Source organism: Protomyctophum parallelum, assembly GCF_964188405.1.
Source record: "Protomyctophum parallelum genome assembly, chromosome: 15".
Lineage (NCBI taxonomy): Eukaryota > Metazoa > Chordata > Actinopteri > Myctophiformes > Myctophidae > Protomyctophum > Protomyctophum parallelum.
In genome coordinates this window covers 50,799,577-50,938,293 of record NC_139710.1, presented here as the reverse complement: position 1 = coordinate 50,938,293, position 138,717 = coordinate 50,799,577, and the positions used below count along the sequence as shown (strand labels likewise).

General features: G+C 43.7%; 4 protein-coding genes across 7 annotated transcripts; 3 read left to right on the top strand and 1 right to left on the bottom strand.

Annotated features, from left to right (window-relative positions):
* The first annotated feature begins 22,490 nt into the window (after positions 1-22,490).
* LOC310872596 (early estrogen-induced gene 1 protein-like) lies at positions 22,491-64,039 on the top strand. 3 transcript variants are annotated; one of them, XR_014570409.1, is made up of 13 exons: positions 22,491-22,599; positions 22,711-23,021; positions 40,956-41,076; positions 46,539-46,568; positions 49,615-49,731; positions 50,387-50,433; positions 50,971-51,122; positions 51,530-51,634; positions 52,811-53,048; positions 53,717-53,838; positions 55,774-55,846; positions 56,418-56,605; positions 63,905-64,039. XR_014570409.1 is itself a non-coding variant. In XM_083784602.1 (12 exons), the coding sequence occupies exons 2-12, from the start codon at positions 22,879-22,881 to the stop codon at positions 56,461-56,463; spliced, it is 1,194 nt and encodes a 397-aa protein (XP_083640728.1). In that variant the 5' UTR covers positions 22,491-22,599; positions 22,711-22,878; the 3' UTR covers positions 56,464-56,911. The 3 variants fall into 3 exon arrangements, 2 of the variants coding, with proteins under 2 accessions (XP_083640728.1, XP_083640729.1); XM_083784602.1 differs by lacking the exon at positions 63,905-64,039 and having other exon boundaries at positions 56,418-56,911; XM_083784603.1 differs by lacking the exons at positions 22,491-22,599; positions 22,711-23,021; positions 40,956-41,076; positions 63,905-64,039 and adding an exon at positions 41,089-41,125 and having other exon boundaries at positions 56,418-56,911.
* On the bottom strand, positions 61,280-70,632 carry LOC310871923 (uncharacterized protein; the record flags this gene model as incomplete). Its single annotated transcript, XM_083783561.1, has 14 exons — positions 70,622-70,632; positions 70,118-70,303; positions 69,552-69,602; positions 69,187-69,338; positions 68,724-68,848; positions 68,598-68,632; positions 68,445-68,500; positions 68,215-68,324; positions 67,781-67,943; positions 66,622-66,772; positions 63,323-63,564; positions 62,803-62,915; positions 61,743-61,973; positions 61,280-61,434 (listed from the first exon to the last, which is right to left on the bottom strand). The coding sequence occupies exons 2-14, from the start codon at positions 70,301-70,303 to the stop codon at positions 61,280-61,282; spliced, it is 1,770 nt and encodes a 589-aa protein (XP_083639687.1). The 5' UTR covers positions 70,622-70,632.
* Positions 70,633-75,923: 5,291 nt separating this feature from the next.
* Positions 75,924-88,111, top strand: LOC310871922 (phosphatidylinositol 4-phosphate 5-kinase-like protein 1; the record flags this gene model as incomplete). The annotated part of the gene is made up of 10 exons (XM_083783560.1): positions 75,924-76,235; positions 77,912-77,962; positions 78,336-78,487; positions 82,460-82,584; positions 82,676-82,710; positions 82,808-82,863; positions 82,984-83,093; positions 86,668-86,830; positions 87,688-87,835; positions 88,076-88,111. The coding sequence occupies exons 1-10, from the start codon at positions 76,071-76,073 to the stop codon at positions 88,109-88,111; spliced, it is 1,041 nt and encodes a 346-aa protein (XP_083639686.1). The 5' UTR covers positions 75,924-76,070.
* An 822-nt stretch (positions 88,112-88,933) lies between these two features.
* LOC310872558 (endophilin-B2-like) lies at positions 88,934-127,271 on the top strand. 2 transcript variants are annotated; one of them, XM_083784528.1, is made up of 11 exons: positions 88,934-89,047; positions 91,305-91,446; positions 94,542-94,670; positions 105,297-105,430; positions 107,663-107,755; positions 115,861-115,923; positions 119,586-119,609; positions 120,452-120,541; positions 122,670-122,770; positions 123,241-123,454; positions 126,717-127,271. In XM_083784528.1, the coding sequence occupies exons 1-11, from the start codon at positions 88,985-88,987 to the stop codon at positions 126,822-126,824; spliced, it is 1,161 nt and encodes a 386-aa protein (XP_083640654.1). In that variant the 5' UTR covers positions 88,934-88,984; the 3' UTR covers positions 126,825-127,271. The 2 variants fall into 2 exon arrangements, with proteins under 2 accessions (XP_083640654.1, XP_083640655.1); XM_083784529.1 differs by lacking the exon at positions 119,586-119,609.
* Positions 127,272-138,717: the final 11,446 nt, after the last annotated feature.

Genomic DNA, 138,717 nt, shown 5'->3' with positions numbered 1-138,717 from the left:
GACAGCTCTGTCAAGCTCAATGTATAGTACTCACTCGGTCACATGACAGGACTGATCTACAAGCTATCAACATGTTGCTAACATGTACTGTCGGTCTGTTCTTGTTGGTAAGCAACACCGTCCTGTGATGGAGTATGAATTAGTTGTTACTCTGTACACAGTTTGTTACTGAGGTCAGTTTCTCTTCCACACATGTAACTGTGGAAGCGAAACAGTTTTTTTTTTAGCTGGTTTAATTGGTCTTGTTGTTGACAGGACCATGGTTTTACTCTGTAAAGTGGGACGCATACTCCAGTTCTGAGACGATAACCTGAAAACAGAGAGATGTGTTGGGTGAGCGGTGAGTGGCTTATCACCGCAGCGTGACGTCTTGTCGTTTTCCCAACCACCGCGGTGGTCCTAAAAGTGGAGTATGCGCCCGACCTTAACTCTTATCAGAACATCTATATGCATGGGCCCCCGTTTAACCCATTCTGACCTGAGATCAGATTCATACGAGGACACACACTGGTCCTGATGAACCCATTCTGACCTGAGATCAGATTCTAGAAATGTCAGTCGTTCTTCGATTTTTTTTCAAAAATAGCAGACCTACAAGCTCGTATCGCGCCACTCGGTGGCGCGATATGAGCTTGTAGATCTGCTATTTTTCAATAGCTAAAGCATAACATGATGCTGACACCAAAATGGGTGCCCGTTCAGAATGGGTTAATGACAACTGGATGATTCTGTTTGAATCTAGACTGAGCAACATGCAGCCAGCGTTGTGTCTGCAAAGGTCTGAATATTAACCTTGAAAACCCAGCAAAAGGTTGACCACCAAAAACAGTCGTTTACATATCTTTTCTTTCCCGGATAACGATGTTAATTACACTAATTCATGATTGCATCATAGTGTGTTGTAATAACAGCCTGTCTGGGTGGCTGTGAACAAGATAGATTTTTTTTCCTTTACCTTTTGAGGTTTTAAATATGAATAATAAAGTATAAACTGTTTAGTGTAAACAGTTATTGGTCTGACATCATTAGACATCATCAGATTAGCATCTGATGATACAAACGTGGGTTTTTGCAGTGGAATGAGCGTTTATCCAAAATGTTTAATATTCATTGTGGAGAACCTTTTGTTATGACATATCTGCGTGTTGAGTGTCGTCATGCGTTATTTTACCAAACATTTAGTTGAATTCCAGCAGTATTGTAACATCGTGTTAACGTTATCTTCACGTCTGTGACCTCTTCCCTGAAAGATACCGATGTCAGAAATGGGATAACAGAGCTCTATTTTTGTAATCTATCCTCCCCGACCCTGTAGTTGTGAATGTTCATTAGTTCCAATCTGTGTTGTGTTCGGTCGAACACAGGTTGAGCTGTCCTATCCCACACAATGCATCATGATACGCCACTAACTGCTTGTGTGTGTGTGTGTGTGTGTGTGTGTGTGTGTGTGTGTGTGTGTGTGTGTGTGTGTGTGTTATCAAGGTCAGAGGTTGTGAATGGGTTCAGGTTGCATCACAATAATGCCATAAATATGACTTGATGAACTATACTTCTGTACAACAGGAGTTTCACTGGTCAGACGGATGGATTTTGTTTTTGTCTCTGTTTGACAGACTGTATTGTTTGTCTATAGGACAGTGGTTGTCTCTTTTGGACAGATAAGTCTGTGAATGTCCTCCATGTTGCTGCCAATTCAAAAAGAAAAAGGAGAAAAAAAAGTGTTGTCTGTAAATATTAAATAATGTCCCCAATAACATAACATAACACAATAACATTATGGACAACACTGCACAGAAACTACTGCGGCCACCAGGGCTGCCAGTTTGTGGGTGGTGGTGGTGTGTCTGTTCTTTGACTCTGAACTAGCTCTGGTCCATAGCTCTAATGCGTTGCATTAAATGCAACGCATTAGAGCTATGGACCAGCGCCAACTCTGAACCTGCTCTTGTACTTCACAACTGGTTTAGAAGAATCACAGCATTTATTTTTAAACTTCTTTTGAAATGCAGCACATGTTGCTAAGGGGTTATTATCGCTACCACAGAATTCACGTATATGCAGTTAAATGATGCTGATTTCCAAATGGACTGGACCGGGGTCCGCCTGGCGCGCCCTATGCAGTGTACATGATGCAGAAACATTTGCTGATTGCTGCACTTTATTCATTTCAATGAAACGTGTGCCTCCAAATGATTCATGTTTAAAAAAAGAAAAGAAAAAACTTTTTTTTTTAACTGATGGTGAATGATGTTTCCATGGGTGGTGCATTTGTAATTGCTTTTTCTTTTGTTTATTAAAATTGTAATTTTGAATAATCTTAACAATGATATTAATAAAGAGAAATGTACGTAAATGTTATGCTTGAATGTATTTTCTTATTTTTTTTTTTACATTGACTAATATTTTATAATTAGTGTGGTTGCCCGAATGGGCAACCAGACTCTTGTAACTGTGACACTTTATTATTTCACTGGAGTAGTCTTTATTTTGACGCTTTATACCTCCCACACTGTACGCTGTACGCACTTGAGCCATATGTCAAATTGACCGGAAAAATCGGGAATCGTGTGCTTGTATTTTGTTAAGAGAAATGTTGTATAGTTTAATTGATATGAATTTATTAGTGAATTAAATTTCCCCATTGACATGAATGGGAAAAGGCAAAAATTCACATTCAAGTATTTGTTCCTCGGAGACTAATCACTATAGTTACAAAACTTTTAGGGATAATTCAACAATAATCAATAAAATTATTTAACCCTACAATTTTATCGGTCGGCCTCATGGTGGCGCTATAACAGCCCACTTTACCTTTTGGCTTATAACTCTTGAACCGTAGGTCGTAAAATCAAAATTATTCTTTCCCTGGATTCCTTTGGTCATGACGCATCTCCCCATATAGGCCACGCCCATTTCCGCCATGATAGATTTTCCGCCATTTTGAATTTTGTCCAAAACACACTTTTTGCTTTTCCTCCTACAGATTTTGTCCAAATCTCACAGAAATCGGCACACGTGATCTCTGGACCCAGAATTTTTAAAGTGCGTATCGTTCGGCCGTAATCGTCTTCCGAAGTTAGTAGGAGGGGCCTATATCACAAAAAATGCCATAAATCACGAACGGAATGTCCAATCCATCCCACATTTCAATCACATGTCCGGGGTGGTTCAATCAACCAAGTTCTAAAATGCGAGAAATGTAACCGTTTGTCGCAAAAACATGAATTTCGGGGGTTAAATCCCCTCCGAATTACTTACGCATGATCTAAGGCGTGACTTGAAATTGTAATTGGCTGGCAATACTAGTGGGAGGGGCATATGTAAGCCACTGCGGCAACCACACTCTGCAAAATTTTTAAATTGCGAATTTTCTAGTTTGTGACGCCTTTGACAGATGTTTGTAGAAGTCGTTCAGTTATTGTTACATCATTTTGTAATTAACCTCTTAAGTCCTACATAATATATACACTTAGTCGCACAACAATGTTCAATTGTAAAAATGGCTGATCTACAATCTCACAACACAGCATTGTGAGGCTGTTTTTGAACATTTGTAATTTCACATGTTTCAAGTGATTAAAGGATGGATGGCTTTGCCGGCATTTAATGTGAATCACCACCAGCCCAGGTGAAATGTATGCATAGTTCTTGTGAGGCTGGAATCTATTTTACAGTATGGCTCTAGATGCGGAACATAGAAATGTTATGTCAGATTTTCACATTCAGAACCGTGTTAATCAGACCAGTGTGTGTCCATGTGGAAACCTCGTATGAATCTGATCTCAGGTCAGAATGGGTTAATCAGACCAGTGTGTGTCCATGTGGAAACCTCGTATGAATCTGATCTCAGGTCAGAATGGGTTAAATACTACTGAAGTTTCACTTGTAAGTTTGGGTAAGAAACTGTTTTTTTTTTTTTTTTTTTTTATCAGCTTGCAGAGACTTTTTGTCTAATCACGTGGTCTGGTTATTTATTTTCTTTACTTTATACGATAAAGCGTCCAGTACAGGAGTTATGTACAATTTGTCAATTTGCAGGTATTTAGAACAAAATTATAGACTCAAAATCTTATTTGTATTATTATTACATTACAGTTATTGTAAAGACACACATTATGTTTCTGTGTAAAAATAAGTAATTAAATAACATCAAAAAGTTATCTAAATGGCCCAGGCCGTAGCGTAACGGTCTGGGCACCGGACTGGTAATCCAGTCGCAGTGTGCCGCGGGTTCGACTCCCGGACCCGACACGGCCTTTACTGCATGTCATCCCCCCATCTCTCCCCCGTTTCCTGTCAGCCTACTGTCTGTCCCTTCAAAAAATCAATAAAAGGCGTAAGCCGCAAAAAAATATCTTAAAAAAAAAAAAAAAAAAAAAAAAAGTTATCTAAATGGATAAATGCTATTGTATTCACTGGAGTGAATATTCTATTATATTCTAAAAACGACTTATAAATCCTAAAGCCTTGTTTATACTTCACTGTGCAACGGTCCTATGCTGGACAATAGCAGATATGCAAACTCACAGCACATCTCATTCAAGACACTGAACTTGCAGATCTGCCATTTTTGAACACACTATAAAGTTAACCATTTATCATGCTGCTCTACGTGGCACTGCATTCTGTGACATTAAACCAAATGGCATTTTCCACTCTATGACACTACTGTTCTACATTTTTGTCTAATAAAATAGGCTATTAATTTAATCAATCAAACTGCATTAACTAACAGAGATACTACTAACCAAGCTATCCATGTCAACATGCTCTATAGGAGTCTCAATAACAGGTATAAGTAACGTTTAATGTTTAGTAATGTTTAATGTAGCAGAAGAGGCCATTCATTGAACAGAGTTTTGCACAATTTTAACATCCCAGATCGATTGAAATATGAATCTACTGTGCTGTGCTACACCATGATATATTAAGAGTACAATAACATTCCATTGTGAATAAAAACCTATTAACCACATTGTAATGCTAAAGGTTTCATCACAGGGCTGTCTGCTTCATGTAATATCATTAAAAGTGTTGTTGGTGACAGTTATATGAGTTGGAAGCATTAAGACCCATTTTAACCCTCAATGGCTTCCTTTCTGACAAATAACGTTATTGTAAAAAAAAAAATTGCATTAGAAGCGGATGGGACCAAGGGACCCGGATGTAACGTAAGAGGACTACAATAGATTCGCGGTTAAATCTCGCGGGCGTGGCCTCACACCGGAAGGAAGTGCCGCCGCCCTCAAATACGGAAGAGACGCGTGGAGGTAGGTTTGGTCAGTGTTTGTTTGGAACGTGCCACGTCACCATCGCGGGTCCGTCTTCGGAGCAAGTAAGTGATTAAATGTTATTTAATACTTAACGCTGTTGTTGTTTGTGTGTTCAAACGTCTATCACTTGAAGTTACTTGTTATGATGTTTATATATGATGTTTGTACGAAACTGTAAAACAGTGTTTCAGTAAGAATGGTTAGTGTCGAAGGTTTATAAACAACTATGCCCGGCCTCAATGTTTACTAACCGTCGACAGTACCCACTCGACTACCGAAACACGGCTTTAAAGAGTAGTATTTACATATCTAAACACAACAAGTAACTTCAAAAGTGATAACATGTTTGAGCCACGGACCACCATTTCACATTAATAGACTCTCACAATGGTGGTCAGTGGCTCAAATGGGTCTGAGAGACTAGATGGCCTCAAATGGTGGTCCGTGGCTCAAACGCTGAATAAATAATCGACTAGAGGTGAAAATAGTATTGTTTGGTAGGTAAAAGGACAAACATTCTGTGAAAATTGGCACGAAGCAACAAACATTCTTTGAAATTGGTGGGAAACGATCCCGGGCACTCATGTTAACAAAGCTCAGTCACTAACCACTATGCTACAATCAGCATTATATAATCAAAGGATCAAAAGTAGCAATCTTCTACATTCTCTAATTGTGTAGTTTTTTTGGAAATTAAGCAGATGCTTAACAACAATTGAACTATTGAGAGTGTAAAGATCTACTATTGGGGTCAATTTGGTTACCTAAATTAAATTGCTCTGTATTGTGACAGTAATCATTGCTATAGTGTGTGTTCAGTAACAGTGTTAAATAGCTCTATAGTGTGACAGTAATCATTGCTATAGTGTGTGTTCAGTAACAGTGTTAAATAGCTCTATATTGTGACAGTAATCATTGCTATAGTGTGTGTGTTCAGTAACAGTGTTAAATAGCTCTATATTGTGACAGTAATCATTGCTATAGTGTGTGTGTTCAGTAACAGTGTTAAATAGCTCTATATTGTGACAGTAATCATTGCTATAGTGTGTGTTCAGTAACAGTGTTAAATAGCTCTATAGTGTGACAGTAATCATTGCTATAGTGTGTGTTCAGTAACTTGCAACACAGCAGCCAAGTATATGCAGAACACATATACACGCATTTGACATAACACAAACAACAAGACAATTTACATACATAAAGACATGAAGAAAAGAGCAATATCCACCGCTTAGATTATCCTGTGGCTACTACAACTCCTGATTAAACCCTTTTCTATTTATTAAAGAGCTGGAGAGACAGGAATATTCCTGTTACTGAACACACACTATAGCAATTATTACTGTCACAATAACTTTGTACTTTTGCTACTGATGTTTGTGTGCAACATTTGAGCTGGTGTCAAGTCACCTTAATTCAAGTGATAGATTATATACAGGGGCATGCCATATGGTCTACCTGCACAGCCTTTGTGATTACTGGTAGATCACGATGTACCTTTTGGGCACCCCTGCAATACAGGATTCCTGTCCAGAATTGTTTTTTATTAAATATAGAGGGTTTAAGTGTAGGGTTTGTCATGTTGGTGTATATATAACTTTTCGTCCTGGGCATGACGTTAAACTGTCCAGTGTAACTCCAAGTTACATGGGGTGGGTATGGTTTGAGAGTTTGTGATGCTCAGTTCTTTTTTTGCGTCTCGGTTCCTCAGGTGGAAGCTGCATAGTTGGGTTTTTGATGGGTTGGGTTTCAAGTGGCTGGTCGTTTGTTTAGATATTGAAAAGGAGGGGGGCGAGCGCGCTACCTTGTGGGAGGCCGTTCTTTTCGGCTTTCCATTTACTCCTCTGGTCATTTAACTGAACATAGAAGCGCCTGTTGTTGAGGAGGCTTTTCCTGACCATTGTGCGGTGTTGGACAGTGTCGTAGGCAGCAGAGAGATCTCTGAATGCTGCTCCAGTTATTTGTTTCCCCTCAAACCCATCCTCAATGTGTTGGGTGAGGTTGAGCTCTGTCCAGCACAGGAGCGGCTGGGACGGAAACCAGCTTGGTCTTTAGTCAGCTTGGTATCTATGAGTGGCAACAAGGCGTTGGAGTAGCAGCTTCTCATATAGCCTTGTAGGTGATGCAGAGGGAAATGGGTCGGTAGCTCTTTGTGGATAATGGGTCTATGCCAGGTTTAGGGATTGCAACCACGTTGGCCTTTTCCCAGACAGAAGGGATGGTTTTCTGTGCTATGCATGTGTTCAGCATCCCCACAAGCCAGGTCTTTGCGTTGGGTCCCAGGTGCTGTAACATTTCTGCCAGTAGGTCATCAATCCCTGCTGCTTTTCCGGGTTTCAACTTTCCCATTGCAGTTTCAAGTTCTTCTAGGTCGAAGGGTTTGGTTTGAGGGCTGGCTGATTGTGGTTGGTCTGATACCACTGTGCGATGGTATTCTCCTGTGGGTCGGTGGCGGTCTTGGTCACAACTGGTGGCCAACAGTTGTAACCAACACCGCCACCGACCCACATAGAATACCATCGCACAGTGGTATCAGACCAACCACAATCAGCCAGCCCTCAAACCAAACCCTTCGACTTAGAAGAACGTGAAACTGCAATGGGAAAGTTGAAACCCGGAAAAGCAGCAGGGATTGATGGCATACTGGCAGAAATGATACAGCACCTGGGACCTATCGCAAGGACCTGGCTTGTGGGGATGCTGAACACATGCATAGCACAGAAAACCATCCCTTCTGTTTGGAAAAAGGCTGGAGTAGTTGCAATCCCTAAACCTGGCAAAGACCCATTATCCCCGAAGAGCTACCGACCCATTTCCCTCCTCTGCATCACCTACAAGCTCTATGAGAGGCACTACAATTTCTGAACAGACTATATTTACATCAATATGTCTGGGTCCCCACCTACTCACTCAGGGTTGACGTGTCACACCTGCAGTGATGGGAGGGGCACCAAAATGTGGTATTTTGATTGTTTAATGGGGGCACTCCCTTAGTATAAAAGTGTATGTTTTGTGTACACATGACCTGATGAAGATCAAATGGATCGAAACGCTGTCAGTATTTCAACAAAGAACGTCTTTCTTATACCTGTGGTGTGCGGGCTCCATCCAATACCTACACCAGTTGTGATGCAACAGAGTTTGCTGTGACCGTTGTGAATTATGGGTGGTGTGGTTTTTGCCAAGACGGTGGATTGTGGCCCATGCCTTCCTGCTGTTATTTGACATGTTGGTGTTCTCTATATCTTTTCGTCCTGGGCATGACGTTAAACTGTTCCGTTCGAGAGGACCAGCGACCCTCGAATGTAAACGGCCACGAAAGGAAATTATGTGTGTGTGAGGTGTTCTCTATAGGTTGGGTTTCAGGTGGTTGTATTGTAGTAGCTTGACATTTCTTGGAGGGCACTTTCAAGGACAGACTCAATCTTCTGGAAGTCTGCTTGTTGGGTCGTAATGCAGAGGTTGTCGGCGTAGATGAAACGCTGGCATTAGGCATTGGGTAGTGGCTGGTCGTTTGTGTAGATATTGAAAAGGAGGGGGGCGAGCACGCTACCTTGTTGGAGGCCGTTCTTTTGGGCTTTCCATTTACTCCTCTGGTCATTTAACTGGACATAGAAGTGCCTGTTGTTGAGGAGGCTTTTCCTGACCATTGTGCGGTGTTGGACAGTGTCGTAGGCAGCAGAGAGATCTCTGAATGCTGCTCCAGTTATTTGTTTCCCCTCAAACCCATCCTCAATGTGTTGGGTGAGGTTGAGCTCTGTCCAGCACAGGAGCGGCTGGGACGGAAACCAGCTTGGTCTTTAGTCAGCTTGGTATCTATGAGTGGCAACAAGGCGTTGGAGTAGCAGCTTCTCATATAGCCTTGTAGGTGATGCAGAGGGAAATGGGTCGGTAGCTCTTTGTGGATAATGGGTCTTTGCCAGGTTTAGGGATTGCAACCACTTTGGCCTTTTCCCAGACAGAAGGGATGGTTTTCTGTGCTATGCATGTGTTCAGCATCCCCACAAGCCAGGTCTTTGCGTTGGGTCCCAGGTGCTGTAACATTTCTGCCAGTAGGTCATCAATCCCTGCTGCTTTTCCGGGTTTCAACTTTCCCATTGCAGTTTCAAGTTCTTCTAGGTCGAAGGGTTTGGTTTGAGGGCTGGCTGATTGTGGTTGGTCTGATACCACTGTGCGATGGTATTCTCCTGTGGGTCGGTGGCGGTCTTGGTCACAACTGGTGGCCAACAGTTGTAACCAACACCGCCACCGACCCACATAGAATACCATCGCACAGTGGTATCAGACCAACCACAATCAGCCAGCCCTCAAACCAAACCCTTCGACTTAGAAGAACGTGAAACTGCAATGGGAAAGTTGAAACCCGGAAAAGCAGCAGGGATTGATGGCATACTGGCAGAAATGATACAGCACCTGGGACCTATCGCAAGGACCTGGCTTGTGGGGATGCTGAACACATGCATAGCACAGAAAACCATCCCTTCTGTTTGGAAAAAGGCTGGAGTAGTTGCAATCCCTAAACCTGGCAAAGACCCATTATCCCCGAAGAGCTACCGACCCATTTCCCTCCTCTGCATCACCTACAAGCTCTATGAGAGGCACTACAATTTCTGAACAGACTATATTTACATCAATATGTCTGGGTCCCCACCTACTCACTCAGGGTTGACGTGTCACACCTGCAGTGATGGGAGGGGCACCAAAATGTGGTATTTTGATTGTTTAATGGGGGCACTCCCTTAGTATAAAAGTGTATGTTTTGTGTACACATGACCTGATGAAGATCAAATGGATCGAAACGCTGTCAGTATTTCAACAAAGAACGTCTTTCTTATACCTGTGGTGTGCGGGCTCCATCCAATACCTACACCAGTTGTGATGCAACAGAGTTTGCTGTGACCGTTGTGAATTATGGGTGGTGTGGTTTTTGCCAAGACGGTGGATTGTGGCCCATGCCTTCCTGCTGTTATTTGACATGTTGGTGTTCTCTATATCTTTTCGTCCTGGGCATGACGTTAAACTGTTCCGTTCGAGAGGACCAGCGACCCTCGAATGTAAACGGCCACGAAAGGAAATTATGTGTGTGTGAGGTGTTCTCTATAGGTTGGGTTTCAGGTGGTTGTATTGTAGTAGCTTGACATTTCTTGGAGGGCACTTTCAAGGACAGACTCAATCTTCTGGAAGTCTGCTTGTTGGGTCGTAATGCAGAGGTTGTCGGCGTAGATGAAACACTGGCATTAGGCATTGGGTAGTGGCTGGTCGTTTGTGTAGATATTGAAAAGGAGGGGGGCGAGCACGCTACCTTGTTGGAGGCCGTTCTTTTGGGCTTTCCATTTACTCCTCTGGTCATTTAACTGGACATAGAAGCGCCTGTTGTTGAGGAGGCTTTTCCTGACCATTGTGCGGTGTTGGACAGTGTCGTAGGCAGCAGAGAGATCTCTGAATGCTGCTCCAGTTATTTGTTTCCCCTCAAACCCATCCTCAATGTGTTGGGTGAGGTTGAGCTCTGTCCAGCACAGGAGCGGCTGGGACGGAAACCAGCTTGGTCTTTAGTCAGCTTGGTATCTATGAGTGGCAACAAGGCGTTGGAGTAGCAGCTTCTCATATAGCCTTGTAGGTGATGCAGAGGGAAATGGGTCGGTAGCTCTTTGTGGATAATGGGTCTTTGCCAGGTTTAGGGATTGCAACCACTTTGGCCTTTTCCCAGACAGAAGGGATGGTTTTCTGTGCTATGCATGTGTTCAGCATCCCCACAAGCCAGGTCTTTGCGTTGGGTCCCAGGTGCTGTAACATTTCTGCCAGTAGGTCATCAATCCCTGCTGCTTTTCCGGGTTTCAACTTTCCCATTGCAGTTTCAAGTTCTTCTAGGTCGAAGGGTTTGGTTTGAGGGCTGGCTGATTGTGGTTGGTCTGATACCACTGTGCGATGGTATTCTCCTGTGGGTCGGTGGCGGTCTTGGTCACAACTGGTGGCCAACAGTTGTAACCAACACCGCCACCGACCCACATAGAATACCATCGCACAGTGGTATCAGACCAACCACAATCAGCCAGCCCTCAAACCAAACCCTTCGACTTAGAAGAACGTGAAACTGCAATGGGAAAGTTGAAACCCGGAAAAGCAGCAGGGATTGATGGCATACTGGCAGAAATGATACAGCACCTGGGACCTATCGCAAGGACCTGGCTTGTGGGGATGCTGAACACATGCATAGCACAGAAAACCATCCCTTCTGTTTGGAAAAAGGCTGGAGTAGTTGCAATCCCTAAACCTGGCAAAGACCCATTATCCCCGAAGAGCTACCGACCCATTTCCCTCCTCTGCATCACCTACAAGCTCTATGAGAGGCACTACAATTTCTGAACAGACTATATTTACATCAATATGTCTGGGTCCCCACCTACTCACTCAGGGTTGACGTGTCACACCTGCAGTGATGGGAGGGGCACCAAAATGTGGTATTTTGATTGTTTAATGGGGGCACTCCCTTAGTATAAAAGTGTATGTTTTGTGTACACATGACCTGATGAAGATCAAATGGATCGAAACGCTGTCAGTATTTCAACAAAGAACGTCTTTCTTATACCTGTGGTGTGCGGGCTCCATCCAATACCTACACCAGTTGTGATGCAACAGAGTTTGCTGTGACCGTTGTGAATTATGGGTGGTGTGGTTTTTGCCAAGACGGTGGATTGTGGCCCATGCCTTCCTGCTGTTATTTGACATGTTGGTGTTCTCTATATCTTTTCGTCCTGGGCATGACGTTAAACTGTTCCGTTCGAGAGGACCAGCGACCCTCGAATGTAAACGGCCACGAAAGGAAATTATGTGTGTGTGAGGTGTTCTCTATAGGTTGGGTTTCAGGTGGTTGTATTGTAGTAGCTTGACATTTCTTGGAGGGCACTTTCAAGGACAGACTCAATCTTCTGGAAGTCTGCTTGTTGGGTCGTAATGCAGAGGTTGTCGGCGTAGATGAAACGCTGGCATTAGGCATTGGGTAGTGGCTGGTCGTTTGTGTAGATATTGAAAAGGAGGGGGGCGAGCACGCTACCTTGTTGGAGGCCGTTCTTTTGGGCTTTCCATTTACTCCTCTGGTCATTTAACTGGACATAGAAGCGCCTGTTGTTGAGGAGGCTTTTCCTGACCATTGTGCGGTGTTGGACAGTGTCGTAGGCAGCAGAGAGATCTCTGAATGCTGCTCCAGTTATTTGTTTCCCCTCAAACCCATCCTCAATGTGTTGGGTGAGGTTGAGCTCTGTCCAGCACAGGAGCGGCTGGGACGGAAACCAGCTTGGTCTTTAGTCAGCTTGGTATCTATGAGTGGCAACAAGGCGTTGGAGTAGCAGCTTCTCATATAGCCTTGTAGGTGATGCAGAGGGAAATGGGTCGGTAGCTCTTTGTGGATAATGGGTCTTTGCCAGGTTTAGGGATTGCAACCACTTTGGCCTTTTCCCAGACAGAAGGGATGGTTTTCTGTGCTATGCATGTGTTCAGCATCCCCACAAGCCAGGTCTTTGCGTTGGGTCCCAGGTGCTGTAACATTTCTGCCAGTAGGTCATCAATCCCTGCTGCTTTTCCGGGTTTCAACTTTCCCATTGCAGTTTCAAGTTCTTCTAGGTCGAAGGGTTTGGTTTGAGGGCTGGCTGATTGTGGTTGGTCTGATACCACTGTGCGATGGTATTCTCCTGTGGGTCGGTGGCGGTCTTGGTCACAACTGGTGGCCAACAGTTGTAACCAACACCGCCACCGACCCACATAGAATACCATCGCACAGTGGTATCAGACCAACCACAATCAGCCAGCCCTCAAACCAAACCCTTCGACTTAGAAGAACGTGAAACTGCAATGGGAAAGTTGAAACCCGGAAAAGCAGCAGGGATTGATGGCATACTTGCAGAAATGATACAGCACCTGGGACCTATCGCAAGGACCTGGCTTGTGGGGATGCTGAACACATGCATAGCACAGAAAACCATCCCTTCTGTTTGGAAAAAGGCTGGAGTAGTTGCAATCCCTAAACCTGGCAAAGACCCATTATCCCTGAAGAGCTACCGACCCATTTCCCTCCTCTGCATCACGTCTTTCTTATACCTGTGGTGTGCGGGCTCCATCCAATACCTACACCAGTTGTGATGCAACAGAGTTTGCTGTGACCGTTGTGAATTATGGGTGGTGTGGTCTTTGCCAAGACGGTGGATTGTGGCCCATGCCTTCCTGCTGTTATTTGTCATTATGGTGTTCTCTATATCTTTTCGTCCTGGGCATGACGTTAAACTGTTCCGTTCGAGAGGACCGGCGACCCTCGAATGTAAACGGCCACGAAAGGAAACTGTGTGTGTGAGGTGTTCTCTATCATTTCATTCCAGACTTCACTGTCTATCTCCTGTGTTTTCCATTCATCTTGAGCGTTACACAGTCGTCTGATGTGCGGGGGGAGGTGCCGGCTAGCGCATAAAGGCACGGACGGGACAGGTGTTGTCTTGACCCATCCCGTGATGATGCGACAGGTGTCATTTAGGGCTGTGTCGACCAATTTGGTGTGACGTGATCGGCTCCAGCTTGAGCAGGCATACTCTGCTGTAGAGAAAGACAGGGCCATGGCAGTTGCACGGATTGTTTGTGGGTCTGCGCCCCCACTTGGGAGTTCACTAGTTTTCACAGGATGTTATTGTGGGTGTTGACCGTGGCTTTTGTGTTCTCCAGGTGTTTTTTTGAAGAAGAGTGTCCTGTCCAGTGTAACTCCAAGATACATGGGGTGGGTATGGTTGGAGAGTTTGTGACCATCCCAAGTGACGCTCAGTTCTTTTCTCGCGTCTCGGTTCCTCAGGTGGAAGCTGCATAGTTGGGTTTGTGTGTCTTTCTTTTTCTGTCTTTCTTTCTTAGGACGGAGATCAAGGTAGACGCCATAGGAAGGCTCAACACTAGCCGATGCCCCTAGAGATCCATCCCAAAGCTTCCCTCAGGGAGCACAGCAAGCCAGCTAGCCAGCAAGCCTGCCCAGTCAGCCAACGCAGCCAGTCAGCTCCGCCAGTCAGCCAGTGTAGAAAGTCAGGCTGCCAAGCCAGAGCATATCAGCCCTTGCAGTCAGCCATTGCAGCCATACCAGCCTTTCTCAGTCAGCTCAGCCAGGCCTCTCTTGAGGCCTGGCTCTCTGTCTGCCTGGCCCGGTCTGCCCTGCCCTGCCTTGCAGCAACAGAACCAGCCTTTCTGGAAAGCCAGCCAGCTCAGAATGCGAGCTGAGCAAGCCAGTGCAGCAGCAAGCCCAGACTAGGTTACCGCAGCCTTACTGTGCAGCCACAGCCACTCAGTCTAGACCAGCAGGAGCTGGCCAGGCTCCAACCCTTGCAGCGCAGCCTTAGGCCGGACAGTCCCCCTGCCTGCACTTTGTTGCCTTCCTGGCCTGTCTGCCTGCCTAGGCGCCTCGGTCTTCCTGTCTGTCTGCCTTGGCCTGCCAGTCTGAAACTGGTTTAGACTAACTGCGTGCTTGCCAGCTGCGCTGGCTTGCTGAGCTCGTATTCTGAGCTGGCTGGCTTGCCAGCAAGGCTGGTTCTGTTGCTGCAAGGCAGGGCGGGGCAGACCGGGCCAGGCAGACAGAGAGCCAGGCCTCGAGAGAGGCCTGGCTGAGCTGACTGAGCAAGGCTGGTATGGCTACAATGGTTGACTGCAAGGGCTGATGTGCGCTGGCTTGGCAGCCTGACTTTCTACACTGGCTGACTGGCGGAGCTGGCTGGCTGCGTTGGCTGACTGGGCGGGCTTGCTGGCTAGCTGGCTTGCTGGACTCCCTGAGGGAAGCTTTGGGATGGATCTCTAGGGGCATCGGCTTGTGTTGAGCCTTCCAACGGCGTCTACCTTGATCTTCGTCCTAAGAAAGAAAGACAGAAAAAGAAACACACACACAAACTCAACTATGCAGCTTCCACATGAGGAAGGCAGGCAGGCACGCAGGCAGGCACAAGCTGCCTGCGTGCTTGCTTCGCCCTCCAGTTGCTGCTCCAGTTATTTGTTTTCCCTCAAACCCATCCTCAATGTGTTGGGTGAGGTTGAGCTCTGTCCAGCACAGGACGGGACGGAAACCAGCTTGGTCTTTAGTCAGCTTGGTGTCTGAGTGGTATGAGGCGTTGGAGTAGCAGCCTCTCTTGTAGGTGATGCAGAGGAGGGAAATGGGTCGGTAGCTCTTTGAGGATGATGGGTCTTTGCCAGGTTTGGGGATTGCAACCACTTTGGCTTTTCTCCAGACAGAAGGGATGGTTTTCTGTGCCATGCATGTGTTCAGCATCCCCACGAGCCAGGTCTTTGCGTTAGGTTCCAGGTGCTGTATAATTTCTGCCAGTATGTCATCAATCCCTGCTGCTTTTCCGGGTTTCAACTTTCCCATTGCAGTTTTGAGTTCTTCTAGGTCGAAGGGTTTGGTTTGAGGGCTGGCTGATTGTGGTTGGTCTGATACCACTGTGCGATGGTATTCTCCTGTGGGTCGGCGGCGGTGTTGGTTACAACTGTTGGCCACCAGTTGTGATGCAACAGAGTTTGCTGTGACCGTTGTGAATTATGGGTGGCTCCCTGAGGTCCTTGATCGCCATTGGGTCCAACAGTGGTCATTGAAGCGTGCACACACACATGCACACATGCACCTACACACACAGGGGCACATGCGTATGCACACCTGGACCTTTAAATGAACAACAACACAAAAACTAAGGCACTGGTGTCGGACTTCTGGTTTACCGGAACGGGGTTCAACTCCCTGCAGTGCCCTGCTCAATGTGTTGTATTTCATTCATTGGTCCATGGTCTCAGGTCATTGAGCGGCGCGCTATAGTGCGCGATTCTTCATCATTGTTGAGGATTTTTTAAAGGTGAAAATCAAGGAAAAGCAAAAGGCTATAGTCCATGGTCACGGACCGCATACTGGTCAAGGTCATTTATACTGGTGAAGATCATTTACTAGTCTTATAAAGGTCATTTATACTGGTCAAGGTCATTTACTAGTCTCATGAAGGTCATGTATACTGGTCACAGTCATATACTGGTCACGGTCATTTCTACTGGTGAAGGTCATTTATACTGGTCAAGGTAATTTGTACTTGTCAAGGTCATTTATACTGGTCAAGGTCATTTACTAGTCTTATTGAAGGTAATTTATACTGCTCAAGGTCATTGATATTGGTCAAGGTCATTAAGTGGCACGCTATAGTGCACGATTCTTCATCATTGTTGAGGATTTGAAAAAAGGTTAAATCGCAGAAAAGCGAAAGGCTAAAGTCCATGGTCACGGAGGGCATACTATAGTATGTTGTTTTTCTTTTTTTGGTGGTGTGCGGGCTCCATCCAATAACTACACCAGTTGTGATGCAATAGAGTTTGCTGTGACCGTTGTGAATTATGGGTGGTGTGGTCTTTGCCAAGACGGTGGATTGTGGCCCATGCCTTCCTGCTGTTATTTGTCATGTTGGTGTTCTCTATATCTTTTCGTCCTGGGCATGACGTTAAACTGTTCCGTTCGAGAGGACCGGCAACCCTCGAATGTAAACAGCCACGAAAGGAAACTATGTGTGTGTGAGGTGTTCTCTATCATTTAATTCCAGACTTTCCTTCGTTCATTCCCAACTTCACTGTCTATCTCCTGTGTTCTCCATTCATCTTGAGCGATACACAGTTGTCTGATGTGCGGGGGGAGGTGCCGGCTAGTGCATAAAGGCACGGGACAGGTGTTGTCTTGACGCATCCCGTGTTGATGCGACAGGTGTCATTTAGGGCTGTGTCGACCAATTTGGTGTGACGTGATCGGCTCCAGCTTGAGCAGGCATACTCTGCTGTAGAGAAAGACAGGGCCATGGCAGTTGCACGGATTGTTTGTGGGTCTGCGCCCCTCTTGGAGTTCACTAGTTTTCACAGGATGTTATTGTGGGTGTTGACCGTGGCTTTTGTGTTCTCCAGGTGTTTTTTGAAGAAGAGGGTCCTGTCCAGTGTAACTCCAAGATACATGGGGTGGGTATGGTTGGAGAGTTTGTGACCATCCCAAGTGACGCTCAGTTCTTTTTTCGCGTCTCGGTTCCTCAGGTGGAAGCTGCATAGTTGGGTTTGTGCGTGTCTTTCTTTTTCTGTCTTTCTTTCTTAGGACGGAGATCAAGGTAGACGCCGTTGGAAGGCTCAACACAAGCCGATGCCCCTAGAGATCCATCCCAAAGCTTCCCTCAGGGAGCTCAGCAAGCCAGCTAGCCAGCAAGCCTGCCCAGTCAGCTCCGCCAGTCAGCCAGTGTAGAAAGTCAGGCTGCCAAGCCAGAGCATATCAGCCCTTGCAGTCAGCCACTGCAGCCATACTAGCCTTGCTCAGTCAGCTCAGCCAGGCCTCTCTCGAGGCCTGGCTCTCTGTCTGCCTGGCCCAGTCTGCTCCGCCCTGCCTTGCAGCAACAGAACCAGCCTTTCTGGCAAGCCAGCCAGCTCAGAATGCGAGCTGAGCAAGCCAGAGGTTGGGTGAGGTTGAGCTCTGTCCAGCACAGGAGCGGCCGGGACGGAAACCAGCTTGGTCTTTAGTCAGCTTGGTGTCTATGAGTGGCATGAGGCGTTGGAGTAGCAGCCTCTCTTGTAGGTGATGCAGAGGAGGGAAATGGGTCGGTAGCTCTTTGGGGATGATGGGTCTTTGCCAGGTTTGGGGATTGCAACCACTTTGGCCTTTCTCCAGACAGAAGGGATGGTTTTCTGTGCCATGCATTTATTCAGTATCCCCACGAGCCAGGTCTTTGCGTTAGGTCCCAGGTGCTCAACTTTCCCATTTCAGTTTCGAGTTCTTCTAGGTCGAAGGGTTTGGTTTGAGGGCTGGCTGATTGTGGTTGGTCTGATACCACTGTGCGATGGTATTCTCCTGTGGGTCGGCGGCGGTGTTGGTTATGACTGTTGGCCACCAGTTGTGACGCAACAGAGTTCGCTGTGATCGTTGTGAATTATGGGTGGCTACCTGAGGTCCTTGATCCCCATGGGGTCCAACAGTGGTTATTGAAGCGTGCACACACGCACGCACACACACATGCACCTACACACGCACGGGCGCACATGTGCATGCACACGCTAACCAAATGTAACTCTGAGAGTGTAACACATGTAACCAAATGGACCCTTACAGCTCTAACTCTGAGAGTATATATGGTGGCCGACGGGCACGTACAGGTCTAGTGTAACCAAATGGACCATTTGGTCCATGTCTGTAAGTCTGAGAGTGTAACACATGTAACCAAATGGACCCTTACAGGTCTGTCATTCTGAGAGTGTAACACATGTAACCAAATAGACCCTTACAGGTCTTTAACTTTGAGAGTGTAACACATGTAACCAAATTGACCCTTACAGGTCCAACACTGGTTATCGAAGCATGTACACACGCACGCACGTGTAACCAAATGGATCCTTACAGATCCAACACTGTTTTTTGTTAATCATCGAATGAAATGTGGGAGGTCGGCAAAAGAGAAAGTTTAAAAAATCAAAGCAAAGGTAATTCGAAAATGTTATTTTTGTGCTTTTGTGTTTCTCTTCTTTATACATTACTTTACTGTTTGAAATGTAAAATTTACATTTCAACGAAAGGACCTGTAAAGGACAACACAAAACCTAAGGCACTGGTGTCGTACTTCTGGTTTACCGGAACGGGGTTCAACTCCCTGCAGTGCCCTGCTCAATGTGTTGTATTTACATGGTTCATTGAATGGGGTTCAACTCCCTGCAGTGCCCTGCTCAATGTGTTGTATTTACATGGTTCATTGAACGGGGTTCAACTCCCTGCAGTGCCCTGCTCAATGTGTTGTATTTACATGGTTCATTGAACGGGGTTCAACTCCCTGCAGTGCCCTGCTCAATGTGTTGTATTTACATGGTTCATTGGTCCATGGTCTCAGAGGTCATTGAGCGGCGCGCTATAGTGCGCGATTCTTCATCATTGTTGAGGATTTTAAAAAAGGTGAAAATCGCGGAAAAGTGAAGGGATATAGTCTATGGTGTCGGACTGCATACTGGTCAAGGTAATTTATACTGGTCAAGGTCATTTATACTGATCAAGGTCATTTATACTGGTGAAGGTCATTTATACATGTCAAGGTCATTAATCCATGGTCTCGGAGGTCATACAATAGTATGTCGTTTTTTTTCGATTTCGGAGGATTTGAAAAAAAAAGGTGAAAATCGTGGAAAAGAGAAAGGCTATAGTCCATGGTCACGGACCGCATACTGGTCAAGGTCATTTATACTGGTCAAGGTCATTTATACTGGTCAAGGTCATATATACTGGTGAAGGTCATATATACTGGTGAAGGTCATTTACTAATCTTATGAAGGTCATTTATACTGCTCAAGGTCAGTGATTGATTGATTGATTGTCGAATTACAGTACATTTCAAGCACAAACTCAATACTAAAAAGTTCCAGCATGTGTCTCCACAGTAAGCTGAATAACAAAGTGTGAATGTAGTTTCTAGGTGAAAGTGATTTTTAAATTTCCCCATTGACATGAATGGGAAAAGGCAAAAATTCACATTCAAGTATTTGTTCCTCGGAGACTGTAATCACTATAGTTACAAAACTTTTAGGGATAATTCAACATTATCCCTAAAATTATTTAACCCTAAAATTTTATCGGTCGGCCTCATGGTGGCGCTATAACAGCCCACTTTACCTTTTGGCTTATAACTCTTGAACCGTAGGTCGTAAAATAAAAGATATTTTTTCCCTGGATTCCTTGGGTCATGACGCATCTCCCCATATAGGCCACGCCCATTTCCGCCATGATAGATTTTCCGCCATTTTGAATTTTGTCCAAAACACACTTTTTGCTTTTCCTCCTACAGATTTTGTCCAAATCTCACAGAAATCGGCACACGTGATCTCTGGACCCATCCAATTAAAACTGAACTGCAGAATTTTGAAAGTGCGTATCGTCCGGCCGTAATCGTCTTCCGAAGTTAGTAGGAGGGGCCTATATCACAACAAATGCCATAAATCACGAACGGAATGTCCAATCCATCCCAAATTTGAATCACATGTCCGGGGTGGTTCAATCAACCAAGTTCTAAAAGCAATTCCATTTTCATCCATAGGGGTTAAATCCCCTCCGAATTACTTACGCATGATCTAAGGCGTGACTTGAAATTGTAATTGGCTGGCAATACTAGTGGGAGGGGCATATGTAAGCCACTGCGGCAACCACACTCTGCAATTTTTTTAAATTGCGAATTTTCTAGTTGTAGATGTAAAACAGAACTCCATAGAACAACACACAATGAAGACTAAGGTTTAGTCTATCGGTTTAGTCTATCGGTTTAAAAGATACATTGAACCCGTGTTATTTTGTAAGTGTATATTTCATTGCAGTCTGCATAATTTAGGGGAGCCCAGCTTGGGGAAAAGTTAAACAAAAAAGTGACTACTTTTCCACCATTCCTGAACAGGTGATTGAGACTGACCGACTTGAATAAGCTTTCAGGGGCTGCTCTGGGCCCCAAGCAGCCGACTGGCCTAATTTACTTATAAACGGCACCTCACATAATTATGTCTATGTGAGACTTTTTGGTTCATTATTCCCCCTGGGATGGGGATCCATGCAGCTCGATTTGCACAGAACATATTCTGATAGGTAAACACAGCTGATGGTAATAATGATATTATGTTTTGGGTTCACTTAATTTATTTGTGTTTTCAGTGTGCCAGCATGAAGTCAACTGTACTGTACTGTACAGGAGATTCCATGTGTGGCACAATATAGGGAGGGCCAACACCCACCCGGGCACAATTAATGTTAACAACTTGACATTAAACTTCACAACATGTGTGTTACTGTTACCCACCAAAACGTTTTGCTGTGAAAATATGTCTATTCAAGCAAGCCCCTGTAAAATCTGAATCCCCCCCTTTTGTTTTCCCTTTTTGCTTCCTGTTCTGTTCTTTAACTGTATAGATATGGGCAGCGGTGGCCGAACGGTTTGCGGAGCGGTCTTGATATCAGAAGGTCGCTAGTTCGTATCCCCGGACCGGCACGTTAAAATGACCACCGCTGAAGTGCCCTTGAGCAAGGCATTGAACCTCTACCATGAAATGTTCTATGAGCAGGGCCTGGCTGTGAACAAGTTCTTGAGCTTAGTCCAGTTACCCTGGGTAAACATGGTACCTTTCCTTTCCTTAGTCCAGTTACCCTGGGTAAACATGGTACCTTTCCTTTCCTTAGTCCAGTTACCCTGGGTAAACATAGTACCTTTCCTTTCCTTAGTCCAGTTACCCTGGGTAAACATAGTACCTTTCCTTTCCTTAGTCCAGTTACCCTGGGTAAACATAGTACCTTTCCTTTCCTTAGTCCAGTTACCCTGGGTAAACATAGTACCTTTCCTTTCCTTAGTCCAGTTACCCTGGGTAAACATAGTACCTTTCCTTTCCTTTAGTCCAGTTACCCTGGGTAAACATAGTACCTTTCCTTTCCTTAGTCCAGTTACCCTGGGTAAACATAGTACCTTTCCTTTCCTTAGTCCAGTTACCCTGGGTAAACATAGTACCTTTCCTTTCCTTAGTCCAGTTACCCTGGGTAAACATAGTACCTTTCCTTTCCTTAGTCCAGTTACCCTGGGTAAACATAGTACCTTTCCTTTCCTTTCAAGTGTCTATTTGTACGTCCTTTCCTTTAGTCCAGTTACCCTGGGTAAACATAGTACCTTTCCTTTCCTTAGTCCAGTTACCCTGGGTAAACATAGTACCTTTCCTTTCCTTAGTCCAGTTACCCTGGGTAAACATAGTACCTTTCCTTTCCTTAGTCCAGTTACCCTGGGTAAACATAGTACCTTTCCTTTCCTTAGTCCAGTTACCCTGGGTAAACATAGTACCTTTCCTTTCCTTTCAAGTGTCTATTTGTACGTCTCTAAATGTTTTGATGAATTGAACAAGGTGGGTGGACCCTGTTGTAAACAAGTGTGTAATGCTTAATTGGGTCGTCCACTCACAGTTAACAGTCTTTGTATTGAGTTTGTGCTTGAAATGTACTGTAATTCTGCAAACTGTTAATAAATATTTCAATCAAAAAAAAGAAAACCAGGGGACGTAAAAGAATAAAAGTCTCCCGCCCTCTAACGGCAGACCTTTGTACTGCACTTGTTGTGCAGCGCCAGCTATTCCACGCTGTGCGCCTTGTGTGGCCACACGGGGGCGCTGTTTAGCTCCAGAGCTCTAGAGCAGAGAAAGGGACGGCTCAGTCTTCTGTTCTTCAGCTCTGTCATTTGTAGAAGTGATTCCCTCTGCCATGGTTTGCTCTCCTGACATATGTACTTTCACCGAACTTTGGATGGGTACTACACGTCTTCAGGTAGGTCTCTACGACTTTCTTCTAATCGTGATAACTCTTCTTCATGCAGTTCTTTTGGAAATCTGGAACGTAGTTTCTTTTTATTCCTTTTCCGTTTGAATGTGTTTACAGATGTCGGTGCGGTGGAATCATCTATGAAGAGGAGTTGTTCGGGCTGACGATATGCAGTAACAACTGGGGCATTCCACTTTTCACCGTTTTTTTTGTTCGTACGCTTTCGTAGGTGTTTAAAACCTCGATTCGCTTGGTGTGTAACAAACAGTGCAACAACAGACAGTGATGGCTTTTTTCGTGAAAAAGAAGAAATTTAAGTTCCAGACACATTTGACTTTGGAAGAGCTAACCGCAGTGCCTTTCGTCAACGGAGTTTTGTTCTGCAAGATGCGGTTGTTGGACGGTGATTTTGTTGCAACTTCTTCGAGGTAAAAAAAAGGACGAAAACACACGCATCACACATAATAACAATACTGCGTTACAATACTGCATTCTGTTACAAATTACAATAACTTCACCAGATGTTTGTTTGTATTCTGTTGACAATCTGATGCACATCAATCGTTACAGCTGTAACGTTTGATATGATATAACAGACAATATCCTAAACTGTACATGTAGCCCTATATACAGGGACAGACATTATTGTTTGCGGGTTTAATTAGTTTTGTATTATGATTTAATATAGATAAGTAAAATTACTTCATCGAAATTAATGTGATTTAATTCATTGCATTGTGTGGTGAGAAGTGGCCTTATGAATAATGACGCTTTGTTGGCAGGACTTGGCACAGATCGGTTGTAGAATTTAGACAAATATGCCATGCCACCTGCCCACCTCCTTTGAAATCATATCACAACAATCAAAATCTAGTATTAATCTGCTCTTTACTCCACTTACTAGACTATAGGAATTGGTATAAGTACAATACAATGCAGCTATATAGGCAAGGCTACTGTTATCTTGCTGAGACACCTACTGTTACTGTACTGATTGTCATTTGGATTGGATAGATATTAGATAAGTGAACACTAGGTCACAAGGATGGCACAGATGGCCTGAAGTCTTCAGCTGCTTAGTGTTTACTGTGGCCCTATAGCTTCGCATACAACCATTTCTCTTCCTATAACTTGAACACAAGGCGCTTTTGTCCCCTTTCTGTTGATCCCGAGGGTAGATTGTGATGGATTGAGTGAATTGTGTGCAAAACAATGCTATTTTGGTCACACCAGAAGACACTCCAGGATCTGTCGTGGCTCGTTTGCACATTGTGTGCATTGGCTGGCCTGGGGCAAGTTCACGATGACGAGGCATGATCACTTGACTGGCATGGGAGCAACTGTGAGTGTCTCATGGTGATCCGTGACACTTCTGCACAGCATGCTGTGTGGTGGCATCGCCTCTCCCTCCTCCAGTGTGCGGTACCTCTACAGTTTATCTCTACATAGTTGTATGTGGCTGCCCCTTAGCTGAGTGGTTGGGGAGCCAGAGCCCCTGATGGTCCCAGGTACGATTCCATGCCAGGTGACTGCTCCTAGTTGTTATAGGATGGGTAAAACCCAGAGGTATGAATTTCATTTATGACCTATGTATTATGTACATAATGTGACACTTGTAAAACACCCACATTGGACCCAATAGGAGTGGGGACTAATCTACTGTATTCTACTATTCTATCTTTCTCTCATGACTATGACACAGCCAGACATGCACCCCGGCCTATATAGGTAAACCTCAACGTGTGAAGCAATCTGGGATAGTGCATTGTTGTAGGCCAGGTACTTGGCACTTAACTGCCAATGAATCATTGTCACCACCTTCGTCCAGAGGGAAGTGTCGGACTGGTTGCAAAGAGGAGGTCAGGTAGTGATCTTGTATTCTTCGCAAGAAAGTTCCGCAGGGTGTGTGTGACTTTTGTGTGCTGACCTCAAGAGGGAATGTAGTTTGAGAATGGCAAGGTGATATGTCTTCTGTTCTGTCAAAAAAAAAAAAAAAAGACTGCATAGGCTTGTTTTTCATTCCTGCAGCTCTTTGCCACACCTAATTTGCCCTACATGCTCAGACAAGCCTCTTTAACTGCCAAGATGCGAGCTAAAGAACCCCTATATACATGAGAGAACTGTTCCTCTGGGCCTTCACCAAAAGGGAGATCTTCTTTGTCTGGAGCAGAACAAATGACGCAAATCGACCTCCCTGAGCACACATGTGTCCCGAAGCGAGAGCGCTTATGGCCTTTGAAAAGGGAGAGTAAACAAAGTGGCATATCGTGATGCAAAACCTCAGTGTGATGCTTGTCAGCGGATGTTTCTATTTTCTTGTTGTTTTTTTGTCGTCGTCATCAGAGAGGAATACATGGACATTTAAAAGAATGCTGCCTCCCTCCTCTTCCTGTCCTCATTAAGAGGACCGTGATCAGATCAACAGAGGCTAGTTCCAACAAGCTGCTGCCAGTTCAAGTCCATCTCTGTGTTGTGGCTGTTATATAAGTGCTCAGATTCCTCTGGGCTGAGCGTACGTTTACAGTCTCTCCCTGGCTCTGACTGTCTGTGTGTAGATGTGCATAACAAGGGCTCCTCACACCAGGGCCACGGAGACAGGCACCAAGTGGACCCTCTATGCTGGACACAGATTAACATTATGTCATCGTCCAGAGTGAGGACGATGCACACAAACAACCTCTTTGTTTCTGTGCCTTGCCTTGTTGTGCGTTTGGAACATTTGAGACGTAACATTAGAGTTGAACCAGCGGACCGTGCTCTTCAGGCCTGAAAACCCAAGAGTCCCCATTGGCTCTAAAGGCTGTGCGTAATCAGAACGGATCACATGCTGTAAATGTGACTGTTCCAACACTTGCTCTCTCTCTCTCTCTCTCCACCCATAAAAGCTCTTTAACTAGGGCTGGGTGTTGGAAAAACAATACCCATCAGCACTAAAACCCATTTGGCATCTGCATAGATTTTGAAGCATTAGAAAGTAGACAATCAAATCTCTTTTAACTATTCAACCATGCCACCAATTCCATCCAGCAATGTCCCATATTTTTGCGAGATTTGTCAAAAGTTTGAAAATATCTGCAAGCTCAATCTACAATTTCCAAATAGTCCCAAGTGTTGAGGTAATACACATTTAAGAGAGCAGGGTTGGGTACAAAATATTGTATTGTAAATAAGAACAGGACAGAATAATTAAATCTTGTAGAGTAGACGTTTTGAAAACAATCCAGCAATTCCCAGGCCTGGCTTTCAATAAAGAAATGTCTTGTCGAAAATCACATTCATTCTGACTGACTCACACTTAATGTACTGTATACAGTACATACTGTACGCTACAGCCCCTATAGGGTTTTGGCAGGGAAACGTAGTTCAGGGGAAACGTAGTTCAGGGGAAACGTAGTTCAGGGGAAACGTAGTTCAGGGGAAACGTAGTTTAGGGGAAAGTTGGAAACGTAGTTCAGGGGAAACGTAGTTCTAGTAGTCCTATACTCCATGTTGTTTGCATTTGAGTCTGGCTTTAACTAGCTTGAAGAGACTGCAGTGAGTCTGACTTGGCCGTTTGATGTGGCAACGTGGCTTTGATTGTATCCATTTCCTGCTCTGGATCAGATTTGGCCGTGGTGATGTAGGCACAGACAGACTCTGGATCAGATTTGGCCGTGGTGATGTAGGCACAGACAGACTCTGGATCAGATTTGGCCATGGTGATGTAGGCACAGACAGACTCTGGATCAGATTTGGCCATGGTGATGTAGGCACAGACAGACTCTGGATCAGATTTGGCCGTGGTGATGTAGGCACAGACAGACTCTGGATCAGATTTGGCCATGGTGATGTAGGCACAGACAGACTCTGGATCAGATTTGGCCATGGTGATGTAGGCACAGACAGACTCTGGATCAGATTTGGCCATGGTGATGTAGGCACAGACAGACTCTGGATCAGATTTGGCCATGGTGATGTAGGCACAGACAGACTCTGGATCAGATTTGGCCATGGTGATGTAGGCACAGACAGACTCTGGATCAGATTTGGCCGTGGTGATGTAGGCACAGACAGACTCTGGATCAGATTTGGCCATGGTGATGTAGGCACAGACAGACTCTGGATCAGATTTGGCCATGGTGATGTAGGCACAGACAGACTCTGGATCAGATTTGGCCATGGTGATGTAGGCACAGACAGACTCTGGATCAGATTTGGCCATGGTGATGTAGGCACAGACAGACTCTGGATCAGATTTGGCCATGGTGATGTAGGCACAGACAGACTCTGGATCAGATTTGGCCGTGGTGATGTAGGCACAGACAGACTCTGGATCAGATTTGGCCATGGTGATGTAGGCACAGACAGACTCTGGATCAGATTTGGCCATGGTGATGTAGGCACAGACAGACTCTGGATCAGATTTGGCCATGGTGATGTAGGCACAGACAGACTCTGGATCAGATTTGGCCATGGTGATGTAGGCACAGACAGACTCTGGATCAGATTTGGCCATGGTGATGTAGGCACAGACAGACTCTGGATCAGATTTGGCCATGGTGATGTAGGCACAGACAGACTCTGGATCAGATTTGGCCATGGTGATGTAGGCACAGACAGACTCTGGATCAGATTTGGCCATGGTGATGTAGGCACAGACAGACTCTGGATCAGATTTGGCCGTGGTGATGTAGGCACAGACAGACTCTGGATCAGATTTGGCCATGGTGATGTAGGCACAGACAGACTCTGGATCAGATTTGGCCATGGTGATGTAGGCACAGACAGACTCTGGATCAGATTTGGCCATGGTGATGTAGGCACAGACAGACTCTGGATCAGATTTGGCCGTGGTGATGTAGGCACAGACAGACTCTGGATCAGATTTGGCCATGGTGATGTAGGCACAGACAGACTCTGGATCAGATTTGGCCATGGTGATGTAGGCACAGACAGACTCTGGATCAGATTTGGCCGTGGTGATGTAGGCACAGACAGACTCTGGATCAGATTTGGCCATGGTGATGTAGGCACAGACAGACTCTGGATCAGATTTGGCCGTGGTGATGTAGGCACAGACAGACTCTGGATCAGATTTGGCCGTGGTGATGTAGGCACAGACAGACTCTGGATCAGATTTGGCCGTGGTGATGTAGGCACAGACAGACTCTGGATCAGATTTGGCCATGGTGATGTAGGCACAGACAGACTCTGGATCAGATTTGGCCATGGTGATGTAGGCACAGACAGACTCTGGATCAGATTTGGCCATGGTGATGTAGGCACAGACAGACTCTGGATCAGATTTGGCCATGGTGATGTAGGCACAGACAGACTCTGGATCAGATTTGGCCATGGTGATGTAGGCACAGACAGACTCTGGATCAGATTTGGCCGTGGTGATGTAGGCACAGACAGACTCTGGATCAGATTTGGCCGTGGTGATGTAGGCACAGACAGACTCTGGATCAGATTTGGCCGTGGTGATGTAGGCACAGATAGACTCTGGATCAGATTTGGCCATGGTGATGTAGGCACAGACAGACTCTGGATCAGATTTGGCCATGGTGATGTAGGCACAGACAGACTCTGGATCAGATTTGGCCATGGTGATGTAGGCACAGACAGACTCTGGATCAGATTTGGCCGTGGTGATGTAGGCACAGACAGACTCTGGATCAGATTTGGCCGTGGTGATGTAGGCACAGACAGACTCTGGATCAGATTTGGCCGTGGTGATGTAGGCACAGACAGACTCTGGATCAGATTTGGCCATGGTGATGTAGGCACAGACAGACTCTGGATCAGATTTGGCCATGGTGATGTAGGCACAGACAGACTCTGGATCAGATTTGGCCATGGTGATGTAGGCACAGACAGACTCTGGATCAGATTTGGCCGTGGTGATGTAGGCACAGACAGACTCTGGATCAGATTTGGCCATGGTGATGTAGGCACAGACAGACTCTGGATCAGATTTGGCCATGGTGATGTAGGCACAGACAGACTCTGGATCAGATTTGGCCATGGTGATGTAGGCACAGACAGACTCTGGATCAGATTTGGCCATGGTGATGTAGGCACAGACAGACTCTGGATCCGATTTGGCCATGGTGATGTAGGCACAGACAGACTCTGGATCAGATTTGGCCATGGTGATGTAGGCACAGACAGACTCTGGATCAGATTTGGCCGTGGTGATGTAGGCACAGACAGACTCTGGATCAGATTTGGCCGTGGTGATGTAGGCACAGACAGACTCTGGATCAGATTTGGCCGTGGTGATGTAGGCACAGATAGACTCTGGATCAGATTTGGCCATGGTGATGTAGGCACAGACAGACTCTGGATCAGATTTGGCCATGGTGATGTAGGCACAGACAGACTCTGGATCAGATTTGGCCGTGGTGATGTAGGCACAGACAGACTCTGGATCAGATTTGGCCGTGGTGATGTAGGCACAGACAGACTCTGGATCAGATTTGGCCATGGTGATGTAGGCACAGACAGACTCTGGATCCGATTTGGCCATGGTGATGTAGGCACAGACAGACTCTGGATCAGATTTGGCCATGGTGATGTAGGCACAGACAGACTCTGGATCAGATTTGGCCATGGTGATGTAGGCACAGACAGACTCTGGATCCGATTTGGCCATGGTGATGTAGGCACAGACAGACTCTGGATCAGATTTGGCCATGGTGATGTAGGCACAGACAGACTCTGGATCAGATTTGGCCATGGTGATGTAGGCACAGACAGACTCTGGATCAGATTTGGCCGTGGTGATGTAGGCACAGACAGACTCTGGATCAGATTTGGCCATGGTGATGTAGGCACAGACAGACTCTGGATCAGATTTGGCCATGGTGATGTAGGCACAGACAGACTCTGGATCAGATTTGGCCATGGTGATGTAGGCACAGACAGACTCTGGATCAGATTTGGCCATGGTGATGTAGGCACAGACAGACTCTGGATCCGATTTGGCCATGGTGATGTAGGCACAGACAGACTCTGGATCAGATTTGGCCATGGTGATGTAGGCACAGACAGACTCTGGATCAGATTTGGCCATGGTGATGTAGGCACAGACAGACTCTGGATCCGATTTGGCCATGGTGATGTAGGCACAGACAGACTCTGGATCAGATTTGGCCATGGTGATGTAGGCACAGACAGACTCTGGATCAGATTTGGCCATGGTGATGTAGGCACAGACAGACTCTGGATCAGATTTGGCCGTGGTGATGTAGGCACAGACAGACTCTGGATCAGATTTGGCCATGGTGATGTAGGCACAGACAGACTCTGGATCAGATTTGGCCATGGTGATGTAGGCACAGACAGACTCTGGATCAGATTTGGCCGTGGTGATGTAGGCACAGACAGACTCTGGATCAGATTTGGCCGTGGTGATGTAGGCACAGACAGACTCTGGATCAGATTTGGCCGTGGTGATGTAGGCACAGACAGACTCTGGATCAGATTTGGCCATGGTGATGTAGGCACAGACAGACTCTGGATCAGATTTGGCCGTGGTGATGTAGGCACAGACAGACTCTGGATCAGATTTGGCCATGGTGATGTAGGCACAGACAGACTCTGGATCAGATTTGGCCATGGTGATGTAGGCACAGACAGACTCTGGATCAGATTTGGCCGTGGTGATGTAGGCACAGGCAGACTCTGGATCAGATTTGGCCATGGTGATGTAGGCACAGACAGACTCTGGATCAGATTTGGCCGTGGTGATGTAGGCACAGACAGACTCTGGATCAGATTTGGCCATGGTGATGTAGGCACAGACAGACTCTGGATCAGATTTGGCCGTGGTGATGTAGGCACAGACAGACTCTGGATCAGATTTGGCCATGGTGATGTAGGCACAGACAGACTCTGGATCAGATTTGGCCGTGGTGAAGTAGGCACAGACAGACTCTGGATCAGATTTGGCCATGGTGATGTAGGCACAGACAGACTCTGGATCAGATTTGGCCGTGGTGATGTAGGCACAGACAGACTCTGGATCAGATTTGGCCGTGGTGATGTAGGCACAGACAGACTCTGGATCAGATTTGGCCATGGTGATGTAGGCACAGACAGACTCTGGATCAGATTTGGCCATGGTGATGTAGGCACAGACAGACTCTGGATCAGATTTGGCCATGGTGATGTAGGCACAGACAGACTCTGGATCAGATTTGGCCGTGGTGATGTAGGCACAGACAGACTCTGGATCAGATTTGGCCATGGTGATGTAGGCACAGACAGACTCTGGATCAGATTTGGCCATGGTGATGTAGGCACAGACAGACTCTGGATCAGATTTGGCCATGGTGATGTAGGCACAGACAGACGGAGTGTTTCCACGTGAAGTGAACAAGGGTTTGGACACACAGCTGCTCAGGCCCTGAGTACGAATGGATAAAGTGATTAATTCTGTCCAGAAATGCTCAACCTTACTTCTCATTTAACAATATGTGTGTGTGTGTGTGTGTGTGTGTGTGAACTGAGTGGTGCAACTATACATTTATTGTTATAGTTAGTTACTGTGCTCTGTACTGTATTGTAGTGTACTCTGCTCTGTACTGTACTTTGATTATTTCTGGAAAATATCTTTGTGAAATGACTAGAGTTGTTATTTTCAGACCGAGTACGACTACTTCATTTTTAGTACTCGCCGATACCGAGTACTTTATTTTTGTTGAGTAACCACTTATTTTGCCCCCTTTTTCTCATAGATGCAAATAGATCTCCAATCTACACTTGTCAGTTGTCATTTATGCTTGTAGATCGGCTGTTTTTGGCCATTTGCTGCAGTGTTGGGTCAGACTTGCCAGTGGAGGATATCTTATTTTGGAAGGAAACTCTTTGAATGTCGGAGGGGTTGAGACTTGGGAGGGTGAATGGAAGAGATGAGCTGTAGGCCGAGTGCAAAGGAAGGACTCCAGAGACACAAATGAAAACGTGTGCAAGGTTGAAAGGGACCAGCGGCTTCTCCACAGCTGTTTCCTGTTTTCATCACACTTTGGCAGACTTTTGTAATTGGTGGAGGTGAGATGCTTTGCCCTGTATGCGTATAACTCTGGTCAATGTCCAGGTAATCCAAAGGACGGGTAACGCTTCCCTCTGAACAGAATTTCACATGATTTGGTACAGCAGAAGTAGGAAGGAATATCCCTACAATCCAATTATTTCTCCCTTGATTTATGAGGGTTCAACACCTAAGATTAAGGAAGATGTCTTTGAATCCTACAACATTCTCCTCAAATTTGTATCTTCCAAGATGGCCGAAAGGTAACAGTGGCACCTAGGTGAAGTACAAAGGTCCAGTAGTACAGCGTTTCATACAACCTCAAAGTTCATTTCAGGGGAATTAGTATCCAGGATGTTTCTACTTTTGGGTAATGTTACTAAAGTTAAGTTCTGCTTTCTGACTGCAGCATGCTTCATATATGAACTTGGATAGCTGCAAAGAGAGATGAGAGCAGCTGCATAAACAGAGCAATGTCGAAGCCTTAGATTTATATACTATAAATCTATAGACTTAGATAGATTTATAGACTTATTTGTCTAGTCCTACTCCTAATACATAGAGGAGGGCATTTTTCTTATTAAAAGCATTAGGCGAACATTCTGATATTAACCAGCTCAAAGCGAGGAAGAAGGTAGGAGCATTCGACAGGACAGAACAGGCACAAATTGATATTGTTGCATAATGGCAGGAATGAAAAACCTGTGGTCTTCAACCGTTCAACATGACATGATTGGAAAATGTAACTCGTTAGTGCTACGTCATCCCAGCTTGATGTTCTAGCCCCCCAGCCAGCAGGATCTGGCTGCTTCCTCAGCATTTCGCCTCCCAGGCTGTTTATTATCAGCCCTCTTACCCTTTGACACGGTGACATGGGCAGGCTGCTGTTTGTCTTTCTGTGTGTGTGTGTGTGTGTGTGTGTGTGTGTGTGGACCAGGCCCCGAGGAACCACCGAGGCAGGATGGGAGATAAGGATTTCATACTCGTGCATTGCTGACACAGTTAGTCATCACAAGCTGGGGTACCGTATGGGGCGGCAGCATTAGGCACGTCACATTTTAGGCACTTAGCTGAAGCTCTTCTTTCAGTTTCAAGAGGGACTTTCTGTGATTTATATAATACGTTTTTAATTCCTAGACCAGTGGTTCTCAAAGTGGGGTCCGTGGACCCCAAGGGGTACTTTTATTAACCCATTCTGACCTGAGATCAGATTCATACGAGGTTTCCGCCGGACACACACTGGTCTGATGGACCCATTCTGACCCGAGATCAGATTCTAAAAATGTCAGTCGTTCTTCGATTTTTCCAAAAATAGCAGACCTACAAGCTCGTATCGCGCCACTCGGTGGCGCGATATGAGCTTGTAGATCTGCTATTTTTCAACAGCTAAAGCATAACATGATGCCAACACCAAAATGGGTTCCCGTTAAGAATGGGTTAACCCCAAGGTGTACTATACTAACTAATTAACTATAATTAGTTAATATAGATGGGGATCACAATCATTTCTGATGAAATGGAGGACCCTGATGTAAACGAGTCTTAGTGCTTTTCCTGGTTTCATCCTCGTAGCAGTTTTTGTATTGACTTATGACTTGTGCTTCTGTTTGAAATGTACCCATTCTACATCCACTTTATCCATTCACATGCTGGAACATTTTGAAATGTTTTGAAAAATATTGAAAGTGTTTAAATTATAAGGCAAATGTTCTCTTCTGGGGGTCCCTGGCATTAAACATTTTCAGATGGGGGTTTGCGGCCGTATAAATATCAATTTGGGGGTCCTTTGAGAACCACTGTCCTAGACCTGCAGTTTTCAACCATTTTCACATCAAGTCCTTATTTATTCTGCACTTGAGCCACGGACCACCATTTGATGAGATTTAGCCTCAGACCCAAAACTTTCTGACCGGGCACCCATTTTGGTGTCAGCATCATGTTATGCTTTAGCTATTTAAAAATAGCAGATCTACAAGCTCATATCGCTCCACCGAGTGGCGCGATACGAGCTTGTAGGTCTGCTATTTTTTGAAAAATCGAAGAACGACTGACATTTTTTAGAATCTGATCTCAGGTCAGAATGGGTTGATCAGACCAATGTGTGTCCGGCGGAAACCTCGTATGAATCTGATCTCAGGTCAGAATGGGTTAAATAATCTGTGGTCGTCTAATTAGATTTTGTCCATGTGGAATGGATGTGGTACAATAGGAGAGATTGATAACAGGCAAATGTTAATCAACATAACAAGTCTTCTACATTGTCTAGACTTCTTGTAAATTACTGCAGATGTTTAACTGACAAAAGGTTTGTCTTTCAACTTCAGCATTGCGTGACAGACTTTTTTTGTTTTGTTTTTTGGCTGGTTAATGTTGATCATGTAGGCCTAGTTCTTTATTGAAGTGTTGCCTCTTTGCAGGGTCAGAATCCCTCAGGTCTGTCTGGTCTCTCACTGTGGCCTGGAGTTACTGAGAATCCCTTGGCCGTCCCTCAGAGTAGTCTTTTGATGGCTCTACAAAGAGGTTGTTGTTAAACGTTGCACCCCCTCACCTCCTCGTCTTGCTCAAATTCGGTGGTCTGTCTCTCTCTCTCTCTCTCTCTCGGCTGCGTTCCTGGCTGAGAGTTGCCGGGGATTTTGAGGCGTGTGAGGTTGCCATGGCTACTGAATAAAGCCATCTGGACTTTGGAATGTGAGCTAGCAACGCTCCTTGTTACTGACTGAAGGAGGGTGTTGAAAGGCATGGAATTTCTGATAAGGTGTGTGTGTGTGTGTGTGTGTGTGCGTGTGTGTGTGTGTGTGTGTGTGTGTGTGCGTGTGTGTGTGTGTGTGTGCGCTAAAGTGAGGCAAGTGCAGGGATTGTGCAGTTTAATTATTTTGTTAACACTTGATATTCAGGAATAAGTGACATTTACAAAAGGAGTGCTGGAATGTTCTTTAACCATTAATGTCCATTATAGACACATTTTGACTGCAGACATTGATTTGTATAATTTATTTAAATATTTTCAGAATATCAGGTGGGCATTCTTTGTCCACTGTCCATTTTATGAAATGGCTGTACAGTGGTGTACATAAAACACGTGCACGTGTTTTTGTAGCACATGGTGCAACTTATGAGAGCTTGAACAGAGAACATTTTGAATGTTCTCTTCTCATACGTTGCACTTATGAGATATATAAGAAAGAATGCCTTTGACTGCTTAATATTTCTTATTTAACATGCAAAGCTAATTGGTAATAAACAACTTGTTTCTGAGCAAAGTTACATACTGCACATCTATGCAGCGTCATTACAAGTACATCAGAATTGTAATGCTAATGCTAAACCAGGCTATATTACAAGCAATTATATTTCAATGAAAATGTACTTTCAAATGCTCCAAATACCCTTAAAGAGACGTAGGACCATGATGTGTAGTGGAACTATTCTGGAGTCACTGTGCTGATGGTCTTACCACTCCCTAGCATGGTATGGGGGGGGACAGGAATAAATGAAAGGGCTTAGCTCCAAAATGAGATGTCTGTCATGGCATGCAGAGGGAAAAGAGTGTCACCTACTCTTCCAAAATGATTGATTGCAGAAAATCACAAGTTTGCCGTTGCATTTTTGTAGGGAGCTAACTTTAGTACTTAGTTTGAAAGTGAGGCTAAACCACATGAACCCCAGCGTCCCCATTCCAGGCATGCCATGATGATGGAAGAACGTTTTGTAAACCATAGTCTCACTACGCACTACGCAGTCCCAGTGACGGTTAACGTCTCCCGTGGTATTCACTACACCACCAGTGTCCACTTTCAAATGACATTCCTTGTCAATTTGTGAAGCTGCCAGTCACAGAGAATCTTTGTTCAAATGGATGGAGAACCGTCCGAACGGAGCACGTTTCCGTTGTTCAACCTGTGGTTGTGCACACCGAAACCATTCCCCAGGTTATGGACAGTTACCTTAAACCATTCCCCAGGTTATGGACAGTTACCTTAAACCATTCCCCAGGTTATGGACAGTTACCTTAAACCATTCCCCAGGTTATGGACAGTTACCTTAAACCATTCCCCAGGTTATGGACAGTTACCTTAAACCATTCCCCAGGTTATGGACAGTTACCTTAAACCATTCCCCAGGTTATGGACAGTTACCTTAAACCATTCCACAGGTTATGGACAGTTACCTTAAACCATTCCCCAGGTTATGGACAGTTACCTTAAACCATTCCCCAGGTTATGGACAGTTACCTTAAACCATTCCCCAGGTTATGGACAGTTACCATAAACCATTCCCCAGGTTATGGACAGTTACCTTAAACCATTCCCCAGGTTATGGACAGTTACCTTAAACCATTCCCCAGGTTATGGACAGTTACCTTAAACCATTCCCCAGGTTATGGACAGTTACCTTAAACCATTCCCCAGGTTATGGACAGTTACCTTAAACCATTCCCCAGGTTATGGACAGTTACCTTGTGGCACATTTGCAATGCAAACACTTTCTTTTTTTTCTCTCTCATGCAGCCGCCGGCAAGGCATTGTGAACTAGCTCCTCGAAAAAAGTGTACTGCCTAGTGTCTATATACTAATATGTAGTTTTAAAGTGTACTGCCTAGTGTCTATATACTAATGTGTAGTTTTAAAGTGTACTGCCTAGTGTCTATATACTAATGTGTAGTTTTAAAGTGTACTGCCTAGTGTCTATATACTAATATGTAGTTTTAAAGTGTACTGCCTAGTGTCTATATACTAATATGTAGTTTTAAAGTGTACTGCCTAGTGTCTATATACTAATATGTAGTTTTAAAGTGTACTGCCTAGTGTCTATATACTAATATGTAGTTTTAAAGTGTACTGCCTAGTGTCTATATACTAATGTGTAGTTTTCCGAAGTCCCCCAGGGCTCTACTACGCCCCCTCCTCATTTCTCTCTACAACTAAATATCCTCGCTGAAAATAGGCAATTCTACAAGCTCACAACTTTGTGACGCATTGTCAGACTGGAGATTACCTAGCTTTGCCGAATGTCCTCTCTAGGGTGTTCAAGAGAAGGGATTTTTTTTTTTTTTTTTAAGATATTTGTGGCCTTTATTGACTGTATAGTAGAGCGAGACAGGTAACTGGGAGAGAGAGACGGGGGATGACATGCAGCATAGGCCGTCGGGATCAGGATTCGAACTCTGCATTAGAGCCTACAGTATTTAGGCTGTATGTGTAATACTACTGTATATCATGTGGTATGCGCCTGGACCACTAGGCCAGCCGGCTACATAATGGGTTAGTTAGCAGTTTATTTATTTAGAGCACTGTTTCTGGACCACTAGGCCAGCAGGCTACATAATGGGTTAGTTAGCAGTTTATTTATTTAGAGCACTGTTTCTGGACCACTAGGCCAGCAGGCTACATAATGGGTTAGTTAGCAGGTTAGTTATTTAGAGCACTGTTTCTGGACCACTAGGCCAGCGGGCTACATAATGGGTTAGTTAGCAGGTTAGTTATTTAGAGCACTGTTTCTGGACCGCTAGGCCAGAGGGCTACATAATGGGTTAGTTAGCAGGTTAGTTATTTAGAGCACTGTTTCTGGACCACTAGGCCAGCGGGCTACATAATGGGTTAGTTAGCAGGTTAGTTATTTAGAGCACTGTTTCTGGACCACTAGGCCAACAGGCTACATAATGGGTTAGTTAGCAGGTTAGTTATTTAGAGCACTGTTTCTGGATCTCTAGGCCAGCAGGCTACATAATGGGTTAGTTAGCAGGTTAGTTATTTAGAGCACTGTTTCTGGACCACTAGGCCAGCGGGCTACATAATGGGTTAGTTAGCAGGTTAGTTATTTAGAGCACTGTTTCTGGACCACTAGGCCAACAGGCTACATAATGGGTTAGTTAGCAGGTTAGTTATTTAGAGCACTGTTTCTGGATCTCTAGGCCAGCAGGCTACATAATGGGTTAGTTAGCAGGTTAGTTATTTAGAGCACTGTTTCTGGATCTCTAGGCCAGCAGGCTACATAATGGGTTAGTTAGCAGGTTAGTTATTTAGAGCACTGTTTCTGGACCACTAGGCCAGCGGGCTACATAATGGGTTAGTTAGCAGGTTAGTTATTTAGAGCACTGTTTCTGGATCTCTAGGCCAGCAGGCTACATAATGGGTTAGTTAGCAGGTTAGTTATTTAGAGCACTGTTTCTGGACCACTAGGCCAGCGGGCTACATAATGGGTTAGTTAGCAGGTTAGTTATTTAGAGCACTGTTTCTGGACCGCTAGGCCAGAGGGCTACATAATGGGTTAGTTAGCAGGTTAGTTATTTAGAGCACTGTTTCTGGACCACTAGGCCAGCGGGCTACATAATGGGTTAGTTAGCAGGTTAGTTATTTAGAGCACTGTTTCTGGACCACTAGGCCAACAGGCTACATAATGGGTTAGTTAGCAGGTTAGTTATTTAGAGCACTGTTTCTGGATCTCTAGGCCAGCAGGCTACATAATGGGTTAGTTAGCAGGTTAGTTATTTAGAGCACTGTTTCTGGACCACTAGGCCAGCGGGCTACATAATGGGTTAGTTAGCAGGTTAGTTATTTAGAGCACTGTTTCTGGATCTCTAGGCCAGCAGGCTACATAATGGGTTAGTTAGCAGGTTAGTTATTTAGAGCACTGTTTCTGGACCACTAGGCCAGCAGGCTACATAATGGGTTAGTTAGCAGGTTAGTTATTTAGAGCACTGTTTCTGGACCACTAGGCCAACAGGCTACATAATGGGTTAGTTAGCAGGTTAGTTATTTAGAGCACTGTTTCTGGACCACTAGGCCAACAGGCTACATAATGGGTTAGTTAGCAGGTTAGTTATTTAGAGCACTGTTTCTGGATCACTAGGCCAGCAGGCTACATAATGGGTTAGTTAGCAGGTTAGTTATTTAGAGCACTGTTTCTGGACCACTAGGCCAGCAGGCTACATAATGGGTTAGTTAGCAGGTTAGTTATTTAGAGCACTGTTTCTGGACCACTAGGCCAGCGGGCTACATAATGGGTTAGTTAGCAGGTTAGTTATTTAGAGCACTGTTTCTGGACCACTAGGCCAGCGGGCTACATAATGGGTTAGTTAGCAGGTTAGTTATTTAGAGCACTGTTTCTGGACCACTAGGCCAGCAGGCTACATAATGGGTTAGTTAGCAGGTTAGTTATTTAGAGCACTGGTTAGTTAGCAGTTTAGTTATTTAGACTAGAGCACTGTTTCTCTAACAGTGGGTCGTGACTCGTGACCCATCTTTGGGACGTGGACCAATTTTTATGGATCACTCACGAGGAATACATTTCAAAAGATTTTATAGTCTCATAGGAGGGCTGTGGGCAGTTCAGAAACCCGTCCACCAGTGACATCTGGCTTCTGAACTGCCATGAGACACAGACAGAGTAGAAAGAAAATGGTGGTGATTAGTGAGGACCAATTATATGAAGGTAGGTTGTAAAGTGGTGAAACTAAAAGGTTTAGATTTAGACAGAGAGACTGTCACAGGCAAAAGTCAAATTGAATCCCTACAAAAACCGAATCTCTCTTGTTGACTAGTCTATGCAGCAGATGCAATTTACAATTTACAATTTAGGCATTTAGCAGACGCTCTTAATCCAGAGCGACTTACATTAAGCAAGAACAAAAAAGCATGGGAATACATCACATAAAAACATTTATCAAGAAACATGCGTAAGCTAAGAAAGTAACAGTGGCATATCTATATAATGAAGCTATACATATAAACTATACATCTATACTACTATGCTATACATATGTACTATGACGTGCTATGACTACATACAATGCAATTATATAGTGCTGTCTACATAATATGCTATAAGTCTGTAGAATCTAATCGGCCGACGGCCATGTTGATGTTTTTCTGGATTAAATGCTTTTTATCATAGAAATGTTCCGCCTGAATTCCATTGATGAACTGAGTCAGTCAGCACTCAGCCTGGGACAAATTGATGATGGGACTATGACCCAGTAACGGCATCTCTGAAATAACATGTTATGACCCAGTAACGGCATCTCTGAAATAACATGTTATGACCCAGTAACGGCATCTCTGAAATAACATGTTGTCGAAAAAAGAAGTCTATTTTAAAGCACTCGAGTTAAGAATTGTACAAAGGTCAAGTTTAGGAAAAATTAAAAGCACACACATACCTCCATCATTTAACATGTTTTAACATGTTAAACTGTCATTTAACAAGTGGAATTCTGTGAGAAAATGAGTCTCAAGAAAGCATGGAGTATGAAATGGAAAGGGTGCATGCCATGAAGCATCAAATGTTATTCCAAATCATATCTTAACTTAGCCTGATTATCAGATCTTTGGGCTGGATCCAGGCTAATCTTATCTGGGGTTGATTTGTTTACTGTTAGCAGAAACAAATCATCCATCATAACTGATTATGAAATGATTTGTCTATTCTGTTTTGTGATGTTTGATAGAAGCTAGAGATGTACTTGGTCTGGAAAGAATCAGGACAAGTACTTCATTTTTAGTACTCGCCAGTACCGATACAAGTACTTCATTTTTAGTACTCGCCAGTACCGATACAAGTACTTCATTTTTAGTACTCGCCAGTACCGATACAAGTACTTTTAGTTTTTGTTGAGTAGCCACTTATTTTTCTCCCTTTTTGTCCAATTTAATGTTATTGTCATGTAGTTGTAATGATACTGTTACCACAATAAATAGCCTGAAACAATTTTGAGAAAATATCAAATTCCAAAATGTTCTCTATATTTTGCTTATATTAGCAATAAGAGGTTTTGTTCTATTCAGACACATTCTAGTATGGTCTATCATTATAGTGTCAATGAACTGTTTTGCGGGGCGCCCGGTGGCCTAGCGGTCCAGGCGCGTCATGCCACATATAGGCTCTGGCCTGACAGCGTGTCGCGTGTTCGAGTCCCGTTCATGACGCCCTTTGCTGCATGTCTCTCCCCTTCTCTCTCTCCCTCTCTCCTGTCATTCTTCACTTGTATCTATCAATAAAGGCAGAAAAGCCAAAAACAAATTGTTTTGGTACAGGTCAGAGTATCTGTTCCCGTACCGAGTACAAGTACTTGAGCGTGGTTTAATCGGGCCCAAGTAGGTACCAGTATCTGTATCGGTACATCTCTAATAGAAGCCATTTATAATGGCCGATTAGACCTTTTTCATGTTGATTTGTTGATGGGGGGGGGGGAAAAAAACAAGTTTCTAAATATCAGTAGGTTATAATTATTTAATATTTACCCGGCCCTAACTCGGGGCTTTACAGTTTGTGACTTTGCGTGTCCATTAACTTAACCAAGCGGGATTGTGATTGTGATCATTCTTTTTTTTCTCTTCTCTTTCCACAGAGAGGAGGTTCAGGAGAACTGCGTCCGCTGGAGGAAACGGTTCACCTTTGTGTGCAAGATGAGTGCCAACCCTCACACGGGGGTCCTGGACCCCTCTGTCTGCAGGGTATCTGTCAGGAAGGTGAGTGGGGGTCCTGGACCCCTCTGTCTGCAGGGTATCTGTCAGGAAGGTGAGGGAGACCTTCGTAATCGTTTCCCTTTTCCCTCCAATCCGTTCCACTCAGCATTTTGCTTTATCCAAACTGAGTGCGACAGAGCAGGGAACAGTGCTGCACGATTAACCGAAAATAGATTGCGATCTATCATCTAGATTCAGACACCTACGCAATCTCATTTCTTAAATTTGAGCAAGAATCGTGCAGCACTAGTTGGCTGTCAACAATGTCAACTTTGATATTGTCTTTTTAAAGCCACAGTAGTTGGCTCCAGGTGCCACATTTTTAATGTAGTAAATGTTTAGCAACTACAGACTAAAGACAATAAATATTTTCATGGAAGAAAATAGAATCGTGTGAGAATCGTGATCTCAATTCTTGTGGAGGAAAATCGAGATTCACATTTGAGCGAGAATCGTGTACAAAAAGTACAAAAAGGTAGTACTGTGTATTTCAAAGCCCGTATTTAGAACCAATATCCGACTTAATGTATAGGCAACCGTCGCCAGGCCCAGGAATCGAACCGGCAACTTTCTGTCAGGCTGCTTTAGAGTAGTGGTCCCCAAACCTTTTCATGTCAAGGACCCCCAAATTGACACTACTTAGCCAGATGACCCCCATTTGAAAAGCTATGCCACTATGCCAGGGTTAGAGAAGATTAAAGCTATGCCACTATGCCAGGGTTAGAGAAGATTAAAGCTATGCCACTATGCCAGGGTTAGAGAAGATTAAAGCTATGCCACTATGCCAGGGTTAGAGAAGATTAAAGCTATGCCACTATGCCAGGGTCAGAGAAGATTAAAGCTATGCCACTATGCCAGGGTTAGAGAAGATTAAAGCTATGCCACTATGCCAGGGTTAGAGAAGATTAAAGCTATGCCACTATGCCAGGGTTAGAGAAGATTAAAGCTATGCCACTATGCCAGGGTCAGAGAAGATTAAAGCTATGCCACTATGCCAGGGTTAGAGAAGATTAAAGCTATGCCACTATGCCAGGGTTAGAGAAGATTAAAGCTATGCCACTATGCCAGGGTCAGAGAAGATTAAAGCTATGCCACTATGCCAGGGTTAGAGAAGATTAAAGCTATGCCACTATGCCAGGGTTAGAGAAGATTAAAGCTATGCCACTATGCCAGGGTTAGAGAAGATTAAAGCTATGCCACTATGCCAGGGTTAGAGAAGATTAAAGCTATGCCACTATGCCAGGGTTAGAGAAGATTAAAGCTATGCCACTATGCCAGGGTTAGAGAAGATTAAAGCTATGCCACTATGCCAGGGTTAGAGAAGATTTAGTGATTAATAGCAGTGATTCTCAACCCGTTTATTTTCAAGGACCCCCAGTTTGATATGCATTAGGCTACGGGCCCCCATTTAATGGCATTTCTATCTCTTGACACCCCCATTTTTATTGTAAAATCAATGTCAGAGTTATAGACCCATAAGGGTCCATTTGGTTCCAAACTCATTTAGCTGGCCGGGGAGTCGGGGACCCCCTGGAACTGCCTCAAGGACCCCTGGGGGTCCCCGGACCCCACTTTGAGAACCACTGCTTTAGAGCCTATGGGCCCTATTTTCGTCAGTGCTAAACCCCTTATCCCTAATCGTTTTTGCCTTTTTTTTTACTATTAAAAAAAAACATTGTTGAATTGTTCAAATAGCCGGATCTACAATCTCACAGCGTGTTGATGGAGATCGGCTAGTTGAACAATTTGAATATGTTTTTCAAAATAGTAAAAAAAGAAAAAAGGTTTAAGGCATAAGGGGTTTAGCACTGACAAAAATAGGGCCCCAAATGCCTGGTATGTGGCGCCTTAACCGCTCGAACAGCGGTGCCCCATTGCTCATGTTGGTTAATCGAATATTCATGACGCAGTTTTTGTTTTATGTAAAGATGCCGGTATTATAATTTTAATTTAAGATCATACCAAGGAAACGACACACGAAACATTCTATGGTGATTTTGATTTGAACTCGAACAACCCCAGCCCTAGCTCTGATATAATTATGTCCAAGACCAGCATGGGCTCATGTGGGTTTTAAAGGGGTGGTGTTTAACGAGTCTAACAACTACACTATGGGTTCCATAAAATCCAAGTTAATGAAGTCAACTTTCCCCAAGCAAGGGTTAGTCTGTCTGTCTGCAGTCTCCTGAGCAGAGGGCTGGGTTTATGTGTCTGTTAACGCCACATTCCACTGTTTCCTGCATGTGCTATCTTGTTTGGGTCAAACTCACACAGCTGCCCAGGCCGTAGCGTAACGGTCTGGGCACCGGACTGGTAATCCAGTCGCAGTGTGCCGCGGGTTCGACTCCCGGACCCGACACGGCCTTTACTGCATGTCATCCCCCCATCTCTCTCCCGTTTCCTGTCAGCCTACTGTCTGTCCCTTCAAAAATCAATAAAAAGGCGTAAGCCGCAAAAAAAAAGAAAAAAAAAACTCACACAGCTATAGTATCATCATCACTAAAGCCCAAAGTTGGTCTGGATAATCTACAAAATATATGAGAAATAAATGAGGTACTTCCCAGAAGACTGGAACTGTCAAGCATGTAGTGGCTTTAATACACGCAGTGGTTCCCACACTTTGTTTGGGCGAGACCCAAAAGAGAGATTAGACGTTTGCCCGGGACCCAAACCTTTGATCTACAAGCACACGCAACGCGCCGCGTCGCGATATTGTCGATCAGCTATTTTCACTAGATGTTTGTTTTTAAATGTATGCAATGCTTTAAATTTACTTGAGTCGTGAGTGACCCATAAAAATTGGTCTGTGAACCACAAATGGATCCCGACCCACTGTTTGGGAAACGGAGACTTTAAGGTGGTTGATCCCGACCCACTGTTTGGGAAACGGAGACTTTAAGGTGGTTGATCCCGACCCACTGTTTGGGAAACGGAGACTTTAAGGTGGTTGCACACTGGGCGCGTTTTTCGGAAAAGCGCTGGAGAGACGCCGCTAGAAATGTGAAAAATGCGCTCTGGTGTGTGGAGACCTTTACAGGACTCTTTAGTATGGGTGGACCTTTACAGGACTCTTTAGTATGGGTGGACCTTTACAGGACTCTTTAGTATGGGTGGACCTTTACAGGACTCTTTAGTATGGGTGGACCTTTACAGGACTCTTTAGTATGGGTGGACCTTTACAGGACTCTTTAGTATGGGTGGACCTTTACAGGACTCTTTAGTATGGGTGGACCTTTACAGGACTCTTTAGTATGGGTGGACCTTTACAGGACTCTTTAGTATGGGTGGACCTTTACAGGACTCTTTAGTATGGGTGGACCTTTACAGGACTCTTTAGTATGGGTGGACCTTTACAGGACTCTTTAGTATGGGTGGACCTTTACAGGACTCTTTAGTATGGGTGGACCTTTACAGGACTCTTTAGTATGGGTGGACCTTTACAGGACTCTTTAGTATGGGTGGACCTTTACAGGACTCTTTATTATGGGTGGACCTTTACAGGACTCTTTAGTATGGGTGGACCTTTACAGGACTCTTTAGTATGGGTGGACCTTTACAGGACTCTTTAGTATGGGTGGACCTTTACAGGACTCTTTAGTATGGGTGGACCTTTACAGGACTCTTTAGTATGGGTGGACCTTTACAGGACTCTTTAGTATGGGTGGACCTTTACAGGACTCTTTAGTATGGGTGGACCTTTACAGGACTCTTTAGTATGGGTGGACCTTTACAGGACTCTTTAGTATGGGTGGACCTTTACAGGACTCTTTAGTATGGGTGGACCTTTACAGGACTCTTTAGTATGGGTGGACCTTTACAGGACTCTTTAGTATGGGTGGACCTTTACAGGACTCTTTATTATGGGTGGACCTTTACAGGACTCTTTATTATGGGTGGACCTTTACAGGACTCTTTAGTATGGGTGGACCTTTACAGGACTCTTTAGTATGGGTGGACCTTTACAGGACTCTTTAGTATGGGTGGACCTTTACAGGACTCTTTGGTATGGGTGGACCTTTACAGGACTCTTTAGTATGGGTGGACCTTTACAGGACTCTTTAGTATGGGTGGACCTTTACAGGACTCTTTAGTATGGGTGGACCTTTACAGGACTCTTTAGTATGGGTGGACCTTTACAGGACTCTTTAGTATGGGTGGACCTTTACAGGACTCTTTAGTATGGGTGGACCTTTACAGGACTCTTTAGTATGGGTGGACCTTTACAGGACTCTTTAGTATGGGTGGACCTTTACAGGACTCTTTAGTATGGGTGGACCTTTACAGGACTCTTTATTATGGGTGGACCTTTACAGGACTCTTTAGTATGGGTGGACCTTTACAGGACTCTTTAGTATGGGTGGACCTTTACAGGACTCTTTAGTATGGGTGGACCTTTACAGGACTCTTTAGTATGGGTGGACCTTTACAGGACTCTTTAGTATGGGTGGACCTTTACAGGACTCTTTAGTATGGGTGGACCTTTACAGGACTCTTTATTATGGGTGGACCTTTACAGGACTCTTTAGTATGGGTGGACCTTTACAGGACTCTTTAGTATGGGTGGACCTTTACAGGACTCTTTAGTATGGGTGGACCTTTACAGGACTCTTTATTATGGGTGGACCTTTACAGGACTCTTTAGTATGGGTGGACCTTTACAGGACCCTTTATTATGGGTGGACCTTTACAGGACCCTTTAGTATGGGTGGACCTTTACAGGACTCTTTAGTATGGGTGGACCTTTACAGGACTCTTTAGTATGGGTGGACCTTTACAGGACTCTTTAGTATGGGTGGACCTTTACAGGTCTCTTTAGTATGGGTGGACCTTTACAGGACTCTTTAGTATGGGTGGACCTTTACAGGACTCTTTAGTATGGGTGGACCTTTACAGGACTCTTTAGTATGGGTGGACCTTTACAGGACTCTTTAGTATGGGTGGACCTTTACAGGACTCTTTAGTATGGGTGGACCTTTACAGGACTCTTTAGTATGGGTGGACCTTTACAGGACTCTTTAGTATGGGTGGACCTTTACAGGACTCTTTAGTATGGGTGGACCTTTACAGGACTCTTTAGTATGGGTGGACCTTTACAGGACTCTTTAGTATGGGTGGACCTTTACAGGACTCTTTAGTATGGGTGGACCTTTACAGGACTCTTTAGTATGGGTGGCCAACTGGACCTTTACAGGACTCTTTAGTATGGGTGGCCAACTGGGACCTTTACAGGACTCTTTAGTATGGGTGGCCAACTGGCCCCAGTGTGAATGGAACCCCTAACGTACTGTGGTGGTGCTACACCTGACCCACCCAGCGATACAGGGACCGTGAGCGCTGAGCGCTGAGCGTGGTCATGGCCTGTAATTTGACCCCTGTAATTCGAAGCCTATATAATTGGAGGGTGGATCAGTCACAGCACTCCAGTTTCATCATCTCTTTTCCTGTTTGTTTTTTTTTCACTGCAGGAACTCAAAGGAGGGAAAACGTATACGAAGGTAAGAGCTTGTTTCTCCCCCTGGGAAGCCCAAGACTGCACGTTCATAAACGGATAGGAACCGTTAAAGGATGTACTTAAGTCCTGTTAACATAACATGTTAACATTTAACGTCATACCATCTAAATATTTGCATTTTTCCACCTCGGTTTAGGAAAATACATAATCATGTTGCCATCCATATAAATCCTGAACTTGGCCACCTCAAACATTGAATCTGCAAAACGTCCCGCAGATGAATTCCAAGAAAGTGTGAGTGTGTTTGTCGGATGTCATCGTGTGATGGATCGAGACACGATTAAGATCTCACGAAAATGATGTTTTGTTGATCCGACTTACTAGGTTGTTGCTCCAGCAGGAACCATTTCCTCCTTTCTCTCATTCTGGATTTAGATTTCCTTCAGCTAAATATATACCACTGCTTTCCTCCTTGGTAGTCGGCTTCCTAAAGTACACACACCTCTTTACACTGTTAGTTTGGAACGAGAAGGAAACCTGGAGAGAGGAGAGTTCACTCAGTTCACCTGCGTGAACTGAGTGGCGCAACTATACTTTTATTGTTATAGTTACTGTATTGTGCGCTGTACTGTAGAGTTGTTTGTGTGTGTGGGGGGGGGGGCGGGCCTGTCCTGGTTCCACTGGCACGCCCCGCGTCCGAATCGGTCGAGAAATGAGTTACGTTACCAGTAGTTGCCTCTACTGTACTGTACTGTCGCACCCGAAATTTTGTAATGGCTGCTAAAAACTCAGCTTTCCATCATGCACCTGTGTGTGTGCTGATGCTACACGGCAGTGCGGATGCTCGATTTATCCTAAAAGGTCCGAGGGCAACCGGAACAGACAGATTACTCTCTATCCTAAGTAAGCATCTATTAAACTTCAACCACGGCATGAGGACACACAGGTGGATCAAATTAGCTCTCTTAAAACTGGCATATTTATTGATTACACGGGGGAGTTCCCCTGAAAACAGCATATGAATATGAATAGACAATAAAACACCACCTGTTATATTCACGAAGTGATTGGCTCCATATCAGGTCTGCAGGCCGGGCGCCCCGGGTAGGAAAACAGGTCAGATCAGCGATCTGTCCTGGAGAATTCTGACGTGTCACTCTTTTTACCAGTCACTATATAGAAATTTGTCTTGTCACTGAGTGACCTTGCTTGGGCACAGCTCGGCCGCACACTCTTAAAAGTAAGGGTGCTTACTTAACGAGTGTGTAATATCCCACCAGTGCACAGTGTGAAGCTCAACAGCGCAACTTTGTCACCTGTTGGTACTCTAAACAGACAGACAGACATGGGGACACACATTGCTGCTCCTTGGAGTGGCTGTGCCACTCAAAAGAATGCATTTGCAGTAGTGAGAAGAAGTTCTGAGAACTGCACTCCTCAAGTGACAGGGGGCTAGCGTTTGTCAATGAGGAGGTTATTTGAATAGTTCAGCTGTGAATCACTGAACACACAGTAGTTTTGTTACATGGCAGCAAATTGTCCTTTTCTTTTTTTCATTGCTCAAGTTGAGAAAATCTTAATGGCGTTATTAGCATCCTGTTTCCTTCCTACACAGATATCAAGAATTTAAGTATTTATTTTGCTCCTTTGCACTTCCTTCCCACCACTTATGTGAATCTAGAAAGATAATAAACCCTTTATATATGTACATTCTTGATAAAGATAATAAATAGATATAAGATAAAGATAATAAACCCTTTATACATGTACATTCTTGTAATGATATCGAGCTGTCTTTTGAAATATGAACGAATGAAACAAAAATGCCAGCAACCTTTTGGAGCCCTCTACTAAAGCCATCTGTCTGCCTGCTACACTGTTACACTGCTACACTGTCTGTTACACTGTCTGCTACACTGCTACACTGCTACACTGTCTGTTACACTGTCTGCTACACTGCTACACTGCTACACTGCTACACTGTCTGTTACACTGTCTGCTACACTGCTACACTGCTACACTGTCTGTTACACTGTCTGCTACACTGCTACACTGTCTGTTACACTGTCTGCTACACTGTTACACTGCCTGTTACACTGTTACACTGCTACACTGTCTGTTACACTGTCTGCTACACTGTTACACTGTCTGCTACACTGTTACACTGTCTGCTACACTGTCTGTTACACTGTCTGCTACACTGTTACACTGCTACACTGTCTGTTACACTGTCTGCTACACTGCTACACTGCTACACTGTCTGTTACACTGTCTGCTACACTGTTACACTGTCTGCCTGTTACACTGCTCTTATTTCCATCCCTGCTGAGGAATGAAACCTTGTTTTGGGGCTCGTTTCATACAGTAAACATCAGAAGTCTAATCTAGGATGAGAAAATTTATGTCATTTTCTTGTGCTTTAAATGACAGGGCCTGACAGAAATGTCCCAAGGGCACCTGCCTAAAAAAGGCTTTAACCCCTGCATTAGCAGGTCTAGGCTTAGGTCTAGATTGACTCGGCTAATACTTCGTCGTACGACGGAAATAACAGATTTTCAAGTGAACGTCGTGATTCATTTCGGTTATTTTCAAATTGTACGTTTTACACAAGTGGTGTGCTGAGGCGCACCGGTGTTGCAGTGACACAAATTGGGATTTTGTGACGACTACACAACACATTTTTATTGCAATATACTTTATACAACCATAGTTAAGTCACATTTGTTTATATAGCACATTTCATACGACAAGAAAATATGTATTTATTTAATATATATCGTTACTTTGTTTTGTTTGTGCACACTCATTTCCCAAGACAGAGGCATACAGTATAACATAACCTCAAACGTATTTGAACCAGTTTCAACCTGCTGTCCCTATTTTGTAGGTGAATATTTTAAATAACAAATATGTTTGACAAAAAAAGGCAACGATAGCACATTGTAAGCTTAATGTAGATCCGCTACTTTCACTATGAATTCAGGTGTGCTTCGAGATGTTAACTTTCCCTTTTTTGTTTTGCCCGTTGCAGAACATTTTTGAGAACCACTGGTTTACAGTAATAAAAATCCTCTTTTCTTCTTCCACAGTTGGGCTTCACTGACCTCAACATGGCGGAGTTTGCTGGCTCCGGCTCCGCTGTGCGCTGCTGCCTGCTGGAAGGCTATGACACCAAGAACACACGGCAGGACAACTCCATACTGAAGGCAAGGCTCTGTTTCTGTGGCAGGTTACCAGTACAAGGCTCTGTTTCTGTGGCAGGTTACCAGTACAAGGCTCTGTTTCTGTGGCAGGTTACCAGTACAAGGCTCTGTTTCTGTGGCAGGTTACCAGTACAAGGCTCTGTTTCTGTGGCTGGTTACCAGTACAAGGCTCTGTTTCTGTGGCAGGTTACCAGTACAAGGCTCTGTTTCTGTGGCAGGTTACCAGTACAAGGCTCTGTTTCTGTGGCTGGTTACCAGTACAAGGCTCTGTTTCTGTGGCTGGTTACCAGTACAAGGCTCTGTTTCTGTGGCAGGTTACCAGCACAGCCTGGAGTTTTGCAACTCTGCCTCAAAAACAAAGATAAGAGCGATGCTCATGAAAACAATGGCTAGCACTGTTAAACGATGAATAAGATGTCTTTGTTGTTAATATACACTAGTATGAACATGTTTTGACAGCGACTATTTTATATAGCTCAAGTTCTCCATGTTCATTGCGAACGCATAAATTAACACTCCACCTTAGCCCGTAGGACTTGCTACGGGCACTTAAATTAAAATGTAATTTAAATAGCATGTTATGTAGACCAGAGAGATCATTTAGAACTGAATGTGTCTTCCTGAATATGGTCTAAATTGTGCTCTACGATTCTTGAAGGTGATCATCGGGATGACCCTCCTGTCTGGAGATCCGTGTTTTAAAACGTGAGTTGTTGGGTCGTGCATTCCCTTCCCTTCATTTAACGGGGTTCCCATGTTTTAAAACGTGAGTTGTTGGGTCGTGCATTACCCTTCCCTTAATTTAACGGGGTTCCCATGGTCATGAAATTCCTGGAAATATTTTGAAATTCAATTCAAATTGGTTTGGATTAATTAACTGAATGTTTTTGGAAAATGTTAGATTATAATTCGTTTTTGGCTATTGATTTTGTTCATGAAAACAACAGTCTCAAAATATGTCTAGCATTCCATGAAATACGTGTGGCCTAATGTGTATGTATAGGTGTCAAAAATAATAGATCTACAAGCACAACACAGTGCACTGCGATACGTTGTGACCCCTTAGCTCGAGTCTGCCCAGGGGCAATGATTGCGCACATAAAAGTTTAGAAAAATTCATTGGTAAAAAGTTGTGGGAACCCTGATTTAATGTTTAGATTTGATATGCTCTTTTTCCATACCACATCAGATCAGACTCATGTATTGTTTTCTTCTTTTATATCCTTTCTGTTTGTTTTGCAGACCCCCCAGCACAGCCAAGTTCATCTCCTTCCCCGGCAAAGACCACACCCTGCAGCTGGACTGTAAGGGGGAGGGGACCGCAGAGACGGGGCCTGCTGGAGGGGTCTCCCTGGGTAAGGGCGCCAAGCCCAGACCCTCCATCATCAGCTCGGGTATGGCTTTGCAAACCGTCCGTTTAGCACAGAACTCTATGGCTTTGCAAACCGTCCGTTTAGCACAGAACTCTATGGCTTTGCAAACCGTCCGTTTAGACCAGAACTCTATGGCTTTGCAAACCGTCCGTTTAGACCAGAACTCTATGGCTTTGCAAACCGTCCGTTTAGACCAGAACTCTATGGCTTTGCAAACCGTCCGTTTAGACCAGAACTCTATGGCTTTGCAAACCGTCCGTTTAGACCAGAACTCTATGGCTTTGCAAACCGTCCGTTTAGCACAGAACTCTGATGGAAGTTAGTCCTATAATAATTATGTTTATTATGTAATTATTAAGTTAGTCCTATAATAACTATGAAGAATATGGTGGTTGGGCGTAGTAAAGGTGTGTGTTTTTGGCCATCAGGTCTTCCAGAGGAATGTGAGGTGAACCAGTGCAGAGCGGGAGATGTCTTCCAATCAGGACACTCTCGTAACTCCAGCTACGCCAGCCAGCACAGCAGAATATCAGGTAGAAACCACACTGAGTTTATACTTGTATGTCTGCCTTTTTTCCCCTTCCTTTTTAAGTGGTGCAACCACTTCTACATCCAGCAATGTCCGCATGTATCATGTATCATGAGCACGAGTGGTGTGCGCATGCGTGAAATTGGAACGAGAGAAGTATGTGACATGGCTGCCACCTGGTGGACGCAAACGATACAGAGAGAAGAAATTGGAACGATACAGAGAAGAAATTGGAACGATACAAATTGGAACGATACAGAGAACCAATAGACGGGAGTTGCACCACTTGGTTCACACTGGTGTGATTTTTTTTTAATACAATTGACAAATGAAGACGTTTCTGAATTTTGTATCATAAATGATTGCTGGTATTGGCAATAATGACGTAATTACAATGCTAAAGGAAAGGGGAGTGCAAAGTAAAAAATGCATTGTCATGTTCTATGCCTCTATGGAAACATTAAATAGCTTAAAAACTGGAGTTACAGTAACAGTTGCTGCTCAACAACATGTCTTGGACTTTGACAATCATATAAACCTTATAGAATAGTGTTATATGTCACCTGAAACCCCTGTGCCCCTATTTAAACGTTTGTCCTGGTTTGTTAACCTACAAATATAGTTTTTTATTAGTTTATTCCCTATGGCCTCTGGTACAAAAGGGTGTGTGTGTGTGTGTGTGTGTGTGTGTGTGTGTGTGTGTGTGTGTGTGTGTGTGTGTGTGTGTGTGTGTGTGTGTGTGTGTGTGTGTGTGTGTGTGTGTGTGTGTGCGCGCTAGCTACTTTGTTGTTAAATATTACTTTGACCACTACAGGCACTTACTATCACTTTCTGTTTGTGCCCACAAATCTGTATATAATGCCCAGCCAAATACTGATTTTTCTTTAACTTGTGGCTGTTGCTAAGCTATTACTGAAAGCCCATTTGAAGCACAGTGCTGCTACTACAGTATGTTACGTAAAGATATGAATGGCTAACTTGTCATTCCTGCATACGTTACTGCTTTTCAGATTGTTCTGAAGCTAAAATCCCTTTCTTTAATAATTCTAGGCTACAGCACAGAGCACTCCTGTTCTTCAGATTGTTCTGAAGCTAAAATCCCTTTCTTTCTTTAGGCTACAGCACAGAGCACTCCTGTTCTTCAGATTGTTCTGAAGCTAAAATCCCTTTCTTTCTTTAGGCTACAGCACAGAGCACTCCTGTTCTTCCAGTCTCTCTGACCTCACACATCGCAGGAACACCTCCACAGGAAGCAGTGCTTCTGGGAGCCAGACTGTGACGTCCGAGGGCCCCCCGAGGGCCCCCGAGGGCCCCCCGGAGGCTGAGAAGGGCCCCCCGGAGGCTGAGAAGGACACCCCTCGTCCAGAAAGGCCTCCGCGACCCCCGCGGCCTGTCTTACCCCCCAACAGACTGTCCAGGTAAAGAAAGACCCCCCCCCCCGCGGCCTGTCTTACCCCCCAACAGACTGTCCAGGTAAAGAAAGACCCCCCCCGCGGCCTGTCTTACCCCCCAACAGACTGTCCAGGTAAAGAAAGACCCCCCCGCGGCCTGTCTCACCCCCCAACAGACTGTCCAGGTAAAGACAGACCCCCCCGCGGCCTGTCTCACCCCCCAACAGACTGTCCAGGTAAAGACAGACCCCCGCGGCCTGTCTCACCCCCCAACAGACTGTCCAGGTAAAGACAGACCCCAGGCGGAGCTTTCATTCGTGTTTCACAGTGTGCCAACTGCCAATATCAATGCTTTACAGTACAACACTGGTTGCTAAACACTGGGTCGTTTTTTATGGGTCACGAGTCACGACTTGAGTAAAAATGGGCAAAAGTAGTACCTTGTACAGTGTCAGGACTAAAGTAGTACCTTGTACAGTGTCAGGACTCTGTGCCAACCAACTGTCCCCCAAACTGAATCAATTCCACACACAGAGAAACAACTTGAGTGTTGGCTCAATCTCAGGTATTTGCTAGAAATAAAAGTGACATCACAATGATTAGAATGATGAATACAGTATACATACCCAATCATGACATTTAGACACGCAGCATTGCTGTCACTAATTCCTCTGTTTTGAATCATGGTGTTTTAGGAGGAAGCAGGATTCAGTGGAGAGTCAGCCCTCTTGGGTGGATGACACTCGCATGGATGCCGATGATATTGTGGAGAAGATTGTCCAGAGCCAAAACTTTGCAGACATCAACAACACTGAAGGTACAACTACAGAGTAATGAATGTTTATATGTAAGGGATAATGCATGGCTGAGTGGTCATTGTTTATAGATAAATCAACTACAGAGTAATGAATGTTAATGTAAGGGATAATGTATGGCTGAGTGGTCATTGTTTATAGATAAATCACCGACAGTGACACTGAAGGTCATTTATCCCGCTTATTACATGGCTACTTAATACATGAATTAATAAATTGGCCCAAAACAAGGTATTTCCTTGCTTGGTAATGAAAGTATTCCATAAGTGTTGCGCTGGCCCGGCGTCTGCCCAGCTGAAGCACTGTCTAGGAAAACAAGGAAGTGAGTTGATCAAATATAATCCATTTTCGGGTACTGCATCGTCCATTCCTCGCTCAAATGTTGTGCGAGCAATGTTTAGCTCTAAATGACATTGTGTGTCTGTTCACATGACTGCTGTCATGTTGGAAACGGCAGTAAATCGGCGGGGCACAGCAGGTGCTCTGAGGGTTTGATTAGGCATCGGGTCTGTTTATCAAGAAATAACACACCGCTGAATTCTGCGATTGACCAACCAGAATCAAGCATTCAACCAAGCTGGTACTTGTGTAAACTTTGACAATAATGTCTTGTCCTGTCATATTGTGCGGTATGCTGTGTACGTTGTCAGTTTGTCACGGCACCAACCTTAAAGTCAAATTCCAATAGATTTGTTAAATAATGTAATTTTGTCTACTCAACTCACTTAATTGCTTAGCTTTTCTCTCTCACAAAGGAGAGGGTTCAGGGAGGCCAGCAAGGGTGTGATCCAAGGCGGGGCTACTGTATGTCAACCACTCTTGAGGGCACTGACTGGGCTACTGCTTCACTACCATACCAACACTACCATACCACTACCATACGTACCACTGACTGGGCTACTGCTTCACTACCATAGCTCTACTCACTGACTGGGCTACTGCTTCACTACCATACCAACACTACCATACCACTACCATACGTACCACTGACTGGGCTACTGCTTCACTACCATAGCTCTACTCACTGACTGGGCTACTGCTTCACTACCATAGCTCTACTCACTGACTGGGCTACTGCTTCACTACCATAGCTCTACTCACTGACTGGGCTACTGCTTCACTACCATAGCTCTACTCACTGACTGGGCTACTGCTTCACTACCATAGCTCTACTCACTGACTGGGCTACTGCTTCACTACCATAGCTCTACTCACTGACTGGGCTACTGCTTCACTACCATAGCTCTACCATACCACTACCATACCACTACCATACCACTGACTGGGCTACTGCTTCACTACCATAGCTCTAGTTGACTGACTGGGCTACTGCTTCACTACCATACCACTACCATAGCACTACCATACCACACTACCATACCACTGACTGGGCTACTGCTTCACTACCATACCACTACCATACCACTACCATACCACTGACTGGGCTACTGCTTCACTACCATAGCTCTACCATACCACTACCATACCACACTACCATACCACTGACTGGGCTACTGCTTCACTACCATACCACTACCATACCACTACCATACCACTGACTGGGCTACTGCTTCACTACCATAGCTCTACCATACCACTACCATACCACACTACCATACCACTGACTGGGCTACTGCTTCACTACCATAGCTCTAGTTGACTGACTGGGCTACTGCTTCACTACCATAGCTCTGACTGGGCTACTGCTTCACTACCATAGCTCTAGTTGACTGACTGGGCTACTGCTTCACTACCATAGCTCTGACTGGGCTACTGCTTCACTACCATAGCTCTAGTTGACTGACTGGGCTACTGCTTCACTACCATAGCTCTAGTTGACTGACTGGGCTACTGCTTCACTACCATAGCTCTAGTTGTGTGTCCGTCTTCGTCACCAGTATGTTAATATGTTAAGTGTTTTCTAAACTCGTTCACAGACAGCAACCTTCGTCTGTTTGTTAGCCGGGACGGAACCACTGCACTCACCAGCGGCATCACACTTGGAAACAGGTGATCATAATAATTATGTAGTCATGTGTCTGTTGTTGTCTTTTCTGTGTCTCCTTGTCTCCATTAATCACACACACACACACACACACACACACACACACACACACACACACACACACACACACACACTGCTGCCCACATTACTGAATTGCCATCTATTTGTTTATCCCCGATAGTGGTGGCTCGAAGCATGGCCGGCGGTTCCGTCTGTCCGTCTGTCCAACATTTTACTCAAAAATCAACAGGCGACGGCCTATACTGGCATTAGGCCAGGATTTCCACTTGTACACAAGATATCTCAAAATCGAATGGGCAGAATGTGATAAAACTACAGCTGAGCACATTCATGTTCCTTAATCTAATAATCTAATTGGTAGATTGCGGGATGGAACCTACTGGTTTTGGTGACCCCCCCCCCCCCCCCCCCCCCCCCCCATCCATGGCCTTTCCTCTAGTCTAGCTCCTCCCTTTGGCTCAAACATCCAGTTGTGTAAGAAGCAGCCAGGCCTCCAGGGGTTGTTATCTGGGGCTTTTAGACTCCTAAAGTCTTGTTTTGTCCTCCTTCTTTCAGGGTGTCTGCTGGTGTGTATGAGCCTGTGGTGATAGAGAGCCATTAGGCCACACATCCCCGCAGTCTGCAGGCTGTCTTGTCTTCTGTCTCCGCGGTTTTCCCAGAGCCCCAGCTGGACTGTGGCCACGAGAGGAGACGCCGCTAGCTCACCCTGGCTCTGGTCAGAACTCTCTCCACCCTGACCGCTTGTAAGCTGTCTTTTCACAGTTGCACTTTATGTGAAATATGTTGTACTACATTACATGTACTCTGTTCACCTTTGTGTGTCATAGTGTCCAATGGTAATTCAGAGCATCTGCGTACATGCAGAAGATTCCTAATGACTGCATTCATTGCAATGTATTATGTGCGTGTGCTGAGGTGTAGTAACAAGACAGGTTCAGGATCTTTGTCTTTTATTCTGCTTTCGACTACAAACCTTTTCATTCAGCAGTCGGTGAGAGACACACAATTTAGAAGTAGGCTAGCGAAGTGCAACTGCAGTTAAGTACCACTGGTTTAACTGCAGTTAAGTACCACTGGTTTAACTGCAGTTAAGTACCACTGGTTTAACTGCAGTTAAGTACCACTGGTTTAACTGCAGTTAAGTACCACTGGTTTAACTGCAGTTAAGTACCACTGGTTTAACTGCAGTTAAGTACCACTGGTTTAACTGCAGTTAAGTACCACTGGTTTAACTGCAGTTAAGTACCACTGGTTTAACTGCAGTTAAGTACCACTGGTTTAACTGCAGTTAAGTACTACTGGTTTAACTGCAGTACCACTGGTTTAACTGCAGTTAAGTACCACTGGTTTAACTGCAGTTAAGTACCACTGGTTTAACTGCAGTTAAGTACCACTGGTTTAACTGCAGTTAAGTACCACTGGTTTAACTGCAGTTAAGTACCACTGGTTTAACTGCAGTTAAGTACCACTGGTTTAACTGCAGTTAAGTACCACTGGTTTAACTGCAGTTAAGTACCACTGGTTTAACTGCAGTACCACTGGTTTAACTGCAGTTAAGTACCACTGGTTTAACTGCAGTTAAGTACCACTGTTTTAACTGCAGTACCACTGGTTTAACTGCAGTTAAGTACCACTGGTTTAACTGCAGTTAAGTACCACTGTTTTAACTGCAGTACCACTGGTTTAACTGCAGTTAAGTACCACTGTTTTAACTGCAGTACCACTGGTTTAACTGCAGTTAAGTACCACTGGTTTAACTGCAGTACCACTGGTTTAACTGCAGTTAAGTACCACTGGTTTAACTGCAGTTAAGTACCACTGTTTTAACTGCAGTACCACTGGTTTAACTGCAGTTAAGTACCACTGTTTTAACTGCAGTACCACTGGTTTAACTGCAGTTAAGTACCACTGGTTTAACTGCAGTACCACTGGTTTAACTGCAGTTAAGTACCACTGGTTTAACTGCAGTTAAGTACCACTGGTTTAACTGCAGTTAAGTACCACTGGTTTAACTGTAGTACCACTGGTTTAACTGCAGTTAAGTACCACTGGTTTAACTGCAGTTAAGTACCACTGGTTTAACTGCAGTACCACTGGTTTAACTGCAGTTAAGTACCACTGGTTTAACTGCAGTTAAGTACCACTGGTTTAACTGCAGTACCACTGGTTTAACTGCAGTTAAGTACCACTGGTTTAACTGCAGTTAAGTACCACTGGTTTAACTGCAGTTAAGTACCACTGGTTTTTGTCGTACTCTGTTTTTAGTGGCTCTAAAATTGTCTGTGACAAGTTTGAGAAAGCTGCGCTGTGTCTGTGTGTGCCTGAATGGTCCTCTGGGCTGTGTGTGCCTGAATGGTCCTCTGGGCTCCTTCTGTTCACAACCGATGCCATTCCCTGTTGATTAGGGAACCAAGCATTATTCACTTAGTGCCTCTAACGTGTGTATGTGTGTGTGTGTGTGTGTGTGTGTGTGTGTGTGTGTGTGTGTGTTTCTCTTGAATGACCTTCATGTTCATGCACCAGATTAACTGTGGTCGAGTGCTGTTCATGGTGACGAGAGAACATGTTGTTTCTGGGGTTTTTTTGGTCACAATTTGAATTAATACTCCATGTCGCCATCTTGTGGAGCAATGGCCTGCTGTTTGGTATGCGTGGTTCTTGTAGCCTGGCTTTGGCCAGACACACCATGGGTTCACTGACGCCTCCTCCCGGGGAGGAAGGCCAGACACGCCATGGGTTCACTGACGCCTCCTCCCGGGGAGGAAGACACACCATGGGTTCACTGACGCCTCCTCCCGGGGAGGAAGACACGCCATGGATTCACTGACGCCTCCTCCCGGGGAGGAAGCCAGAGTGAATCTACGTTATCAGTCTGGCTACAGCCTGAGGCTGTCGTTTCTTGGCCCTTTGGTGTTTTACAGAACCCACCAGGATGTTTTTTTCTCCTTCATTTAGACGAACCACTTTTATTGTTTACACCTATCTTTTGATCAACAAACACCAAAGAGGCAGAAAAGGGATGATTTTAACTAAGTTTCTACACTGCTCAATGGTTTCCAAACCTAAAGCTCATGAAGGATTGTAATGCAAGGTCAACCAGCGGGCTGGTTTGTGTATTCTCTTTTTGTTTTGTTAGTGGAATATATTGAATTTTACTATCAAGATATTTGGACTCATTGCAAAAATTACAACACCTTTTTTAAGTGATGTTATCTAATGTTGTCTTGAAGCATTTAAGTTTTCTGTGCACAAGTGAAAAACATGTGTGGAGCTGTTATTTTGATACTTGCACTTGTTTCAAGAATGGTTTTGAAACGAGTTGGTGTTCTGTGGAACCGGAATGTACTGGGAACCATCCCAGAACCATACCAGAACCATCCCTAGAATGTACTGGGAACGGAAACCATCCCAGCCCTTTAGCAGCTTTTTCACTTGTAAGGGAAAATCTGTTCAACATTCAGTACCTTATTAACCACTTCCAACCTGGCATCCCTATTTTGGGCATGTCATTATAGGCGATGCAACATGTTTTGAGCTTGTAGATCGGCAATTTGTCTTTTATTTTTTATTTTCCCTAAAGACATTAAAAGTATAAAATATAGCTTAATTGGATAAAGGACTAGCTAAAATGTAGTGTGTGTGTGTGTGTGTGTGTGTGTGTGTGTGTGTGTGTGTGTGTGTGTGTGTGTGTGTGTGTGTGTGTGTGTGTGTGTGTGTGTGTGTGTGTGTGTGTGTGTGTGTGTGTGTGTGTGTGTGTGTGTGTGTGTGTGTGTGTGTGTGTGTGTGTGTGTGTGTGTGTGTGTGTGTGTGTGTGTGTGTGTGTGTGTGTGTGTGTGTGTGTGTGTGTGTGTGTGTGTGTGCGCGCGCCTGGGCACACCTTAGCGGACAGCCGCGGACAGAAGAAGCTGTCTTTTACGTCATTTCCGAGTTTTTAGACAGCTGGTGGACAGATTCCCGGAAACGCTCTCCTCCGTGGCAGTCAGCCGCGGAGGTGGAGCTTCTTTCCATCCACCAGCTGTCTAAAAACTCGGAAATGACGTAAAAGACAGCTTCTTCTGTCCGGGGCTGTCTGCTAAGGTGTGTCCAGGGGGTGTGTGTGTGTGGGGGGGGGGGGGGGGGGGGGGCTGAAAACACATTTTTTGGCAAATAATCTCTGTGTGCAGCACATTGTGGAACGATTATCACTTGTTGACTACACTACGTAGTACGTACGCTCTTGTATTTAGTGAAATGTTCCTTTTATTAATCACGTGGAGTTGGGTTAGTTCTGTTCAATCTATCACTTGGATAAACCACTGATATATATATTGGGGGCCTGGTGGTGCTCACCGCCCCTCAATAACTTTTAAAACGTTATTTATGTATTAGGTTTTTCTTTTTATTTCTTTTTGTTTTAAGAGGGTTTTAAGCTATGCACACAACCCTACATCCTGCACAGAAATTAACATTTTCTATATTAATGAGTCTAATAAATAATTCTATTCTAACAAAGTTTGCTTAATGACAAATTTGAGCTAAAATGACTTGTACGTGCTCTTTCTGTACAATGACCACTTAGTTGCTCTAAAATATTTTTTTGCCATTCTCCAAAAATGTCTTCTGAACAATAAAGGAGTAATAATGTCATTTTGGTGGATCATGTTTTTATTTTTATTTTTATTAGGGCGCAAAATGCTTTCTTCATTCAACCGTTTGGACTCCCAACTGGCCGGACTGTCTGTAAGCCGTTTCTGTCTCTCTTACAGTCGCTATTGAAATAGAATAATGAATAAAATAAAACTTACAGTGAGTTCTTAAATGTCCATGTAATATAATATGCACATTGACTGGAGAACACAGGCAACAGTGCAATATTCAACCAGAGTTACTATAGTTTTGAATCGGACGCAGCCATTCGTTTTAATAGTTAGTTTTCCTTAATAACCGCATTCAGGTCTCCTCCGTTGTCCTTTCATGAAGGCAAACGATACAACATAGATGCGTTTAAAAAATAATCTATCACGTGGTTGAGTGTTTTCAGAGTGAAAATAAAGATTGTGTTGACTCAGCTGATTACTCGTGTCATAGTCCATACTCGTGTCCTTATAAACAACACCGTCCTGACTCTTGACCCATACCTGCCCCATAGACAAAAGGTATCTTTCCTTTTGTTCTGTTTGTCAAAGGTGTAATTTAAGACAAAAGGTATCTTTCCTTGTTGTTCTGTTTGTCAAAGGTGTAATTTAAGACAAAAGGTATCTTTCCTTGTTGTTCTGTTTGTCAAAGGTGTCATTTGCAGACTTGAAAAGAAAAAAGGGAATCCAGGGCACTCTGTCTTTGGTGAAAAATTCAAATAATTTATTGATGAGCAAGGCAAACATACCTGCCCCAGTTTCTCTGAGAGCTCATTTATGATGCTATGCTTTCACTACCACATCTCAAAGTGTGTCATCTCTGCTTGAGCAGTGCCTCTTCCTCCTGGTCCGGCCTGCCTTCCTCTCGGTAAAGAGATAACAGAGCATGCACCACACGCTCTCCTCTGGAGCCATCTGCACCCCGCTGCTAGTCCGGAAGGGCCTCAGAGCGCAGGTGCCTGCCGAGCAGAAAGTGGAAGTTGTAGATGTCATCTTTCTCTAGTCATTCTTCCTTTTAATTTTATAGTGTTGAGGAAGTAAAGGCATCCGTCGGCCATCGGCCGAAAGTTAACCGCACGATGTTGCAATGAGGGGCTAACCCCATGAGGTACGTGCTCTTGATTGGCTGAGCCACCACATGCCATCTTCACCTCAATAACACAGTAGAAAAATATCAAACAATCCACAATTTTACTCATGAGAAATTATTCAATGATTTTCAAGTGTGCAGATCAAAAGTTGTTGTTAATATTATTATTTTTTTTACCAAGGATGAAGTAGGCAGCAGCACTGAGGGAAAGCAGGATGAGGAAGATGGTGCCGGGGCCGAGGTCCCCCATGGCACAGGCGTTTGCACAAGCACAAGGGCTCTCCACCCAGACCTCTAGGGGCTGGTCTGTCTTCAGGCTCAGGGCTTGAATGAAGGACACGGATGTGTTTGGACTGCAGTGATAGTGCACCACGGTCCGTGGCCGCTCACCGTGAGCGTGAGCTAGGGCTGAGAGAGATTAGTCATAACAAGTTGGTCAAAGTCGTACGATTTGTCACACACAATTAAAGGTATATTCAGTGATTTCACTTAATTCAAATATCACTTATTTTTTTGTTTTGTTGTGATAATCCTCTCTACTATAGAGTGTGCTGACCATATAAGGAGTTCCTCCCTGTCCCCAGTTAACCCCTGGGGGTCAAAAAACCTTAGGTTTCGTTTTTGGCTCTCTATCCTGATTGGATGAAAGGCTTAGGTCCCAGCCAAAAACGAAACCTAAGGTTTTTTGAGTGAAATCACTGAATATACCTTTAAATTTGTTCTCCGCAATCATTTGATTACCGGTAGTTGATTTGACCCCCCCCCAATCCAACCCATTGATGTCGAGTATTTAAATGTCCCATTTTTGCAGTCTTTTGTATGACCCAGCCGGGGATCGAACCCCCGACCTCCCAGTTTCAGGGCGGACACTCTAACCACAAGGCCACTGTCTGTTAGACTGTTGTGCTATGGTAGAGAATTAGAAATTCATGATGCCAGTATTAGTAGTGAGGTACATTTCTCCCTCTTCCCTCATAGGCCTACTGTGACACCCACTTGACATTGCTTTGTGTCCATTGCCATTGCTTTGTGTCCACTGCAAACCTTATGTGGAATCAAAAGTGAAAATGGCATCTCACCAACCAAGTCTGCAATTCAGTGAGTCAAGTGGCTGCTGCAGATTGGCAGAAGGGACTAAATGACATGGAGAGAACGTAATATGCACACAGGCAACAGTTGGAATCACTAATGACCTACCACTGTAAAGTGAAAGGGAGCAGTTGTATTGGTAGCTTACCAAAATAGGAGACGGACAGCGTCATCGTACTGTCGTTGTAGTGAAACTCATTCCCCTCATGACTTCCATAGCTCATGTAGCGGCTAATGTATCTGTTGACTTTGACCCTATACCTGTTCCAATAACAAAGAAAGAAATGAATAAGATGCAGTATGTAGAATGGCCAGCAGATGGAGACAATGTCATATGGTTTAGGATGCATTTTAGGTTCCCTTTATATTGCCACAATAACAAGGCAGGGTGGAGAAATATAAAAGGGTAGTAGCCAGATAAATAAAACGTCTGGGTTTCCGAGTCTAGTAGCCAGATAACTGAGAATAGGCCTGTCCTTCATTGAGAAGGACAGGGTTTGGGGGAGAACTGTGGCCACATCCTGTACCCTATGCGGCACCCACTTCAAGGGCCCAGTTCCCCATGGCCCAAGTGCCCAGTAGGCAAAGTATTCAATCAATCAATCAAAGCTTATATTATGCCTCATGTAATTATGCAATGTAGCTAAAAATAAATGCACATACCGTACCTGACAATGAGGCAAGCAGCAACATCACTACAGTCCGGCTCCACCAGGTCCTCCGGCTCCGAGAAGGCCAGGCAGGGGCTGAAGGAGAAGAGGACCTCCTGGTTGGGCGGTGTGAAGTCTGCTGCCACAGGCTTCCAACGGCCCAGGAAGCCTTCGGGGTCGCCCATGGCCTTCAGGTTGATCACCCCCGAGCCGTCCTTCATGATGCATTTGCAGTTGTTGACTTTGAAGCAACCCATTTTCTTTTGGGAATGAGATGAGGAAACGCACTCGAAATAAACGGATAAAGCTATGATGGCGATGACCGTTGGAAACATGCTGAGGGTTTACTGAGGTGCAAGCCAGTGACGGCTGGGTGGGTGGGTTAATGAGAACAGGGCACTTTGTTTCAACAGGGAGGTGACAGTCACAGCAGCAATGTAATTAGAACCAAGGTGATTGTCATTCCTGGCGTTCCTAAGGGCTGACACCGGGCTCCATCAATGTTATTTCCTATGGCCTGTACGTGACACATGGTGTTTGTTTGTTTGGTTTTTAATGTTTCTTTTGTGGCTTTCGCCTTTTATTTTATATTTTTTATAGAGGGACAGACAGTAGGCTGACAGGAAATGGGGGAGTGACATGCAGTAAAGGCCATCGGGATCGGGAGTCGAACCCACGGCTCACTGCCAGACTCGGGCTACCAGCCAAGGTGCATGGACCGCTGAGCCACAGCCCAGGCCAAGAAACAAGGTTTCCCCTGAATGACTCGGCTTGCTCTATATTTTAAGGTCATTTTTGACCTATGCCCAGCTTGGTGTGTTTGTGTGTACCACATAGCAATGATTTGATTGGCTGAGGACCCCATAGCAATGATGTGAATGTGATTCACCCTTCCAAGATTGCCTTTTTTCACCTTAAAAATATTGCACGAATCAGAGCCTATGTGTCCTTGGACGATGCAAAAACGCTAATCCACGCCTTTGTTTTTTCTCGGCTTGACTACTGCAATGCACTTTTTTCAGGACTGCCTAAGAAAACAACTGACAGATTACAACTTGTCCAAAATGCAGCAGCTAGAGTTGTAACTAGAACTAAGATGAGAGAACATATTACTCCAGTTTTGGCATCACTGCACTGGCTTCCTGTTGTTTTTAGGATTGATTTTAAAATTATTTTACTTGTCTATAAAGCTCTCAATGGTCTCGCACCTCCCTACCTACATGACTGCCTGCCTAAATATGTCCCAAACCGCCGAACCGGCCCCTAAGGTCTTCCACTGCTGGCCTGCTCGCTTTGCCTAAAAAAATGGCAACAAAAAAATACGGGGAAGCATCTTTTTGCTTCTACGGGCCGTCGGCATGGAACAAGCTCCCACTGTACCTTCGTCAGGCAGCCTCTGTAGACATTTTTAAAGCTCCGCTTAAGACCCACCTCTACAACATTGCTTTTAAGTGATCTTTTATTTTTATTTATTATTTTTATTACTGCTTGTTTTTTAATGTCGTTGCCTTATTTTATCTGTTCTTATCTTTGTACCATTGTCCTATTGTTTTAACTGCTTGCCTGTTTTTTTTTTTTTTTTTAAGATATTTTTTGCGGCTTACGCCTTTTATTGATTTTTGAAGGGACAGACAGTAGGCTGACAGGAAACGGGAGAGAGATGGGGGGATGACATGCAGTAAAGGCCGTGTCGGGTCCGGGAGTCGAACCCGCGGCACACTGCGACTGGATTACCAGTCCGGTGCCCAGACCGTTACGCTACGGCCTGGGCCTGCTTGCCTGTTTTAATGCTGTTTTGTTTTTGTTTTTATTATCTTTTCTGCTCTGTAAAGCACTTTGAGCTACATTTATGTACGTATGAAAGGTGCTATATAAATAAAGTTTATTATTATTTTATTATTATTAATAGATCTGAGCCAATCTAAGTCTGATGATTATATTAACTCCTCACAAAAAGTTTGGAAACTAAACTTTGGTTGATTATTTCTCCCCTTCAATAATATACTACCAGTTGGTATTGTATTTTATATCATGTTTTATCGTTATACAACGAACAAGGTATAGGCCTAACTTGTGCAATCTTGGAATGAGCAAAACGTGTGGGTAGTACTCGCCTGGAATGAGCAAAACGTGTGGGTAGTACTCGCCAAACAATTGCCCAAATCCCCCAATATGCTTTTGGTGATAATCGCTCTTATTTTGAGCGCTGGCACCCATGAGCATGGCGCACCCATGAGCATGGCACACCCATGAGCATGGCGCACCCATGAGCATGGCACACCCATGAGCATGGCACACCCATGAGCATGGCACACCCATGAGCATGGCGCACCCATGAGCATGGCACACCCATGAGCATGGCACACCCATGAGCATGGCACACCCATGAGCATGGCACACCCATGAGCATGGCACACCCATGAGCATGGCGCACCCGTGAGCATGGCGCATGTGTCTTTGTGTATGTATGCTCCAAGATGGGCAAGCTACTTAAAAAAAGTTACTGCTCTCAAAAAAGAACTAGTTACTTAACTTACTTTACTAGTTACTAAATTATAAAAGTAACTAGTTACTTACTTTACTTATTATTTATAATGTGTGTGTTCATGAGAAATTGCAAATGAATATACATGAAGGAACAGAGGTTTATTTGCAGTATTGCATTAGATTAATTTGTATGCAGTAACAGTTATAGGCTGCAAGAATGACTCATGGTATTTGGGGGAGTTCTCACTCAGCTTGTCTGCAAACATAATGACACAGCCTTTTGATTGTAGTATAGTAAATACTATAGTAAACAGTATATTTAATCAAGTTAAAATAATTGCATAATAAATAGTCAAGCAAAGTTATATAAAAGAATGTTTGGACAGCATGACCCTTCTGTTGATCTAAATAGGCCTGCATAAATAAACACAAAAGTATCACCATCAAAATACATATTAACATAAATAGGCTATAGGCTTAACACAATACTTGGTGAAATATTGATGCTGTTTTTGCATTCTCCTCTCCCTTCCTATTGCTCTTTTCTCTTGGTATTACTGGGTGTGGTTCTGTACCCACTGGCAGAACCTCTGTGAGTAGGCAGGAGGGCTGACAGTGGAGAAAGCTCTGCCAGGAAAGCGAGACCTTTTCCACAGATTCTCAAGCCTTTTTTTCAGACCATAAACAGTGAAAATGTCTATGATGCCAACAAAGTAACGGTGCCGAGGCCCATCTAAGACGTGAATTGCATTTTCAAAATTTGGCAGCAGGCGACGGTGCTTGTTATGGAATTCTTGCAATTCGATTTCAGAGCTGGTCCCTGCAGTTGCCTGGCAGTTGATCTCTTGGAGGGGGGTCTCTCCTTGTTGGTCTGACCCACAGTCTGTAGAATCTGGTGGCCGCTGCCCTGAGTTGTCATCCAGTAAAGGAATGGCGCAGGGAGCATGTGTCTCAGTGGGACTGTCATCCAGATCCAGGGACCTACAGAAAAGAACCAGGGGATATAGATGAGACAACAATTTAAGCACAATAAATAGAAGGTGACATATTTTACCCCCAATGCTGCTCTGCGTCTCAGCAGACTATTTATTTAGATGTCCCATCAGAGGGGCGCCTGCTGGCCTATAGTGGTCCAGGCGCACTTTGACAGGCTGGGATGGCTTAGGGTCGACGACAGAGTACAGCATCTTGCAATGGGTCTGGTCCACAAGATTCGATACACCACCAAGATACCCATGTACCTGTCTAAATACTTCCTTAATGTAAACGAAGTCCACACCCACAACACCAGAGGGAGTGCAACAAACCATGTACAACCCAGATTCGGCACAAACAAGGGACTAAATTATTTTCGCTCCTATGCCACCAAAATGTGGAACGCCCTACCAACAGTCATTAAGACATGTGAATCCCTTGACTCCTTCAAAACCGCTCTCAAAGGGCACCTACGGATGGCTGCAATTCGAAACTGGCCTCTGTAAAATCTGAATCCCCCCCACCCCCCCACCCCATTTTCCCTCACTGTATATTGTATCTTTTCCCTTTTTTGCTTCCCATATGATGAATTCCTGTTCTGTACTTTAGCTACATAGAAATGTCTATTTGTATGACTCTAAATGTTTGTATGTCTTTAAATGTTTTGATGAATTGAACAATGTGGACCCTGTTGTAAACAAGTGTAATGCTTAATTGGGTCGTCCACTCACAGTTGACAGTCTTTGTATTGAGTTTGTGCTTAAAATGTACTGTAAATTCTACAAACTGTTATATTTCAATCAATCAATCAAAAAGGCGCATGCCACATATAGGCTAGGCTTTGGCCTAAAACACAGCTTCTTCTGTCCACGGCTGTCGGCTCAAATGTGCCCATGCCCCATGGGGAGACAGACACACATGTGGCCAGTCATTTCAAAAATACATGGCTGAACATCTACACCATGTTTTAGGTTATAATATATGTTTAACTATAATGTTCACACAAAAACCTACTTTGTAGTGCGAATAATGATGTCTGCGAGGGAGTGTCTCCCTTCCAGCTCGTCTCGGTGCAGCGGCTGATTGGCCAACAGGAGACTGTAATCCAGCACGTTGAGCCCACGGAGAAAAGTGGTGTCAATTTTCACCTGGTTTACAAACCAGGATTCCTGGTGACCTGACAACACAGACATTTAAAATAAACCTCCCGGAACAGTCAAATCCACTGTTCATTTATTGATTTTTAACTCTTAATTATCAGCACACTCTCAATAGGTATACATACACAGAGTAAGACAAATATAATGTGTATATCAAATGTAGGCATATTCACGTTTCATTTTATTTTCAGTGAGTGATCACTGGTCATATGCAAAGCACATCATTTAGTTTTTACCGTATAAGGGGTGTGTGTGTGTGTGTGTGTGTGTAGTAACAAGGCTTCTTACCCAATGTGATGTGCTCTCCTTCAAAGTTCTTATCCTTCAGAACCTTTATAACATGGTTTCCCTCGGCAGGATCAGTCCATCTGCCCACCTCACAGCCCTTAATGTCATATCTGAATAATCAACAGCATGTTCACCATTAAGATAACTTACTTTATATGCTAGAATCGTCCAATTTATAAAATAGAGGTAAAAAAAATCATCATTATAACAAACAATGAAAATAGGCCTACCTAATATTGATCCTCTCATCAGGGTAAAACACACTCTGCATCACAATGAAGTACTTCTAGAACAGATTGAAACAGAGAGGGTGACATAGAAACTTAAGCAATGCTCATTCATATGCATGTATTTGTTGGTGTGTACAGATCCAAATGCTGTACCTTTGTTTCCTTTGGAATAACAATCCTATGGACACCTGTGGAATGTAAAAAATATGTTTTGGGTCTTCTCCATATAAACCCATTTTGAACATCCCCAACACTTGGTAGGATTCGTTTGACTCTTACCTAGGAACTTCACTATTAGAGAATGGGGGTATTTCTCCAAGTGGTCCATATATGCCTGCAGGTTAGACAGAAGGAACTGCACCTCCCGCTTGCTCTGTGTCTTTAAGAAGAACCTCTTATTATTCCTAGAACCAGGGATACAGAATTGAGAGCATAATATGAATACTGTGTTCGGTAGACTGTCAGCAGTGTGGACGTTTCTTTGAAAGCATAGTTTACAAGCTACAAATGACTTACACTGGAACAAATACAATACAATGACAGCAAAAGTGCCCTCAGGATAAAACTTGTTTGGCAAAGAAAAAGCAGCAGCAGCAGTACTAACTATAATGCAGAGATGTGTTGCTTTTCTATGTAAAGCGCTTTGGATAAAAGCGCTATATAAATGCACCATTTACATTTTTTTAACCATTTATATATGCATTTGTATGCACAGTACTGTAGGAGGCAAAATGATACTCACGTGATGAAGAAGTCTGCCTTGCTCTTTGAGTTGCTGACAAACTGAAGATAATTCCCGTTAGACAGGGAGTGTTGGTATTCCTCCTCTGTCAACCCAAGGGATGATCTCAGATGGGCAAACACTGGCCCTGCAAATGTCTGCATCTCAAAATCCTGCACGCAGAAAATCCGGTCAAATTATTATTTCTTTAAGATTCTTTATTTATGTTTTATGCCTCTTGGAATCGGATTTATTATAATAGCATTATCTGGAAATAATATTTGAGGCATGTCTAAAAAAACAACCCAATAAAAGTTCCTATAATAGATTAATTAATTGATAATTTTACAGATTAAAATTGTTGTTGAGAGATGATGACCACTCACCTCATGGATTTGAGTCTCCTCTGCTTTGAAATGTTCTGCTGCAAGTTCATGCTGGATAAAAAAATCAAAAGTACATGGTGTACATATACGTATTTAATCTTTTTAATTTTTGAGTGGTGCTTTTATAGCCAGCAGGCTCCACAACCAAGCTTAACCCCCATCTAAAGTGTTATTTTGGATTACTGACTCCGGCATTGACTCTGGTGCACGTGCACTTATATACAGTACACTACAGAACCATATACATACATACATTCACTGTACATATACTGTACATATATTCATTCACACATTCACTATGGATAGATTGCACAATGCACAGTATATTACCCAGATACTCACTGTTGAAGCACACTGTACATATATTCAATGGTGATAGACATCTTAGATATTCATTGGTACAATTAGACTTAGTATTTATTGATAGACTGTATAGAACCTAAGCCTGACTTTAGTTTTATTTTATTTTATTTTGGCTCTTACTCCTGTTTCACTCTCTGGTGTTGCTGCTAAGACAATAACTTCCCCCACTGTGATCCAGATTAATAAAGGTTAATGTTTCTTACCGGTGCTGGGACGTCAATACTAGTCTGGAGAGCTGCGTGTAGGCCATGTTTCATCACTGAGGTGAGATGGTGAAACTCGTGTTCCGGGTTGATTTCAAAAACACCTAACATCCTGCATTGCTGTCTCAGATGCCTCCACCGCCTCCGGGCCCCGGAACCACCACCATCACCCCTTTTCTTTGTCATCTGTTTCAGTTCGGAAACAATTTGGACAGGATTGATTTATGGTTCAGGCAAAATTGGTAAATCTGTTGTTTCCAATGGACACGGAAAAAGTGAATGAACGAGCTGCTACATGGTCACACCTGTTTGTATATTCTTCACAAAGCTCTTACCTGGTTGCCTTGTTTCCTTGGTTATAGTTCTAAAAAGTCACACGGTAGTGTACAGCATCCTATATATTCATTAAGAATGTGTGTTTCGCCTTGCCTAATTCAAAGGTAAATAAGGCTGTTTTAATGTTTTATCTGAGATATGTCAGGTAAGAATGATTTGATCTCTTACCTTACAGTGAAGTGAAGACTGACTATTCATTCAGGAATTGAGGAGTCAAGTGCTGAATTCCAGACTGGTTGGGCAAGCCCTGCAGGGTGTGGCGGTATGGGCGTATCCCTTTAGGCCAACTATTTCACTACTGGAGCTCAGATTAAAACAAACAAAGCTGATATCAAACATGGCACTGTAAATACAGAGCATCAATGATTCTGGTAATGATGGGTAGCCAATCACTGCCTGTTGTATTCGTATTTGGGCCTGAGAAACATATGTTGCACACTGCCAGGCAGAGCAGTGGCTCTGTGTGTGATTGATTGATTGATTGAAATATTTATTAACAGTTTGTAGAATTTACAGTACATTTTAAGCACAAACTCAATACAAAGACTGTCAACTGTGAGTGGACGACCCAATTAAGCATTACACTTGTTTACAACAGGGTCCACATTGTTCAATTCATCAAAACATTTAAAGACATACAGACATTTAGAGACATACAAATAGACATTTCTATGTAGCTAAAGTACAGAACAGGAATTCATCATATGTGTGTGTGCTTTAACCCATTCTGACCTGAGATCAGATTCTAAAAAGTGTCTTCGATTTTTCAAAAATAGCAGACCTACAAGCTCGTATCGCGCCACTCGGTGGCGCGATATGAGCTTGTAGATCTGCTATTTTTAAATAGCTAAAGCATAACATGATGCTGACACCAAAATGGGTGCCCGTTCAGAATGGGTTAAACTTTAGTTTTAGCTGTTGGTTTAGTTACTGGTAGGCCTATAGTGACGGCTGATTTCTTAGATGTGCTCCACTTGCGCAAGTTGTCTGTGACCTTTTATTTAATTATTGGGCTATTATTTAGTTATTAATTCCTTCCATATCTTAAAATAATTGTAATGATGATAATCATCATCATAATTGGCCTGGATGGAATATCGTTTAGTAAAAAAAAAAAAAGAATTGTGAGCAAATCGTATCGTGAACACGGTATCGTATATAGAAGCAGATCTCATATACATCCACCCACCATAGGCATGTCCACACAAAGCGAACATGCTTAACTCTCATTTACTGACTCATAGGCATGTCCACACACAATTTACAATTTACAATTTAGGCATTTAGCAGACGCTCTTAATCCAGAGCGACTTACAATAATCAGGAACAAAAGCATGGGAATACATCACAAAAGCATTTATCATAAAACATGCGTAAGCTAAGAAAGTAACAGTGGAATATCTATATTATGAGACTATACATATAAGCTATATATATTACTATGCTATACAGTACATATGTACTATGGCGTGCTATGACTACATACAATGCAATTATAGTGCCGTCTACATAACATGCTATAAGTCTGTATCAGATGCTATCTAAGTCTACAGAAATGCTATCTAAGGGGGTGGGGTAAGTGCTATGGGCCATGATGAAGTCTAAAAAGGTGGGTTTTCAGACTACGGCGGAAGATTGGGAGTGATGCTGCAGTTCTGACTGCAATGGGAAGTGCATTCCACAGTTTTGGAGCCAGAAGGGAGAAGAGTTTGGGACGTGTGGAGCGTTGTCCCGGCGTTTTTAGTGAGGGTACTTCCAGCTTCCCTGCGTTGGCTGATCTGAGTGCACACAAAGCGAACATGCTTACCTCTCATTTACTGACCCATAGGCATGTCCACACAAAGCGAACATGCTTAGCTCTCATTTACTGACTCAGTTACACTTCAACATGCCCAAGTCGAGCATCTTGGGCTGAAATCTTGCCCAAATACGGAGATGCCTGATGTCACAGTACTGACATAACAGCAGTGATGTCATCAATAACTGACCGGCTGAAACCCAAGACCGACAAAAACACTTACTGTAATTTCTTGTTGCACCTTATTTATTATACACAAATGTTTTCATGGTACTATACAGTATTATGTCAATTTGCCTGGCTTCATCGGGAATCAGAAATGTTTTATATTTTCGAAAAACGTCATAGTCTGCCACTAAAGAACTACCACTTATTGACACGTTCACATAGCCGACCACTTTGATCTTGTGTCATAATTCTTTCTCACTAACTTAACTTAGGATTTGGACTAATTGTCAGATAAATGAAGACCCACCTGTTACAGGTAGGCCTCCACTGGTTTCCACTGAAGGACAAAGCCCTGATCTAACATCAGGGGGACCACCTGCTGCTTCTTCATCTCTCCCCAGGGGTGTACCTGGTTCTCCTTAATGGGCTGTTCTGGAAACAACGTGCATGCCTCCTCCAAATAGTGCAGTGGCTGGTGGTGTTGTTGTAGTTGTAAGGGATCCTGGTGTGAATGCTGCTGCTGGGGCACTTGGGGGCCTCCCATTTGGATGTGGCCCTCCACAGTCGCATCAGGATGGTCCACGTAACGGTGCTGGTGATTCTCCATGGCGGAGCCCAGGGACGCCGGGCCCTCCACCGGTGGACATGGGCGCTGTAGGGGAACATGTGGGTGTCCAGTTTGTCCATAACCGGCCAGTGTCTGCATGCCTGTGGAGTCGCTGTGGAGTGTCTGCATGCCTGTGGAGTCGCTGCCAGAGATAATATGGCTCCCGAGGTGTAGAGGCATACTCCAGGCCTCGTTCTCGTGTTCACCTTTGGTGCTTGTCCCAACGCCACCTTGGTACGGATATTCATTCTGGGACACGTGGTAGCCCACGGTGCTGTGTCCTTTCAGCTCCGCCAACCAATTGCAGTAGTTGGCGGACATTCTCCTGCGCCTGACGGCGCCATGATTTTGCAACATGTCGGCGTGCTGGGGGTCAATCTGCCAGAAGCCTCCTTTACCGGGCTCATCCTTCTGCCTGGGCAACTTGTTGAAGCAACTGTTGGATGACAGATTGTGACGAATGGAATTGCGCCAGCCGGGATCTGCATGTCTGTAATAACAGAAATTGTCCGTGATCCAATTATAAATACTGGAGACAGTGACTTTTGGCCGTTTGCTGGCCTGCATGGCCATACAGATGAGCGAGACGTAGGAGTGAGGCGGTTTGACTTTGGGGTGTGTCTTGTAGTCAACTTCCACCGGCAAACCAGGTTGAAGAGGCATATGCAGGTACTCGGTTTCTTCGTCATTTATTCCATACATTTTGTCTGTGGAATCGCTGCTGGAGGTAATAGGGCTCCCATGGTTTAGAGGCACTCCAGTGGCAGCTGTGTCTCCAGCCGTTGGGTTGGACGGAGAGTAGCCCTGGGGGTACCCGGGCTGTCTAATGTTCGAGTCATCCAAGTTGCTGCAGTTTCCCCCAGGGACGTTGTTGGAAATGCAGAAGTCCTGCAGCCAGTGGAGGCTTGTTAGGCTGTCGTCCAGGTGAACCAAAGCGTTCCCTTGGTCTTCTGGGTAACATGCCAGACGATTGTCATTAAACTTGTCACTGCTGGTATTCATTTTGATCTGATGTGGATGCAAAAGCTCATTCACATCAAAGTTAGCAGTATTGATCTCAGATAAATATCCTACTTTAAGTACTGGTGAGGTGCAAATCCGTTTTATCTGTTTATCTGTAGCTAAAATAGTTATCTCGGAAATACTGTATGTTATTGACAAATGATGCGGGAGATTGATGTACCGGTTACATTTGCCAATTGCTCTCTGAACTCTCAACACATTTAATTATATTCTGGCTTGCGCCTATACGCCACACTGCCCATCCGACCAATATGCCCATAAATGGGCATATCAGGGCCCCCCAGGGGGATCACATGCACAAATCAGTGATGTTAGGCAACGGTTTATGTTGTGTTTAACGTCAGAAACACATTGTAACTTCAAACTCACCTAAATATAGCGTATCAAGGCCACATCGGTGTTAATTGTTAGGAAACTGTTTCTGTCGTGTCTGTCTGACACAAAACCGTCTGACACATACCCAGGTGGGCCTTGAGTAGGGCCTCACTCACACTGTTCAACATGCATACAACATTTCTCTTGTGTCGTGTCCGTGTTTAATGGCCGCCCCAATGCATTTCCAATGGAAGTCACATTTTTGTTTGATGGCTGTGTTGTGCCCCCTCTCCCGCATCAAACAAAAATGTTTTGTCAAACCATGTGACTTCCATTGGTGGAAATGCATTGGGGGCGGCCATTAAACACGGACAAGACACAAGACAAACGTTGTATGCATGTTGAACAGTGTGAACCCCTGGGTTAATAGTTCAATCCTGTCAAGGTTGGTTCAATGAAACATATGACAAAGAAAAGGGCTAATGTTGGTTCAATGAAACATATGACAAAGAAAAGGGGTAATGTTGGTTCAATGAAACATATGACAAAGAAAAGGGGTGATGTTGGTTCAATGAAACATATGACAAAGAAAAGGGGTGATGTTGGTTCAATGAAACATATGACAAAGAAAAGGGGTAATGTTGGTTCAATGAAACATATGACAAAGAAAAGGGGTAATGTTGGTTCAATGAAACATATGACAAAGAAAAGGGGTGATGTTGGTTCAATGAAACATATGACAAAGAAAAGGGGTGATGTTGGTTCAATGAAACATATGACAAAGAAAAGGGGTGATGTTGGTTCAATGAAACATATGACAAAGAAAAGGGGTAATGTTGGTTCAATGAAACATATGACAAAGAAAAGGGGTGATGTTGGTTCAATGAAACATATGACAAAGAAAAGGGCTAATGTTGGTTCCGGGGCCCGGAAAATGCGGACGCAAAGGGGGTGGTGCTGTCATCGAGGATAGTCTATGCCTGTAGGACACGACACGGCACCCCGTGCCCTATAGACGAAGGCCCAAACCACACGCACAGTCACACGCACACGCACACGCACACACGCACACGCACACACACACACACACACACACACACACACACACACACACACACACACACACACAGAAGCTTTCCAATTACTAATTATAATGGCTGGACGGCTTGAGAAGTGACTGTGGTTTGTGGACATTTGTGTGGCATGGTGTCTTAACGCCCTTCATTTCAACGTTTTTAAGCATTGCTGTATATTTAACAGGGTGATGGTAATAGGAATGGTCACTTCATCTGTCTCTCCTCTGCACTTCAGTGCTGGCATTCCTGTTGATTGGAAGGTGCCAAGCACTGTAGAGGAGGAGGGGTGTTTTGTTCCTGTTATTTTGCATTTTTATTGTACCGGTATCTGCTTGACGCCTGAAATATGCATGGCATTGTATGCATTGGAAATTAGCTTGGTTTCATTTTGCTTGGTGGATAAACCTGTTTAAACCTGTTTGAAAGGCACGCATGCTACAGGTGAGGCCTCATGGGGAAGCTCGAGCCAGTTTGGCTTGGGATTTGCAGGTGACAACAGCAGTGAATAGAAAGGGCATAGCCTGTATTTCTGTTTCTTAAGTCATCATTTGTTGTTTTTTCCAGCCTTATTTATTTTTATATTCGTCGCCGTCTTGCACTGTCTTTTGGGAGGTAAATAAAATACCCAAAATGTATGTGTGGACCTGTCTGCTTTATGTAGCCCTGTGTCATTCGCCAACCTTTTCACAAGGTGTTTTTGAAATCAACCCGGAACACGACTTTCACCGTCTCACCTCAGTGATGAAACATGGCCTGCACGCAGCTCTCCAGACTAGTATTGACGTCCCAGCACCGGTAAGATAAGATAAACCTTTATTAACTCCCACTAGGAGGAAATGCTATTGTCTGAGCAGCAACACCAGAGAGTGAAATACAGGTGCAAACCAAAATAATAGCGATAATATAGGCTAAAATTAAAAATAGTTATAGGCTTAGGTTCTGGCAGAAGATGTCTGCACTGGGTACACCGTTTCTAAATACATGGTTTAGCATAATAGCATGTGTGATGGAGGGTGACTGATTTAAACAGTCAAACTAGAACTGGACTCAGAGCTGGATGTGGCTGCGCACCTGTTGTGCATCATGGACCTGATCAAGGCACAACAGGATAAATCAGTCATCTCCACAAACACTCAAGAGATAGCCTCTATCCGGACAGTGGAGAGCTATCGCCTCTCCTGTGTAAAATGTCCTTCCTTGCCCTGAGGAAGGACACAACACAGGGCAGCTTTCTTAAGTAGACTGGTTTATTCCTCTCAGTGCAAGGAATAACTCAACACATGACATTTTACACAGGAGAGGCGATCTCCACTGTCCAGACAGAGGCTCTCTCTTGAGTGTTTGTGGAGATGACTGATTTATCCTGTTGTGCCTTGATCAGGTCCATGATGCACAACAGGTGCGCAGCCACACCCAGCTCTGAGTCCAGTTCTAGTTTGACTCAGGCCAGGTGTGACTGTTTAAATCAGTCACCCTCCATCTCACAGTACTATATGTGCATGTGTCAATAAATACAGGTCTAAATGTACCAATGAATACATAAGCCTATCACCATTGAATTATGTACAGTGTCAACAACATGCTTCAACAGTGAGTATCGTGTATCATACTATACTGTATGTGCAATCAATCAGCAGTCCATGTGTGGATGAATATATGTACCTAAGGTTCTGTAGTATGTAATGTACATCTACTGTATGTGCAAGTGCACCAGAGTCAAAGCCTGAGTCAGTACTCCAAAATAACATCAAGTCTTAACTTCTTCAAATGGTTGTATTGGTTGTAGAGTCTGATGGCTATTGAAATAAGGCCTGGCCAAATCCCTTAAAGGTGTGCTGAGGAGGGAGGAGGGCACACGCAGCGTGAGGAGGGCACACGCAGCGTGAGGAGGGCACACGCAGCGTGAGGAGGGCACACGCAGCGTGAGGAGGGCACACGCAGCATGAGGAGGGCACACGCAGCGTGAGGAGGGCACACGCAGCGTGCGTGACTGGCTGTGTCTGTGTCTCAGTACATTTAAACTAGTCTAGGAGAGCAATATATGCCACATGCCTTTTCTAATTACTAAAGCGGATTTGGGGAGAGCCCATTAATGATCAAATAAATGCCGTTGTCAAATATTTTGTCCCCTGTCTCCCCTGTCAGGTGAAAAGAAGCAGCTTGGACTCCTCATGCATAGAAGGGGGCATGAGGTCAGTCCGCTGCCCCCCCCCAGGTTGGCAGAGGAAGTGTAGCGCCCAGGATTACATTAGATAATTGAAACTGGGTGAAAAAATGGATTACAAAATCGTGGGATAAAAATTGTATAAAGTTTTAAAACGACTGACAGAGATCCCTATATGCCTATAAAAGGCACAAGGACCGACAGATTTCTAGTAATAATCAGGTAGTGGTTCATAATGTAGAAAGGAAAATGCTTTCTATATTATTATTTATATATTTACACTATGTACTTTTGAATTTTTATCCAGCATGATCTTGCAGCAGAGCATTTCAAAGCACAGGAGACTCAAGTTCATGAGGTGAGTGGTCGTCAACACTTTGAATCTGTAAAATTCTCTAGGCATTGGCAAATTAGCAATTACAGGAATTTTGTATAATGTTTTGTTTTTGACAATGAAGGTTTGGCTGTTTTTAGTTATACTGTACATCAAATATTATTTACAAAATTATTCCATGAGAGCCAGATGAGTTCATGCTCATCAGGACAATTCAGTTGCTGTGAAATGATAATTGGTATCAGGTATATTTAGTTGCTTTTCAAATGTTAATTATTCATTGTTTATTGTCCTACATGGCAGTTTAAACCCATGCACCCACATTATTCCAAGAGGAATAAAACAAAAATAAAGAATCTTAAAGAAATAATAATTTGACCGGATTTTCTGCGTGCAGGATTTTGAGATGCAGACATTTGCAGGGCCAGTGTTTGCCCATCTGAGATCATCCCTTGGGTTGACAGAGGAGGAATACCAACACTCCCTGTCTAACGGGAATTATCTTCAGTTTGTCAGCAACTCAAAGAGCAAGGCAGACTTCTTTGTCACGTGAGTATAGCCTCTGGGACACATACTGTACAGACAAATACATTTAGAGACACACTGACTAACATTATGACATTTCTCCCCCCTGTTAATAAGTAATTATATTACAGGTACAAGACCTGGACTCATATGTGCTTAAAAAAAAGAAAAAGAAAGAAAGACTGATATTCTAAGTTGCAATACATTTTTTATTGCAACTTGTCTAAAATGGGAAATGGGAATAGTTTGCTACATTTTTTAGGGGGGTTTGAACGACATTTTGAGGATCCAATGGAGATTTTAAATTGTAATACTTTTCATTGGTTCAATATTTGTAAAAACCCACTCACTGACAAAGGGTAGCACTGACTTATTAAATAAAAGAAGAATAGAAAGATACATGGAGATAGCCATGGTCTCTGCCGACAGCAACCATACAATCCTACACTTAATCATTTTCTCCTGCTAACAGATCAGGTCGTCAATTACACATCATATCAAGAAGTAACATTTTTGTCATGACATGACATGAATATGCAATGTGTAGTGTAGTGTGTCTGTACAAGATGGAGTGGGGGGGATCACAAATCTTTAAATACATGGGTCTATAAAAGCAGGCACAAGGGACACGTTTGACCTAACCTTAACATCACTAAACTGAGCTTAAACCAAACCTTAACCTCACTAACTGAGCCTAGACCTAACCTTAACCTCACTAAACCTAAACCTAAACGTAACTTAAACCTAAACTTTGACTTTTAACTTTGAGTTGAGATTAAATCTATAGTTGATTCAGTCGACTAATATAGTTTTTTTGGCTTTGAACACTGTACCATTGAAATGTAATACGAAAATCTGGTGATCTTTGAGAGTACTGCTCTGGCTGAACCATTTCCCACACTGGTTACAGTGGTAGGGCTTCTCTCCTTTATGAATTATCTGGTGACGGTTGAGAGTACTTTTCATGCTGAACCTAGTCCCACACTGGTCACAGTGGTAGGGCTTCTCTCCTGTATGAATTCTCTGGTGTTGTTTGAGATTAATGTTCTGGCTGAACCTAGTCCCACAATGGTCACAGGCGTAGGGCTTCAAGCCTGTATGAATTCTCTGGTGTTGGTTGAGATGACTATTTCGGCTGTAGATATGTTTGAGTTGGGCAGGAAAGATATCTGGGATGGGGAATGAGGAGAGAGGGGGAAGAAATGGGAATAAAATCTTTTAAAATAAAATGCAAGCCGTATTGTATTATTACCAACTGATAAATGGTCTATATTTAGGACGGTAGCAGCAACTGCCAGGCACAGATAGGCCATTGGAGCATTGCTGGCCGGCCTGATGACTGCACTGTCAAAAAAATCGTAGGTTTCGTTTTTTGGCTATAGTTGGCCCAGCCTTTATCCAATCAGGATAGAGAGGGGCCTTCCTCCAATCATGATCGAGCGGGGGCGGGTCTTGGTGTGCGTGCTGTTGGCCTGTCGCGTGTCCCCCCCACTGTAGTGCGTGCATGTGCACATCTTGTTACCGGGGCGGACCGGGGGGTTTTCCAAATCACCCAAATCACTGAATGCTCCTTTAAGTTATTTGGCCATTTGGAAAACGAGGAAGAATCAGGTGCAGAGGTCGGTTGATCCCTTGTTGATGGCAAAGGGGATAATGGCAACTCGCATTAAAGTAGAGAATGCCTATTCCAGTCTGGTGGGGTTTTGTATAGGTGTGGTGTGTAGAAGAGGTCACGGCACCTTACAAATTGCTTGGGGAAAAAAAGGTTTCTATTTTACTTCTGTGATTTTAAATCTCTAATAATATATAGGCAGTTATAATCATCTGACTATTTACTTACTAAACATACTATTTGTACGTGCGCATGCATGCATGCACGCACGTACAGGTACATACACACCAGGCTATTTAATTAACCAAGTACCGACAACATTTCTGAACATCTGCTTTCTGTTGAAGTTGAAATAAAAGTTTAATGTGACATGGAAACATGCACAGATCAACATATCTGCATGGGTGACAGCAGACTGCTGGGCAAGTGCTGGCGCTTTGGCATGGGGGATAAGATCTTAATTTTCGGGCCTGTTAAGAACTAGTTTTCGCCGGCTGCCGGGCACGGTTGCACTAATAACTTTGGGGCAGGTCCGTCTAGAGTTTAAATGGACGGGTATCAGTCAAAAGGGAGAAATCAAAGAGGAAGGATGGATGGGGAAGGATCAACATATGGAATGTCGGAACAGGTCAGCTCCATATAAGGAGTTCTAAGGGTTTGAGATTTGAGGTCAGATGTAGAGTTGCTGGCCAATATTGATTAGATCAGGGATCTCCATCCCTGATGATGTCACGTGCTGTCACGTGCTCCATCCCTGATGATGTCACGTGCTCTCACCTTGGGTGTGTGTGACACACTTGACAGGGATTGCACGATTCCATAGTTAACTACCCCCCCCCCGAGGCAATGCCAAACACAGAGCAATATTTATTTCCCACCACAGAGTAACCTCGCGTCGGTGTCGCAAGACTATCCACCTCGAAGGAAAGTCTGCTAACCACGGACCGAAGACCAGCAGTGTCGGTAGGCAAATCAGGCGGGGGCACGAATAAATGCACGACTAGTGCCACAGACGAAACCTACACTCCCTGGACATGACGTCAGTATGTCGGTATGACATGACGTCAGTATGTCGGTATGACATGACGTCAGTATGTCGGTATGACATGACGTCAGTATGTCGCAGGGACTTACCTCCAATCCAACGGCCTGATACTAAGAGCCAAGCAGGGAATTGGGTGCCATTTTTAAATGACTCAGCTGGGAATTGAACCCCGAACCCCCAATCTCAGGGTGGACACTAACTGCAAGGCCCCTGTCCTGGTCTATGGGTCTGTGTGCATGCATGTGTGTATGTACAGATATATTACAGGATATAGTTTTATAGCAGGGGTCCTCAACTAGAAATGATGAAGGTCCACAAATATTTTTTTGAATAAGACCGAGGTCCGGTCCCATGCGCGGCGTCCATCGGAGAGCGGGGCTCTATGACCGTTTAGTATGGTCAAGCCAAGCTTATACAAATAAGATCCCCTTCCACCCAACCAATAATGGGGTGCAGAGTGCAGGCCCGGAGTGGAACTCCAAATCAGGCCGTGAGTTATACGCCCTGGCAGGCCACACTGTGCGCGCACATAGCGCGCGCCAGAATTTTGGGGGCCCTTGGGGGACATTTTGGGGGCCTTTGCAGCAATTTCACATGAGAAATGTACCATCTGATGTTATTTATATTATTAACTTAAACTTTTTTTTTTTTTTTTTTTTGGTGGTCCGCAAAGAGGTGGTCCGCGGTCCGGTTGCGGATCGCGGTCCGCCAGTTGAGTACCCCTGTTTTATAGTATGGGGCTCTAGACCGGTTGGCACTGGCTAAAAATCGTAATAGAAGAAACAAGGTTACTGTATGAGCCTGGGGACGTGAGGTTAGTACTGTACTGTACTGTACTGTACTGTACTGTATGAGCCTGGGGACGTGAGGTTAGCTGTGAAGGCATGGCCAAGACAATGCCACTCTTGACAGGCCTATACTACTGACCACCGTCATCTGCCACCGCCACCACACAGTCATTACTACTGACACACAGTACACACAGTCATTACTACTGACCACCGTCATCTGCCACCGCCACCACACAGTCATTGTGGATAAACCTACTGAAGAATCACCATATTGGTCAACCTGGCTTCACTGTTTTGAGAGTGCCAAATACAGGCAGAGACTTTCTTTTCTTTTTTCATTATTTTTTAGCTAAATCTATAGCCTATCTGCAATGTGCTGTGAGCTTACAACAAAGTATAACATGGGGGTTAGGGGTTAAAATAAATGCATGACTAGTGCCACAGACAAAACCTACATTTTCACTTGAAAAAAGAAACGTCCACACTGCTGACAGTCTACCGAACACAGTATCCATATTATGCTCTCAATTCTGTATCCCTGGTTCTAGGAATAATAAGAGGTTCTTCTTAAAGACACAGAGCAAGCGGGAGGTGCAGTTCCTTCTGTCTAACCTGCAGGCATATATGGACCACTTGGAGAAATACCCCCATTCTCTAATAGTGAAGTTCCTAGGTAAGAGTCAAACGAATCCTACCAAGTGTTGGGGATGTTCAAAATGGGTTTATATGGAGAAGACCCAAAACATATTTTTTACATTCCACAGGTGTCCATAGGATTGTTATTCCAAACGAAACAAAGGTACAGCATTTGGATCTGTACACACCAACAAATACATGCATATGAATGAGCATTGCTTAAGTTTCTATGTCACCCTCTCTGTTTCAATCTGTTCTAGAAGTACTTCATTGTGATGCAGAGTGTGTTTTACCCTGATGAGAGGATCAATATTAGGTAGGCCTATTTTCATTGTTTGTTATAATGATGATTTTTTTTACCTCTATTTTATAAATTGGACGATTCTAGCATATGAAGTAAGTTATCTTAATGGTGAACATGCTGTTGATTATTCAGATATGACATTAAGGGCTGTGAGGTGGGCAGATGGACTGATCCTGCCGAGGGAAACCATGTTATAAAGGTTCTGAAGGATAAGAACTTTGAAGGAGAGCACATCACATTGGGTAAGAGCCTTGTTGTCTGTTGCACGCACGCACGTGAGCACACACACACACACACACACACACACACGCACACACACACACACACACACACACACACACACACACACACACACACACACACTCTCTCCCTTCCTGCGTTATAGCAAAATACTAAATTATACAGTGCTTTGCGTTAACTCGCATATATGACCACGTCACTCACTGAAAATAAAACATGTATACATTTGGTGTTATGTGATGTTATATAAGTTAATAAATCATTTCCACAGTAAAATCAGAATGGGAATCAATATTGTCACATTATCGCATTACAAGTAGGAGTGAAATTCTTTAGTTGTGCAGGCTCACCATTGCAGTTAAAAGAGGAGAGGCATAAAGTGCATAATATATGACTGCACGATACAATTTTAGTGACTAAAATGACTAATAAATAAGTCATGACTGTACGTGTATAAATATAAAATGATGCTTTCAGCCTTAGGGTGGTGAATGTGCCTGATGATGCTTTCAGCCTTAGGGTGGTGAATGTGCCTGATGATGCTTTCAGCCTTAGGGTGGTGAATGTGCCTGATGATGCTTTCAGCCTTAGGGTGGTGAATGTGCCTGATGATGCTTTCAGCCTTAGGGTGGTGAATGTGCCTGATGATGCTTTCAGCCTTAGGGTGGTGAATGTGCCTGATGATGCTTTCAGCCTTAGGGTGGTGGATGTGCCTGATGATGCTTTCAGCCTTAGGGTGGTGAATGTGCCTGATGATGCTTTCAGCCTTAGGGTGGTGAATGTGCCTGATGATGCTTTCAGCCTTAGGGTGGTGAATGTGCCTGATGATGCTTTCAGCCTTAGGGTGGTGAATGTGCCTGATGATGCTTTCAGCCTTAGGGTGGTGGATGTGCCTGATGATGCTTTCAGCCTTAGGGTGGTGGATGTGCCTGATGATGCTTTCAGCCTTAGGGTGGTGGATGTGCCTGATGGTGCTTTCAGCCTTAGGGTGGTGAATGTGCCTGATGATGCTTTCAGCCTTAGGGTGGTGGATGTGCCTGATGATGCTTTCAGCCTTAGGGTGGTGAATGTGCCTGATGATGCTTTCAGCCTTAGGGTGGTGAATGTGCCTGATGATGCTTTCAGCCTTAGGGTGGTGAATGTGCCTGATGATGCTTTCAGCCTTAGGGTGGTGAATGTGCCTGATGATGCTTTCAGCCTTAGGGTGGTGGATGTGCCTGATGATGCTTTCAGCCTTAGGGTGGTGGATGTGCCTGATGATGCTTTCAGCCTTAGGGTGGTGAATGTGCCTGATGATGCTTTCAGCCTTAGGGTGGTGGATGTGCCTGATGGTGCTTTCAGCCTTAGGGTGGTGAATGTGCCTGATGATGCTTTCAGCCTTAGGGTGGTGAATGTGCCTGATGATGCTTTCAGCCTTAGGGTGGTGAATGTGCCTGATGATGCTTTCAGCCTTAGGGTGGTGAATGTGCCTGATGATGCTTTCAGCCTTAGGGTGGTGAATGTGCCTGATGATGCTTTCAGCCTTAGGGTGGTGAATGTGCCTGATGATGCTTTCAGCCTTAGGGTGGTGAATGTGCCTGATGATGCTTTCAGCCTTAGGGTGGTGAATGTGCCTGATGATGCTTTCAGCCTTAGGGTGGTGAATGTGCATGATGATGCTTTCAGCCTTAGGGTGGTGAATGTGCCTGATGATGCTTTCAGCCTTAGGGTGGTGGATGTGCCTGATGATGCTTTCAGCCTTAGGGTGGTGGATGTGCCTGATGATGCTTTCAGCCTTAGGGTGGTGAATGTGCCTGATGATGCTTTCAGCCTTAGGGTGGTGAATGTGCCTGATGATGCTTTCAGCCTTAGGGTGGTGAATGTGCCTGATGATGCTTTCAGCCTTAGGGTGGTGAATGTGCCTGATGATGCTTTCAGCCTTAGGGTGGTGAATGTGCCTGATGATGCTTTCAGCCTTAGGGTGGTGGATGTGCCTGATGATGCTTTCAGCCTTAGGGTGGTGAATGTGCCTGATGATGCTTTCAGCCTTAGGGTGGTGAATGTGCCTGATGATGCTTTCAGCCTTAGGGTGGTGAATGTGCCTGATGATGCTTTCAGCCTTAGGGTGGTGAATGTGCCTGATGATGCTTTCAGCCTTAGGGTGGTGAATGTGCCTGATGATGCTTTCAGCCTTAGGGTGGTGAATGTGCCTGATGATGCTTTCAGCCTTAGGGTGGTGGATGTGCCTGATGATGCTTTCAGCCTTAGGGTGGTGAATGTGCCTGATGATGCTTTCAGCCTTAGGGTGGTGAATGTGCCTGATGATGCTTTCAGCCTTAGGGTGGTGAATGTGCCTGATGATGCTTTCAGCCTTAGGGTGGTGAATGTGCCTGATGATGCTTTCAGCCTTAGGGTGGTGAATGTGCCTGATGATGCTTTCAGCCTTAGGGTGGTGAATGTGCCTGATGATGCTTTCAGCCTTAGTCACACAACATCTCTGGTGTGTATCCTGGAGGACAGGAAGCTCCCCTCATGGTGTGCTGTGCTGTTCGCACCACTCTCTGCAGTGATTTGCGTTCCGCAGCGATGCAGTTCACTCTCTGCAGTGATTTGCGTTCCGCAGCGATGCAGTTCCCGACCCAGGCAGTGGTGCCACTTGTCTCTGAGGATGCGGAGGCTCACTCTGAACTTCTTCAGTCATTGGGCCTTTTTGTGGTGTGTGTGTGTGTGTGTGTGTGTGTGTGTGTGTGTGTGTGTGTGTGTGTGTGTGTGTGTGTGTGTGTGTGTGTGTGTGTGTGTGTGTGTGTGTGTGTGTGACTGTGTGTGTGTGTGTGTGTGTGTGTGTGTGACTGTGTGTGTGTGTGTGTGTGTGTGTGTGTGTGTGTGTGACTGTGTGTGTGTGTGTGTGTGTGTGTGTGTGTGTGTGTGTGTGTGTGTGTGTGTGTGTGTGTGTGTGTGTGTGTGTGTGTGTGTGTGGACCACTTCAGGTTCCTTGAGATGTGTATCCCAAGGAATTTGAAGTCACAGACCTGCTCCACAACAACACCATTTTTTTAAGATTTGTTTTTGGCTTTTATGCCTTTATTGATGGTTTCAAGTGAAGATTGACAGGAGGGAGGGAGAGAGGGGGGGGGGGGGGGAGACATGCAGCAAGGGACTCGAACACGCGACGCGCTGTCAGGCCAGAGCCTATATGTGGCATGCGCCCGGACCGCTATGCCACTGGGTGCCCCCACAGCAACACCGTTGATACATGGTAAATAGGTCCTAAAATCCACAATCAGCTCCTTTGTGTTACTGATGCTGAGAGCCAGGCTGTTCTACTGGCACCACTGTGTCAGTGTTCCAACCTCAGCTCTGTAGGTCATCTCGTCATCATTTTCCATCACCGTCCACATATTTGATCACAACGTTGGAGCTGTGCGTGGCTGCACAGTTAAGCAACTCAAAATGAACTCTTAATTTAACTCTTGAGAGTGTATGTATACCTATTGAGAGTGTACTGATAATGATGTGTACACTCTCAGAGTTAAGTCTATAAATAAACAGTGGATTTGACTGTTCCGGGAGGTTTATTTTAAATGTCTGTGTTGCCAGGTCACCAGAAATCCTGGTTTGTAAACCAGGTGAAAATTGACACCACTTTTCTCCGTGGGCTCAACGTGCTGGATTACAGTCTCCTGTTGGCCAATCAGCCGCTGCACCGAGACGAGCTGGAAGGGAGACACTCCCTCGCAAACAACACTGTTCGCACTACAAAGTAGGTTTTAGTGTAAACATATAATATCATAAACATGACATAGTTGTTCTGTCATGTATTTTTGTTTTCAAAATGTTTATCCAGTTTATCCATGGTAAGGAATAATGAATCTGTCCTATATTCTAATTCTGATGGGACATCTTTAAATAAATTGCAGTTGACGCCAATATTCTGCCAATACTCTGCTGAGAAGCAGAGTAGGTTGCAGTGTTGATTTCGTCGACTAAAACTATGACAAAAAATGTTCGTCGACTACCTTTTTTCACTGACTAAATGAAAACTAAGCTATGACGACTAAAACTAAGACTAAATATATTGATGATTTCGTCAACAAATAAAAACTAGACTAAAATGTTAGGAAGGGACAAGAGATCCAATATAAGTCATTTTACACTTTGTTGCATGCTGAAAATAGCAGATCTACAAGCTCACAACGCGTATTTCAGCAAGTGTAAATCACGACGGCCAGCCAAAATACATTTTAGTCGACTAAATCAGCCATAGATTTAGTCGACAAAAATCGTATGATATTTAGTCGACTTAAACTATACACTAAAACTAAGACATTCCTGGTGACTAAAATGTGACTAAAACTAAAGGAAAACTATTCAAAAGACTAAAACTAAAATAAAATTGCTGCCAAAAACAAGACTGGATTGCACCCAAATTGTTGTTTTAGTTACACATGAACCTCTTGATGGCAGATAACATTTGCATAAAGGAAACGTATATTAAAAGGTAGACTAATTCAATTTTGTAAAGTCAAATAGAAAGAGATCATCAAATATAATCAATTTATTGTGCTTCTTATTGTTGTCTCACCCCCTGGTTCTTTTCTATGGACACCTGCGTGACAGTCCCACTGAGACACATGCTCCCTGCACCATTCCTTTAAGTTTACTGGATGAAAACTCAGGGCAGCGGCCACCAGATACCCCAGACTGTGGCTCAGACCAACACCAGCACGCCCAAGGAGAGACCCCCCTCCAAGAGATCAACTGCCAGGCAACTCATGGGACCAGCTCTGGAATCCAATTGCAAGAATTCCATAACAAGCACCGTCGCCTGCTGCCAAATTTTGAAAACGCAATTCACGTCTTAGATGGGCCTCGGCACCGTTACTTTGTTGGCATCATAGACATTTTCACCGTTTATGGACAGAGAAAAAGGCTTGAGAATCTGTGGAAAAGGTCTCGCTTTCCTGGCAGAGCTTTCTCCACTGTCAGCCCTCCTGCCTACTCACAGAGGTTCTGCCAGTGGGTACAGAACCACACCCAGTAATACCAAGAGAAAAGATCAATAGGAAGGGAGAGGAGAATGCAAAAACAGCATCAATATTTCACCAAGTATTGTGTTAAGCCTATAGCCTATTTATGTTAACATACTTTTGATGGTGATATTTTGTGTTTATTTATGCAGGCCTTTATTTAGCTCAACCAGAAGGGTCATATGCTATCCAAACATATCATTATGTTTTATAACTTTGCTTGACTATTATGCTAAACATACTGTTTACTATAAGAGCTATATTCTAAAGGCTGTGTCGTTATGTTTCAAGCTGAGTGAGCACTCCCCCAATTCCAAATACCATAAGTCATTCTTGCAGCCTAAATTGCATGCAGATGGGGGACCCCAAAGTAAATAAGACTTGGTGCATTTCTGGGTATTTCAATCCTCTTAGCAGACCTTGTATTGAACTGTGCTTTTCCAACTGTTCATAAAAATTGTCAATCAATCAAAAGCTATGTAATAGCTTTTGATTAATACTGTCAATACTGTCTGCAGACAAACCTCTGTTCCTTATTGTACTGTACATTCATTTGCAATTGCACATACATACAGATAGGCCTACATATGAGAAACTGGCGCTGACTCAATAATAGTCAGGTTCAGAGAAGTTTGGGGGGGGGGGGCATATTCCTCATCAGTCGAGTAAATATAAATAATTACTATCTGAAGATCAAAGTTATATATTTTTATATTTATGTACTTATATTATTACTCACAACAATGAACATAGAGATAAGAGTCCCATAAATAAGTCATACACAAATAAGTAACAACAGCGACACCTAGCGACTGTTGATATTCTGCAGTGGCTCGGGTCGTGACAGAGAGAGCCAACAATACACACTACTGTACTTACAGTCAATCATGGATTTCAACGTCAAGAAACTAGCCTGCGACGCCGGGGTGTTTTTCACACGGGCAGTTCAGGTAATTATTATTAAAACATGTCCGTTACATTTTGACAAAGCACTTTAATTAAACCGGTAACGTTATATAGCTGCTGCTGCTGCCCCACCGTTAGCAACGTTAGCATTAGGCTAGCTGCTAGTAGCTAGCTGCTGCTGCTGCCCCACCGTTAGCAACGTTAGCATTAGGCTAGCTGCTAGTAGCTAGCTGCTGCTGCTGTCCCACCGTTAGCAACGTTAGCATTAGGCTAGCTGCTAGTAGCTAAGCTAGCTCTGAGTTTATATAGCTTATGTTATGGATAGCAGTACTACATTCAGTACAGTTGTTGCACAGTACATTCAACGGGGTTATGTTATGGATAGCAGTACTACATTCAGTACAGTTGTTAAGTAGGTTATGTTATGGATAGCAGTACTACATTCAGTACAGTTGTTGCACACAGCAATGATCCATTGATTGTTTCAGTTGCTATTTAGAAATAATTTGGCCAGACAGAGAAGTTGACGGTGAACGTTAAGTTAACCCATTCTGACCTGAGATCAGATTCATACGAGGTTTCCACTGGACACACACTGGTCTGATAAACCCATTCTGACCTGAGATCAGATTCATACGAGGTTTCCACTGGGGACACACTGGTCTGATGAACCCATTCTGACCTGAGATCAGATTCATACGAGGTTCCCACTGGACACACACTGGTCTGATTAAGTTAAGTACTATTACAAAAGACTGAATGACAAAGTGAGAGCTTGTGAGTGACACAGACCCGGACTCGAACTTGCGGTGTCACACTCACGATTACACTGAAGGTTTGGGTTTAATCCCACTGCGTCACGGCGAGCCCGGCTCAGTTCCTTGAGGCGTGTTAATTGCTGTCGGTGTCAGCTGAAGAGTATATAGTAGCTGTTATTATGGCTGCTGAGCTGGGTATATAATAGCCTTAGTCTTAATCTAAGGTTGGGTATATAATACCATAATAACAGGTATAGTACGGTATATTTGTCCTTTAAATGTTCCTATGAATTGGATATGAAGGACCCCAATGGAAACAATTGCCATGCCATGGGCTTTCTTGAGTTTTAAATCATCTTGGCAGTATTGAACTGTACTTTACTGTGCTTTTTTTCCCCTCCTCTCCTGTAAACTGATAAAGTGCTTTTTTCTGCAAACTGTTAATACAGTATTCAATCAATAGAGCGTATGCCATGCATAAAGTGAGTAGCAAAGTGAGTTTAACGTACTGGTAGGTTTAATGCATCCGATTGGGACTTTTCTGTTTGGATGTATGGGCTGTCAAGGCCAGAAAGTAGTTTTTGCCACTGAGTAGGCGTTCCGCATAACTTTGGGATAGGATGATGATGATGTCATGCGCACACCCTATACCATAATAACAGGTATACATGCTCTTCTTCTGGATATAATGCCAATGACAATAACCCTTTTCGGCCTGATGTCGAAATTTAAAAAATGTCTTCTAAATCCTGACAGTTTTCTGAAAAACCTCATGTTTCTGTATCAGTGGTGCTCCATATTTCATGTCAAGGACCCCAAAAATTATATGTAATATGCCTCCGCCCCTCCCATCTGAAAATATGTTGTTCCAGGGACCTCCCCAGAAGCAAAGGTTTGAGTTAAAATGTTCACTCTGTAATAATATATATTCAATGATTTGCGCCACATTTTCACGATTTTTCAAAAATAGCAGACCTACAAGCTCATAGCGCGGCACTCTGTGCCACACTATGAGCTTGTAGATCTGCTATTTTTCAATAGCTAAAGTGTAACATAATGCTTAAAACACCAAAAGGGGTTCCCGTCCAAAATAGGATAAAAGATGATTCTGATTCAATATAACATACCATTCTAACAGGTTTGGCCTTGGATAAAGACTATCAGTATCATAGAACTTAGTGGTCATTTTTATCGAGTCTGACTTGACTCTGAATGATATTGAAAAATGTAAATACAAATGGATAAAATACATCTATGATAGTCTTGGTCCAAGGCCAGGACAGCGCTCTTAAGGCCTATTCATAGTCTGGATTTTCGGTGGTGAGGTGACCACCGCTCCGGTGGTGAGCTGACCACCGGAGCTGAAATAACGTTGAGCGGTGGTGAGTAAAAACAGAGAGAAGGGCTGGAGCGGTGGCGGTGGTTTGCTCTTCACCGCGGCTCAGTGACGTCATGTTGTAGTTCGGTGGTCACCCCACCACCGTAAATCCAGACTATGTATGAGCCTTTAGAGTTTCGATGATGATGATGATGATGTCTTTAGTTTACAGAAGAGAAGTTGGGGCAGGCAGAGAAGACGGAGCTGGATGCACACTTTGAGAATCTGCTGAGCCGTGCGGACTGCACCAAAAACTGGACAGAGAAAATATTCAGGCAGACAGAGTACCTGTTGCAGCCCAACCCAAGTAAGACTCCACCACAATGGCCAGTGGTTCAGAGACCAGCAGACGGCTCACAGAGCATCCATCCTGCTTTGCATTAGTGCACATACCCCCCCCCCCCCCCCATGGGAATTTATATGTTCAGTTTGGACAAAACTTAACCCTCTATCGATGCATTTTAGCCCATTTTGGGGGAGCTGGTTCGTCATTATTATACGATACTATTATTGTATCAATAATATATCCCATTCCTCCAGACAATACACACACACACACACACACACACACACACACACACACACACACACACACATTTAGTACATAAATAAAGTTAAGTGATTTATCCTGTCAATTGGTGGCACAGTGTCCCATGCCATGTGGCTTTACTTAATTTAATTGGACACAGACAGACGTATTTGGGGGCAACACCGTGATATAGAGGGTTAATGGATGCCAAACCACTTTTATTTTATATTAATTAGATTCTGCAACGAGATCAAATGACACTGTAATGAATTCAGTTGATGACGAGCAGCAGTTTCACAATGATATGCAGTAGCACCATGTTGGAAAACAGGGAACTCTAACTTGTGACTTTTTGATTCTCCATGCTACAGTTGATCATACTGGTGAGTATTATGCCTCCTCCTCTAGTGCAGTGGTTCTCAACCTATGGGTCGGGTCGGGACCCCCAGCCCAAATGATTCTAGGGTGTCCCCAGAGCATTAGTTTAGGCTGTTCTCACTCAACAGTACAGTTTAAGTGTATACAGCAAATCTGCACTTCTAAATTGACAATTGGAAGGACTTTTACTAAGACCTTTTTAACACCTGAAATGAAATGTCATTTATTTGCCTCAAAAGTAATCAACAAACTAGCTGATCTACTTGCGAGGCCGCAACTCCTACAATTCCAAGTGCTTTGCAAGGTGGCTGGGAGGGGTCCCCAGTTCACATTATGGAGGAGGGGTCCCCAGTTCACATTATGATTATTTTGGGGGGTCGCGGCCTGAAAAGGTTGAGAACCAAACCTCTAGTGCCCTGCCATGGAATCCTCTCATGCTAGAGATCTTTTTGGTCTATAGATGAACAGGGTGGGAAATGAACACCAGCCACTGTTCAAAATGCTCAGGGTACGAATATCTACTGTTAACACTGCTTTGATTTGTCGATTTCTGTCAATTCCCCCCCAAAATTGTGAGCGAAATAGTTGTGTTTGAGTTTGGAACCCGCCGGCTGTTCTGGTAGGTGGTCATAAAACCGTTGGTTTCCTACCCTGGACATGCACTGGGACCAAATCAACGCTTTACCATTTGGAATACGACCATGAGATCCATTTGTTTTATTTATGCCAAACAAAGAGACTCACAAATCACAAGGTGCTTAAATAATTGGTGGTAACGTATACCAATCTGGCACCTCCAGTGAACACTGTTGTGCCTTCTCTGGGCACACCTGGGCCAGCAGGTGGATAAACAACCAGCTCAGTGTTTGTGATTTAACTTGTGTCTCTATAAACCTTAATTGCCTATGAGGGGCTCTTTGGTCTCCCCTCTCACTTTATTGCCCTACATGCAATTCCCACTCATTGTGTGTGTGTGTGTGTGTGTGTGTGTGTGTGTGTGTGTGTGTGTGACTGGCTCATAGACATTCCTCAGTATTTTAGCATCATCCATAATATTCCATATCTCTGACCAGATGAATTGTTAACGCTAATCAGCGTAGCTGCATCTAAGGCAGTTTTATGGTTTGTACTAGTAGTGGTGTGTGTGTGTGTGTGTGTGTGTGTGTGTCACTGTCTTTGTAGTGTCTATTAGAATTATAGTCTGACGAGTCATAATTTAGAAAGAGTTTTCCCCATACCTTTAGAAAAATAGTTGAATGCTCTATAGCATTTAGAGTCCGATCTTTGTTGCTTTTAAGTGATTCCTTAGATGCCTTTAATTAATGTCATGCATCATTCATGAACGGACGTAGGCCTTGAATGGCAGATATTCCATTCTGTTCACAGCAGACTAAACAACGTTGGTTTAAAGCTCCCCCCCAAAAAAAGAAATTCCTTTTAATGGCGCAATGTTTCGACCCTATAAGGTCTTCGTCAGGCAAATTATTTGCCTGATAAAGACCTACAAGGTCAAGGTCTTGACCTACAAGAAAAAATAAATCCTAATTGGAGCTTTAAAGCAGTGTTGCAGATGTTTTACCTTCTTCTCCCTGATTCTTGCCTTGATGTCCAGCTGGCCTACCTTCAGGTACAAGATGCGCACACAATCGCCCCTGTGAACATCCTTCAATGAACACATGCTACGTATGAGCTCATTGAAGGACGTTTTCACATGTTTTAATGCTGCTGCTACTACAGTATGAATGCCACCCTGTCACGTACAGAGAATGTGCTCTGTGGGAATGTGTTTTCATTTTTTAGGAGCCAAATGTCCAGCTTTTGGTGTATGTGCAAACAAACTTTGTCCTACACAAACATTAAATGCCTTTGACAATGAATGGACAATTTTGAGTGTTCGCGTAAACACAAACATTTACGTAACGCAAACATTGAAGACAAAAGTGAGGATGCAACTTGTGATAGGCCAGAATGAGATGATGTGTGATGATAAGTGTGCCCCTCACTTCACACAGGTGTGATTTTTATTTAGAGATATATTTGACTAGATTTAAGTTTTATGCCAGAACTTTCAACAAGATTTGATACTGTATGATGAGAGCTGACTGCCAGTAGCAGTATTTAATTAATGGGTGAATTCATACAGAGTGGTACAAATTCGAATGGTTTATCCCCTCCAAGAAATTGCATCTAGTCGGTGTTCTATGACTGTTTATGGAATACATGAAATGTATGGAATATCAGCCATTCTAGGGCTAGAAGGGACAAGGCACACCAACCATGTAAATCCATGTGTTTTCTCCACCAAATGTGCTGTCATTGTCAACATTTACAGATTCTGCTACCTGGCTAATGTGACTTCTGGTGAATTCATTATCTGCATGAATGGGGGTAGAGGTTAGCCAAAGGACTGGAGAGAGAGAGAGAGAGAGAGAGAGAGCGCGGTTCCATTTGCCTGCTCCTACCATAAATCAGGGTCTCTGTCTCTTCGTTCACAGGCGCGAGGATTGAGGAGTACCTCTATGAGAAGCTTGACAGAAAGGCCCCGAGCAGAGTCACCAACGGGGAACTGTTGGGCCAGTACATGCAGGATGCAGCCAAGGACTTTGGTGCCGGAGCTCCTTATGGTCAGTGCGTGGATGCTAATGAGCTTATACTTTACTTAACCCATTCTGACCTGAGATCAGATTCATACAAGGTTTCCACCGGACACACGCTGGTCTGACGAACCCATTCTGACCTGAGATCAGATTCTAAAAATGTCAGTCGTTCTTCGATTTTTCAAAAAATAGCAGACCTACAAGCTCGTAGCGCGCCACTCGGTGGCGCGCTATGAGCTTGTAGATCTGCTATTTTTAAATAGCTAAAGCATAACATGATGCCAATACCAAAATGGGTGCCCGGTCAGAATGGGTTAACCCATTTAGACCTGTATGTTCTTTTACCTTTAATGCCGGCTGCGCCCTCTGCGTCACATACACCTCTGTGTCTCATATAGCAACATATATATATATATTTTTTAATACGAATTTGAAGGTTTTCAGAAAACCTTAAGTTATGTTTTAGGAGGCGTTTTTAGAATCTGCCTCGGATCTAAATGGGTAGAATGTAGGCATTTGGTGTGGCCATCTTTGGAGGGTTCCTTTTGTATACAGTATGTTACTCAGTGTGTTCAGTATGGCATCAACACTGTAGTTAAGATGTATACAGTATGTTACTCAGTGTGTTCAGTATGGCATCAACACTGTAGTTAAGATGTATACAGTATGTTACTCAGTGTGTTCAGTATGGCATCAACACTGTAGTTAAGATGGTAATATTCTGTGTTTAGGGCAGAAACAAACAAAGTGTGTGTTTGCTTTAACATAAGCCATGTTATGTCTATCAGCAGTGTGCTATTACTTTAACATAAGCCATGTTATGTCTATCAGCAGTGTGCTATTACCATGTTATGTCTATCAGCAGTGTGCTATTACCATGTTATGTCTATCAGCAGTGTGCTATTACCATGTTATGTCTATCAGCAGTGTGCTATTACCATGTTATGTCTATCAGCAGTGTGCTATTACCATGTTATGTCTATCAGCAGTGTGCTATTACCATGTTTTGTCTATCAGCAGTGTGCTATTACCATGTTTTGTCTATCAGCAGTGTGCTATTACCATGTTATGTCTATCAGCAGTGTGCTATTACCATGTTATGTCTATCAGCAGTGTGCTATTACCATGTTATGTCTATCAGCAGTGTGCTATTACCATGTTTTGTCTATCAGCAGTGTGCTATTACCATGTTATGTCTATCAGCAGTGTGCTATTACCATGTTATGTCTATCAGCAGTGTGCTATTACCATGTTATGTCTATCAGCAGTGTGCTATTACCATGTTATGTCTATCAGCAGTGTGCTATTACCATGTTATGTCTATCAGCAGTGTGCTATTACTTTAACATAAGCCATGTTATGTCTATCAGCAGTGTGCTATTACTTTAACATAAGCCATGTTATGTCTATCAGCAGTGTGCTATTACTTTAACATAAGCCATGTTATGTCTATCAGCAGTGTGCTATTACTTTAACATAAGCCATGTTATGTCTATCAGCAGTGTGCTATTACTTTAACATAAGCCATGTTATGTCTATCAGCAGTGTGCTATTACTTTAACATAAGCCATGTTATGTCTATCAGCAGTGTGCTATTACTTTAACATAAGCCATGTTATGTCTATCAGCAGTGTGCTATTACTTTAACATAAGCCATGTTATGTTATGTCTATCAGCAGTGTGCTATTACGTTAACATAAGCCATGTTATGTCTATCAGCAGTGTGCTATTACTTTAACATAAGCCATGTTATGTCTATCAGCAGTGTGCTATTACGTTAACATAAGCCATGTTATGTCTATCAGCAGTGTGCTATTACTTTAACATAAGCCATGTTATGTCTATCAGCAGTGTGCTATTACGTTCTTCTGCTGTCTGCCCACAGGGTGAGAGTAAAGTCTAATAGATAATGAAAGCCATTGAGCTTTATTGCATTTCTTCCCCTCTTTTCCAATGATTCTGCCCTAAAGGCTGGCCTCTCTTCAATGATTCTGCCATAAAGGCTGGCCTCTCTGCCCTAAAGGCTGGCCTCTCTGCCCTAAAGGCTGGCCTCACTGCCCTAAAGGCTGGCCTCTCTGCCCTAAAGGCTGGCCTCTCTGCCCTAAAGGCTGGCCTCTCTGCCCTAAAGGCTGGCCTCTCTGCCCTAAAGGCTGGCCTCTCTTTCTGCCCACTGCCCTAAAGGCTGGCCTCTCTTCAATGATTCTGCCCTAAAGGCTGGCCTCTCTTCGTCAGCCCAATAGGAATAAATCACGGTCTCTCTCCCTCTCTGTTGAACACCAGGATCAATAGTGCTCTTTTTTAACAGCAGTCAGTTGTAGCCTCGTCTCCTCAGGCTGCAGCAGTATGTATTTAGGATATTTATCTGTAACAGCAGTCAGTCGTCTCCACAGGCTGCAGCAGTATGTATTTAGGATATTTATCTATAACAGCAGTCAGTCGTCTCCACAGGCTGCAGCAGTATGTATTTAGGATATTTATCTATAACAGCAGTCAGTCGTCTCCTCAGGCTGCAGCAGTATGTATTTAGGATATTTATCTGTAACAGCAGTCAGTCGTCTCCTCAGGCTGCAGCAGTATGTATTTAGGATATTTATCTATAACAGCAGTCAGTCGTCTCCTCAGGCTGCAGCAGTATGTATTTAGGATATTTATCTATAACAGCAGTCAGTCGTCTCCTCAGGCTGCAGCAGTATGTATTTAGGATATTTATCTATAACAGCAGCCAGTCGTCTCCTCAGGCTGCAGCAGTATGTATTTAGGATATTTATCTGTAACAGCAGTCAGTCGTCTCCTCAGGCTGCAGCAGTATGTATTTAGGATATTTATCTATAACAGCAGTCAGTCGTCTCCTCAGGCTGCAGCAGTATGTATTTAGGATATTTATCTATAACAGCAGTCAGTCGTCTCCACAGGCTGCAGCAGTATGTATTTAGGATATTTATCTGTAACAGCAGTCAGTCGTCTCCTCAGGCTGCAGCAGTATGTATTTAGGATATTTATCTGTAACAGCAGTCAGTCGTCTCCACAGGCTGCAGCAGTATGTATTTAGGATATTTATCTGTAACAGCAGTCAGTCGTCTCCTCAGGCTGCAGCAGTATGTATTTAGGATATTTATCTGTAACAGCAGTCAGTCGTCTCCACAGGCTGCAGCAGTATGTATTTAGGATATTTATCTGTAACAGCAGTCAGTCGTCTCCTCAGGCTGCAGCAGTATGTATTTAGGATATTTATCTCTAACATCAGTCAGTCGTCTCCACAGGCTGCAGCAGTATGTATTTAGGATATTTATCTGTAACAGCAGTCAGTCGTCTCCTCAGGCTGCAGCAGTATGTATTTAGGATATTTATCTATAACAGCAGTCAGTCGTCTCCTCAGGCTGCAGCAGTATGTATTTAGGATATTTATCTATAACAGCAGTCAGTCGTCTCCTCAGGCTGCAGCAGTATGTATTTAGGATATTTATCTATAACAGCAGTCAGTCGTCTCCACAGGCTGCAGCAGTATGTATTTAGGATATTTATCTGTAACAGCAGTCAGTCGTCTCCACAGGCTGCAGCAGTATGTATTTAGGATATTTATCTATAACAGCAGTCAGTCGTCTCCTCAGGCTGCAGCAGTATGTATTTAGGATATTTATCTATAACAGCAGTCAGTCGTCTCCTCAGGCTGCAGCAGTATGTATTTAGGATATTTATCTATAACAGCAGCCAGTCGTCTCCTCAGGCTGCAGCAGTATGTATTTAGGATATTTATCTGTAACAGCAGTCAGTCGTCTCCTCAGGCTGCAGCAGTATGTATTTAGGATATTTATCTATAACAGCAGTCAGTCGTCTCCTCAGGCTGCAGCAGTATGTATTTAGGATATTTATCTATAACAGCAGTCAGTCGTCTCCTCAGGCTGCAGCAGTATGTATTTAGGATATTTATCTATAACAGCAGTCAGTCGTCTCCTCAGGCTGCAGCAGTATGTATTTAGGATATTTATCTATAACAGCAGTCAGTCGTCTCCACAGGCTGCAGCAGTATGTATTTAGGATATTTATCTATAACAGCAGTCAGTCGTCTCCTCAGGCTGCAGCAGTATGTATTTAGGATATTTATCTATAACAGCAGCCAGTCGTCTCCTCAGGCTGCAGCAGTATGTATTTAGGATATTTATCTATAACAGCAGTCAGTCGTCTCCTCAGGCTGCAGCAGTATGTATTTAGGATATTTATCTATAACAGCAGTCAGTCGTCTCCTCAGGCTGCAGCAGTATGTATTTAGGATATTTATCTATAACAGCAGTCAGTCGTCTCCTCAGGCTGCAGCAGTATGTATTTAGGATATTTATCTATAACAGCAGTCAGTCGTCTCCTCAGGCTGCAGCAGTATGTATTTAGGATATTTATCTATAACATCAGTCAGTCGTCTCCTCAGGCTGCAGCAGTATGTATTTAGGATATTTATCTGTATCAGCAGTCAGTCGTCTCCTCAGGCTGCAGCAGTATGTATTTAAGATATTTATCTGTAACAGCAGTCAGTCGTCTCCTCAGGCTGCAGCAGTATGTATTTAGGATATTTATCTATAACAGCAGCCAGTCGTCTCCTCAGGCTGCAGCAGTATGTATTTAGGATATTTATCTATAACAGCAGTCAGTCGTCTCCTCAGGCTGCAGCAGTATGTATTTAGGATATTTATCTGTAACAGCAGTCAGTCGTCTCCTCAGGCTGCAGCAGTATGTATTTAGGATATTTATCTATAACAGCAGTCAGTCGTCTCCTCAGGCTGCAGCAGTATGTATTTAGGATATTTATCTATAACAGCAGTCAGTCGTCTCCTCAGGCTGCAGCAGTATGTATTTAGGATATTTATCTATAACAGCAGTCAGTCGTCTCCTCAGGCTGCAGCAGTATGTATTTAGGATATTTATCTATAACAGCAGTCAGTCGTCTCCACAGGCTGCAGCAGTATGTATTTAGGATATTTATCTATAACAGCAGTCAGTCGTCTCCTCAGGCTGCAGCAGTATGTATTTAGGATATTTATCTATAACAGCAGCCAGTCGTCTCCTCAGGCTGCAGCAGTATGTATTTAGGATATTTATCTATAACAGCAGTCAGTCGTCTCCTCAGGCTGCAGCAGTATGTATTTAGGATATTTATCTATAACAGCAGTCAGTCGTCTCCTCAGGCTGCAGCAGTATGTATTTAGGATATTTATCTATAACAGCAGTCAGTCGTCTCCTCAGGCTGCAGCAGTATGTATTTAGGATATTTATCTATAACAGCAGTCAGTCGTCTCCTCAGGCTGCAGCAGTATGTATTTAGGATATTTATCTGTAACAGCAGTCAGTCGTCTCCTCAGGCTGCAGCAGTATGTATTTAGGATATTTATCTATAACAGCAGTCAGTCGTCTCCTCAGGCTGCAGCAGTATGTATTTAGGATATTTATCTATAACAGCAGTCAGTCGTCTCCTCAGGCTGCAGCAGTATGTATTTAGGATATTTATCTATAACATCAGTCAGTCGTCTCCTCAGGCTGCAGCAGTATGTATTTAGGATATTTATCTGTATCAGCAGTCAGTCGTCTCCTCAGGCTGCAGCAGTATGTATTTAAGATATTTATCTGTAACAGCAGTCAGTCGTCTCCTCAGGCTGCAGCAGTATGTATTTAGGATATTTATCTATAACAGCAGCCAGTCGTCTCCTCAGGCTGCAGCAGTATGTATTTAGGATATTTATCTATAACAGCAGTCAGTCGTCTCCTCAGGCTGCAGCAGTATGTATTTAGGATATTTATCTGTAACAGCAGTCAGTCGTCTCCTCAGGCTGCAGCAGTATGTATTTAGGATATTTATCTATAACAGCAGTCAGTCGTCTCCTCAGGCTGCAGCAGTATGTATTTAGGATATTTATCTATAACAGCAGTCAGTCGTCTCCTCAGGCTGCAGCAGTATGTATTTAGGATATTTATCTGTAACAGCAGTCAGTCGTCTCCTCAGGCTGCAGCAGTATGTATTTAGGATATTTATCTATAACAGCAGTCAGTCGTCTCCTCAGGCTGCAGCAGTATGTATTTAGGATATTTATCTATAACAGCAGTCAGTCGTCTCCTCAGGCTGCAGCAGTATGTATTTAGGATATTTATCTATAACAGCAGTCAGTCGTCTCCTCAGGCTGCAGCAGTATGTATTTAGGATATTTATCTATAACAGCAGTCAGTCGTCTCCACAGGCTGCAGCAGTATGTATTTAGGATATTTATCTCTAACAGCAGTCAGTCGTCTCCTCAGGCTGCAGCAGTATGTATTTAAGATATTTATCTATAACAGCAGTCAGTCGTCTCCACAGGCTGCAGCAGTATGTATTTAGGATATTTATCTATAACAGCAGTCAGTCGTCTCCTCAGGCTGCAGCAGTATGTATTTAGGATATTTATCTGTAACAGCAGTCAGTCGTCTCCTCAGGCTGCAGCAGTATGTATTTAGGATATTTATCTGTAACAGCAGTCAGTCGTCTCCTCAGGCTGCAGCAGTATGTATTTAGGATATTTATCTGTAACAGCAGTCAGTCGTCTCCTCAGGCTGCAGCAGTATGTATTTAGGATATTTATCTATAACAGCAGTCAGTCGTCTCCTCAGGCTGCAGCAGTATGTATTTAGGATATTTATCTGTAACAGCAGTCAGTCGTCTCCTCAGGCTGCAGCAGTATGTATTTAGGATATTTATCTATAACAGCAGTCAGTCGTCTCCACAGGCTGCAGCAGTATGTATTTAGGATATTTATCTATAACAGCAGTCAGTCGTCTCCTCAGGCTGCAGCAGTATGTATTTAGGATATTTATCTATAACAGCAGTCAGTCGTCTCCACAGGCTGCAGCAGTATGTATTTAGGATATTTATCTATAACAGCAGTCAGTCGTCTCCACAGGCTGCAGCAGTATGTATTTAGGATATTTATCTGTAACAGCAGTCAGTCGTCTCCTCAGGCTGCAGCAGTATGTATTTAGGATATTTATCTTTAAAACAGATTCTATACATAGGACGTCTGAGAACGTCATAAGGATCCCGAAATATTAGTACTATTGACGTGTGAAGACGTCCTAGCGACGTCCCAGCGACGCGGGGCGAGATAAGAATATTCAGAATTTTTCCTATTTTTTTTTTTTGGCATTTCGCTTTTCGCTTGCCGTATGCTAACGCTCAGTGCAACTATTAGCTTGTCATTGACTCCCATGTTAGCGCGGTGGAAAGAATGACTCGTATCTCCTAATCCAGGGCGCTCTCCGCGATGATGAATGGATCGATATGCTGGCGCTTCATTTCTGCTCCTCATCCGTCTCTCCCGCAAAATATGAACGCTTTTTGGAGCGTAAAACAATATATTAAGATGATCGGGGATGTGAGGTCCCTTTGTAAAGTCAACTTTATTAGGCAAGTGTTTCCTGTTTCATGGCTTTCAAAGTAAAAGCGATCAGACAACTCTGGCACTCTATAGCCTTTATTTTGAAGGCACTTCCTGTACTAAATGTGTTAACAGCAGTCAGTCGTCTCCACAGGCTGCAGCAGTATATGTATTTAAGATATTTATCAGGGGTTTCTCATTAGGAATTTGTGGGGGGGGGGCGATACAGATAACCGATTCCTTTCTGCAGGATCGGCCAATTCCAATAAAATAAAATAACATGTTTATTGTTTATGTTTACTCTTCGCTACTACAGTATCTGTATGACACATTTTGGTAAGCTCTCCTTAAGAACCCCTTTTGGTGTTAGCATTATGTTATGCTTTAGCTATTGGAAAAATAGCAGCTCTACGAGCTTGTAGGTCTGCTATTATTTTTTAATCGAAGAACGACTGACATAGAAACATAGCTTTTTCAGAAAACTGGATGTAGAAGACATTTTTAGAATCTGATCTCAGGTCAAAATGGGTTAATAAAAACAAGAAATCATTAGGATTTTGCAATTGGGTAATTTGGCAGATCCCCGATAGTCATTTGGAATGTAAATGGTGTGATTAATATCAGTGGCTTTAGGAAGTTTAGGCCTATCATAAGAGCATGCCTTGTGACTGTTGAATGTTAACTGAATCCAGAATCAAAAGTCTTAGAAGAACCAGTGGCAATAACATGAATGATGTGTCCATGCAACTTCAAGGAATAGTGATTGTTTTTGTATTGATTAATGTATTGATTCTTGATTGATTCATTAGTACTGTTTTTCTTTCCACTGTTTTTTCCTCGCAAATAATCTTTATGACTAAAGAGATGCAGTCCTATCAAGTAACGTAATCAATGTTATGAAAGAATAGCATGTCCTAGATTTTGTGTGGTTACTAACTTACTGATTAGCAATTTGTGGCAGGATGGCCATGTTATAATGATGTAAAAATGGAGGAACATCATATGCTCATGTACGTTTGTTGATTTGTGGCTTTCCTTCAGTCAAATCCTTGAATAGTTCCTGATTTCCTAAAAGAACAACTTGCTGACACAGCACAATTTATTACTATGTTTTGAATACTTTGCGGTACTTGATATTGTTGCAGATAGAAAATATCTCTTTTTGCCAGATATCCAGTATGATAGATATGGTTTATTATGTATTAAACCTAAGTCCATAGATATGGTTTATTATGTATTAAACCTAAGTCCATAGATATGGTTTATTATGTATTAAACCTAAGTCCATAGATATGGTTTATTATGTATTAAACCTAAGTCCATAGATATGGTTTATTATGTATTAAACCTAAGTCCATAGATATGGTTTATTATGTATTAAACCTAAGTCCATAGATATGGTTTATTATGTATTAAACCTAAGCCCATAGATATGGTTTATTATGTATTAAACCTAAGTCCATAGATATGGTTTATTATGTATTAAACCTAAGCCCATACTTTTCATGTGAGGTGTTGTATAACAAATTAGATTTAAAAAAAAGACATTGTTCAGTATCGGCCAATGGCACTAGCAAGTGCTGGTTTCTCGGCACAAGCCTTTCACTGATACTGTGTCAGATCCCATGAATAATGTGTGGGTCTGTGACCCACACGTAGGCACGCTTATATGTCTGCCACCTTCTCAATCTGTTTTATGGGCTGGGAAACACACTTTGGTTCACACCTCTGTGTCTACATTGAAAAGAATCTACCTACCTACCTACCACTTTTATCAATTTTCTGTAATTAAGAGTAAATACAATTCTGTAGGTGTATTGGGTAACAAGACTACTCGCCCCGTTTCTGTTTTACTCCCAGAATTCTCCCCAGTGAGGGGTGGGAGAGGCTGGACAGCAGACGGCTGGACTTTGAATTTCTCTAACTATAAACTTTCATGACAGCAGAACAGCCTAAGTACAAATATAATTCATGAAAAGCTACTACAGTGAAGTCTGTTCACAGAAGTTGTTGTAGGATATGTGGGGATTATCTGACGAGGTACCATTTGAGGGGGCAAAACCTTACATATACTAAATAATACTAAATTGTTTATAGGTTCAATATAAGTCAAATAATATAGCCTTTCCACAGGAGTATCTTTTTATATTTTTCCAAAAAGAATACAAACAGCCAATAGCATATTACAAGTTATCCCCCTCACTGAGGAAAATTCCGTGAGGAAAAACGGGCAAGCACCGGGGCGAGTAGTCCAGTATTCGGTGTCTTGTGTCTTGTTGTGCTTGTAGTTTGGTATCTCGGTTGCGGTCTATCCATTATTCATGTCTGTGCTGCTACCTGCTGGAGCTGCACGTCTCCTCATGTCGGCATACATTGCGTTGGTAACAAACCTAGCAACAGTTGTGCCTTTTAGTTTAACCCATTCTGACCTGAGATCAGATTCATACAAGGTTTCCACTGTGGACACACACTGGTCTGATGAACCCATTCTGACCTGAGATCAGATTCATACGAGGTTTCCACTGGACACACACTGGGTCTGATTAACCCATTCTGACCTGAGCTCAGATTCTAAAAATGTCAGTCGCTCTTCGATTTTTCAAAAAATAGCAGACCTACAAGCTCATAGCGCGCCACTCGGTGGCGCGCTATGAGCTTGTAGGTCTGCTATTTTTCAATAGCTAAACTTTAGCTATTGAAAAATAGCAGATCTACAAGCTGATACAAGATCTAAAGCATAACATGATGCCGACACCAAAATGGGTTCCCGTTCAGAATGGGTTAATGCCGATGTCCATACAGTATACAGCAACAAATCAAAGGCTGCTATAAATTATTACATTTATGATATGATGTATGACTTGGCACATTTTGAAAATAGCCGATCTACAAGCTCATAACGTGTTGAATTGTGACACAATGTGAGCTTTTATTGCTGCTTTAAAATAATTATGTTCCCCTCCAAATGTGATTACTTTAAATTGTTTTATAATCAATTAAATGCATTAGTTCGATTGACTGTTAACCCCACTGAAAGGGGTGGGAAATAATTTCAAATTTCCAGATCGATTTGATTTGTATAACTTTCAGATTTCCACTCTGGATATCATCTCTCAAGTGTTGTAGATCATTTCATAGTTTAACCATAGTCTATGAGCTGTGGCCTACTTTGCTGACATGTCAGGCTTTTTGATTCATATTCTGGTTATTATGGAAATTAATGTGTGTGTTTGTATGCATCTTTTATGCATTTTTCTCCCAATAGGAACCACTTTGATCAAGGTGGGAGAATGTGAGAGGAGGCTTGGTGGTGCAGAGAGGGAGTTCCTCCAGGCTTCCGCCATCGGCTTCCTCAACCCACTGCGTAACTTTCTGGAAGGAGACTGGAGGACCATCTCAGTGAGTTTTACCCATTTAGGCCATTGTTTTAAGTGTTTTTACTTCTGGATCTCATTATATTTTATTTATTATATCGTCATATACTTACTTAAATATAAAAACTAGATTTGTCCTCAACAGCCCATATATGTTTAGAGTCTTAATGAGGAAGTTGTAACAATCGCCCTCTACACGACAAGGACAATCATTAACTAAGGAATAAATCAGCAGGATCGTAGGGTTTATGTAGAGATGCTCATTAACTAAGGAATAAATCAGCAGGATCGTAGGGTTTATGTAGAGATGCTCATTAACTAAGGAATAAATCAGCAGGATCGTAGGGTTTATGTAGAGATGCTCATTAACTAAGGAATAAATCAGCAGGATCGTAGGGTTTATGTAGAGATGCTCCAATAGGATCGTAGGGTTTATGTAGAGATGCTCATTAACTAAGGAATAAATCAGCAGGATCGTAGGGTTTATGTAGAGATGCTCCAATAGGATCGTAGGGTTTATGTAGAGATGCTCATTAACTAAGGAATAAATCAGCAGGATCGTAGGGTTTATGTAGAGATGCTCATTAACTAAGGAATAAATCAGCAGGATCGTAGGGTTTATGTAGAGATGAATAAATCAGCAGGATCGTAGGGTTTATGTAGAGATGCTCAGGATCGTAGGGTTTATGTAGAGATGCTCAGGATCGTAGGGTTTATGTAGAGATGCTCAGGATCGTAGGGTTTATGTAGAGATGCTCAGGATCGTAGGGTTTATGTAGAGATGCTCAGGATCGTAGGGTTTATGTAGAGATGCTCAGGATCGTAGGGTTTATGTAGAGATGCTCAGGATCGTAGGGTTTATGTAGAGATGCTCAGGATCGTAGGGTTTATGTAGAGATGCTCAGGATCGTAGGGTTTATGTAGAGATGCTCAGGATCGTAGGGTTTATGTAGAGATGCTCAGGATCGTAGGGTTTATGTAGAGATGCTCAGGATCGTAGGGTTTATGTAGAGATGCTCAGGATCGTAGGGTTTATGTAGAGATGCTCAGGATCGTAGGGTTTATGTAGAGATGCTCAGGATCGTAGGGTTTATGTAGAGATGCTCAGGATCGTAGGGTTTATGTAGAGATGAATAAATCAGCAGGATCGTAGGGTTTATGTAGAGATGCTCAAATATTGTAGTTGACAAAACCAAAAGTAAACGATGCACTTCACAATGACGTCTCTCCCGGTCTCTTTCCCTACTAAATAAAATAAAAAAAACAAGAAAACAAACTTAAACAACAACAATAATCACTTTCAAACCCCCCCCCCCCCCCCCCCCCGCTCCAAACCGCTCCCAAAGTCAGCGGAACGAAACTGCGCTCGGAATTAACCACAGAATAAAGGCCGCGTCTTTCCTCCTCTTCAAACGAGGCGCGCGCACGCCAGAGTCTATAGTATTTTAATCCGACGCAACGAAAAGTTTCTCCGCTCCAAAACGATCCACGAAATGTGCGGGGTACCCCTTTAGTATTTGATCCTCCAAGAACAACTTTGGAAACCCTTCATCCCAACGCCGATCCCCGAGGGATCAGAACCCTTCATTCCAACGCCTCAGCGGTAGCAGCAGCTCTTAGACTCCAAACACCGGCAGGTGACCCTTCATTCTAAACGCCGATCCCCGAGGGATCGGAACCCTTCATTCCAACGCCCATCCCCGAGGGCAGCAGCATGCGTGGGTCTATCCGACGGGCCCGACTGGTCTTTAGTTATTATGGCGTTTAAACTATCCTGTCTGTTCAAACGTAAAACGCTCTCTGGCCCCTGGAGCTCCTCTTCTCCTCCGTGTAGGACTACACCCTGTTTGTCCTCTCTTCCCCGTGTGTCACTTCCTCTCCTGGTAAACTCGGGGTGGTGACATCAACCAGTCACTGACACCTGTCAATCACCCCCTGTACCAGACCCGTTACCTTTCATATACGAATAAGAAAGAACAAGATTCTCACAATACATAATGTTACATAATGTCTTTCTGTACAGAAAATGTACAACATTAATAATGTACTTTTGTCACAAAGTGTTATTATGTTTTAACTTGAGATGTTCAGCTTTTCCAGTCAAAGAACTCTGAATGCAGCCACCAGAGGGTAGCAGTGTAGATCACAGGATAAAGAGTGAACTTTAGAACCTACTAAATATGAAGTACATTTTGCATCATTGCGTCAGTAGTTACTTTGACAAGTCTCTCTTTCTGCCGTCGATGTGGTCCTTCAGAAAGAGAGGCGTCTCCTGGAGAACCGTCGTCTGGACCTGGACTCCTGTAAGGCCCGTCTGAAGAAGGCCAAGTTGGCTGAAGCTAAGGCTGCGGTGAGTTCCCCTTTCACGTCCTTCTCCACGTCATCTCTGACCCCCCCCCAAACACCCGACTCACCCATCACTCCTTTAATCCTTTACTGGCTGGCACTGGGGTGTTTTCCCTCTGACTAACATGTGTTTCTATTCTAATGTTCACAGTGCGAGGGAGATGTGAGTATTTTTTAAATATTGTGTTATCCCTCTCCCGCCTTTCTCACATGCTTTGGCAATTTCTCCATTGGCACTGTGGAATGTGATTATTCACACAGCTACGGGGAAAGGCAATGAGGGGGAAGGGGAACAACCTTCTTTAAACTATTTTAGTGAACTTAATGAACTTATAACAAAGTACGAGTGTAACACCAGCCAAAAAGCCACTTTTGTGTAAATGTTGTTACTTCCTAAAAACAAAGTAATTAGCGGTAATGGACCTTGCGGTAAGCACCACCCCGCTCCGGCCCGGCCCCGGGCCAAGTAGGACACGCTTGCTGCTCCTACGCTGAGGACCGTGTTATGTCTGCGTTTTTACCAAGAGGAATAGAAGTATTCATATCAAGAACATCCATACTATAATAACGCCATGGTGAAAACGTTGCTGTTGGGCGTCCTGCAACAGTGCTTCATACTGTAGGTACCCAGGAAGCAATCACTTTCACCTAGAAACTCCATTCACACTTTTTATAATTCAGCTGACTGTGGAGACACATGCTGGAACGTTTTTACTTTGAAATGTTTTATAGTTTCTGAGTTATTTAACTTAAATGCCCAATGCATTCTCAATGGGAATAACACAAACTTTGGCACCACGTATTATTATTTTGTATAAAAACCAATCTTTCTTGTGTAGGTGTGCTTTGTAACTTTCCCCACGTTCAGTTGCTTGTGTGGACTGCCACATATCTTCACCTACAGCCATTCACGTCTGTCCCCCTCCCCACTGTGGATCAGAACCATTCACGTCTGTCCCCCTTCACACTGTGGATCAGAACCATTCACGTCTATCCCCCTTCCCACTGTGGATCAGAACCATTCACGTCTGTCCCCCTTCCCCTGTGGATCAGAACCATTCACGTCTATCCCCCTTCCCACTGTGGATCAGAACCATTCACTTCTATCCCCCTTCCCACTGTGGTTCAGAACCATTCACGTCTATCCCCCTTCCCACTGTGGATCAGAACCATTCACGTCTATCCCCCTTCCCACTGTGGATCAGAACCATTCACGTCTATCCCCCTTCCCACTGTGGATCAGAACCATTCACTTCTATCCCCCTTCCCACTGTGGATCAGAACCATTCACGTCTATCCCCCTTCCCACTGTGGATCAGAACCATTCACGTCTGTCCCCCTTCCCACTGTGGTTCAGAACCATTCACGTCTGTCCCCCTTCCCACTGTGGATCAGAACCATTCACGTCTGTCCCCCTTCCCACTGTGGTTCAGAACCATTCACGTCTGTCCCCCTTCCCACTGTGGTTCAGAACCATTCACGTCTGTCCCCCTTCCCACTGTGGATCAGAACCATTCACGTCTATCCCCCTTCCCACTGTGGATCAGAACCATTCACGTCTATCCCCCTTCCCACTACTTCAGAACCATTCACTTCTATCCCCCTTCCCACTGTGGATCAGAACCATTCACGTCTATCCCCCTTCCCACTGTGGTTCAGAACCATTCACTTCTATCCCCCCTTCCCACTGTGGTTCAGAACCATTCACGTCTGTCCCCCTTCCCACTGTGGATCAGAACCATTCACTTCTATCCCCCCTTCCCACTGTGGTTCAGAACCATTCACTTCTATCCCCCCTTCCCACTGTGGTTCAGAACCATTCACGTCTGTCCCCCTTCCCACTGTGGATCAGAACCATTCACGTCTATCCCCCTCCCCCTGTGGTTCAGAACCATTCACGTCTATCCCCCTTCCCACTGTGGATCAGAACCATTCACGTCTATCCCCCTTCCCACTGTGGTTCAGAACCATTCACGTCTATCCCCCCCCCCCCTTCCCACTGTGGTTCAGAACCATTCACGTCTATCCCCCCCCCTTCCCACTGTGGATCAGAACCATTCACGTCTACCCCCCCCCCCCCCCTTCCCACTGTGGTTCAGAACCATTCACGTCTATCCCCCCCCCTTCCCCCTGTGGATCAGAACCATTCACGTCTATCCCCCTTCCCACTGTGGATCAGAACCATTCACGTCTATCCCCCTTCCCCCTGTGGATCAGAACCATTCACGTCTATCCCCCTTCCCACTGTGGATCAGAACCATTCACGTCTATCCCCCTTCCCACTGTGGATCAGAACCATTCACGTCTATCCCCCTTCCCACTGTGGATCAGAACCATTCACGTCTATCCCCCTTCCCACTGTGGATCAGAACCATTCACGTCTGTCCCCCCCCCTCCCCACTGTGGTTCAGAACCATTCACGTCTATCCCCCTTCCCACTGTGGATCAGAACCATTCACGTCTATCCCCCTTCCCACTGTGGATCAGAACCATTCACGTCTATCCCCCTTCCCACTACTTCAGAACCATTCACGTCTGTCCCCCTTCCCACTGTGGATCAGAACCATTCACGTCTATCCCCCTTCCCACTGTGGATCAGAACCATTCACGTCTGTCCCCCTTCCCACTGTGGTTCAGAACCATTCACGTCTATCCCCCTTCCCACTGTGGATCAGAACCATTCACGTCTATCCCCCTTCCCACTGTGGATCAGAACCATTCACGTCTGTCCCCCTTCCCACTGTGGTTCAGAACCATTCACGTCTATCCCCCTTCCCACTGTGGTTCAGAACCATTCACGTCTATCCCCCTTCCCCCTGTGGATCAGAACCATTCACGTCTATCCCCCTTCCCACTGTGGTTCAGAACCATTCACGTCTGTCCCCCTTCCCACTGTGGTTCAGAACCATTCACGTCTATCCCCCTTCCCACTGTGGATCAGAACCATTCACGTCTATCCCCCTTCCCACTGTGGTTCAGAACCATTCACGTCTGTCCCCCTTCCCACTGTGGATCAGAACCATTCACGTCTATCCCCCTTCCCACTGTGGATCAGAACCATTCACGTCTGTCCCCCTTCCCACTGTGGTTCAGAACCATTCACGTCTATCCCCCTTCCCACTGTGGATCAGAACCATTCACGTCTGTCCCCCTTCCCACTACTTCAGAACCATTCACGTCTATCCCCCTTCCCACTGTGGATCAGAACCATTCACGTCTATCCCCCTTCCCACTGTGGATCAGAACCATTCACGTCTGTCCCCCTTCCCACTACTTCAGAACCATTCACGTCTATCCCCCTTCCCACTGTGGATCAGAACCATTCACGTCTATCCCCCTTCCCCCTGTGGATCAGAACCATTCACGTCTGTCCCCCTTCCCACTACTTCAGAACCATTCACGTCTGTCCCCCTTCCCACTGTGGTTCAGAACCATTCACGTCTATCCCCCTTCCCACTACTTCAGAACCATTCACGTCTATCCCCCTTCCCACTGTGGATCAGAACCATTCACGTCTATCCCCCTTCCCACTGTGGATCAGAACCATTCACGTCTGTCCCCCTTCCCACTACTTCAGAACCATTCACGTCTATCCCCCTTCCCACTGTGGATCAGAACCATTCACGTCTATCCCCCTTCCCACTGTGGTTCAGAACCATTCACGTCTGTCCCCCTTCCCACTGTGGATCAGAACCATTCACGTCTATCCCCCCCCCTTCCCACTGTGGATCAGAACCATTCACGTCTATCCCCCTTCCCACTACTTCAGAACCATTCACGTCTGTCCCCCTTCCCACTACTTCAGAACCATTCACGTCTGTCCCCCTTCCCACTGTGGATCAGAACCATTCACGTCTGTCCCCCTTCCCACTGTGGTTCAGAACCATTCACGTCTATCCCCCTTCCCACTGTGGTTCAGAACCATTCACGTCTATCCCCCTCCCCACTGTGGATCAGAACCATTCACGTCTGTCCCCCTTCCCACTGTGGATCAGAACCATTCACGTCTATCCCCCCCCCCTTCCCACTGTGGATCAGAAACAGCGTTTGGTTTCCAAAAAGAACGCTGCTCAGTGCTTACCCTTTTCGGCACATTGTATCCAAAAAGTGAAGGTCTAAAAATAATTCTATTCCTCTTCGGAAAAACGGCGACATGATCGGGGTGGCGCTTACCGCAAGGTCCATTGTTAAATGGTGAAAGTAGTTGGCTATTTTTAAAATACTGATACCCAAAAATAATCGAATTCCTACTCTTATAACTATAATCTCATTATGACCTTTGAATCCAGAGCATCTGATCGCAATTGAAAGATTTGGATATATTTTTTGTTGGTTCCAGCCTCCAGGCGATTGGAAATTGAGACCCACCACACTGCTTATGGAGTTACTTTTGTGTCTTAAAACATTAGTTTTGCTCTGTTTCTCTCTCAAATCTTTTTCTCTTGTCTTGTTTGATTAATGTGTAACTCCATCCATGTATGCACCATTTGTGCTGAAATGCCTGGTCTCAAAGGTCCTAACTGTTCCATTCATGTATGCACCATTTGTGCTGAAATGCCTGGTCTCAAAGGTCCTAAAGCCTAATTCATGCTTTGGTGAAAAGGTGCCTTGCAACATGTTGCTCATTTGATTTCATTATGCAATATTTTGTCGAGTGACATCTCACGCAGCACTTTTTCGCAGAAGAATAAATTACATTTTATTGTCATCATGCTTGCCCCATCACACAATAACCAAGGAATGTTTATATAATATATACACCCTTTAAAAGACAACTTTAGTTTTTTTATCAACCAAGTTTCATGTTTTAGGTTGTTATTAGAGAAAGTATAAGATGAGTGTTAATTATTTTTCATTTGCTGCTTTCTTTCGTTTTAGCGATTTTAGCTGAAATTGATAGGGGGGCGGGGGCATTCGAACATGGGGCTAAATATGTATTTTTTTTTACACCATTTTATAGCAATGTATTTTTTTTTATTATTTACTATAGTCCTACTAGCCCCCAGGAAATTGCATCTGGCCACAAAAGATCACAGGATCTACTGAATGTGAAGGGGGGTAGTATAGGATCTACTGAATGTGTTGTATGGCACTTGCACCCCCTTCACATTCAGTGATCTTTTGTGGCCAGGTGTAATTTCTTGGGATCTAGTAGTAGTAAATAATAAAAAAAGTCGCTATAACATTTTGTAAAACAAAATACATGTTTAGCCCCATGTTTAGCATGTTTAGCCCCATGTTCGAATGCCTGTCAAATACATGTTTAGCCCCATGTTCGAATGCCTGTCAAATACATGTTTAGCCCCATGTTCGAATGCCTGTCAAATACATGTTTAGCCCCATGTTCGAATGCCTGTCAAATACATGTTTAGCCCCATGTTCGAATGCCTGTCAAATACATGTTTAGCCCCATGTTCGAATGCCTGTCAAAGAAATCCCTAAAATGAAAGAAAGCAGCAAATGAAAAAAAGATTAACACTCATCTTTTACTTTCTCTAATAACAACCTAAAACATGAACCTTGGTTGAACTAAAAACGAAAGTTGTCCTTTAGGATTCCATGCTAGTTTTCTTGACATGATCCTTTTCTTCCGTTTGATGGGGTATCAAAGGACTGATTGATGACAGCTCTGCCCCTTTGGGCTGCTGGCAAATCAGACTTTTGAAACCTACTGTATACGCATGAAAACAGCACGTGCTCTCTATATAGAAATATTGAATATTGAATATTGAATTGGTTGGGACAACCAGCAGCAAAGGGACTGTTCGTTATTTAGAATGAGGGGTCATTGGGGGATTTCATACTGCTCGGAAATAAAATGGCACGACCCTTCCCGACAGAAATATGTATTTTACTTGAATCATGTACCCTTGCTTTTGCCCCCACCAAATAATGATGAATAACGGTATAATATTTAAAACGTCCTATTGTTTCTATTGATCTGTTGGCATTCCGGTCTTGCCATCGCCACACACAAGTAACGAAGTACGAGCGGGGTGTGACGAGGGGAAGCTTTGAATGTGATGACTATGCGCACATTGAGCAGTGCATTACATAACATCCTGAAACCATTTAATTTAAATACCGGTATGCTGACTTGTTACTCAAAATAAGAATTCAACTTGGACACAAAGTTAAACATCCAGCCATCCACATGGCTTGTGGCTGTTGTCGTGAAGCAGCAGGCAGCGACTCCTCCAACTCTCAGTTTTTCAGTTGTAATACTTTGAAAGACTTTCTGCAGAGCAAGCAACAGTAGTCGTTGTGAACAGACCTTTGTCCTCTTATTGTGCAAGTTGTTCAAGTTTGCGCAAAGATTGACTGATATAGGGCCATGCATATATGTATATGTGTGTGTATATATCAGGGGGGCAGTCAGCCAGATATTTCGTGAAGCCTCTTTTGAAAAATCGGGACTTCCCGAAAGGTCATATAATGGCCTGTTGTGGCGCTGGACTGGACCCAAAAAACCCCATAGCTCCATAGAGGCCCATGTATTTGGGCCCAACTTTACCTAGACTGTATTACCTTAATAAACATGGTCATGAATACTTTCTGCTTCCAGTCACTAGTTTAAAGTCTCATTTCTAATGTCATAATATTCTTTTTGGAAAATTATGGTCCCATTTATAAAATAAATGACCATAAAGTCACGTATGTTCTGAGGGGCGTGGCTACCGTTACAGTCTATGATCAGGATCCCCCACCCACTCGAGTCAAAATAAAAACCAACGTTGAAGAAGGGGGGAAGTCCCGCCTCGTTGTCTGGGCCAGCCAATGGCCAGCTGGGCCCAAACGGATCAAGAAAGATGGCGACTTACAGTGCATTAGAGTGCAAGGAATTTCAGGCTTCATTTTACGTTCATGTTAGACCCGGGGAACGCTTTGTCCATATTTTTTACAGTCTATGGTATATATATATATATATTTTTTTTTTATGGATACAAATTTGTATGAACCTCCCTTGGACTAGAATGACAAACCATAACCCTCCCCTGTTTTCCTCCATACCGTAAGTTTCCGTAAATTTCCGAATGGTCCCTTACAATTAGTCACCGTACAGTCAATGTCCGGTTTATTGTTTGATAGACAGGTTGGTTTCGGTCACAGGTGGAGGAACAATTGCCTGTGAATTTGGAAAGGATGTTTATTGTTTATGCCTTCCACACGTACAGTATGCTGTGTGTACTTATGGGTTGTTGCATCATCCGCCTACACAGCTGGCTTCTGTAAATATTTGACCCGAGGGAGAGAGCAGGTGATGATGATGAAACCTAAGTGGTAGACAGAGATTGACGAAGGCAGGTGACACAGGTGGTGCAAAGTAACAACAGTAGTGATTACTAACTAGCAACCACAGTTTAAATGTCCATAATTAATAATTATTGTATACTGTAAGAAACAAAAAGTGCAATGAAACCTCTTATCAAACCTAATAACTCAAATTAATTTATAATTATCACTGCATCCATTACAATTAGTTTTAACTAAAGTTCTCAACGGGCCCAAAAATTGTGGCCCGGCCCGACCCTACCCTAACTAACCCTAAAAATCACCATAATGTTAAGCCCGAAGCCCGACAAAAGCCCGACAGAAAAAAAAGAGAGAGAAAAACAAACGGCACTAAATTGCTATTTTTATTATAATAACACTCTTTTAAAAAAATAAAGAAAAAATAACAAAATTGCGGAAAATCACCAAGCCCGAGGCTCGGCCCGGCCTGACTAATTAGCATAAATATTGGGCCCGGCCCGGCCCGGCTTGGTCGGGCCTGGTCGGGTTCAGGCAGAGTTTGAGAACTTTAGTTTTAACCATCCATTGTGCAGCACTACTTTCTTAAAAAAAAAATAGCTGCTGAGAATTCAGTACACATTGGCTCCCAGTACGACATTCATGGCAGCAGGTGGACTGTATTTACAGTGATCATCCGTGTTGGTTAGCTTTTTTATGACTGTAGTTACAGCGTGCTGTGACGGTATGTCGTGTTGTGTGTTGTGCTTGTGTTTGTGTTTGTTTGATCTCTAGTCATTGGTTTTGTGCATGTTGTTTGCGTACCACTGTCTGGAAGCCATGCTTTGTATTTTAAACCCTGTACTGTTTCCTCTGTAGACTGCACCTGACTTTCAGGAGCAGAGGCCCCGGAACTACGTTCTCTCAGCCAGTGCTTCTGCGGTAAGTAGCTGATTTACAGTACCATGTAACATGCTCTTTATTAACCCATTCTGACCTGAGATCAGATTCTAAAAAATGTCTTCTACATCCTGACAGTTTTCTGAAAAAGCCATGTTTCTATGTCAGTCGTTCTTCGATTTTTCAAAAATAGCAGATCTACAAGCTCATAGCGCGCCACCGAGTGGCGCGCTATGAGCTTGTAGATCTACTATTTTTCAATAGCTAAAGCATTAAACCTGATGCTAACACCAAAATGGGTTAACATGCTCTTTGATTTGATTTATTTATTAGATCACCATTAGCTTACTGTGCAATTACAGTAGCTACTCTTCCTGGGGTCTCTCAACCAACATCATCAAAAGAACAACATATTTCATGTCATTACATACTGTACACCATTCATACAACGCAAAACACTAACTCATATACATTTGATAGCTCCATAGTACAATTTAATCTTCAGGTGTCTTCAACACTGATGTGAAAATAAACATTCTAGTGTATAGCTCATATCTCCTTTACATCTCTTGAGTGAACAAAAACGAATTGAACTTTTTCTTAAAACTTGTATACCGGTAGTTATAGCCTTTGAATAGAACGCAGTACTGTAACACTCATTAACATGCTCTCTGCTTTTGAGTAGAACACTGTCTCTCTCTAGTGCTGTCTTAACAGCCAGTTTAATTCCTAAACACCTAAACGCTCTCTAGACTAACACTAACACCTTTCGCCTGCACCAAATCTCGTTGCCAAAAATTGCCAATATAAGCTCACAAAACATTGCGTTGTGAGTTTGTAGATTGGCTAATATCCCCCCCAGAATATCTCTCGCAAGTGTAGATAAATGAATGTCTCGGTCTTGACAAGTTTCAATCAAGCAGCACGTGTTAATCATTTTGAAAACATGAATAAGTTCTGATGGACAATATTACATTGTTATCATACTGGATGATTGTCCACATGACTTATAAGTTTAATAAATTGTGTTCTGAATGCATCATTACTTGTACAAACGTGATTCCTATAGAGCACCGAAGTCTGACGTCACTTTCAGTAAAGGGCGTCTGTCCCCAGGTTCATGTATTTTTTTAGTTGCATTGTAATCCTCATAGGGGGGATTTTAGATCGCTTCATATAAGAACTGTGTTTGAAAAATAAACATGTCACCCCGGCCGCTTCACTCATATGGATATGAAGAATCAACTGACTGAGAGAAAACGCTAATGTTACTGCTACTGAATTAGTTAGATTTTCGCTAGAAGCAGACTGTATCATATATGAGTGACTGACTGTTGCAAACGATACAGAGACACCTTCCCGACAATAACGCAGAGACAGCTTGTTTATTTTTGGACCACAACGCTTATAGTAGACGATATTAAGATCACCCCATGTTATTCTCCATAGAGAAATTACTTCCGCGAACCAGGGGAATGGAAGGGATGAGCGATTTACGTCAGGACTTCGGTGCTCTATTGTATTCAGTATTTGGGGCAACCCTTTTGTCTGATGCTTTTCATGAACATTCCTTTGCTTTCACTAACGTTTGGCAGCAGGGAGTGTTTTATCAGTGCAGCAGACGGGTACAGGGTTGCATACCAGACTTGTGTGTCACAGTTGATATGGTGGTATGATGGTTACTCCCACACCTTGGTTTAACAAGTTTGAGTCTGAAGGCCTGTCACAATTATTACATAATCGCCTAATATTTGAGGTATGTGCCTTACACAGTGGTGGAAAGTAACTAAGTACTTTTACTTAAGGACAATCTTTACTTGAGTATTTCCAATTTCCAGTACTTTTACTTCTACTCCACTACATCTCGGAGTCCAAATTTACTTTTACTTCACTACAATTATTTGAAAACGTTAGTCACTAGTTACTTTGGCGATTTACATTTTGATTAGAAAACATACATTAATAACCACTTCAACCCTATGCATTTCGGCCATTTGAAAAGATATCTACAAGCTCACAATTTGTCGCGACGCATTGTGAGCTTGTAGATCTGCTATTTTCAATACATTTTACTGTATGCTCTATTGGATCGGTGGTTTATAGGCATACCCATATACTGTATGGTCTATTGGATCGGTGCTTTATAGGCATACCCATATACTGTATGGTCTATTGGATCGGTGGTTTATAGGCATACCCATATACTTACTGTATGGTCTATTGGATCGGTGGTTTATAGGCATACCCATATACTTACTGTATGCTCTATTGGATCGGTGGTTTATAGGCATACCCATATACTGTATGGTCTATTGGATCGGTGGTTTATAGGCATACCCATATACTGTATGGTCTATTGGATCGGTGGTTTATAGGCATACCCATATACTGTATGCTCTATTGGATCGGTGGTTTATAGGCATACCCATATACTGTATGCTCTATTGGATCAACCCCCGATCCATATATGGTCGTGTATCGTTCGGGTTTGTTTATGGTTATATCTGAGCCCCAGTGACGTGCCTATATAATATATATCACCCTTATATATATGAATCTTAGCTTTGATTAGGCTATTTTTGCTGCAAGACTTGCTAGCACAGCTAGATGAGATTTAGCCTCTCAGACCCAAAACGTACCACCTTGTGATGAGATTTAGCCTCTCAGACCCAAAACGTACCACCTTGTGATGAGATTTAGCCTCTCAGACCCAAAACGTACCACCTTGTGATGAGATTTAGCCTCTCAGACCCAAAACGGACCACCTTTTGATGAGGTTTAGCCTCTCAGACCCAAAAAACTTAGAATGTTTTGTTGTCGTTGGATATGATTGTGTCTGTATTGATGTTGGTACGATAGGAAAGCTAACAGGCAAACGCTGATCAAAATAACAATTCTACAGTCTCTAATTGTGTATGTAGATTTCTACAGTCTCTAATTGTGTATGTAGATTTCTACAGTCTCTAATTGTGTATGTAAGTAATGCATTCTGGGCGGGAAACCCTTTTGGTGTTTTAAGCATTATGTTACATACTTTAGCTATTCTAGTCTGCTATTTTTGAAAATTTGCAAAAATACGTCACAAATCTTTGAATATATATTCTTTCACTTCAGAAGATTTTTTTTCTTCTTTTTTTTTGACGTCAGGTCAACATGGGTTAACAATAATTTAACGGGTCCATTTGGTTTCATTTTACGCGCTCAAGAGTTAAACAATTTACAATTTAGGCATTTAGCAGAAAAGCATTTATCATGAAACATGCGTAAGCTAAGAACGTAACAGTGGAATATCTATATAATGAAGCTATACATATATACTATACTATACTATACTATGCTATACATATGTACTATGACGTGCTATGACTACATACAATGCAATTATAGTGCTGTCTACATAACATGCTATAAGTCTGTATCAAATGCTATCTAAGTCTACAGAAATGCTATCTAAGGGGGTGGGGTAAGTGCTATGGGCCATGATGGAGTCTGAAAAGGTCTATAAGGGTCCATTTGGTTACCGACTCTCCATCATTTAGCTGGGGACCACCTGGATCCCCCTCGAGGACCCCTGGGTGAAAACCACTGCCGAAAAGGGAATAAAGTTTCTCTTGGGTGTTTTTTGCAATAATGTCTTTCCTGTGATGTCATCAGAACGTGTCTCTTTCCCCCTCTCTCCTCGCTGTGCCGCGGTGCTCTCTCAGCTCTGGAGCGAGGAAGTGGACAAAGTGAGTAAGACGCAGCGGGAGGTCATGAGACCTGCTGCTCACACGCTATGAGAACAAAGCCATGACTCATTCTTAACCCATTTAGGCCGGATCTCAACATTTAAAAACATTCGTCTAAATCCTCCAGTTTTCTGAAATAAATATTTTCAATATTTTTTCAAAAATAGCAGACCTACAAGCTCGTAGCGCGCCACAGAGTGGCGCGCTACGAGCTTGTAGGTCTGCTATTTTTCAATAGTTAATTTACCTAATACTATTATGTAACGTAGCTGAGCTTGTAGATCTGCTATTTTTCAATAGTTAATTTACCTAATACTATTATGTAACGTAGCTGCTGGCTCTGATACGTTTCACCACTGCTTATTTATTTTGATTACACCAGCTGTAATGTTGCTTTTTGTTGTTGTTTATATTGTTTCCTGTTTGCAATTCTTGGTAATTGAAAAGATTAAGACCCCCCTTCGGCCAATGACGGGAGAACGCTCTCTAGACCTTAATGAATAAGGATTTATTTCTACTTGTAGATTAAGACCCCCTTGGCCAATGACGGGAGAACGCTCTCTAGACCTTAATGAATAAGGATTTATTTCTACTTGTAGATTAAGACCCCCTTGGCCAATGACGGGAGAACGCTCTCTAAAGATTAAGACCCCCTTCGGCCAATGACGGGAGTACGCTTTCTAGACCTGAATAAGGATTTATTTCTACTTGCGCGCCGCTGTCGCACACCACAAATATCTACGAGACATGTCTGTGAGCTTGTAGATCGGCTATTTTCAGCGCGCGACGCTGGAGCACTACGAATCATTCTTTTAACGTCTGGCTAACGGTTTGGGATTTAGGCAGAGCACGAGCTTCGTGTGGCCCAGACGGAGTTCGACAGACAGGCCGAGGTCACCAGGCTGCTACTGGAGGGCATCAGCAGTACACACGTAGGTCTTCACCGTCACCACATTATGTCATCATTCTGTCCATGTAGATCTTCACCGTCACCACATTATGTCATCATTCTGTCCACGTAGATCTACACCGTCACCACATTATGTCATCATTCTGTCCATGTAGATCTACACCGTCACCACATTATGTCATCATTCTGTCCATGTAGATCTTCACCGTCACCACATTATGTCATCATTCTGTCCATGTAGATCTACACCGTCACCACATTATGTCATCATTCTGTCCACGTAGATCTACACCGTCACCACATTATGTCATCATTCTGTCCATGTAGATCTTCACCGTCACCACATTATGTCATCATTCTGTCCATGTAGATCTACACCGTCACCACATTATGTCATCATTCTGTCCATGTAGATCTACACCGTCACCACATTATGTCATCATTCTGTCCATGTAGATCTACACCGTCACCACATTATGTCATCATTCTGTCCATGTAGATCTTCACCGTCACCACATTATGTCATCATTCTGTCCATGTAGATCTTCACCGTCACCACATTATGTCATCATTCTGTCCATGTAGATCTACACCGTCACCACATTATGTCATCATTCTGTCCACGTAGGTCTTCACCGTCACCACATTATGTCATCATTCTGTCCATGTAGATCTTCACCGTCACCACATTATGTCATCATTCTGTCCATGTAGATCTACACCGTCACCACATTATGTCATCATTCTGTCCATGTAGATCTTCACCGTCACCACATTATGTCATCATTCTGTCCATGTAGATCTTCACCGTCACCACATTATGTCATCATTCTGTCCATGTAGATCTTCACCGTCACCACATTATGTCATCATTCTGTCCATGTAGATCTACACCGTCACCACATTATGTCATCATTCTGTCCATGTAGATCTACACCGTCACCACATTATGTCATCATTCTGTCCATGTAGATCTACACCGTCACCACATTATGTCATCATTCTGTCCATGTAGATCTTCACCGTCACCACATTATGTCATCATTCTGTCCATGTAGATCTTCACCGTCACCACATTATGTCATCATTCTGTCCATGTAGATCTACACCGTCACCACATTATGTCATCATTCTGTCCATGTAGATCTACACCGTCACCACATTATGTCATCATTCTGTCCATGTAGATCTACACCGTCACCACATTATGTCATCATTCTGTCCATGTAGATCTTCACCGTCACCACATTATGTCATCATTCTGTCCATGTAGATCTTCACCGTCACCACATTATGTCATCATTCTGTCCATGTAGATCTTCACCGTCACCACATTATGTCATCATTCTGTCCATGTAGATCTTCACCGTCACCACATTATGTCATCATTCTGTCCATGTAGATCTTCACCGTCACCACATTATGTCATCATTCTGTCCATGTAGATCTTCACCGTCACCACATTATGTCATCATTCTGTCCACGTAGATCTTCACCGTCACCACATTATGTCATCATTCTGTCCATGTAGATCTACACCGTCACCACATTATGTCATCATTCTGTCCATGTAGATCTTCACCGTCACCACATTATGTCATCATTCTGTCCATGTAGATCTACACCGTCACCACATTATGTCATCATTCTGTCCATGTAGATCTTCACCGTCACCACATTATGTCATCATTCTGTCCACGTAGACAAAAGGTTTATTCAATTGCAATTGATGTAAAACATTTCTGGATTTAAAGTGGAGCTGAAATGAAATGTGTGTGTGTGGTTTTTGAGGAACAGCAATGTCTGTGTGCGCCTATGTGTTGGTTCACCTACTGTATGTGTTCATGAGCACCAGGATGACTGACTACCAGTAGGGGCGCTGTTGTGCCAGAAACAGAGAGAGAGATAGTATTAGTGCTGCACTGTTGCCTGCTAATGAGAGAGAGAGAGAGAGGAGAGGAGGGGGGGGGGGGGGGGGAGAGGGGAGTTGCACCACTCGGTTCACACGGGTGTGATTGTTTTTTAAACGTTTGGTCATATTTATCGATGCTAAGAGGTGGGAATGACGTGCTGTTTTCCTGTTCTGGCGAAGTCATATTTACCGATGCTAAGAGGTGGGACTGACGTGCTGTTTTCCTGTTCTGGCGAAGGTGAACCACCTGCGCTGCCTCCATGAGTTTGTGGAGGCACAGGCCGCCTACTACAAGCAGTGTCACCTGCACATGATTGACCTCCAGAAGGAGCTGGGAAGGTGAGGACCTTAATGGCAGAGAACATTGCTGTGCTTTTTATGTAATATCTAGAGAAGCGGATGTTTGGATAATGCTCATCGGAATTTGATGAGCATTGCAATCACAAAGACATAAATACGTAGCCTTGACATGTAAAATGGTTGCTGTCGGGTAGAAACCTTGTATGTCCAAAATGTATAGTCACAGTATCTTTGTTAATTAATACTTTTCATTGGTAAAATATTATTTAGTTTCTTCATTTAGACTGCTGGAACCTCACAAATGTCTAGTTTGCATCGTCAGATTCTGTTGTTACTCCAAAACAAAACACATGACCCATTCATCTCCACTATCTTGCATGCATTCAGTTCGAATGGAGATGTGTGAGTATGACTCAGAAATACAAACATTTCCCTGACTGTGTGCGTGTGTGTGTGTGTGTGCTGCCTAGTGCTGTGTGAGCCCTTATCGTCCCTCCTTTCTGCCCCAGGTTTCCCAATGCCTTCTCCACAAACGTCGGCCCGCCCATGTCTGCCTCCACTGGCTCTGCCCTGCCCAGCACGACCAGCAGCCCCACCGTGAGCGAGGGGGACACGCTGAACATCGAGGAGGTGCAGGCGCCAGCCACGGGCACCCGTAAGGCCAAGGTCCTGTATGACTACGACGCAGCCGACTCCAGTGAGCTCTCCCTGTTAGCTGATGAGGTGAGTGCACCGAAGCACAGGATGCCCACGTGGGGACAATGTCTTTGAGCTTTTTGCTATAGTGTAAACTAAGTTAGAAAAGAGAAAAACAGACAGAAAAAACACCTGCATGACACCACAAAACTAAAAAGCTAAACATTTTATAAGTTTGAACTGAGTTTCTGGTTAGAGTCCTAAAGTCTACAGAATAAATGAATTAAAATAAATCAAATCAAATAAAAGAAGAGAACATAACATGAATGTGCTAGCTTTAACCCATTCTGACCGGGCACCCATTTTGGTGTCAGCATCATGTTATGCTTTAGCTATTTAAAAATAGCAGATCTACAAGCTCATATCGCGCCACCGAGTGGCGCGATACGAGCTTGTAGGTCTGCTATTTTTTGAAAAATCGAAGAACGACTGACATTTTTTTTAATCTGATCTCAGGTCAGAATGGGTTCATCAGACCCAGTGTTTGTCCGGCGGAAACCTCGTATGAATCTGATCTCAGGTCAGAATGGGTTAAGACCACTGTTAATGGAACATATTGCCTTGTATTTCTATTTTTAACCTGCATCCATCAGCTCATCATGTGATGATGAAAGCCATCATCATGTGATGATGAAAGCCTGTTTGTCGCAGATATCCTTTTGTTAAAGAAGAACTTGGTATTGCAGCTAAATTCCCCATTGGTTGTGTAATTAAATGGCCTAATTCCCCATTGGTTGTGTAATTAAATGGCCTTGGCAAGGATAGTAATGGAAAAACACTTCGCCTGCCGTGCTGCACGGCTGCAGTTTAAAGGACAACCAAGGTTCATGTTTTAGGTTATTAGAGAAACTAAAAGGTGAGTGTTCATTTTCTTTCATTTGCTGATTTCTTTTGTTTTGGGGATTTTAGCAGTTTTTGACAGGGGGGCGGGGGCATTCGAGCATGGGGCTAAATATGTATTTTTTTTACAAAATATTATGGCGATTAATTTTTTTATTATTTACTATAGTCCTAATAAATGCCCAAGAAATTACATCTGGCCACAAAAGATCACAGGATCTACTGAATGTGACAAACTGACATATTGAGCCTATACACACACAGTATAAGCCTTCCCCCAGTAGGCTACCTTCACATTCAGTAGATCCTGTGATCTTCTGTGGCCAGATGTAATTTCCTGGGGTTTATTAGGACTATAGTAAATAATACAAAGATAAATCACCATAAGATTTGGTAAAAAAATACATATTTAGCCCCATGCTCGAATGCCCCCGCCCCCCTGTCAAAAAAATCCCTAAAACGAAAGAAAGCGGCAAATGAAAAGAAATTAACACTCATCTTTTACTTTCTCTAATAACAACCTAAAACATGAACCTTGGTTGAAAAAAACTAAAGTTGTCCTTTATATATTCTCAACTTTTGCGCAAGAGGCAGGAAACTAAGGTGGACAATAAATGAAGACTTTACTTAAACTTAAACACGGTTAACACACACTAACACACTTAACACACTGAAAACATACACACAGTTCAACACATACTTGACAGTCTTAGGGTGCGTTCGGAAATGCGCCCTGAACACTGGTGTGCTCTCTTGTCGTTCGTTTATTCAGTGAACTCAGTGCGTTGTCGTTCGAAAATCGACCCTACCCTGAAGCTGGGGTCGTCCGGTGTGAATGCGTCACGGCTGTGGTCGTTCGTAAATAAGGCACACTGAACGTACTCTGTGACGTCACCGCCCACCACACTCAACAAACTGACCACATTACCGGTGCGCATTTCCGAACGCACCCTTTAATGAATAGTCTCTGGTCAAAGGCAGTCATTAGGCCGTGCTCATCTCAATGCAGCACGGGGGAGGAGAGGGAACAGAGGGGAAAAGTTGCGTCATACCAAAGCCTACACGGATTGTGCAAGGACGCGCTGTGATTGGCCAGTCGCTGTGATTGACAGCCTAAACCTAACCCTAAACCTCAGTAAACGTAACTTGCCCGGGGGCGTGGTTATAAGCACAACCCGTGTTGGATTTAGTATGCCGCGGAAAAGTCCGGGAGGCGACCCAGGCGTGGCACACTCTGGGCACAGAGTGTGATACAGCCCCTAGGGTCCTACTGACAGAAACACTCTGGGCACAGAGTGTGACACAGCCCCTAGGGTCCTACTGACAGAAACACTCTGGGCACAGAGTGTGACAGCCCCTAGGGTCCTACTGACAGAAACACTCTGGGCACAGAGTGTGATACAGCCCCTAGGGTCCTACTGACAGAAACACTCTGGGCACAGAGTGTGACACAGCCCCTATAGGGTCCTACTGACAGAAACACTCTGGGCACAGAGTGTGCCACAGCCCCTAGGGTCCTACTGACAGAAACACTCTGGGCACAGAGTGTGATACAGCCCCTAGGGTCCTACTGACAGAAACACTCTGGGCACAGAGTGTGATACAGCCCCTAGGGTCCTACTGACAGAAACACTCTGGGCACAGAGTGTGACACAGCCCCTAGGGTCCTACTGACAGAAACACTCTGGGCACAGAGTGTGGCACAGCCCCCCTAGGGTCCTACTGACAGAAACACTCTGGGCACAGAGTGTGCCACAGCCCCTAGGGTCCTACTGACAGAAACACTCTGGGCACAGAGTGTGATACAGCCCCTAGGGTCCTACTGACAGAAACACTCTGGGCACAGAGTGTGACACAGCCCCTAGGGTCCTACTGACAGAAACACTCTGGGCACAGAGTGTGATACAGCCCCTAGGGTCCTACTGACAGAAACACTCTGGGCACAGAGTGTGATACAGCCCCTAGGGTCCTACTGACAGAAACACTCTGGGCACAGAGTGTGATACAGCCCCTATAGGGTCCTACTGACAGAAACACTCTGGGCACAGAGTGTGATACAGCCCCTAGGGTCCTACTGACAGAAACACTCTGGGCACAGAGTGTGACACAGCCCCTAGGGTCCTACTGACAGAAACACTCTGGGCACAGAGTGTGACACAGCCCCTAGGGTCCTACTGACAGAAACACTCTGGGCACAGAGTGTGACACAGCCCCTAGGGTCCTACGGACAGAAACATAGCTTTTTCAGAAAACTGTCAGGGTGTAGAAGACATTTTTAGAATCTGATCTCGGGTCAAAATGAAAAGTGTCAGGGTGTAGAAGACATTTTTAGAATCTGATCTCGGGTCAGAATGGAAAACTGTCAGGGTGTAGAAGACATTTTTAGAATCTGATCTCGGGTCAGAATGGGTTAACATGGAATTGGTTCACATTGTGTTTCATCCCACAGCTTATCACAGTGTACACGGTGCCCGGCATGGACTGTGATTGGCTCATTGGAGAGAGAGGTAACCAGAAAGGAAAAGTTCCTGTCACGTATCTGGAGCTGCTTAGCTAAAGAGGACGCGCACGGCCGCACGCACACACACACACACACACACATACACACACACACACACACACACACACACACACACACACACGCGCACACACACGCACACACACACACACGCATGGACATTCACACACATGGACACAGTCAAATGCACGCTATCACACACACACACGCGTCACAAACATGCATACATACAGACTCACAAACATAAATGCATACATGAACACAATGGCGCAGACATATTGTTGGTACTAGCATAACTTTGAGGACACTGTTTACTGTTATCCTAAAATGTATTTCCGCTTGTAAGCAAAAAATGTCCTCACTAGTTGTGTTCTGGTAATAATATAGATAACGAGGACTTCTGGGAACTCACAAGTATGCATTTGATGTGGTATACAATAACACTCCATTTGTTCCTTTGATATATATCTATATTTGATATATATTCATTTGATATGGTATACAATAACACTCCATTTGTTCCTTTCTGAATGCACTGGAAAATGAACGGACACGAACTACGCTGCAGTGTTTTATGGAGGAATTGTTGCATTTACAACTTGAATTGAAATGAAGAACGGTAATATTGTGAAGAATACCCTGAAGAAGAAAAACATTCCTTTTTTGTTGTTCTGTTATTTTGATTGGTTTTTCTTGTTTTATTTCTTTGTGTAATGCAGTTGTTTCTGGGTGGCTTTGATCTAACAATGTGGGTTGAAGTTGAATCTCGATGAGTCATCGTGAATTAGCACCCCACGTATATTTACTTGTTCTGCACCGTTGGCATCATCCCTCCCTGTCAAAGGTTCTATCTATTCCCTAGAAGTGGTTCTCACCATGGGGTCCAATGGGTCCATGGGACCCCAGGAGGCCCTCAGGAGGCCCTCACCATGGGGTCCAATGGGTCCATGGGCCCCCAGGAGGCCCTCAGGAGGCCCTCACCATGGGGTCCAATGGGTCCATGGGCCCCCAGGAGGCCCTCAGGAGGCCCTCACCATGGGGTCCAATGGGTCCATGGGCCCCCAGGAGGCCCTCAGGAGGCCCTCACCATGGGGTCCAATGGGTCCATGGGCCCCCAGGAGGCCCTCAGGAGGCCCTCACCATGGGGTCCAATGGGTCCATGGGCCCCCAGGAGGCCCTCAGGAGGCCCTCACCATGGGGTCCAATGGGTCCAATGGGTCCAATGGTCCAATGGGTCCAATGGGTCCATGCACCCCCAGGAGTCCTTGAGGCGCTTTTTAAGTGGGATAATGTGCAAAGAGAGGAACCTACTCTGGCCCCTTTTCCAGCGCCTTTGAACCGGCCTGCTTCTTTTAGTCCATGAGCCAGAACACCAACGTTAATTACGAATTGAGCGGGCAAAACCATACCTGTACAGTATATTGATCTTTAAGTAAATTAATATACTGTATGATAACCCTTCCACAGGAGAAGCTTTTTCATTTTTTATCAGAGATTAATTGTGAAACCTCCCCAGTTGATTACTTACACAAAGAAAATGATTTATTGTATGCAAATTAGGCATTATATAGGAACTTATGCAAAGAAAAAGAATATATGAAAAAGCTACTACTGTGGTTTTGCCCACTCAATTCATAATTAACGTTTACATTTTGGAGCTCTGGCTCATGGACTAAGATCCGCACCGGTTGGACCCTGGTGGAAAAGGGGCCTCTGACTCCTCTGACTAATATGAACACAGAGGACTTTACATTGTAGATTGGGGTACCAGAGACAATGTTGACAAATGGGGGTCGGTGGCATAATGCATACCTAACTGGGGGTACTTGAAATGAAAAAGGTTGAGAATCACTGCTCTAGATAGTACTGTGTCTGTATAGTATGTAAACATGCTCCACTTTGACTCACCCCTTCCCATAGCATATATATATATATATATATATATATATAGGATATCTTCCTCTTGGTCATACAAACACGTTCTGCAGCAAAAAAAATATTGTAAGTTCAACAACTACTAACTGCCTTAAAGTGAAGGGACATTTACACTCCTATGGCCATCTGCTATAATCCAGACATAATGCTGTCTGTGTTGCAATGTCCAGTGCACTCTCTACAACAGAAGACATGTCTCTGAGCAAACACAATCCTGTACACGACACAGTGTGGCATGCAAGACTGTAACTCATTACTATGATGTGAATATGCCTGTTTGTTTGTGTGTCATCTTAGTTTCTTTGACCCCCTATGCAATTGATTATTATTTCTTTCCTCCCTCTCTCTCCTTTGTGTCTTTCCCGTTGTCTGTTACGTCATTGAAGTGTCTTTTGATTCTCACTGCTGCATGTGTCTGGTTGTGTACTGTACCTACTGTATGTTTTACTGTATGTCAAAGTATGAATCTGTTTCTCTCAGATCTTTAGTACCAAAGCGTTTGCACACAGAGCTGTGTTACCGTACATGGTACCGTACATTTGCACACAGAGCTGTGTTACCGTACATGGTACCGTACATTTGCACACAGAGCTGTGTTACCGTACATGCATGCACTCTGTCCAGGGTTAATCATCACTACTGTGATTTTTTTTCCCCTTTATCTTTTTTTGTTTTCATTTAGCTTTTTCAGTATATTTATTGCCGGTCCCTAAGCCATGCTGGATGAATGAAATGTATGGAATTGAATTAAAAGGTAACCTTTATTTGGATTTTCATTCTCCTGTATCTTTAAAAGAAAAACCTAATGTAGTTGCTACTGAGAGTATTTATTTAACCACTAGAAGCCTAGTGTCCCTATTCTGGGGTTACTTCTTCGGTAATGTTTTTGAAAGATTAGAGCATTTGAAGTGGTCAAACTAGCAAAATGTATAGAAACATTTTCCACAAAACCCTAATGGTCTTAAATCTTTCATAAAGGCTCAATCTTGGTTGGCAGTATGTAGAACTGCAGGAACAATATTAATAAAACGTAATTTTAAATATTGTGTTAATTGTTAGAGAATGTGGCGGCGCTCCTATTACACTGTTACACAAATCGCACAATAGGACTTGGCTGTACACATTTTCTTTCTGTCGTGTCGAGTTTTTCTTTTGCTTTAATCCATGCAAGATGTTATATACGGTAATAATTTTGGGAGGAAAATGTTATTTCATGTTCGTGGCTCAATATGTTTCAAATACGCTACAGATGGGGTCAAATGTTTTATTCACAGCTTGTTTTTGGTCCATTATCATACCCTCATTAGTTGCAAGCAATCATATTGGTTGCAGTTAAGTGTTGAACACAAAAGGTTAATGCCCAGAAATGTCCCAAAATAATTAATATAACCGGGCAGAACACAGGCAAAGGCTTTCAGTGAGTCTTAAAGGACCTATAACATATGCTCCCATATGTGTTCATATCATATTGGTGGTTTAATGGAAATTGCTCTCAGGAACAGCTCAACTGATTTTGGTCTCATCGTGATGTCATCAATGTCACCCTACTTATATAATTCCTCTCTATTTCAGTCTTCAGATCCAAATTTGCATTTCCACTTTGTTTACAATGTCCACCATTGTTGATTTTCCAAGCTGGCATGGAATGGAAACGAGCCTGGTTTTATCTAGCATCAGTATTATAATGACTCAAATATTAAATAATCTGCATATCAGCACCCCCACCACCTCAGGACAATGTGGTACTGCAGCCAAAACTGCTTTCAAAGTCCATAAAGAAATGGCCTGGTTATATCAGAGTGGTGATTGAGGCTCAAACCATTAGAAATAACTTTGAGGGACATAGACAATATGATATTAAATATTAAAAGCAGTTTTAAAATGCATGTTATTTGTGCTTTAAGTAATGACTGAGCTATAGAACTCTATTTTTTTATTTATAACTTTATTGTCTTGCATCACATCACATCAACATAAAACTCATTCACACAATGAGCTGTTGTGTCATCTATCACATGTCAAAATAACCAGCGGCGTAATCACGCTGTACAAGACCCAGCCAAAGATCAGACTGAACAGAACCAACGTCCGGGTCTTGCGGGACGACATCTTGGCCTCTCTGATGTCACCTCTTGAAAGTGCTTCACGTGTCTATAAAAGAAAGTGAACAAACATGATCCAAACGGCCCATATCCTCCCACAGAGTTTCTTTGTGTATACTAGGTGGGAAATTGCGTCACAGGATTCCGACATACCCACCCACACTGAAACTCACTGCAAAAGTCTGCATTGTATATTGGGTTCAGATAAGTTTCATGTTGAAAGCAGGCTGGCAGCTTAATTGTCCTACTCAGAGCCATATAAAAAGCTGTGTGTGTGTGTGTGTGTGTGTAAGGAGAGTTGCATCACTCCTGTTCACTTCATCGGGACAGTTTTCTACAGTGCCTTCTATTGGCAAATAGTGACAAAGCCCTGGACTGGAAGTTTACAGAATGCACTGGAGTCTGAGCTTTAGTCACTGTTTCAAGTTGCATGAACCACGTGACCAACGCCGTTTCTGACCCCTCATTGACGCAACCCTCCAATAGAAGGCCCTGGTCCTATACTTACTTCAACTCTCCAATAGAAGGCTCTGGTCCAATAGAAGGCTCTGGTCCAATAGAAGGCTCTGGTCCTATACTTACTTCATACGAGTACTTGAGCGCAGCGGCACCGCTCACGAGGCAGCAGAAAACTGTGACAACCAGGGACTCCACAAAGTAGTCTTTAGGAAGCCGGCTTGTCTGTTCTTCACCCACACCAGGGTCGTCCATATACTGGAACACAAAATACAATGTGTTGCTAGTTGCTACTACGTACATTTTGAGTTAAACATAATTCATGCCTGTTTCATTAAATTCCTGAATGGCAACAATTTATTAAAATGATCATGAAGTGATTGCAAATACTGTAGGTTTAACCTTTTACTTTTATAGTATGTGCAGGAAGTGTAACGATACATGTTCTGTCCATTCATTGACATTCTACATGGCCTTTTAGAGCTGTGTCTCACTAGCTGTGTCCTAATAAAGGGTCTGCGTCCTTTTAGAGCTGTGTCTCACTAGCTGTGTCCTAATAAAGGGTCTGCGTCCTTAGAGCTGTGTCTCACTAGCTGTGTCCTAATAAAGGGTCTGCGTCCTTTTAGAGCTGTGTCTCACTAGCTGTGTCCTAATAAAGGGTCTGCGTCCTTAGAGCTGTGTCTCACTAGCTGTGTCCTAATAAAGGGTCTGCGTCCTTTTAGAGCTGTGTCTCACTAGCTGTGTCCTAATAAAGGGTCTGCGTCCTTTTAGAGCTCTGTCTCACTAGCTGTGTCCTAATAAAGGGTCTGCGTCCTTAGAGCTGTGTCTCACTAGCTGTGTCCTAATAAAGGGTCTGCGTCCTTAGAGCTGTGTCTCACTAGCTGTGTCCTAATAAAGGGTCTGCGTCCTTAGAGCTGTGTCTCACTAGCTGTGTCCTAATAAAGGGTCTGCGTCCTTTTAGAGCTGTGTCTCACTAGCTGTGTCCTAATAAAGGGTCTGCGTCCTTTAGAGCTGTGTCTCACTAGCTGTGTCCTAATAAAGGGTCTGCGTCCTTTAAGAGGCCTTTTAGAGCTGTGTCTCACTAGCTGTGTCCTAATAAAGGGTCTGCGTCCTTTAGAGCTGTGTCTCACTAGCTGTGTCCTAATAAAGGGTGATTGCTGAATTGGGACACAGGCTGTGTTTCAGGTCTACCACGCACTAGCCTCCAGCTCGTTCCCAGCCTTATTCATCTGCAAAGAGAGAAGCTGGTCACGCACTGTTACGATATGCTTGACTCGGTGGCGAAACACGCACCCACCACCCCTTTGGTTTAGACCATTCAGAATGGTCAACCCCCAAATCCAGTGCTACTTGGCCACTGATTTCTTTGTTGGGTGCTGCTATTGTTGAGACGGTAACCGGAGAACTCGCCGGTTTTCCGACTCGCCACGGTTTAGTGCATTTTAGTTTTACTTCACCTTTATTTAAATTGCATTGAATTGAGAGAGAGAGAGAGGATAGTTGTTTAGAGTTTACACTATGAAGTAGGAACTAGGAATGATACATTTTAAACACCAAAGTACCGAAACAATGTCAGTAAACAATATCATTGGTATTCACATACCGGTACCTTTTTATCATTATCTAGCTGACCATTTAATTGCACAAAATAATTTGATCACTTTGGAAATTAACTACTGTCTGTGGGTTTGACATTACACTGATGAAGACAGCATGTTAGCATAACGATGAAGACATTGAAACTTGTTTCTCTCGACATTTCGCTGCGGCGAGTTGGTAAAGCGGCGAGTTCTCCGGTATTCGTTGAGACTGGGTTACCTACCTTGATCGCACCTTGACTTGATGGATGTTTGGCTTATCCATTGTATTTACTGACTAGTTGACTTACTGACTAGAACTTTGAACTAGTCTTTGCACAGGCTCTTTAGTTGGTTCATCTGTTATTTTCTGTCATTCAGTGTGTTTCAAAGGTTTTGGGTAAACTTGTTTTGTTACTTCTTCTGTTCCCCTACACATTAAATGAACGCAGTAACAGGTGGACAGATCAAGGGAGGTCCTGCAAGATTTGCTTAGCATACTTTTCTTATTTATATATATATTTTTTGTAACGTTTTTTTGCCTTTATTGATAGGGTAGTAGTAATTTGACAGGAAAGGGGGAGAGAGATGGGGAGTGACATGCGGCAAAGGCCGCCGGGCTCAGAGTCGAACCCGCGGCACGCCGTCCGGCTGGTTTGGCAGCCTAGGTTGAGCTAATCGTCAGCCTAGGTTGAGCTAATCGTCCGGGCCTTAGCATACTTTTCTGTTTGACAACTACAGTCAGTATTGGAATGTGGAACTTATGGTATTCAGTGGGCCTGGGAACTTACTATGGTATTCAGTGGGCCTGGGAACTTACTATGGTATTCAGTGGGCCTGGGAACTGAGGATTGAAGGCTCCCATTTGGCCTGGGTGCTGAGGATTGAAGGCTCCCATTTGGCCTGGGTGCTGAGGATTGAAGGCTCCCATTTGGCCTGGGTGCTGAGGATTGAAGGCTCCCATTTGGCCTGGGTGCTGAGGATTGAAGGCTCCCATTGGACGCTCCTGGGTCGTTGGGAAGTGAGTGAATGTGTCCATTTGGGCCCAATGGTTCTGGGTCAGCATCAACCACTTTGTCTTTATTGACTCATCGAGGCTCTTATACCTGTGGAGTGGTGGATAATGTCATTGTCATGTAAACACAAACATTGAAGACAAAAGTGAGGACGCAAATTGTGATTGGCCGGAATGAGATGATGTATGATGATGTACATTGATAAGAGCGCCCCTCACTTCACGCAGGTGTGATTTTTGTTTTTCTAAATGTATAAACAACACTTGACTTTGTGGTGTCCACATAATTTTGATTAACAACGATGCCAACAGCAGAGTGCGACGGACACATATTTATTATAAATGATTTCAATATTTACAGTATATTGCACTGAAGAACAGGATTTGTCTGTATATACACTACAGTATGTCACAAAAGTAGACCAATGGAAATAATGTACTAAACAAATTTATTTTATTTTATTTTGAAATTTCCCTGAAGGATAGTCCCTTGAGTTGCAGCAACTCGTTTTCAATAGTCTCTTGAGAGAGACTATTTCTATAATAATTTGACTCAACATTCCTGGTTTGCGTTTTACAATAGTTTCTTAATATTTTATAAGCATCCCAGTCGGATTGGTCTCTGCTAGCTCTATATTTTTCCCAAGCCTTATCTCTTTGTTTGAAAAGATTTATTAACTCAGAGCTAATCCCGGTAAGTGTCTTCCCTTAACTTTCACAGTCTTCCAAGGTGCATGTTTGTCAATGACTTTAGTGAATTCACTCAAAAGAAAACTCCAGGCCTCTATCCGCTGAAACCTATCCCAGTCTATGGAAACAACATCGTGAATAATTTCTCAGTGTTAATATTCTTACATTGTCTCATGCGTAACAAGAGGTTAGGTCGAGCCAAAACAAAAGTAAACTAAGAAAATTAAAAACAGTGCAGGTATCAAATGACTAAAACGGATACATTACAAACATGCAGTACAATTATGGCAGTTGAGGAGATCTAGGGAAAGGCTTTCCTGAAAAGATGCGTTTTCAAAAGTGTTTTAAAAGATGACAAAGAATTGGCCTTTCTAATAGAGGGTATGCGCGTGACATCATCATACCTGGATGTTATGCGGGAACGCCCACTGAGTGGCAAAAAACTACTTTCTGGCCTTGACAGCACATTCATCCAAACAGAAAAGTCCTGTCTGATTGCATTAAACAATGTTAAACTCACCAACATTGCAGCTGTACGAAAAGCTTGAATTATCCTCTTTCTATCTGCAAAGTTTTTTGTTTTGTTGGTCTGTTGTGACAGCGCCACAACAGGCCATTATATGAACTTTCAGGAGTTTCAGGCTTCACAAAATATCTGTCTGACTGCCCCCCTGTTTCCAACACTCTGACTCTATGCTGCTCAATGTTTTGCCACTCAGTCTAGATGAGGGGGGTAGGGCGGAAAAAGCCTGGTCACCCTTGGTGACTAAGTGTGTTGCATGAATTATAGGAGGGCAGGAGATGGGGGGCAAGACCATTTTGGTCCTTAAAAGCTATTAAAAGTATATTTTAAAATCAATTCTGAAAACTAGTGAGCCAGTGGAGAGTTGACAGGATGGGGGTGATATGGGCACGTTTTCTGGTGTTGGTCAGAAGCCTGGCAGCGGCATTCTGCACCAGTTGTAAGCGAGAGATGGATCTTTGTGATTAGCAGGTGTATAGACCATTACAGTAATCTAATCGGGAGGTTATAAAAGCGTGAATGACCTCTAAATCTGCAAATGGGGAGAGGATGGATTTGACTTTTGCAATGGTTCTGAGCTGGTAAAAATACGACTGAACAGCTTTTTTAACTTGGACAAATACACAGTGTGCAGGTGTAATCTATTCCTTTCATTAACTTGGACATTAAAAGTCAGGTCTGTCTCAAAGAAAACACGTCGATTTTTGTCAGAGTTAAGTTGGAGGAAGTTTTGTGACGGTCTAAGCTTCCTGTGGTTGGGGATTTGACCGGGACATATATTTGTGAGTCATCCGCATCAATGAAAATGGTGTTTATGAGAAGTGGAGAACAGGTTCATATAAGTGGAGACAGAGCCCTGCGGGACACCGCAGGGCATTGGCCCTTCCTTTCCTAACGGCATTGCACTGCACACCTAGTACTCGCTGTCCATAGCTACAGTTTTGCACCCTGTCCGTCCGTCCGTGTGTCTATATCTGTCTGTGGACAGCTAATCGCCGGCACCGTTGGCTTGATCACAACGAAACTGTGCACTGCACACACACCCTGGATGCTAGATGGACATTTTTCATATTCCATCTGATTGGTGAATTCCGAACATTGCTGGCCCACAATATCCTACCTGACCTGGCGGAGACCTGTGCTCCGAGGAGCACTTTTTCTAGTTTTCTATCGATTTCACACCCCTAGACTTCTTCATGGAGATAATTTTTGACGCATTCCTAAACAAATAATTTTACCTATACGTACAGAGTGGACTCAATGGAGACTCTTTGAGTGTCAACAAAAACTAATACTGTTAATCATTGCTTGAGAATATCCAATTGCACACACTATGCAGTTGTAAATTTAACAAGTATTAAGAAAATATTAACTACTTTATGAGCAGACATGGATACTTAGATATACATAGAGGATACTATTATTGATCCACGAGGGAATTTCCCTCACCCATGAGGAGGCAGTTAAGAGAAGGAAAGTAGAGAGAAGGAAAGTAGAGAGAAGGAAAGTAGTCGTATGCAGCAAATTGCAATACAAAGGTAAGAAAATGATAAGAAGCACCATCATTACATAACAATATACCTGGTATTCAACTATCCTGCACTATGCAAAAAAACAACACAAGGTTACAGTGTTCTCACCGTATGCCAATCAAATAAACTTAAAGTGATTTCCATAAATAACTCACGATCGATGTCCTTCAACTGCCTGTACAAATGTCCCATGCAACTGGGCGAAATGCTTTGAAATTAAACTTACATTCTCTGGTTACAATACTATTTCTCAACTATTTGTCCCATTTCACTTTTTTCATGATAATTTAAGGTCATATTTCACTGTGTAATGTTGTTTATCCACGATTGAGACAGGAAGCCTCGTCTGAGAATGCTGTGTACAATTTTGTCAGACCACATAGTTCCTAATTCCAGGAACCAGAATATGAAAGATGAGTAGAGCTGCAAACTAAACAAAACTAGGCCTCACCTGCTTCTTGGTGTCCGGCATCTTGCTTCCTCTTTGAAAACAGCAGGCAAGCATCCGGTGGCCATTTGCCGTTTGAATCAGACACTATGACGGAACCAGGAGTCAGCTCATTCCATGGCTCATGTGTCCTCTCTGTTTGTCTCAGTTTATTTAAATAATTGAGAGCCGTGTGTATGTAGTGTAGTGCAGTGTGTATGTAGTGTGTATGTAGTGTAGTGTGTATGTAGTAGTATGTAGTATGTAGTGTAGTGCAGTGGTTCTCAGTGACAGTGACAATAGAAGGACTTTTTAGACATTCAATACAGCAAACTATACTATTCTAAAAACTGATCAAACATTGGCCAAACAAAATTGTGAAAATTGGGACTACCTAAAGATTGTGAAAATAGCAGGTCTACAAGCTTGAAGATCTGATATTTTCACAATATTTATCTGTTGAGCAAACTATTTAAGTGTTTGTCACGGGGGGTCCTCAGTTCAAATATGATTATTTTGGTGGGGGTCACGGCCTCACGGGCCACAGCCTGACAAGCTTGAGGACCACAGTCCTCTGGTGTAGTGTTGTGTGTGTTCAAGCATTCAACAAGCATTTACTCAAACTTTGTTGTTACATTGTTTTTGGGTAAACTCAAGAGGCTGTTGCAAGTACCGCTGAGTGCAAACTGCTGTGTTGACTTGACTTGGTTGCAGAAGTTTACCGTCAATGCTTCAAAGAATAAACAAACCCATGTTAATGAACCATGCAGTTTAATCGCTGATGCATTGCTTCTGAGGTTGAACGTTTTGCTGACTTCACTAGTAATAAGCAATGCATATATGGATCATCATGACAGGATCGACGTTATTTTATAAGAAAATATGGATAAAATTTTAGACTGCAAGTTGAGAGAGAAGCTGGTAAAACGGCTAAAAGACACACGCATAGCTTGATCAAAAAGTAAACCATTTTATATTAGAATAAAAACTCTGCACACCAGTATTGCTGCTCCCAAATGCAAGCATACGTTGGTAACGTTCCTCAGACCTTCACACAGTGTGTGGACAGTGATTTGTACATATAGTGTGCGACATCCGGATCACCACACCTGTGACCATTAGTGCCAAGCTCCCATCTAATTTATCTATGGGTCACTTACTTTAATCAGATCAGCTAGACTGGGAAGGGGACCTTGGAGAAATTATTCTGTATGACCTTTGGAATCACATTCTAGCAAATGGCAGTACCTCGCAGAGTAGTGCAGGGCTGGACTGTGTCCAAACATGTGGCTCTGACATGACATTGATTTGGTCGATAGAAGACTATAGTCCACCGTCCGCTCAGTCAAGGCACACAAAGCCCTAACCCTAATACCACCACTTTTATACTGAGAAACATCCCTCCATATGCAAAACAAATATTAAAGTACGGGATGGGGGGCACAGTATAATTGGGTGGCCCACCAGTATTAAAGTACGGGATGGGGGGCACATTATAATTGGGTGGCCCACCAGTATTAAAGTACGGGATGGGGGGCACATTATAATTGGGTGGCCCACCAGTATTAAAGTACGGGATGGGGGGCACATTATAATTGGGTGGCCCACCAGTATTAAAGTACGGGATGGGGGGCACAGTATAATTGGGTGGCCCACCAGGCATTTAGTCCAGGCG

Coding starts and splice junctions, on each gene's coding strand:
- LOC310872596 (XM_083784602.1), top strand. CDS start 22,879: ATGGCTTTTTTCGTGAAAAAGAAGAAATTTAAGTTCCAGACACATTTG. Junction 23,022..40,955: donor TTTGTTGCAACTTCTTCGAG/GTAAAAAAAAGG, acceptor CTCTTTCCACAG/AGAGGAGGTTCAGGAGAACT. Junction 51,635..52,810: donor CCAGCACAGCAGAATATCAG/GTAGAAACCACA, acceptor TTCTTTCTTTAG/GCTACAGCACAGAGCACTCC.
- LOC310872558 (XM_083784528.1), top strand. CDS start 88,985: ATGGATTTCAACGTCAAGAAACTAGCCTGCGACGCCGGGGTGTTTTTC. Junction 94,671..105,296: donor TGGTGCCGGAGCTCCTTATG/GTCAGTGCGTGG, acceptor TTCTCCCAATAG/GAACCACTTTGATCAAGGTG. Junction 123,455..126,716: donor TCTCCCTGTTAGCTGATGAG/GTGAGTGCACCG, acceptor TTCATCCCACAG/CTTATCACAGTGTACACGGT.